The 119,783-nt window shown below is 36.9% G+C and overlaps 2 protein-coding genes across 2 annotated transcripts; both read right to left on the reverse strand.

Moving 5' to 3' along the window:
• Window positions 1-29,053: 29,053 nt before the first annotated feature.
• LOC150090198 (glycolipid transfer protein) lies at window positions 29,054-111,064 on the reverse strand. Its single transcript, XM_090369010.1, has 5 exons — window positions 110,848-111,064; window positions 105,907-105,962; window positions 59,894-60,021; window positions 42,703-42,853; window positions 29,054-29,355 (listed from the first exon to the last, which is right to left on the reverse strand). Exons 1-5 carry the CDS (start codon window positions 110,948-110,950, stop codon window positions 29,173-29,175), a joined length of 621 nt encoding a protein of 206 aa, XP_090225136.1. The 5' UTR covers window positions 110,951-111,064; the 3' UTR covers window positions 29,054-29,172.
• On the reverse strand, window positions 81,209-82,153 carry LOC150090199 (reticulophagy regulator 3-like). Its single transcript, XM_090369009.1, has one exon. It carries the CDS (start codon window positions 82,149-82,151, stop codon window positions 81,282-81,284), a length of 870 nt encoding a protein of 289 aa, XP_090225135.1. The 5' UTR covers window positions 82,152-82,153; the 3' UTR covers window positions 81,209-81,281.
• Window positions 111,065-119,783: the final 8,719 nt, after the last annotated feature.

The raw sequence follows: 119,783 nt of genomic DNA on the forward strand, positions 1-119,783 counted from the left end.
ACTAGCAAAATGTCTGTATATCAGAGGTGGCCAACTTAATTGGTGATGGATCTACTTTTTTTCTTCAAAATGTGCAGCGATCTATCATCTCAAGAATTTCATTGCACATGGTTAAAAAAGTTAATCAATACATATTGATAAATGTTCTTTATAAATTTTAAAATTTAAAATTAAATACAATTCAGAATTCTTATTTTAAATGCATACGTATTTAAATTTTTAATTTATGTGAAGTTTGTGCCTTCGTGTCATCTGCCAAGCTGTCAAAATCGGGCATATACTGTGATGAGGCCAACGACAAAATCTTCTGTATGCAAGTCCATAAGAGTAGAGCGATTCTTCGTCTTTCTTTGTTTCAAATACGAAAAAGCCGATTCACATAGATATGTGGAACCAAAACAGGAATTTAAAAGTTCACTGCATTTTTTTTTAAATTTGGATACTTTTCTCGGCAAACATATTTTTAAAAGTCTCTTTTTGATGATCTTGCTTTTAGGAAGATATCGTTTTGTAATGTAATAATTTCCTTTTAGCATTAGCATTAGTTGAGGCATATGATGCAAGAAAGCAAGCTTATACAGCATTAGCCAAAAAAAAAAAAAAACTTTCCTCCTATTTCATCCATCCGGTCACTCCAAATGTTTGTCTAGTTCAGCTTTAAATTTATTTAAGCTATCAACTTCCACAACAACAGATGGAAGTCTGTTCCAGCAATCAACTACCCGCTGGCTAAAGTATAATTTATATGCATTTTTCTTCTCTGCCACAAGCCTCAATAAATCATCTGACGTCCATTTAGGCTTGAACCTTGAACAGTATTTCTTAGTTAGTATGAAAAGCCTAGTAGCCTCCAAGATTAAGTCTTTGAAGGCTTCCCACTTAGAATTTGCTGTTGGTAACATCATCAGTTGATCCCACTGTATAGAATTTAAAAACTGTCTGAGACCACTGTAGACACCTTTACGAAAACAAAAACCCTTCCCTTTACCCCTGATGGCAGTTACCTCTTTGATAAATCCCACTTCATCACATTGTGATCACTGCCTAGTGGTTCCTTTATCTGCAAATTCTTAATGCATGAATAATCACTGCTGATAATCAGATCAAGGGTATTACTCCCTCTGGTTGCCCCTCGAACATGTTGCTGTAGAAAACAATCCTCCAATAAATCCACAAAACTCTTGCTAGCGTGCGAGTGACCAACCCACAAGTTCCAGTCAATATCTCGAAAATTGAAATCCCCCATTATAAGACATTCTGATTTACTGGCCCATCCTATTTCTCTGCACAACTCTTCATTGTATTCATCAGAGTCATTAGCCCCATAACACACTCCTACTCTCATTTTCCCTTTCCCAGTGTTTATGTCACACCAAACAGACTCAACATTGCACTGTCCACCCACGTCAACTGGATGCACTTCCTTAGATCTTATAACTAACAGCATAACCCCTCCTCCCTTCCTACCCTGTCTGTCCCTCCTGTACACATTGTACACCCCAAATTCCAATTCTGCACTGCTTATATCTATGTGACACCACGTCTCAGATATCCCAACAATATCTGCCTTTGATGTCTTGATCAGCATTTCAAATTCATCAGTTTTATTTACTATACTTCTAGCATTAGTGTAGTGCAAGTATACATGCACTTGTTCTTACTCTTAGTTACTCTAACACAGCCCATGTATATAATTGTTCTATGATAACTCTCAGCAGCTCTTGAAGTCCCCAGCAACTTGCTCTCTAGGCTGCTGCTCATTCCAATAGAAGCAGTGCAAGAATCACTTTCGCCTCTGCCTGCGGCTACCGTTAATATTTTAGTCTGTGAATCCACCCCCCCCCCAATCTAGCAGTTTTCCGACCCACCTAACACTGCCTCGATAGCATCAGCAAATATTCTTGCACCCTTTCTATTGAAGTGTTTCCCATTCCTGTAGAAGCAGTCTCTTCTGTTAGCAAGCACAGACCACGCTGAAAAAAATTCTACCCAATGAGCCTTGCACAGTCTCTCCAGGGCCGAATTGATTACCCCAGATACTGAAAGGCGGTACTCTAACCGGTGCACGCTACTCTACTGAAGTAATCCTTCCCCATGTGCGTCTGTTTTGAGGTGCCATTGTCCCGGAGTTCGTGTTTATGGATGATAACGCCACACCCCATAGCACTGCAGCTGTTGATAGGCTTTTGGAAAGTGAGGACATTGTTCGTATGGATTGGCCTGCCCATTCAGCCGACCGATCTAAATCCCATCGAACACATATGGAACGCTCTGCGGAGACGCCTAGTGGCACGTCCACACCCACCAGAAAATGTTCACCTGCTGAAGACCAGCTGACAGAGGAAATTTGCCTTTAGCCAGCGTGTAGTTGGTTGGTGGAACAGACTTCCATCCCTTGTTGTGGAAGTTGATAGCCTAAATAAATTTAAGGCTGAGCTGGTCAGGCATTTGGAACGAATGGAGGGGTGAAATCGGAGGGTTTTTTTTTTTTTTTTTTGGCTGATGCTGCATAAGCTTGCTTTCTTGCATCGTATGCTTCTACTAATTCTAATGCTAATATTCTAATGATTAAGTCTGTCACGTCCTCAGCTGTGTTAGTCTTAAACAAACCAGACAAATCCAAATGTCAGGAGAGGGTAGCATGGTTTTTTCTCCCGGAAACTCTGGTTTTCCTTCCAGCAAACAGAAAATGGGCTCAGAACACACGCAATTTACAGACATGGCCTTAGTTGCTGATGCTCTTGAAACCCTACAACAACAACAAACCCAAATTATGTATAACCACTTAATCTCTCGAGCTACAAGTATCATGATGGAAAACTCACCTTTATAAGTTTACCATTATCTGATAGAACGAAAGAGACTTATATCAGTTATGTTATCCTCTTTTACTCATTACAAGAGCAATGGAAGCTTCATGCGTTGTTTCCTTATTTATAAATTCGCAAAAAATACGGGGTTAACTGTAATCTCGTGATAACAAGCAGATGGAGAATTCTGCACATTTCAATCTACACTACACCAAAAGCAAACCATGAAAAAAATACTTGTAATTCAGAGAAGAAAAAAACTTTTCAATAAAAGTTAAATCAACTTACCTGCTATAGTAAGTGCGTCTTCAATAAAGCTTGAAGAGGGCAGAAAACTGTTCACTTTTCAGCCCCTCACACAATTGGGATGAAGGTCGTCGCTATGATATCTGATTAGGACTTATGACCTTGAAGCATCAACACCAAATAGATAAAACGAGGAGAATTTGTACTCAGATAAATTACATTTAAATACTCTTTTTTCTTTATTTTTTAATTAAACACAGAACGAATCTCAATGCAGATGCATCGCTTAATACTGTAGTCTACTTTTGCCAAGTTAAAAAGAAAACAACTTTATCAACTTGGACAATATACCAAAGTGATAAGTACGCTTCAGATCTTGTGAAGTCAAACTTTCTCTCTCGATTCTTGTTTCCTTTTTCATTTATTTTTTTTATTATATAGCTTTTAGTAACGACAAAATATCTAAACACAAATGTGCAGAAAAAAGTGAATTATAATTGTATTGTAATATTTTTGTATTATGCTTGTGATACTTTAAATCAAAGTTTAGTCTATGTATCCGTTTTCTGTAATGCAATTTATTGACCAAATTATATTTATCAAATTTTATACAACACGAATTTCCTTTAGCCACCTGCTGGCTAAAGGAAATTTTTAATAATAATTCTAAAAGTTTCTTTTCTATAGCGCATTGAAACCATTCATAATTCAATATTAGTGTTAGATTTGAGGAATTTTAAAGACCTATGGCTAATAGTAATAATAGCTTATAATTTTAATCAATTTTTGACTTACAGGTTAAGAAGTTTTCCAAGGGAATGGAGGTTCAGAACTTCTTATGCGGAAAATAATACATATAAACCCCAGGGGTTCACATCCGGTGAGTATGGGCTTGGCACACCCAGGGTCCTGAGCTAGATATCATCATTCTTCTCTTTCTTGATGATTTCTCTCTCTCTCTCTCTCTCTCTCTCTCTCTCTCTCTCTCTCTCAGGGTAATTCAGATTTTTTTTTTTTTTTTTTTTGCCTGGTGCAGCATAAGCCTCAGGCTTCCTTGCGCCGTATGGCTGATAATAATAATAATAATAATAATAATAATAATAATAATAATAATAATAATAATAACTGTAGGTGAACTACGGCGCGTGCTCGGGTCGAGACAGTATAAAAAACACCTGATACTGAGCTGCGTTAATCAGTATTACTCTTGTTCTTCACACGGAAAAGGCAGGGGACTTAAGCCAGTTTGACAAAGTCCAAATTGTAATGGCCAGATGACTGGGTCAGCGCATATCCGAAACGGCATGGCTGGTGGGATGCTTACGGTCAGCCGTGCTTAGTACCTACCGAAAAGTGGTTCAAGGAGGGTAAATCCGCGAAGTGCCGGCGAGGTGTTGGACATGTGGACATGTGTGTGTATAGGTAGGGTGGCTCCTAGAACGTCCGTTCAAATCCACCTCGTTTCTTTGTACGTTGAACAGACTCTGCAAAACAGGCCATCGTGTAATAGTGCAATGTTCGTGTAGTTTAATGTATGCTATGTTGTTGTGTTATGCTGACCTCTTGGCTACCCGGAAGCAGCTATCACCAGGAAGGCTGCTTCTAGATACTTGTCCACACCACGAGAAGGTGGGCCAGTTCCAGTAAATGGGACGCATAAGGTCTCAGGTTAAGAGACAACACCACTTAAAAAAAAAAAAAAAAAAATCCTCTGGGGGCCCAGAGGATTTTTTTTAAGCCCAATCCAGAGCTTAAAAAAAAAAGAAAAAAAAAAAAAATATATATATATATATAAATAAATAAATAAATAAAAAGAAAATAAATAAATAAAAAATAAATAAAATAAAAAAATAAAAAATAATAAATAAATAAAAAAATTAAAAAAATATATAATAATAATAAATTAAATAAATAATAATAATAATAAAAAATCCTCCTCATCATCACCATTAGTCTCTTGGGCATTCTGGACACACTTCAATAATGTTTTCAACACACTGTTTTGGTTCAACTGTTTAACAGGCGTTTCCTCAGTTCAAATCCTGGAATAATTGAAATACACTCCTATTAGATAAGAGCACCTCTTCCCGATCTAACTCATTTTCAGCAATGATTTCCCTGATTATTTCCCTGAAATTATCATAAATTGTACACACATATAATATATGGTGCCAACTTTCAACCTCACCACAAAAACAGAGATCTGTATCCAAAAGTCCCAACTGAAAAAATTTCGCTTTCATCGAGCCGTGACCTGTTACTAAAAATGATGTTTATAAACTTAGTGTAAACCAGCTTCGAACTGTTCTCTGTCACTTAAAAAGGTAACATCCGGAATAAATTTCTTTGTCACTCCACCAGAAGATACAGTGTCCCATCTTGTTTGCCACAAGTTAACAATCTCATTTAAACATCTTCTCTTCTCCCTCTTAATGTCAGAATTTATGTCAACTTCTATGCCAACAATTCTAGTAGATATTTTCTTCTTAATGCTAGCACAGCCCTCGATAAGCCACGAACAAATCCAAGGGGACTGCCCCAGCCATCACTTGAAGTGCAGTCGTAGCTACAGTTCTACATACCCTTAATATACTGAGAAGCATTGTTCTTTGTAGTGAGTTTAATTTAGCCTGAAATCTAACAAGAGCCACTCTGTGAGACCAAACCCCCGCTGCATACGTAACCATAGGCAGAAACACCACCTTATAATATAAAAATAAAGTTTTATTGGACACACCCCAATCTCCTCTTGATACTCTTATAATATAACCGGCAAATTTCCTGATCTTGCTATGTAGATGTGTTATATGCGCATAATAAGACAGCTTGTGATCAATAATGAGCCCCAAGTATTTAGTTTCAGAAACCATAGTCAACTGTAGGCATGGCTGGTGGGATACTTACGGTCAGCCGTGCTTAGTACCTACCGAAAAGTGGTTCAAGGAGGGTAAATCCCCGAACTGCGGGCGAGGTGTTGGAAGACAACAGCTTATTGATGCTCGAGGTGAGCAAAGGCTCTCCCGGATGGTACATGGCAACAGAAGGGCGGGCACTGTGGCACAACTCGCCGATAATTGGAATGCTGGTAATGGGAGTAATGTGTCACAACACACAGTACATCGAACCCTGCTGAAAATGGGGCTGCATAGCTACAGGCCACTCCAAGTGCTCATGCTAACAACAGTCCATCGGCGACAGCGCCTACAATGGGTATGCAAGCAACGAAACTGGACCTCGAGTGATTGGAAGGTCGTCTGGTCCGATGAATCACGTTTCCTGTTGCACCATGTGGACGGACAGTATGCGTACGTCGTTTACCTGGGGAAGTGATGACACCTGAAAGCACTGTGGGACGAAAACAAGCCAGTGGCGGCAGTGTCGTGCTTTGGGCGATATTCTGCTGGGATACCCTGGGTCCAGTCATCCATGTGTCGGGCACTTTGACGTGTACCACCTACCTAAACTCGCTGCCTAACTCGCCACTCACCCACCTAACAGGATATAGAAGCACTATAGAAACGCAGGCCTAGAGTCATCCAAACAATTTGGATTTCAAAAAGGATACTCCTCCACCGATGCCCTACGCAGCATCATCAACGCTGCAACAAAAACAGACCGCAAATACTTTCTTGCCGTCGCGGTTGACTTTACCGGGGCGTTTGACACCCTCTGGTGGCCAAGCGTCCTCAGCAGGCTCCGTGAGGCCAAACTCGGAAGTAATCTATACAACTGCATCAGCAGTTACCTGTGCGACAGGTCAGTAAAAGTCGCTGCTCCTTACTGTACAATAACCAGACGCATCTACAGAGGATGCCCACAAGGCTCCGTCCTGGGCCCACTGCTCTGGAACATGGTCCTGGACGGATTCCTCAACCTCAACCTCGGAAATGCAGCCTCCCAGGCGTATGTGGATGACCTTGTCCTGACACTGGCAGAAGACTCCTGGGCACAGCTGGAAAACACAGCAAACCGGGCGCTCGCCACTCTACAACAATGGGCTCACGAAAATAACCTGAAGATATCATCCACTAAGACAAGCTCCATCCTACTTCGGGGAACCATGGACACCAGGAGACCCCCCCAAATAAAAGTACAAGGAAACACCGTCAAGCTGACCACAGAAATGAAATTTCTCGGGGTTGTCCTTGATAGAAACCTATCCTTCACTACTCACCTTAACTATCTCAGAAATAAAATCAGAAATTACTCGTCACTATTTGCAAGAATCACCCGCAAGGACTGGGGCATAAAGAAGAAAACTCTTGCTCTTTTTCACGAAACTGTGTTCCTGCCAGTCATCCTCTATGCCTCGGGTGTCTGGTACAAAAAAGCAACCACTGCAACTAATAAAAGAAAACTAGAAACCATACAGAGGTACATCTTGCTGACTATCTCACGAGCTTGCAACACAGTGAGTACACACGCACTTCAGGTGCTCACGGGTGCCCTCCCCTTGGACCTGGAAGTGATACGCAGTGGACTCCTCTACAGCCTTTCCAGAGGCATACCGGATACCTGCCTAAATTTCACATTAAATGTAGCCAGCGAACCGAAAATAGAGAAAAGAAGACTAACTGTACATCTCCAGCAAACCTGGAAAACACGGTGGCAAAACTCAACAAAAGGGCAAATAACGCGAAAATTCCTCCCAACTGTCTCGGCCGAAAATTCCTCCCAACTGTCTCGACCCAAAATACCCAAGCTGGCTCTCCCCAGGATTGCTGGCCACGTACTTCCTAACTGGCCACGGTGCCATCAGATTCAAACTGTGACCTTTGGACTGAGCAACACTGTCCTCTGTCATTGTATCTTAGTGGAAACGTGGGAGCATTTAATGTACCACTGCAAGCTTTATGAAGACCTCCGATGCCGACTAATTACAGAATTATATTATGTACCAGAGAATCAAGAGGAACGCTTACTGGAGGAGGAGCACAGCTACAAAGCACTGGCAAACTTTTCACAAGATCTTTTTGACAGAACGCATACTCTTCCGCCCCCACAGCCACAATAGCGATTCTCAGGCCCACAATATATGACTTTGCAAACAACCATATAAGGTGCACGGACAGTCACTATCAAGACAATCCACAAAGGGATTGCATCCCAGGAAGAAACAGCATAAACTGAAAAATCACATACTGGACCAAACACCCGCAACCACAGACCTGAGTCTGTGGTTGCGGGTGTTTGGTCCAGTGACAACTACGGACAGGATCCTACACCCGGACTCGACAAACTCGGATCCAACAAATGGACCCAGGATCCAATAACTAATGACCATGACTCCAGACAGAGACATAAATAACCACAGACTGGACTAAATACCCACAACTACGGACCTGACTAAGGCACCTGTCCTGCTGCCAAGTGACAACCACAGACAGGAACGTACACACGAATTAGACAACTAGGACCCAACCAAGGACCTGACTCAAACAGACATGCAGCCGCCAGGCCATACGGCGACCTGTGCCGGCTCCCTTGCCGGGCACACTTTCCTCCCTCCCCTGGCAGAAGGGGAGGCGACAGCCTTCTTGTTGCCTCCCCCCTGCCATCCCACATCTTTCTCTCTGGTGGGGCATGGGCATGCCCCACTGGCACATGTTGGGGTCGTCTACTCTATTGACCCCAGTCTTTCCTAGCTGTTCCCCCCCCCCTAGCCTTCAGTCTCCTCCCCTCTCTATCTCTATGCCAGCGCAACACCCACACCAAAATTCTAGCTTCTTTAAATTATTGCGCCCTCTCCTCGGCCATTAAATTTTCAAACGCAACCCCTTCAAACCGGGAAACATGTATATGAACAACATACAACGTGCAAATTTTTTTTTTTTTTTTTTTTTAGGTCCTTGCCATTGAAATCTCAGGAAAATAGGTGGCAGGACCTGCCAGAGTAAATGCAAATTACTAGGTACCTGGTCTGCCTCCACAGGGCGGAAGAGGGGCATCGTCAGGCCTCAGCAGGGGCCTGGAGGCTAAATGGCCAGAAGAACAACGGTACATGACACCACACATTTCAAGATCCATACACTTTTAAATCTCTGGCCTTTACAGTGAACTGTATCACCACACAAAGTAAACTACGCGGAGATGGGGGAAACCCCTGGTGCCGTTCGACCCTAGATACACTTTACACTTTACCTAAATTCGCTGCCACAATAACAGATCGGAAATACTTCCTCGTCATTGCAATCGACTTCGCCGGGGCGTTTGACACCCTCTGGTGGCCAAGCGTCCTCCGCAGGCCAACCTTCCAATCAACCTATTTAAGTGCATAAGTACATATCTATCCAACAGATCTGTCAAAGTCACTGCTCCATACTGCACAGTAACAAGATCAATTTACAGAGGATGTCCATAAGGCTCCGTTCTGGGCCCACTTCTTTGGAATGTGGTCCTAGACAGATTTCTAAATCTCAATCTCGGAAATGTCACATCCCAAGCCTACGCAGAAAACTTCATTCTGAAGCTGGACGAGGACAGCAGAGCAAATCTGGAAAATACAGAAAACCGGGCGCTTGCAACCCTACAACGATGGCCGATAGAAACAACCTAGCAATATATTCAGCAAAAACAAGCTCGATCCTACTCCAGGGGACCCTGGACGTCAGGAGACCTCCCCAAATCAAAGTAAATGCGACCACTATCAAGCTCACAACAGAAATGAACCACCTCGGTGTCATTCTAAGCAGAAATTTATCCTTCATCCCCCCCCCCCCCCATATAAACTACCTCTGGAACAAAATTAGAAATCGCTACTCTCTCTTTGCAAGAATCGCCCGTAAGGACTGGGGTTTGAGAAAAGAGACCCTCGCCCTCTTCCACAAAACTGTCTTTCTACCAGTCATCCTGTATACATCGGGAGTCTGGTATAAAAAAGCGACAACCGCAACAAACAGAAGAAAGCTTGAAACTGTACAGAGATACGTCCTGCTCATGATCTCCCGAGCCTGCAACATGGTCAGCACTCATGCACTCCAGGTCCTTATGGGAACCCTTCCCCTGGACCTCTAGATAGTTCGCTGTGGCCTCCTCTACAACCTTTCCAAAGACAAACCTGCTACCTGTCAAGATTTCACACTAGACTTAACCAATAACCCCAAAATAGAGAAGAGGAGACTCACCTTACATCTTCAACAAATCTGGCAAACATGCTGAGAGACATCAAAAGGACAAATTACATGGAAATTCGTGCCAATAATACAAGCCGTTAACCCGGAATATCCGCACTGGTTCTCCCCAGGACTGCTGGTTACATACCTGCTTACTGGTCACGGCGCTATCAGACATAAACTATCAAACTCTGCACTCAGTGACACCCCCTATGCTATTGTGGAATGATAGAAATATGGGAGCATCTTATACACCACTGTCATTCATATGACGACCTGCGATGCTGTCATCACTGAAATCCAATATGTATTATAGAACCAAGAGGACCGTATACTGGAGGAGGGTAGTTACAGGGCACTAACAAAATATGCACAGGACCTCTTTGACAGAATACGAACTTTCCCTGTGCCACAACCAATGTAAACCCTAGCTAACTCCCTCAACGAAACCACCAAAGATCGCCAGAATCTACCAAACCAACCATGAATAACCTGGCCATGTAAACCACTACACAATTTCCATGGACGGACACTCAGCCAACTGAACCAAACTACTTAGGATAGGACCACATCCCATGAAATATAAACAGTGATTGGGCTGGACCAGAACCTGGATGTGACAACCACAGGCAAGATCCATGGACTCGACCCAAGGAACTGACCAAAAGCAGACATATTGCTACTACGTGACAATCACAGACTGGACCAAACACCTTGATGTGATAACCGCGGACTTGACCCACGGACTCGACCCAAAGATTTGACCAAACAACACTGATATCTGATTGGGGGCATCTTCACTATTGACCTCATCTTTCTGCCTTTCTCCTTCCCAGCCTTCAGTCTCCCTCCCCTATCTTCACGCTATCGTACGCCCCATACGTCAAAATCTTTGTCCAAATTACTCTTCGCTCATATTTTGGCCTCTCAGAGTTCAAGCGCTCTCCCTACGCAATCGATTATTAAATAATCACTATATGTATATGTAGATTTATTTATTTTTATTTATTTATTATTATTATTTTTTTTTATTTTTTTTTCAAGGTCCTAGCCACTGAAATCTCAGGAAATTAGGTGGAAGGACCTGCCAGAGTAAATACAAACTATTAGGTACCTGGTCTGCTTCCACGGGGCGAAGTGCGGTCAACGTCGGGCCTCAGTAGAGGTCTGGCAGCTAAATGGTCAGAAGAACAACAGTACATGACACTACGCATTCCAAGATCCACACACTTTTAAATCTCTGGCTTTTACAGTGAACTATATCACACCACAATGTAAACTGCGCAGAGATGAGGGGAACCCTTGGTGCCGTCTGACCCTAAATACACTTTACACTTTACTTTACCTAAACATCAACACGAAATGTGGGTATTATCATTGAAACCCAGACAAAGGTGGATGCAAACCTGATACTAAACAATCGAAGAATCCACTTGGATTAGAGGCCCTATCACCGAAAAGAAAGGGACCTAGTGTAATTATATACGACTTGGATAAGGACATAACTCCGACTGAGATCCAAAGAGAGCTGTACATAAGAAACCTACAGCAAGACCATCCAGTGAAGGAACCATCAACCATTGTTACTCCGAGATTTCAGACTAAAGCTAGAGTAGGAAACGCCACCAACTGGGTGGTAGAGCTCTCACCAGTGGTCTGGAAGACTATATGCCAGCAAAACAGTCTTTACCAACTGGGGCAGCTACCGCTTCGGGGAGTACGTGCCCATCCCAAAATGCTTCCGGTGTTCTAAATTCGGGCATACTACCCACACCTGCGCTCACACTCAGGCCACCTGCTGCCATTGTACAGAGCGCAGGCGCCATATCCCTCTACTTTAGTCCGGGACATGATATCACAACTGCCATAAATTACTTGCAACAGTTACTTGACGTCCTACCAAACCAGCGGATCGTTGTGGGGGCAGACGTGAACTGTCGGTTGCCCGCATGGCAGAGCGAAACAGAGGGCAGAAGAGCAACGCACAATCGTCAGCTAATTGAATACTTCTTAGCCACCTCGCTGTTCGTGATCCTTAACCGGCCACACCATCTGCCACCTTCTGCAACCTGCTTTGGGAAGCAGAAATAGACATTACAATAGCCACAGCCAATATGGCGACGCACATTGACTGGTGGACAGTCGAAAACTCCTGGACATCCGATCACAGGGTGATCACCTATCGAATCTCAAGAACGCTAACCAGAACCCGAATCACCAAATATCTCATCAACAGATTTGTAATCCACAAAGCGGACTGGAATCAGTTTGCAGATCACCTAGCCACAGCTATCAAAGCTAGACAACACCAAATAGAGAAGGAAACTGATCCAGACATCCTGCAAAGAACAGTGACTAACATAATCACAGAGTCCAGCAGTGCAACCATAAAGAAGAGATCCTCCCCGGGAATGGTCCCATGGTGGACCTGGGAGCTGCAGACTCTTAGGAGGAGTGAGGTCGCAAATAGAAGGAAAAAATTCCAAAGAGCCCGCAGGTCTTGACTGCAGGAGGCATTAAGACAACTCTACAGGGAGGCAAGAAATTTATACACAGACAAAATCCAAAAGAATAAAATAAAATCCTGGGAGCTGCTTGTCTCCACAGCTGGAAACGCAGATCCCTGTGGGGTTATGTACAAAGTAGCCACAAACAAACTCCCCAGGGGAGAAGTCCTCACGATGACTCGAACTCCACAAGACACTCCAACAACGTGGGAGGAATCATTCAACAACGTGGGAAGAATCATTCAACAACCTCCTAAACGCAATACTGAAGGAACCAGCACAGCCCTCCAGTGAATAACTCAAGCTGTGCAAAGAAAACGAAGAATACCCCACGGAACAACCATTTACAATGGAGGAACACCAAAAAGCGGCTGCCCGGATCGGGCCCAAAAGATGCCCCGGAAGAGATATGCTTGAACCAGAAATCATAAAGAAGCTTGCTGGCCTAGCACCCCAACTTCTCTTAAGGTTGTACAATTACTGCCTGGAGGCTGGCCACTTCCCTGCTGAGTGGAGAACAGCAAATGTCAAATTAATTCTCAGAGCCCCAAGCAAAAATCTGGCACTCCCGGAATTATATACCCATAGCGCTCCTAACAGTTTTAAGTAAGCTATATGAACAGCTCCTTCCTAGACGGATACAACACTACTACTCCACTGCCAACCTTGAGGCAAAAAACCAATTCAGATTCAAGCCGGGTCACTCGACTCTCAATGCGATGAGAAACCTACTGACATCAGTGAATAATTGCCAACAGAAGTACTTTCTCGCTACTGCAGTGGATTTTGCTGGGGCGTTCGACTCACTTTAGTGGCCGAGTGTCCTGGGCAGGCTCAGAATGGCATAGGTCCCAAGCAACCTTTATAATATCAAAAGCTACCTCTCACACCGAAAAATAGAAGTGAAAGTACCATACCAACAGATCAGCAGGAACATCCATAGGGGATGCCCCCAGGGTTCCGTGCTCAGACCACTGCTGTGGAATATATTTGATGATTTTCTGAATACCAGCCTTGGGGAGATGGCAACCCAAGCATTTGTGGATGATTTAATTCTCACCGTGATGGCAGAAAAAAGGGCACAACTTGAGACTCGAGCAAATCAAGCTCTGTATACCCTACAGCGGTGGGCTACGGAGAACTTTCTACAGATCTCGCCTGCCAAAACGACTTCGATCTGGCTTAAGGGAACATTGGACATAAGGCCACCGCAAATTAAAATAAATCGCGCTACAATCAAATTCGCCCAACAAATGAAATTCCTCAGGATCATTTTTGACAGCGAGCTCACATTCCATCCGCATCTCAGGACCAAGATTAGGAACTACTCGGGCCTGACTGCACAAGTCTCACACAGGGACTGGGGGCTGAGTAAACAAACCATGTTGCTGTACTAAGAGACCACTTTTCTCCCAGCGATCACATATGGTGTTGTTGTTATTTGGGTTTTAGGAGGATTAGCAACTAAGGCCATATTGCTCCGGGAATATGCGGTGGTCATTCCCTGATCTTTCCGCATCCTCCGTATTTGGTGGTGATGGGCTCGAACCCTGGTCTAATCAAGAAGCATGTGCTATGCACTGCTGTTCCTTCCCACCTGGCTACAGAGGCACCTCACATATGGTGCACCAATGATACCATAGAACCAGACTGACCACCAACAAAAGAATACTGGACTCGACACAACAAACAATATTGCTCAAAACCACCCGAGCCTGCAATACTGTGAGCACGGAGGCGCTCCAGGTTCTTACTGGATCCTTTTCACTAAATCCCAAAGTGGTCAGATGGATGTGGACTAGCCTACTACATGTCAAAAGGAATCTCTGTGACCTACTTGGGCTTTAGGACTGAAGCCACAAACAATATAAAAATGGAAAAAACCTTGGCTCTTGGCACACTTAAAACAGGAATGGCAAAACAGGAAGACAGACTCAACCAAAGGGGAGGTGACACGATGCTTCATACCTGATGTAGATAGGGTTTCCCAAAACTACCTGTATGGTTCCACCCAGGCCTATATGCGACCTATTTATTGATGGGTCATGGCGCCTTCAATGAGAAACTAACATCTCTGGGCCTCCTCCAAGATCCCAACTATTCATGTGGCAAGCCGGAAAGCTGGACCCACCTCATGCATGAATGTATAAACTACGAGTACCTATGTGGAAACCTAATAACAAGATTGATCTACCTGCAGCGAGCCCAAGAGCATCATCTCTTGGACACAAGCAAAGAATATAAGAACCTCACTAGATTCACACAGGAACTCTTTGCCAGAACCCGTTCTGCGATCAGGAACTAAGGGCACAGTATGCCTTGGAGCAGACACTAAACTTCGACAACCGGACTTTGAGCAAATACAGCAGCACTGAAACTCAAATTGTCTGACCCAACCAACCTACTTGAATAGGACACACACCACACAAATGATGGGCTCACTTGATGGAATGATGGAAAAGGTACTGGACTGCCCTCCCTGATGACAGAAACAGGATCAATGGACCAGACCCCTCTGGGATGCAAAAGCGACTCTACCTTGGTCAGGTATATAACCCATAAACGTGACTGACCTCAACCTACCTGGATGGACACATGGCCCACGAATATGGGGGCACTGGTTCTGACTGCTTTGTTGGACCCATATCCTTTCCCCACCTTGAATAGCAGGTTTGCTGCCAGTGTGCCAATTGGCAACCGAGCTGGGCACTCTTTCTTTGCTTTCTTTCCACCCCACTTCCCTGGCGGTGGGGAGAGGTGACTGCCCTCTTGTCTCCTCCCCACATCCCTTTTTCGCTCTGGTGGGGCATGCCCCACTGACACCTATTGGGGTTGCCTTCCCTATTGACCCCATATTTCAGTCTCTCCCTCCAGTCTTTAGTCTCCCTCCCCTACTCTGTCGGTACACAAACGATTGCCCTACACGTCCAAATTTAATCTTGTCCAAATTACTGTTTGCCAATATTTTCGGTCTTTCAAATCCTAGCGCTATTACCCCACCTCCCCCACGCAAAAGGTAAAAAAAAAAAATTTTTTTTTAGGTCCTAGCCACCGAAATCTCAGGAAATTAGGTGGCAGGACCTGCCAGAGTAAATAATTATAATGCTCGTATACCTGGCAGGCCAGGTATACGAGCCAAAACAGGTACAAGCTATTTTGGCTGCACATAGAGGACCACCATCTTATTGGGTAGGTGGTCATTCTTTGGCTCATCGGTGTAAAGATATATCAATGTTTTCCTAGGATGATAGGCACTGTCCAGTCAAAACATAATGAAAAACCCATTTTAGCAACTGGCCATTCCTCCACCACCATACGCCTGATGGCATGTGTGGCGGTGAGAGAAGGTAAATACACCGATGAGCCAAAACATTATGACCACCTACCTGATATGATGTTGGTCCTCCACATGTAGCCAAAACAGCTCATACCTGGTGAGGCATGGACACTACAAGATTTCTAAATGTGTCTTGTGGTAACTGGTACCAACACGTAACTAGATCCTTTAATTCCTGTAAAGTCCATGGTTGAGTTGCCGCAGATTGGAGTTGCTGTTCCAACACAAACCACAGATACGCAATGAGATTGACATCTGGAGGATTTGGAGGCCAGGGCAATACCTGGAAGTCTTCCTCATGTTCTGCGAAGCAGTCTCAAATAATCCAGGCAGTGTGGCATGGAGCATTATCCTGCTTAAAGATAGCACCGCCAGAGAAGACCGTTGCCATAAAAGGGTGTAACTGTTCAGCAATAACGTTTAGGTATATTTTATACATATTTTAATTAAACATAAAGGCGACACCTAGAACATTAGTTCAAATCCATCTAACTCTCAACTGAGTACCTACCTTACAATCTTCCTAAAAAAAAAATAAATAAAACAAAATATAATAAAAAATAAATAAATAAAATAAAACAAAATTTTGAACACTAACAACTACGAGCTGTTTTGGCTGCACGCGGAGGACCAACGTATTAGGTAGACGGTCATGTTTTGGCTCATTGGTGTATATGAATCGAGGGTGAAACTCCAGATCTTGAGTACTAGTCCATATTTTCGACAAATGGACAGGAACAAAGCAGTGATTGGCAGGTGCCATTCACTGCTTTCTCCCCACTGTCCTCCTAGGTTGAAGTCTAGGGTGTTTAGCCCCCCCCCCCATTTGCAACTGTTTTTAAATCGGGAACTCCTTTTCCAATTTTAAAACAGTGGGATGGGGAGGGATAAATATCCTACCTAAGTTAAGCACCCACCCTTTTGATTGCATGGAACAAGCAGAAACAAAACGCATTCACAATAATCACTGAATCACAGAATTCAATTGTACAATCACTCCGTTCTACGACCACACCCACTGCGTGGAGACAAGTGGTATCGAAATAATGGATTTTAGCCTGAATCGGGATTTTCAGCTATGTTTAAGAGCACATCTTATTTCTGCACATATATTGTTTTAACTCTTTGCTTTATACTTCATGTTGTGCATTATTTTCACGACTTTCGTATTGCTACAAAAAATGCACTTTAATAAATAAAAACTAAGATAATACGTTTGCGAGTGAAACCACAAAAATTTGCCTGAAATTTTTTAGTTGGTACATTAAAAAAGGTACAGGAATCACTTTACAATTAAAAATGAACATACTCGGTGGCAGTAGAGTGAGTGTCATCAGATGTAAGTTATGTGATAAGGAGTCCACCGAGGTTTTGAGGGAAAAAAAACGAGGCTTTATGATTGTAAGACAGGCATTACATAGTATTTGTTCAAGATATATAAAAATAAACAGTTTCTACATTTGTCCTTCCCTGTTTAATTCACATATGGAGTGATTATAGAGTCTCTGATCATTTTTTTAAAAAATTAATTAAAAAAAACTAAACACCGTAAAAAATATGATTTTTACATCATACATATGCAATTTGTAATGCAATTTTTTGAAAACGAAATTTCCATTGTCTTGATTAAAATTAAGTGTCGGCATGGGTATAAATTTAAGGACTGGTACTAATAATTCTACTGAACAATAGGCACATTGGCTGTCTTGGATGCACAGAAAGTAATGTGCAGCAGAAGAGACAATATGGCATTCACTGTGTCAATTGCACTCAAGTTAATTCAATTTCTTACAGCAGAGAATGTCTCTCCAGCAGAAATTTGGTGGCCTATGGAAAAGGTGCATGTCAACAACCGTAACGATGTGCTCATTCTTACATCTGATGATGAATGGACACAACAGAAGAAATCTCAAGAGAAAAACTCAATTATAAAACAGAATGAAAGAACACCTCCACAACTAATTAGATTATAATCCGAGTGGTTATCAAACTGTTATTTTCATTACACATGCAAGCACTTCAACCAATCAAATTTGTGATTGGCTAAAAGTGCTGTCTTGTACTTAAGTCATTAGGTGATAATTGATAAGTTAATCATCCATAAGAATCCATGATATTGTAGCTTTGTCATATTTCCTAAAAGCTTCTCAATGCCATCCATAATACAAGGGAAGTTATAGGTTTCACAGCCTTTTGATTTAAAACAACCACGAGAGAAAAAAAGTGCAGTTTGTTGTCTCCAAGCTAATAACAGTAGAAAAATGAATAATTTAAAAAATAAAATACAATAAATCAAACACTAATTACAGACAGAAAATGCTGTCATTTTATTTAAACCCTTGCTTTTACATAACAAGAAAAAAGTGCTATTGTATAAATACCACAATAAACTCATTTAAAAAAACAATTTTCCCCTATCTTTAAAAGAGCAGTGCTTAGTTCAAAAAGTCATTAACAATTCACTTCTGTATTACCTATGAACAATTAGCAAATGTTTCAAAACATTGCACAAAAAAAAAAACTTTTTTTTATTTCTTAATATTAATTGCCTTGCTTTAATGAAAGTTTTAAATCTGAAACCATTTGTTAAAATAATTTTATAAATTTTACCTTATAAAACATTATGGCAGTGAATACACTATTACTCAGTGTGATTATATGCATTATACTAAGTAAAAATAGTTAAAATATTAAAGTATCCATAAAAATGTGAAGCTGGCTAGATGTATATGCTTAGTATTGCATGTACGGGATCTCCAAAGAGTCTGGAACCAATGGTAAAAATTGTACAGGTGAAAAATGCATTAATACTGGATGAAAGGGTGGAGATGGTCCTTCTTTGGTCATCGGGGATGGACCCAGAGGGAAGTGGCGGACAAGTTTAACGCTAGACATCCTGAAAAGAATCCAATAATTCATTGTGCTGTTGGGAAACTGGTGAAGAAATTTAAAGACACTGGATCTGTCGCTAACAAGCCTCAATGTGGTCGCTGTTGTTATTTGATTTTTAAGGAGTTAGCAATTAAGGCCATATTGCTCTGGGAATTTACGGAATAATCTTTTTTTTTTTTTTTTTTTGCTCTGGGAATTTACGGTGGTCATTCCCTGACCTTCCACATCCTCTGTATTTGGTGGTCATGGGCTCGAACCACAGTCTAATCAAGAAGCGTGTGCTATGCACTGCTGCTCCTGCCCACCTGGCTATGGACGCACCCAATGTGGTCACCCTTCTGTAAATGAAGACACTCAAATTGGAATGATTGTTAAGTTACATTGGCTGAGAAAATGTGTGGAGAGCAGGGTGGACACATTGAACACATATGGTAAATGAGAGTAAGTCCAGACTTTTTGGACACCATGTACAACAGGATTCACAGTATCTCCAAATGTAACTGTTATTATTTTTAATTCCAATTTAAATCTACCACTATAAACTCTAAGAATGCAAAATAATGAATCTTTTAACTCTATACAAAAAAAAAAAAATACACCAGGTTTTAAATAACCACAATATTTGAATATTCAAATATCAATATATGTATATATCATTGAGCAAAAATTAATGGCAGCAACCTTTTATTTAGCTACAACTACCTTCATTTATTCATTGCATACTGTAACAATGCAGTACATTGTACGTTAACAAGAGAATAAAAACACATGCCACAAAACCATGTATAACTGGGGAGGGGGGAAATTTATTTGAATTAGAACTGTTGCCATAGCTTGTTACTCTATTGCTAATAAATGTCTGCTGAGAGATACAGTACCAGAATCAATGGCATTGAAAGTATAAATTTTTCATTCATTAGTCACTTTTTGTGATGGAACATTGAAGAACAAGAGGATACTGTTCTTCATTCTCCTTACTGACCACAGTAATGCAGAATGTAATATGTTTTCAGTTTCATGAGGAAGAACAGAGTGGAATTCAGGTCATCTGTGTTAAAAAAAACATTAACTCTGGTATAAATAAAACTTCAAGAACTTCCTACTTTATTCATAACAAAGTAGAAAGTCAGACCGTGTAGAGACCAATGCTACCAATATATTCCGGCATATAAGTCAATTTGGTATACAAGTCAACCTTTAGTTTTTAACTTTAGTCATATTTCATCATATTATTTGTCATTAGCATATGACATTAGTCATAAAATTTGTCTTTAGTCATACTCAATTTCTTTCTTTCTTTTGCACATGTAAATTGTGACATTTTATTACATGGCACAGTAAACTGTAAGGAAAGTAATAAGTGTAGACAGTACTCCCTTATGTAGCTGGTCATGAAACCAGACCTACGGGCATAGGTGACAATGTGACACTTCGGTGAAGTTGTGTGTAAATCGGAAGCTTTGATTATGTACTGAGCCATTGCCTGTTTGGAACGGCACTGCTAGTTGGTTTCTCTATAAACAATGCCTCAATATGGAAGCATATTTTCTATTATAAACTGAAAATCACTAAAGTTTACTTTTCAAGTACTCACCGTGAGCATTCCCATGATTTTTTTTTTTTTTTTTTTGTCTGATCAAGAACAAAAATTCTTTGGTTTTACAAGATAAGAAAATGTATATCTGTGAGAAATATATGTAACAAATTCCAAATATATTGCTATTAATTCATGTCTTTCTAACTTTAAGCAAGTACTTTTAATTCAAGATCGAGATTTTATATTTTGTGTATAAATTTACCTTAAAATTACAGGCAAATTTTAGTGCTGAATTCAAAGGCTAACTTATATGCCAGAATATACAATATCAAGAACTGGTCAAGACAGAGATAGTATGTAAGAGACAGAGTAGCTATATGATATAAAGGTTACTGCATTACTGTAATGAGGAAACAATTGAGGATGAGATAAGGTTACACTGTGAGAAAGCAAAGACAAAAGCAACATATTGGAAAGGTCAATGCAAATTGGCAAATCACTCCATCATAAAGTTATTCTATCTACTCACAAGCAGTGATATAGCAGATAGGTGTATAGGCATACATAGCAGATACGTATAGGGTATACATCCTTAGAGGAGATAGCATTTCTATAGGATTTTCCAGGAAACTAGTTTACCACAAGAATAGGCAAAGGAAAATATGACTCAGGCATAAAAACAAGCAAAATTGACCATAAATTATCCATGCACTGGCTGGATAATGCACTGAATGTAATACCTATAGATTACACACAGCAGCAGTTCCCAAATTGTATGTGAAGCTAGTGTCAGCGTTCGGCCATGAAACTTTGCAAAGTGAGACGACACCATCTGCTTCCAGATGTGTATTTATGTGGCTAGCAGTTTACGATTTATTTCAGTATACACTGAAAATGTGTTAAGTGTAAATATACTATCATGGAATGTGTGTTTTTTTTTTTTTTTTTTAATTTTTTAATAAGTTATCCATTTACAATTTATATTTAATTATATCTTTTATTTACACTTTTATGTTTAAACAAATATTAAACAAACCTCAAAAGCATTCTCAAGATGACACTACTTTACTTGGGTATTCGATAGACAAAGCTAACATAAATACTATAATGGATAAGTAGTTAGATATACCTCAAATGTTCTCAAGATGACACCACTTTACTTGGAAATTCTACAGGCGAAATTAATATGAATCCAGGTTTTTTGTCCAGCAAAACAGATGGCCCTAATATGACAGCTTCTTTAACAGTCATATCACCAGCAGCAATCTCAATAATAATATTTCCTGTATGCATGTTTATAAAGCTGATCTGCATATGTGTTAATTCGCCATTTAAATAATAAGACATGTTGTATAACTGAATGTTTGACTATATCTGCATTTCATTATATAAATGTATTATTTTTATCTCTATGTAAGTCCCTCTGACCAACATGCCATTCAGAACACGTTTTTACTTGCTCTGCTTCACGTATCTGTTTATATTTTGAGCTACTGACCAATATACTGATATTTGTTTATTAGTATTGTCAACATTATGCAAAGAAGCAAAGCTAATACAGCACCAGGCTAAAAATCACTTCCTTTCCCCATTCCTTCCAATAATTTTTCTGATTATTACAGGGATAAATGATGAGAGTTTTACCTAGAAACTCATCTACAGCATACTGAATAGTTTTACATTTTTATTTGTGTTTCGTTTAAAATGTATTAATAAACTGAGTAGCATACAAAATGTTGACACTTTTTTACCATCAATTAAAGTTTACTGTTTTAAATGACACATTAAGTCAGTGATATTGTGAACTACATTCGAGCAAATACTTAATGGCATTTCCAGTTTCAATATGCTTGAATTTGATGAGGAAACATTTAATATGGATCTTCTATATCATTCTAAAGTGCACTGGTTGTCACAAAGTCAAGTACTAAAAAAACATTTAGCATTGAAAAAACAACTCAAGCTTTTTCATAGAACAAAATAAACCTTGTGAATTTTGCAGAAATTATGCATTTTTGTACAATTTAATGTCAAAGCAAAATCATTTAAATATTTCTCTGCAAGATAAAACTAAATCTATATATGAAAGAAATGTGGCAGAAAATTTGAGCATTTCTGAAGACCTGATTTTTCTGAAAACTTGATATTGATGGTTCGACAGTTGATGATCCTGCTCAGGTAGCGGAATACTAGAGGTGTATTAAACTATGGTAGTGAATTAAATGACTTTTGAATAACTGAGAACAAAGTGGAGGAGATATTAGCATTAGCATTAGTAGAGGAACACGATGCAAGAAAGCAAGCTTATGAGCATCAGCCAAAAAAAAAAAAAAACCTCCCATTTCACCCCCTCCATTCATTCCAAATGCCTGTCCAGCTCAGCCTTAAATTTATTTAGACTATCAACTTACAAAACAAAAAATGGAAGTCTGTTGCACCAATCAACTACCTGCTGGCCAAAGGCAAATTTCAGCACATCTATTCTACAACTGTCTTTCCTCAATTCGAAACTGTGCCCCCTCAGGTTCTTAATCTGAGCAAGAGGAAGAATCCCATCAGCATTCAGTTTGCTCAACCCATTCAAGGCCTTATACATCTCAATCAGATCACCTCACAGGTACTTACTCTCCAGGCACTGCAATTTGCAGAACTTAAGCCTTTCTCGGTAAGAAGCACCCCTTTTGTTACCCTCACCAATCTTCTTGCCCTTCTTTGTAATCATTCTAGCAACTCTGCATCCTTCCTAAAATGAGGCCTCCAGACCTGTACACAGTACTCTAAGTGTGACCTGACCATTGCCTTGTATAACAGGATAATCACCTCCCTGTCCCTGCCAGCAAAATTGCTATATATCATTGATAAGACTCCATGACTTGCCCTGGCAGCCCCTCTGCACTGCTCAGCGAACTTCATATTTGACTGCACAATTACCCCCAGGTCTTTTTCACTTTCCACTTCCCTCAGTGTAGTACCACACAGTTACGTTTCTCTTCGGTTATTGCTACCCATATGCAGTACTTTGCATCTGTCAAAGTTAAACTTCAGTTGCCACTTCTCATCCCATTTGCCCAACTAATCTATATCCAGTTGGCATAGCATAGTCTTTACTGTCATTAACAACCCTGCCAACCTTTGTATCATCTGCAAACTTGGACATTAGCTCTCATATACCTTCATCAATATCATTTATAAATATAAAAAACAACAATGGGTACAGCACTGAACCCTGGGGAACTCCACTAATAACATTGTCCACGAAGAGCAGTGTCCATTCATTACCACTCTCTGCCATCTCCCACTCAACTGGACATCCCTTTATCCATAGCAGCAATTTGCCTCCATTGCCACACTGCTCTAATTTGTACAGCAGTGTTCCATGTGTAACAGTATAAAAAGCTTTCCTGAAATACAAGTATATGATATCAAAATTATTTTTGGCATTCAGTTCCTTTGTGACCATATCATAGCATACAATCAAATTAGTCAGACAAGACCTCCCTTTAACAAACCCATGCTGTGTCTTAACTATTACTGCAGTCTTGTCTAGATGATGCTGCAATGCTTCTTTAACCAGCGATTCCATTATTTTCCCCAGAACACAAATTAAACTAACAGGTCTATAGTTACTTGTGTCACCTTTTGAATCCCCTTTGTGAATTGGTGATACATTTGCACACCTCCAGTCCATGGGCCCCCGAGTCCACAGAAGCACTCATAATTATGGCTAAGGGTTTGCTTACTTCCTTTGCTGCCTCCTTTAATATAACTGGATAGATCCCACATCCACCCCAGGTGTCTTTTTTATGTTTAACTTCAACAATTTCTTCTCGACTTGACTCTCAATTATTACAAAATCACTTAGCTCCCTATTAGAGTTTGATAAACTTCTGGCACTCCCCCTCATTGAATAACTCCTCATGTGTGAATGTAAATGCAAAATACTCATTCAGTTTATCAGCTACCTGAGCATGTTCATCAATAGTCAACCCATCTATATTATGTGGTCCAATCTGATTCATCCTTTTCCTTCTAGAATTTACATAAGTAAAGAACTCTTTGCTGTTTTTCTTTGCATCCTTTGCCAAAGATTTCTTTTAATCTGCCTTTGCCTGCCTAACCTCCTTTGTGGCTTGATTACAGACTAGTTTATATCTGCCATAGGCTTCTGTGTCACCTGATACTTTATATGCATCCCATACATTTTTCTTCTCTGCCACGAGCCTCATTAATTCATCTGATATCCATTTAGGCCTAAACCTTGAACAGCATTTCTTAGTTGGAATGAAAAGCCTAGTAGCCTCCAAAATTAAGTCCCTGAAGGCTTCCCATTTAGAATTCAACATTGGTAACATCATCAGTTGATCCCACTGTACAGAATTTATAAACTGTCTGAGACACCTGCAGTCACCTTTATGAAATCAAAAGCCCTTCCCTTTAGCCTTGTGGTAGTTACATTTTTAAGTAATTCCCACATCACATCAGTACATTGTGATCACTGTCACCCAGTGGTTCCTTTATCTTGTAACTTCTGTTCCTGGGAAATTAATGGAGGCACTGGTTAAAGAAGTACTGCAGGATCATCTAGACAACACTTCGGTTATTGTTCGGACACAGAATGGATCTGTTAAGGGGAAGTCTTGTTTGACCAATTTGAATTGATACTATGATGTGGTCACAAAGGAACTGGATGCAAAAAATAATTCTGATATCATATACTTGGATCTTAGGAAAGCTTTTGATACTGTTGCACATGGAAGACTACTGTACAAATTGGAGCAGTATGGCATTATTTATCCATGGCAGCAAGATGCTGCTGTGGATAAAGGGATAGTTGAGTGGGGAAGACAGAGTGGTGTTTAATGGACACTGCCAATCATGGACTAATATTATTAGTAGAGTCCCCCAGGGTTTAGTGTTGGGTCTATTGCTGTTTTCTGTATTTATTAATGATATTGAAAAAGGTATATCAGGCTTAATGTCTAAGTTTGCAGATGGTACGAAGGTTGGCAGGGTTGTTAATAACACGAATCACAGTACGCTACTGCAAGAAGATCTAGAAACGTTGAGCAGATGAGCCGAGAGGTGGCAACTGAAGTTTAACATTGACAAATAAGAATACTGCATATGGGTAGCAGTAACCAAAGAGTAACATATCAACTGTATGGTACTACACTCAGGATGGTAGAGAATGAAAAGGACTGGTGGTAATTGTGCAGTCAGATATGAAGTTTTCTGAGCAATGCAGACAGTCTGCAAGAGCAGTTCGTGGTGTCTTGTCAATGATATACAGGAATTTTTCTAACAGAGATACGGTGATTATCCCCTTGTACAAGGTGATAATCACCTTATCGCTGATCAGTTAACGATCAGGCCATACCTTGAGTACTGTATACAAGTCTGAAGGCCTCATTTTAGGAATGATGTAGAGCTGCTGGAACGAGTACAGAGAAGGGCAACAAGGTTAGTGAATGGAACAAAGGTTTGCTCTTACGAAGAAAGGCTTAAGATTTGCAAATTACAGTGTCTGGTGACTAAGCGCCTGCGAGGTGATCTGATTGAGGTGTATAAGGCCTTGAATGGAGTGAGCAAGCTCAATGCTGATGGGATTCTTCCTCTTGCTAGATGTGCGGAAATTTTCCTTTAGCCAACATGTGGTTTAATTGCTGGAACAAACTTCCATCTGTTGTTGTGGAAGTTGAGAGCTTAAATAAATTCAAGGCAGAACTAGACAAACATTTGGAGAAAATGGGTGGGTGAAATGGGATGGGTCCCCCCCTTTTGGCTGATGCTGTATAAGCTTGCTTTCTTGCATCATATGCCTCTACTAATGCCAACTCTCCTTTCAGGACCAGTACTTTCAGCTGAATACATTCCTGAACTGGCAAAGGTAATTGATGAACAAAATATGAATAAAACCTTAAATTGCAATATTAACAAATACATAGGTGTCCTAGATGCTTTGATTGAAGAATGCAATGACAGGTTTAAAGATTTTGAGAAACTTGATCTCACACTTAAGCTAGCTTTTCAGTCACATCTTGTTGATGTCTCAAATGCACCTGATGATTTGCAGGTGAAGTTTCTGAGCTCTCAAAAGATAAAATTCTGGTCACTATTAGATACTATGAAGGATCCCATGGAAGAATGCTGCCAAATACCCACAACCTTGCCAACATGTTCATCGCATACTCTCTCGTTTTGGCACAAGTTACTGCAGTAAATCAATATTTTCAATATGGCTCACACCAAGATGTGCTTGAGATCACAGATAAAAACACTCATCCGGAGGACCAATTAAAGCTAAAGACAACAATGCTGGAACCCAACATCCAGTTCTTATCTAGCAATAAACGATCACAAAAAAGTCATTAAATTGTGTGTCATTTGATGAATGTAATTGCTCGTATTGCTATAATAAGCACAATAATTAAAAGTGTATATTTTTTTCATTAAGTTTTAAAATTCCTTATATAATGTTAAAGGTTTTTAAGTACCTATACAAAAAACTGAAATCTGTATTTTTTGAATCAAAAAAGGACATTAAATTATATTTGCCTCTTTATTATTTCAATTTTGAATAAAGTGAATGTATGCATAGTGTGCAGCCTGATGAGGTTTCTGTTAAATAACATTTGGCCAATGAAAAAAGGTGCCCCACCCCTTGTATATATCTTCAAAACTTGTTTTTAAAATTGGAAAAATGTGTTAAATGCATGGTAAAATAAGAATGTTCCAAGAATATGGGCATGAAAATTCATAACATTTATAACAATAAAATTTCTTAGAAAGAATTTAAAGGTGTCAATATTTTGTGCACCACCTTGATGAAAAAATTGTCAACTAGTATACGAAGACTACACAGTACTTGAAGTTTGGAATTTTTTTGCACAAAGATATACCTGAATGAAAGACATCCTTTAGAATAATTCTGGAATAAAAGGATAAAGCAATAATTTAAATTCAAGAAAGAATTCTGATGGCAAATAAATATTTAAACTTCCTATGTTACAGTACAAAGCCTAGTGTAAGATTAAAGTCATGTTTAAAATACAAGTGTTTAAGAAAGGCACATTCTAATATGGTCATCCTCTGTCGGCAGCACGAGGTGTAAAGGTCCCATGTTCACAAAGGATTTTATCATTGTTGCAATCTTTATTATAAAGCTTGTTTTCATATAGTATACTGCTTCATTCTGAAGACAGGATTTTATGTTTGTGGCATAAATTAAAAAATTTACAAACAAAAAATTTTTCACAGAAATGAGAATTAAATTTATTCGGTTCTTCAATAAACAAACTTGAGTGCATCATTAATCAAAGTATCTACAAAGTATCTGTAAACTACTGTTGATAAGATGATATACTTGTTAGATTCTTTTTTTTTTTTGTTTTTTTTTTTTTTTAGGAGCATTAGCAACTAAGGCCATATTGCTCCGGGGATATGCGGTGGTCATCCCTGACCTTTCTGCATCCTCCATATTTGGTGGCTCACGGGCTCGAACCCCGGTCTAACCAAGAAGCGTGTGCTACGCACTGCTGCTCCTGCCCACCTGGCTGTTAGATTCTATTATTTAGATTGTTAGTTTGTGAATCCTAGGCAGCTTTAATTAAAAACATACAAATAAAGATATGCATTCTTGTATACCTTTATTTGCATGCTTTTAATTAAAACATTTCATACTATAAAGATGGAAAGCAAGGCAAGTGAAAATCTTTTGACCTGAAAAAGGATTTAAATATTGCAGGATACATTTTTAATACTGTATGAGAAAGAACTGTAACGAAGGCTGAATAATTAAGTGGTGGTATCAGTGAACTTTAAATCTGTTAAAACAGAAATCCTTTAAAATATTAGTATTCAGAGAAATTGTGCAAGAAATCAAGCTTATATCAAGTTTACTTCCACAACACTAGGAAAATGTATTCTAACAATCAATTACTTCCTGGTTGAGGGAAATTTCCACATCAGTGAATATAACCCCCCCCATGAATATAACCCATTTAAAAACATCAAACACTTCAGTAAGTCTCCAAGGCAGCTACCTAGTTTCGAGATGCTACAATTCAAGCTACTTGGGCCTTTCTTAGTAGGAATACCTTCCCAACCAATCTCGTTGTTCATATAGACCAAATTATTCTGCATAAAGAGTGGAACAATTTTTGATTAATATGTCTAAATCAGTTTACTGATAGAGGAGAATAGGTTCAATTTAATCCTGTTCTCTAACAGGATCTGAACCCAGACCTCATCATATAAGTGACAAACCTAATATACTGTCACAGAGAACTCTATATTTAGCACAGGAAAATTTCCAAAATCTAAAACAGAAAATTTTCCTAATTTATTGTCAGAGTAATGCTGCATATTTTTATTTTTAGTACAACATTTAAACATTTTAAACCTTTCAAACTGAATTCTGTTCCATTATATTTGCCAATAAATTTAAATTTTGATACAAATCTCTCACTAAATTTAGTCTCTAAAAAACAAAGTACATCTTAGATTCAATTCAACTAAACAGTTCTTTAATTAGTACCTTCATTAGATAAAAAAAAAAAAAAGAAGGTATAAAATCATAACAGGGCAAGGAATATTCAATAAGATACATATTGCGTCACTCAGTTTTTGTTTCTTATTTGTAATACTAACAAACGTCCACTGGAAAAATTTACCACCACTTCAGTCAACATAAAAATTACCCCCTCAAAGACTGAAAAAATTATTTCTATTTCTAAACTTTAGCATCAGAGTCTAAATTATGCCTTTGATATAGATCAATGATAACTTTCAAATTTCCATCCAGTCCTTTCAGGAACTCTTCCATACTATTTATTATTGTTTCATCTTTCTCTTCTTTATTGCTAGCTAGGAGAAGCATCAAATCTTTCCGTGAAGGAGCTGCTCGTATACAAAGCTATTAACAAAAAAAAAAAATTTCAGTAACCAGATTAAAATATCACCTTGAAATCATGCAAGGTATTCAGTTTTATAAAAGAAATTTACATTTCAGAATGTAAACAGTTTTTGTTAAGAAAATATTTAAATATAAAGAATAATATTTATGATATAACAAAAACATGCTTGCAAACAACATGTTATTCCTAGGGAAGGGCAGATCATTTGCTTGTGCAGTATTTCAAAAAAAAAAACACAATATAACTCTCAGCGGTTATCAGTACTTAATCAAAAGTTTTGAGAATTTACAATTCAAAGTTTGGCAAATCAACAATAATAAGAAAAAGTGTAATGCCTTTCCTGAATAATTCCAACATAAAACATTCAAAAAACATTTTTTTAATTGCAATCCCACTGATTTGTGTGTGCATAAATCCTTGATTGTCAAGTGAGGATTTATGCACACACAAATAATTAACAGAAGCATATTTAACAAAAGGAATATGCAACAGTCCACTCTTTTTCAGTAGAAAATTAATAATTTAGACAACATCTGAGCATGTCAGAGTTCTATGTACCATGCTGTATACAAAGGCTGCAACAATTCACAATCCATTGGCATATTTCATCCAGGCAGGTGAGCTGCAGAATTGACAAACAATGAAAAAAAACTATTCTTTGCTAAGAAGATGGGCTGAAAAAGTGACCCTCTTTCCTTTAACATAACTCTCACCACCAAGCATATTACTTTCTATGGAATTGGTTGCTCGGCTGGTTTAGAGTTTTCTTGGAAAATTAACTGCACTGATCACAGTGCACCATTTTTTATGATGGTGATATTACAGAAAAGAAAATTCATTATTAACTGCCAATAGTACAAATCCTATTCTGTTAAAAAAATTTTATTAACTGGGAATAAAAATTTTTGGATGCATAGTTAATATTAGCAACAAAGCTTACTTTTTCAGCAGTTTTATATTCTTGATGGTTTGGCATTGTCATTTGTCAGATTGGTTTCATAAAAGAACTTTGATAATATTATTAGCTTATCACCCTCCCTTCAATCACTTAGATTGTTATTAATAGATTAGAAGCTGACCGGGCTAGCCAGGTGGGTAAAGATGCCTGCCTGGCAACCCAAAGATCACGGGTTCGAATCCCGCCTCGGGCTTGGATCAAAGTACTGCAAAAAACCTTGGGAGGTGCACTATGGCCACAGAAGCCGATGCGCCAACAACTACCAAAAAAAAAAAAAAAAAATAGATTAGAAAGGTTCATGGAGTAATGTATTTTCCCACTGGATTTGTATGCAGAGCTACTTGTAATGAGCAATTTTAATCTTCAGTATAAGGTGAAGCTAGAAATCCACTGTGTTATACAGGGTTCGATTTGGTTTTACAAATGAAGATAAAAGATTTAAAACCGAACTTTGTGCAACAGAGTAATATACCTAAAAGATGAAATCATTTTTTGGATTTAGCATTCTTTAATTCAGATTTCTTCATATTACAGTAAACCCCTGCTAGTCCAGTTACAGTTAATCCGGATCGAAATATGAAAAATTCTGTTCACAGTTGAGTACTTTGAAAGACAAATGGGATTTAGGAAGGCAGATAAGTCGCTCTGTGTGCAGAGAGAGAGAGAGAGAGAGAGAGATGTAACATACATTACATTGTTTTGCGTGTTGTTCAGTATCATTGTTGACTCTGAGTCGGACAGATGTTACTGCTTATATAGCTTCATTTATGTACTTCTTTATACGTATTATGTACATAAGTTAACATATTTTATATTAATTATGGGTTCTAAAGAATTGAAAAGAGGAATAAAAAGAAAACACGTCAATTTAATTATTATTAGCAAGCTCAAAGTGATAGAACAATTTGAAAATGGTGTTTCGGGAAAAAAAAAATTGCTGAAGAATTTGGTATTGGCCAACAGATTGTGTCAGATATTAAAAATTTTGCTTTAAAAATTCTAACTGGGGAGTGATAAAAGCAGTGTATCAAATAGACAGACATTAAAAAAGCCAAAAGAAGTGTTACCAGAAGAAGCTGTTTTTAAGTGGTATTCACAGCAACAACCAAGTGCCATTGGATGCGATGCCAGTGCCACCTGATAAATGTATTGTCTTTTTTATAGTTTTTAAATAAAAGCTCTACAGTGATATTTTTTTATTTATTTTCATCAGCACTACCTATATTTTATTTATTAAATTTTCCATTTATTTGTGTTCTAAGTTTTTGTTCTTTTAAGGCTATCTTTTGCTTCACTAATCCGGATTATCACATAAGCCAGATGACCTCACCCCCCAATTAATCCGGATTAGCGAGGGTTTACTGTATATGAAAATTGATATTCAAATCCAACCACTGCACTTTAAAATTTGAGCTTAATATTTCAACTGTCCCACTAATAAGTCCTTATTTCAAAGTTATAATTTTAACTATAGGGATTGAAACAGTGTAAAATTCCTTGACACAAGTTGAATGAACTTTATTAATGAAGTAATTTATGAAAATTATTAATAAGGAATTGAATTCATATATCCTATTGGTAAATCATACTGTAAATAGATGGTGTTGTTGTTGTTTGTTATTTGGTTTTTAGGAGCATTAGCAACTAAGGCCATATTGCTCCGGGATATGCGGTGGTCATTCCCTGACCTTTCCGCATCCTCCGTATTTGGTGGTGACGGGCGCGAACCCCGGTCTAATCAACAAGCGTGTGCTACGCACTGCTGCTCCTTCCCACCTGGTTACGGAGGCGCCAATAGATGGTGACCCATCGTGGTAATAACTGTTCTAAACTTTCCTATTCTTATTTTTCTGTATACTTTGGTAAAATGATTAATTGTATAAATAACAAAAATTCAAAATGCACATTCTTTTGAGAAGAATAAAAAGTAGGCCAAATAGTCATTATATTAATCATTATCAGAAAATGGTCAAAAGAAATTACACAGTACATCTGAAAAGTTGCCCATGAGGCCTTTTTTGAATCATGGGAAACTTATCAAAAAAAAGCAGGAGCTAATAAACTGGCTGTAAGTCTGTTTATTAGCTCCTCCTAATTACAAATTAATTACTACAATAATTAGATTTTAATTATTGTAGTAATTAAATAACAATATTCTTTACTAAATGGAAAAATACCACTGATCATACAAGTACTGATAACACTATTAAACAGCTTTTTTTTTTTTTCTTTTGGCAAGATAAAATATTTTTTTAATATACTTTTTTTCCCTGATTACAAAAATGTCTTCAAAATATTCCTAATGTGTCAGATTTTTAAAAAAATTTCATTATTTTTTATTAAAAGCTGTATTCAAGTAATAAATCAAGTAATAAAGCAGGAAATAAATCACAACTCCATTTTAAAATTACATTTCTTGAAGACTAGCAACACAAAAAGGTTGACACTCAATATTGTGTGCAAGGTTCTGCCATGCCACATGATCTGACCACTTTGGTTACATGAATATAAATAGAGATAAGCTGTGAAGTGGCATAGCACCACATTACACTCAAATGTGAAACTGATTATTGTATTTAATATACAATGTGAAGTCAGTTGTTTCTGTCTGTTTCTATACTATCTACAAATTAAAATATTTATTGTGTGAGAATCGATATGCTGCATTTGTGTGTGTTAATAAACCTAACAATTTCCACTGTCTGTGGAGAGTACGTAATTGAGCAATAAAACAATTCCCTCTATGATCAAGAATGCTTAAAATCTTTATTTTGCCTGCAAAATATGAGATTGATATAAACTTTGGAGCCCACATATCTTTTGTGCAGTGACACTTTGAGGATCGTTGAATGATAAACTTAAATGTAAACTTAAATGTATGCCATTTTCAATGACATGATATGGCAGGAACAAAAAGTCCATTCTGTGGACTGCTACTTGGTTTAACCAAGACAAAGTATGCAATATAAACCTTGGACATTACTTATCTGTTGTGCGCATTGTGCAAGTCATACTCTGAGAATGGGTGAATGGAAAAATTAAATGTATACCATTCCCAGTGCCAAATGGGACAAAAACACCATTTTGAGAATTGATACCTTCAACCAAACCTGTTTTTCGTTTAAAAGTAAAAAATATTCAATAAACCAATCTGCCTTCAGCAATGCAACCAGTAGATCATTCTGATGACATGCCAATTCCTAAGCCTCCTAAAACATGGACAAAGAATACACATCAACCTAAAAGAGACAACCTCACTTGATTATTCAAGTGGAACTAAATGACTTGATTTGAGACATTTTTCAGGTAAGTAGACCAGACCTGAATACAATATTCTAAATGCAGTGTCACCGTCATCTTATAAAAAAGGGGCAATAACAACCTTTTCCCTAATTGTGAAGGATTGCCATAGCCGAGCGATCATTTGCAAGGATGCATAAATGTGTGCTTTGAGTGACCATGGTTCAGGCCCATGTGTTTGCTGAATATGGTGCTGTTTCTTGTATTCTATCTTGTGAACATCTCTAACTGTGTGGTCATTCCAGAATATAAACAGAAAACTTATCTATATTATATATATTGATTGAAATGAAGCAATTCCATGACCATTATTGGCCTCGTGGTCCTCCGTCGATATGGGGCATAATGGTCAGTCTATTATTTTGTTACTTTGTTTGCTTTTAGTAGTTCGTTTTAGTCCCTTTTTGGTGATATTTCACATCTCTCGGAACTGGCACCTTACAAGGGGGGTACTGCTAAATTATTATATAATTAGATTTAATTGAACTCTAAATTATTTGGGGACTTTCCACTACAGTTTCAGCCTTGTTACCTTTACTTTCCCCCTCCCTGTTGATTCAATTTTTACGTTAACTTTCGCTCTACAGTTTTGCCATGCTACTGGCTTATGTATTATTTTTATATGAATTCTCTGTTTTATATATATATATATATATATACAGGGTGTCTCAAAAATACACTGCATAAGTTCAGGAATGAGTTCCTCACATGTAGACAATAAAAATATTTTATATCAACATAGTTCCGGAAATGCTTGGTTTCCGAGTTTTGAAGGTCTGTTTATGACACTTAACTGTTCACATCATCTTATAGTAATTGTTCAAAGTGTCCACTTTCTGCCTGAATACAGGCCTCACATCGACATCTCATGGACTCGCGAAGACAATGCCAAATTCCTGGCATGTTTCGTATTGTCTCACAACCTGCCACAATTGCAGATGAATTTTCCTCAGCCCATACATGCTGATTCTGAAAGTTTTGGATTCCATCTCGTGTGAACTGTGCTTCATCTGTGAATATCACTAAGGCAGGAAAATGAGGAGTTGTACCACACTGCTGCAAGAACCACTGGCAGTTACTTGTGCAAGGTAATCTGCTGGTGACAAGGCCTGTACCTGTTGTAGATGGTTTGGTTGTTTGGTTTTTTAAGGAGCATTAGCAACTAAGGCCATATTGCTCCGGGTCATGCGGTGGTCATTCCCTGACCTTTCCGCATCCTCCGCATTTGGTGGTGACGGGCTCGAACCCCGGTTTAATCAAGAAGCGTGTGCTACGCACTGCTGCTGCTCCTTCCCACCTGGCTACGGAGACGCCGTTGTAGATGGTAAGGATACAGTTGGTGTTCTCACAACATTCTCCAAATAGTCGAACGTTGAACAGTCATTTGCCCTGCTATTTTGCGTGTGCTGATTCCAGGAGTGGCATGCAAAACATCCAAAATCTCCTCCTCTACTTCAGGAGTCGTAGATCTTGGTCATCCTCTGTCGGCAGCACGAGGTGTAAAGGTCCCATGTTCACAAAGGCAGCGTGAATACCTTCAAACGTTTTCCTATCTGGACATCTTCGTTCTGGGAATCTTTCATGGTACAAACAACGAGCCTCAAGAGCATTGCCGTCTGCCAAACCATACATAAAGTGCATATCCGCTTGCTCCTGATTTGAGTACATGGTCGGAATGAAAAACCACCAGATGTTGGTTCTGTCAGTACCTTGTGATGAAGGAAAGCACCTACGGGAGATAAGACATTCCTGTTAATAACTTGGGAACCAAGCATCTCCGGAACAATGTTGATATAAAATATTTTTATTGTCTACATATGAGGAAGTCATTCTTGAAGTTATGCCATGTATTTTTGAGACACCCTGTACGTACGTACGTACGTACGCACAGAGAGAGAGAGATCACTGAATTATGACCACCTACCTAATATTTCGTAGGTCCTACTTTTGCCCTCAGTACAGCAGCTATCCAACATGGCATTGATTCAACAAGATGTCGGAAGCATTCGGGAGGTATGGCCAACCAAGCTATGTGTAATGTGGTCAGCAATGCAGGTATGGAGGTGACTGGTGTATACAGATGCCTGATATGCCTTTCCATGGCGTCCCACAAGTGCTCTATGGGATTGATATCAAGGGAGTTCAGAGGCCAATCAATATGCTGGAAGTCAGAACTGTGTTCCTCAAACCATTCCTGCACGAGTGCCCAATGGCTCAGTGCATTGTCATCTTGGAAGACACCATTGCCATTCAGGAAAAAGTGTAACATAGCAGGGTGAACACAGTTAGCAAGCAGTTGACAATAGCGGAGACCACTGATATGCTGTTCCACATGCACCAGGGGTACAAGTTCCTGCCAGTGAAACATGCCCCACACCGTACAACCGCATCCACCAGTCTGCACTTTTGATACCATGCATGACAGATCAAGAGCCACATGTTGACACCAAATCCGTATACGACCATCCACGGTGTGGAATAAATAACGTGACTCATCTGACCAGCACACCTTCTTCCAGTCTTCTAACGTCCAACTTGCATGCTCTTTGCACCAGGCAAGTCTTTTATGCCAATGAACTTTGGTTAGGAGAGGATGCCGTAGGGATAGTGTGCAGGTATAGCACATAAGTGCGAGCATGCGATGCATGGTCATGCCAGATATTGTTCTGGGTTGGTCCATGTTTTAATGGGTGGTCAACTCATCAAAAGTGCTGCACCTGTTCACCTCTACAAGTCGTCGGACCTGGCGCTCACTTCTAACATCAACCTTTCGCTGACTTTTGCAGTTTTGCCATCAGGTCGTTGTTTGACCATTTTGACACCAGTCCTGGTACACTTTAACTAAGGCGGCTCTCGAACACCCCACCAGTTCAGCCATTTGGGAAATCGAGGCACCAGCTCATCGAGCACCCACAATCTGTCTGATAAATCCTTATCAAAGTCCGATAAATCCTTCCTTTTACCGATCATGCTCAGAATTTTACTACCTACTTAACCACTGACACCTTATCTATGCTACTAGGTCGACTAACTGCGCACTCTCGTATCTCACGTGGTCAACAGGTCGCATTCAGTTTTCATAGGGGTGGTCATAATTCAGTGACCACTCAGTGTATATATATCATAGATATGATACCATGCACTTTTCTAGCCACTGTTTACAATGCATGATAAATTTCATACATGATTGTACCATAACCCCTAAGTTTTTGTCCTCCTCAACCACTTTTAACTCCTCGCCCCCAGCTTATAAGTAACTCGTAGATTTCTGCTCCTCAGAGGCAAAACTTTACTTTTAGAAGCATTAAATTTCAGTTGTCATTTTTCAAACCGTGTATGCAACTGATCTAAGTCATTTTGAAGGAAAATTGTCCCGTTTCTGGTCATTAACAACCTTTCCTAACTTCAAATCACCAGAGAACTTTGAAAACTTCCCCCACCACTCCTTAACATCAATGATGTTAAGGAAGATAAGAAACAGAAGTAGCCCAATGCTGATTCCTGAAGGACTCCACTTGTTACACTGATCCACCCTGAGGTATGAACATTTATGACTACTCTCAGTCTCCTATCTTTCAGCTAGCTCTTTTTCCAATGAAGGATCCTGCCATTAATCCTAATTTTCTCCAGTTTATATAATAGCCTTTCATGGGGAACCATATCAAAAGCTTTGTTGCAGTCAAAGTAAATAATGTCAAAACTGCTTCTTGCATCCACTGTTTTAACTTCTTAAAATTAACTAGATTGGTCAAGCAAGACAACCCTTCACAAATCCATGATGTAATCCATTAACAATACAATTCCTGTCAAAGTAGTCCTATATCTTAATCTTAACTATAGATTCCATGGATTTCCCACCATTGAAATTAAACAGATGAAGGTAAAGTATAAATACTAATTTACCTTGGTAATGCTAAAATTTACAATGCAATTAAAACATATGATTATACATAATTGGCACAGATGGTCAACAAGCTCCATCACTGGATGAAATTAAATGACATCTTTAAACTTAGATAAGTATGCATTTCAGGGAAAGGTATGCATACTTAGATAAGTATGCATTTCCTCATTACCTTGAGGAAATTTTCTGGCAGTGTCAACTTTAGGAAAGATGTAGAACCTCTCTCTCTCTTGCCTCATCCTAAATGAAATAAAGCATTCCCAAGGAGGACTGTGGCTCATTAAGCCAAAGGAGGATTTAAATTTATTGATTTCCTTTTTCTTGAAAAATACTAATATTCCAATATTTTTGAGAGTAAATAGATACAGTAGAACCCGGATAAGAAATTTTTCAAGGGACTGGAGGTTTAGAACTTCTTACACAGGAAAACTTCTTAGAAGGGAAAATGGCCTAAGGGCATGAAATATTAACTACACAAATAAAAATGAAATGATACACATACATAAGTTAAAGATGATTTTTAAGTACTATTTCAGAATTTATAAATATTTTACTCTACCTATGGGAAACATTTTTAAACTGAGGATTTCTAATTGCTTTACATTCTGTTCATTAAACTCATTACCAAGTTGGAAGAATGAGCTACTTTGGAGTTGCAACATACCTTAAAAGGTAACAACAATAAGACACAGCAACAATCCACTAAATAATTCAGAACTGTTCATGACCATCAGAACTATGTATATAAAGTGCTTAGCATCATAATACACAGCCATTTCTGAATAAACAGAAAATTTTTAAGGTGGCATCGTTTTAGGTTATATCTCATATTGTGAATGCCTTCACAACGAGTTGCCATGATATTGCACTACTTCGAATAAGTAACGCTTCACCTAAGGAGAAGACTAGTGTTACTTATTCTCAGATAGGTACCACCACCCAGACAGCACTGTTTCAGGGCTATTTGGCCCTTCGTCAGTGAGTGGGTAGGTACCCAAGTGATGCAATGATGGCAAAAACAGTTATGAAGTATAACTCCACAATATGAGAGATGCCTGATGGTGTATGATGTATTTAGACTAAGGCGCATTTAGGGCTAGAGCCTCAAGCTGCGAACAAATTTAGACTATGTATATAAAGTGCTTAGCATCATAATACACAGCCATTTCTGAATAAACAGAAAATTTTTAAGGTGGCATCGTTTTAGGTTATATCTCATATTGTGAATGCCTTCACAACGAGTTGCCATGATATTGCACTACTTCGAATAAGTAACGCTTCACCTAAGGAGAAGACTAGTGTTACTTATTCTAAGATAGGTACCACCACCCAGACAGCACTGTTTCAGGGCTATTTGGCCCTTCGTCAGTGAGTGGGTAGGTACCCAAGTGATGCAATGATGGCAAAAACAGTTATGAAGTATAACTCCACAATATGAGAGATGCCTGATGGTGTATGATGTATTTAGACTAAGGCGCATTTAGGGCTAGAGCCTCAAGCTGCGAACAAATTTAGACTATGTATATAAAGTGCTTAGCATCATAATACACAGCCATTTCTGAATAAACAGAAAATTTTTAAGGTGGCATCGTTTTAGGTTATATCTCATATTGTGAATGCCTTCACAACGAGTTGCCATGATATTGCACTACTTCGAATAAGTAACGCTTCACCTAAGGAGAAGACTAGTGTTACTTATTCTCAGATAGGTACCACCACCCAGACAGCACTGTTTCAGGGCTATTTGGCCCTTCGTCAGTGAGTGGGTAGGTACCCAAGTGATGCAATGATGGCAAAAACAGTTATGAAGTATAACTCCACAATATGAGAGATGTCTGATGGTGTATGATGTATTTAGACTAAGGCGCATTTAGGGCTAGAGCCTCAAGCTGCGAACAAATTTAGACTATGTATATAAAGTGCTTAGCATCATAATACACAGCCATTTCTGAATAAACAGAAAATTTTTAAGGTGGCATCGTTTTAGGTTATATCTCATATTGTGAAGTTTTTGCCATCATTGCATCACTTGGGTACCTACCCACTCACTGACGAAGGGCCAAATAGCCCTGAAACAGTGCTGTCTGGGTGGTGGTACCTATCTGAGAATAAGTAACACTAGTCTTCTCCTTAGGTGAAGCGTTACTTATTCGAAGTAGTGCAATATCATGGCAACTCGTTGTGAAGGCATTCACAATATGAGATATAACCTAAAACGATGCCACCTTAAAAATTTTCTGTTTATTCAGAAATGGCTGTGTATTATGATGCTAAGCACTTTATATACATAGTCTAAATTTGTTCGCAGCTTGAGGCTCTAGCCCTAAATGCGCCTTAGTCTAAATACATCATACACCATCAGGCATCTCTCATATTGTGGAGTTATACTTCATAACTGTTTTTGCCATCATTGCATCACTTGGGTACCTACCCACTCACTGACGAAGGGCCAAATAGCCCTGAAACAGTGCTGTCTGGGTGGTGGTACCTATCTGAGAATAAGTAACACTAGTCTTCTCCTTAGGTGAAGCGTTACTTATTCGAAGTAGTGCAATATCATGGCAACTCGTTGTGAAGGCATTCACAATATGAGATATAACCTAAAACGATGCCACCTTAAAAATTTTCTGTTTATTCAGAAATGGCTGTGTATTATGATGCTAAGCACTTTATATACATAGTCTAAATTTGTTCGCAGCTTGAGGCTCTAGCCCTAAATGCGCCTTAGTCTAAATGACCATCAGAACTTAACGCTTAACGTGGTCTACGTATCTAATTATGGATATCAATGAAGACAATTGCAATACGTCACTTCCATTATATCAAAATGTTTATAAATAAATAAATAAATTTTCTGTTTATACTCCGGGACGACCAAACGGTCAGAGGAGTTCACAAGATAGATAGAATACAAGAAACAGCACCGTATTCAGTAGTCACGGGCTTGAGCCCCGGTCACTCAAGGCACGTGTACTTACGCACCCGCGCGCCTGACCACTAGGCTACGGCAGCCTTGCTGCCGTAGCCTAGTAAAAAGGCTTTAGCGCTGAAAGTCTCAAACTATGGAAAATTCACTAATCGAACAAGTTAGTATCATTTTAGTTCATAGTAAACCACCGAAGTAGGTGAAATGGCATCGTTTTTGTTATATCTCATATTGTGAGTGCCTTCACAATGAGTTGCCCTGATATTGAACTACCGTGAATAAGCAAAACTCTGACAATGATTCTCAAATAGGCGACACTTCGCCAATGGATTCTCGGCAGATACCATCGCCCCCACAACCCCTGGGTGGTGGTATACGCCAAGAATAAGTAACATTAGTCTTCTCCATTGGTGAAACATTGCTTATTGGAGGTAGTGCAATATCAGGGCAACTCGTTGTGAAGGCATTCACAATATGAGATACATGAATATCAAAAAACAATGCCATTTCACCTACTTCAGTAGTTTACTATGACTAAAATGATGCTTGGCACTAACTTGTTCGATTACCAAATGTTTATATTGTTTAATATTAAAAATAAATAATTTCTATATTTAAAAAAGTATTAAGTGGGAAAACGTTTTACTCGGGAAAATAATACATTACAACATACAGAGTTGAAATTGGGACTTAAGAAACCAAACCTAGTACAGGGGAAACCTAGTACTTATGTGGAAATTTCTTATCCGGGTTCTACTGTATTATCAACATTTTTGAAAAATATATATTTTTTAAATACTTCAATTTTATTTATTAAATAAACACATTCATTTAAAGTTATAACAACTACAGTAAAACATTTCAAAATTATCAAAAAAAAACACCCCATAATTTCTGGTGGGGGAACACAATCTAAAAAGTACACTCTACAAATGTTATATATGAGAGTGGGAAACTGCTTTTACTCCCTGAAGAAGCATGTTTTCCATTATTTGTCAAATTCTAAGATCTCTTTATAGCTACTTTTATTTCAAACTGTACATCATATAATCTTGAATAACTGAGTTTTTTTTTGTTGAACTAAAGCTTATAACAATGTGACACTGAACTCACTTTATTAACTTCATTGTACATACAATTCTTGATTGTAAGCATCACAGCATTTTTCACACCTTGGGAAACTTCCTGTAGCTGCTGGAGCAGTGACCATGAGGGTTACCAGAGCATCACATTCTATCTTAAGTTAAATAAGAACAGACTGAATAGCAGTAACTGTCAGTTATGATTAGGTGCAACCAATTAGTTTAATTATCAATGAAACATCCAATCACAGCAAATTTTAACATGAGTTTCACTGTTACCAGGATACATTATTTTTCAAGCAATCTATGACAAAATTTCCCACTGTCATATTTAATGTACAATTATGGCTATGGCTATTAATTTGTTTTTATTTTTCTTTAAACTTAAGCCTTAGAATGTGATACTCGGGAAGTTTTATGATTTATTTATTTTTTATTATTTTTTTTTTAAGGAGCATTAGCAACTAAGGCTATATTGCTCCGGGAATATGCAGTGGTCATTCCCTGACCTTTCCGCATCCTCCGTATTTGGTGGTGACGGGCTCAAACCCCGGTCTAATCCAGAAGCGTGTGCTACGCACTGCTGCTCCTTCCCACCTGGCTACGGAGGCACCTGAAGTTTTATGAAGTGTGTGATAAGCTATAATTATAGTAGTGGTACTGGAATATTGCTTAAGCAATATTCTTTCTACAAAAGCTATAGTCTGTACTTTATCACTCACAGAGCCAGGATAAAGTGCAGACCTATAGTGATTTTTGTAAGGTATTAAGTTTTAAAAATCCAGAAATTTTTAAAATTTCAGCAAGGGCCAAGTCCCAACTTGTCCGAATTAGGTTCTACTGTACAACATAAATGATAATCACTAAACTTATTAATGCATAAGAAATAAGTTTATGCTTGAATACACAACAGGAATTAACATTCCTGTTTACATTTTCTAATGTTAAAACATTTAAATATTGTGAGTATTTATGGCATTAAAACTTTGTTTTTCGTTATTCTTCCCCAATATTTAAAAAACCTTTTGTCTATTAATTATTTAATACTTTGGACAACTTAATTTTAAAAATTAACATCTACTGAAAGGGTTCTGACTTGGAAAATTCACATCACTTAGAATTATACAACAAAATTCTGTATATAATATTTTTACATTTTGCTTGAAACCTACTTACAGAAAAAATCTTCTGAACCATCCAACCATGATAAGGTTTTAGCTTTTCTTCATATGCTTTTGTAAAGAATGGTACCAAATTTTCAGTACACATTTCCTGTTTAAAATCTTCAACTACACATATCAGGAATACATAGACATACTCCAATGCTCTATATTCCAATTATAATACAAAAAAATAAATAAATTAATTAAATTAATGGTGAAAGAACTACAAGTTTGCTATCTATTTATTTAAAGAATATCTTAAAAGTTTTACAGAAATTTTACATATAGAGTATATGAGCCTATAAATTATTCTGCAAATTGTTTATAAACATTTAAGACTAAATTTATGAAGATGATTAAACAGCACAATGTAACTATAAAGTAATGAAACTTTTTTTAACCCATGAGATATGTGAAAAGGCTAGTGAGTTTCTGATGGTGGACAGATTTATGAAGTGAGGAATTTTGAAAATTTTGTAAATATTAACACTTTGTACATAAATACTTTTAAACATTAATTTGTTCTTATTTTGACTTGCCAGTCCAACACTGGAATGAAATTATTGTTAAAAACTGTATCAGAATTTTAAAAACATCTTGAAAAATATAGTAAAAAAAATGGAAAAATATCGCAAAAAAAAAATTTTTAAAGCTCATTTACTTTGTTTTTGATGAAGCAATATTCTCAACATCTATTTATGTATTGCCTGATTAAATTTCATCAAACTGTAGATCACAAATTCAAAGCTTTTATTTGGTTTTTGATAGCCGAAATCAGACAAGTGAAGTGAAGCTAACAAGTGTTAGCTTTTGTTCCGATTTTCAAATCTATTTTGTGACCACCATCTATTACAAATTCTTTCTACAATTCCTCAGAAACTCAAGATTTGTCAACATTAACTTGAATATTTCTAGATATTCAATTTAATATCTAGTAAGCACACACACATATATGTGTGTGTGCATACCCCACAGAGTCCACTCACAATAAATGTACAGTAGACTGTCAAAATAATGGCACTTTGAGATCAGGTGTTTACATACAGCGCAGATGTCTTGCAGTGCCGAAAAAAAGAAAACGGAAAGTCATGTGATTACTTTTTTTATTTAAATTCACCATTTTGAAAGTGAACTGTGTATTGATATTACAGATTGTATACCTGATATAACTATAGTGCTGTTTTATATTTATTTTAAATTAAAAATCCCTCACTATGGCTCCTAAAGTTAATAAACAGAGAAGAAAAGAAGAATAATTAAGAACACTAAAGCTTAGTGATAAACTTGATATAATAATAGAAAATAGAACAGGCATAAGTAGAGTGTATTAATAGCAGAATATAACAATGGATCGTCAACATGTTTATGTTTTTTTATGTGCAATTAATAAAATTGCATTCTTAATCTCTCCATTTCTTATTTAGCCTCATTATTTCTGCATTAAATATATTAAAAGTAAAACTTTCTAGATAACAGAAAAATCGAAATAATGGCAACCTGAATCCCTGAAGGTGCCGTTATTCTGAAAGCCTACTGTATATATACAAGAGATATGTGAAAGGGCTAAGAAACATACCTGAACTTATAAATCCAAATGAGTGCTGCTGGCAGGATGTATAACAATCATCCAAATGAGTGTTATATATCCTATATACATCCTCAAAGTATTTTGGAACTCCTACATGAAATTTCTTTGCATATCCTCCATGGTGGCAAATATTCATCCTTTGTTGGTGGATCTGATTTATCAAAACAGCAAAAAATCACTCAGAGCCAAGTTTAAAAAATACACTGGGTGATCATGCTGAATAATACCACTTTTGATCAAAAGCTGTTTTGCAAAAAGCACAGATGTCAGCATGCTGAATGAGTCATTCACAGGGCTCCTTCGCCAGTTCACTCCTTTTACAATATATCAAATCTCTCAAATGTTTACAATCTTCAAAGTAATTGTTTAAGATAGCCAATATATCAGCACCAGTTAGCAATGAGTCATGCAATTTTTGTAGTGCTGCACAGATTTATCTCACACAAAGTAAATATCAGTGGTTACATATATTATGGACAACTCTTGAAACTTTCCTCATGTTGCAGGTTTCTTTCAGAATGAGTTAAGTGTTTCTTTATCTAAATTGAAAATATTTCAGCTATCATTTTCACAGTTAATCATCTTAGTTAATAACCTCAACACTAAGTTGATATGTTCCAACTAGGTACTCCATAAGGAGATGACAGAGAGTGGTAATCAATGGACACTGCTCTTCGTGGACGAATGTTATTAGTGGAGTTCCCCAGGGTTCGGTGCTGGGGCCATTGTTGTTTTGTGTATTCATCAATGATATTGATGAAGGTATATCAGGCTTAATGTCCAAGTTTGCAGATGATACAAAGGTTGGCAGGGGTGTTAGTGACAGTAAAGACAGTATGCTACTCCAACTAGATCTAGACAAGCTGGGCAAATGAGCTGAGAAGTGGCCACTGAAGTTTAACATTGACAAGTGCAAAGTACTGCATATGGGTAGCAATAACCCAAGAGAAACGTACCAACTGTGTGGTACTACACTCAGGGAAGATATTTACTTTGTGTGATATTTACTGATACTACTGATATTTACTTTGTGAGAGATAAATCTGTGCAGCACTACAAAAATTGCATGACTCATTGCTAACTGGTGCTGATATATTGGCTATCTTAAACAATTACTTTGAAGATTGTAAACATTTGAGTGATTTGATATTATGTAAAAGGAGTGACATAGAAAGTGAAAAAGAGCTGGGGGTAATTGTGCAGTCAGATATGAAGTTTGCAGAGCAGTGCAGACAGGCTGCCAGGGCAGGTCATGGAGTGTTTTCAATGATATATAGGAAATTTGCTAGTAAGGACAGGGAGGTGATTATCCCATTGTACAAAGCAATGGTCAGGCCTCACCTTGAGTGCTGTGTACAGGTTTGGGGGCATAATTTTAGGAAATATGTAAAGTTGCTAGAACCAGCACAAAGAAAGGCAATGAGATTGATGAGTGGAACAAAGGGGCGCTCTTACCAAGAAGGGCTTAAGTTCTGCAAATTGCAGCATCTGGAGAGTAGGCAAATGCGAGATGATGTGATTGAGGTGTATAAGGCCTTAAATGGGTTGAGCAAGCTGAATGCTGATGGGATTCTTTCTCTTGCTCAGACTAAGAAACTGAGTGGGCATAGATTCAAATTGAGGAAAGACGGTTGTAGAATAAATGTGTGGAAATTTGCCTTTAGCTAGCAGGTAGTTGATTGGTGGAACAAACGTCCATCTTATGTTGTGGAAGTTGATAGCCTAAATAAATTTAAGGCTGAGCTGGACAGGCATTTGGAATGAATGGAGGGGTGAAATGGGAGGTTTTTTTGGCTGATACTACATAAGCTTGCTTTCTTGCATTGTATGCCTCTACTAATGCTAATTTGTGTAGTTGGGTCCATTGTTGTTTTCTGTATTCATTAATGATATTGATGATGGTACAGTAAACCCCCGCTATTCACGGGGGTTACGTTCCTGAGAAATTTTGCGAATACCGAAAACGCGAATACTGAGTTATGGCTCCCATAGTAATAATGGGGTTCTGTTCCAAAGTATGAAATATATAAGAAAAACTAGTCTAAAATTTTGTCTATGTATGTATTATATGTACCTTCATAATATGACTATGTACATAGACAGTACATAGTGAAATGCAAGCATATGACATCGAAATGAAAATAAGAAACAATTTAATATTAAATGTAATATTTATTAGAAATTTCAAACCAGCGCCTTTGGTAGCAAAAAAAAAAAAAAAACTTATCCCGCCAGTGCTATCACCAGTTTCGCTAAAGTGTTGATAAAGGAGTTTTGCCTTTTCACAAATGATGAGTGAACATTTAAATGGAATTTTATTTTGAGTTCGGTCTTCTATCCACAGATTTAAAGCTTTTTCCATTTTTTTCTAATTTAACATCACCAGTTACAGAGCAATTAGCACGTTTTCACAGACACTACGGCGGATTTTTTCTTCCGATTTTTTGATTGATCGTACTGTTGACTCATTGATTTTATGTTTTGCCACTGAAGAGACACTTTCACCATTAGAAATTTTGTCTAATAACTCAATTTTATTCGCTAATGTCATCACCTTCTTTGATATTTTCACATTTCCCTTGTTATTCGTAGTCATATTTTTGTACGTGTAAAAAAGAACTTGTCCACAATAAAGGCACTTTCTTCCATTAACACACTCGAAAAAGTCTGTTTTACACTGCAAAACGGTAGATTTATCACTTTTGTAAGCATATCATTTTATAGATTGATAAATTTATTTAATTTATAAGCATATAAATTAAAAGCAAACGATCAAACTTTCCATGACAAGCGCATAACACATACTGAACAAGGATTAGCGAGAAACATCCACGCTTGCAATTTTGTCACCCTCTCCCCCACCCACTGAACGCTGTTTTGACCGGGAAAGATAATTTTAGCCAAGCCCATGTTTTTTATGGCCGAAAATATTCACGGCGCTTTAAAATTCACATTTCTTTAGGTTTCATTTTATATTAAATCAGCGATCGCGAATACACGAAACCGCGAATACAGATACCGCGAATAGGGGGGTTTACTGTATATATCAGGCTAATGTCTAAGTTTGCAGACGATATGAAGGTTGGCCGGGTTGTTAATAACACTAATGACAGTATGCTACTGCAACAGGATCTAGAAAAGTTGAGCAGATGGGCTGAGAGCTGTCAACTCAGGTTTAACATTGACAAATGTAAATTGCTACATATGGGTAGCAGTAACCCCAGAGTAACGTATCAACTGTGTGGTACTACACTGATGGTGGTAGAGACTGAAAAGGACCTGGGGGTAATTGTGCAGTCAGATATGAAGTTTTCTGAGCAGTACATACAGTTTGCAAGAATAGCCGATGGAGGAATCGAATATGGAGGAATTTTTCTAGCAGGGATATGGAGGTGATTATCCCCTTGTATAAGGCCATACCTTGGGTACTGTATACAGGGTCTGGAGGCCTCAATTTAGGAAGGATGTAGAGCTGGAACAAGTACATAGAAGGTTAACAAGATTAGTGAATCGAACAAAGGGTTGCCTTACAAAGAAAGTCTTAAGTATTTTTTACAAATTACAGTGTCTGGAGACTAGGCACCTGTGAGGTGATTTGATTGAAATGGATAAGGTCTTAAATGGGTTGAGCATGCTCAATGCTGAAGGGATTCTTCCATATATTGTGGACTAGTGTGGTTCATCCCTTTTCTTCACAGGTTAATATAAGCAAAGAATTCATTGTTACTTTGCTTTGCATTCATATAATCTGCCTTAGTTTCGGACATATTCTACTAAAGGAGTTGTTAACATATGACACTGATGATAACTTATACACTTAGTGGGGTCAAATTAAAAACAGTAGAGGGAAAAAATGGATCTGGAAGTTACAATACAGGCAGAAATTAAGTTTTCTGAGTAGTGAAAACAGGCACCTGGGAAAGCCTATGGTGTCTTATCAATGATTTTTCAAACAATATCCTGTATAGATGGAGAGGTCATAATTCCACCATACAAGGCAGTTGTAAGACTGCATTTGGAATACTATGTTCAACATCTGAAAAATGACATTTAGCTTCTTAAAAGGGTCCAATGTGACGAGATTGGCAAAAGGGCAACCGTATGAGGAAAGACTGATTATGTGTGCTACAGAACTTGTTAATCAGGCACTTTAGATTTATAAGGCTCTGAGAAAGGTTAGCAAAATGAATGAAGGCAAATTTTTCACTGTTATAAAGAATTTTAGAACTAGGCAGCCATAAATTCAAATTACAGAAGTTTAGACTAGATTGTAGAAAGTTTTGTTTTGGGCAGCGAGTTGTTGATTGCTGGAACAAGTTGCCATCGCAGGTGGCTGAGGCTGGCAGTTTAAAGGGATTCAAGGGTAAATTGGTTGGTTGCCTTTTGTGGGAAGGAAGGTGCATAATATTTATTTTCTTATCAAGTAGACAGGTACAGCCAAAAAACACAGGCTTCCTTGCACTATATGGCTAATGTTTTCCTTCTCCATGGCTCCTCTGAGCAATCTATCGTCCTCCATTCTTTTCACATGGCCAAACCACTCCAGTCTTTCTCCTCTATTTTATCAATGATGGTTTTTTGGAAGTTCATTATATTCCTTATCATATCATTACTGCCTTTTTTAGTCCTAGACTTTCTTGCCAATCTTTTACAGAAATGCATCTCAACAGCCAATAGTTTATTTTTTTGTCTTTCATTTAAGATCCAAGTCTCACATACATATAATAAAACACTTTGTAATATTGCATTATATATTTGATGTTTAGTTTTGTTAATAATATTTTTATTCCATAGTACAGAATTGAGCATTCCTATGACCTTTATACTTTCACCCAGTCTTCTCTCAATTTCCTGTGCAAATAATCCATCAGCCTGAATAATTGCACCCGAGTATTTAAATTGTTGTACAGTTTTCACCTATATTCCATCTAAATCCAGAACATCCTCACTTCGCTCACATCTGGTGAGTATGGGATTGGCATACCCAGGATCCTGAGCTGGATATCATCATTCTTCTCTTTCTTAGCGATTCCCTTCTATTTCTGACTCTTGTTCTCTCTCTCTCCCTCCCGTGTGTTTCTCTGGGTAACTCAGAAATTTTTTTTGGCTGGTGCAGCATTAACCCCAGGCTTCCTTGTACTATACAGGGTGTTTCAGTTAAACGTTTCAGAACTTCTAAGAGGGGTAGGGTACATCCTGACAACTCGAAATCATATAGCAATGTGGGGTCGGAAATGCTTTCCTGAAGCGGTGTTGTACACAGAAGCACCATAAAGAAAAGAGACCGTAAGTGAGAAATCGTTTTAATAATACATGAAAAGAAGCAAAAGGTACATGGATTAAAGTAAGTGTTCGAAGTTTCTTCCACGGGCTACAATGCACGCCTCACATCTCCGACGCATGGACATCCGAACATTCTGGAATACTCCAAGCGAATTTCGAATTTCTTCGGCAGCTACTGCGATTCTTGCAACCAGCTCCTCAGCATTGTCAACAGGGATGTCATAAACTAGCGATTTCATATGACCGTGAAAATTCCTTCACAAGGGAAGGAATTTTCAACACTCATAACGACCATATCTGGGCGATCGAGAACCCGCATGCAATACGACGTCGTGCAGCACAGATTCGATTTTCGGTCAATGTATGGGCCGGTATTATGGGAGATCACCTCATCGGACCTTACCTGTTACCGTGTCGTCTAACCGGACCTATCTACTTGATCTTTCTGCAGCAAGTATTGCCACAACTTTTGAGAGATGAACAGATTTCTGCATCGACGCAACAGACAATGTGGTTCCAACACGATGGAGCCCCTGCCCATTATAGCGGAGATGTTTGTAACTACCTGGATGTCACATTTGGTCAACAGTGGATCGGACGTGGTGGTCCCGTGCGTTGGCCTGCTCGGTCACCCGACCTATCATGTCTTGATTTTTATTTCTGGGGTCATATGAAATCGCTAGTTTATGACACCCCTGTTGACAATGCTGAGGAGCTGGTTGCAAGAATCGCAGTAGCTGCCGAAGAAATTCGCCTGGAGTATTCCAGAATGTCCGAAGAAACTTCGAACACTTACTTTAATCCATGTACCTTTTGCTTCTTTTCATGTATTATTAAAACGATTTCTCACTTACAGTCTCTTTTCTTTATGGTGCTTCTGTGTACAACACCGCTTCAGGAAAGCATTTCCGACCCCACATTGCTATATGATTTCGAGTTGTCAGGATGTACCTACCCCTCTTAGAAGTTCTGAAACGTTTAACTGAAACACCCTGTATAGCTAATAATAATAATAATAAAAATAATAATAACTAGTTTCTAGCCACTACATGTGCATCAGTATTTCTGTGCAGTTGTTCATTTACAATTTATACAGTTTTAAATAAAAGCATCTTTGAACACTCAATTTCAAACAACATGCAGTCTTTGATCACAGAAAATGTCACACTAAATTTATGGTAAAAGGAACACAATCAATTTAACCCCAGTAACCCCAGAGAAATGTACCAACTATTTCATTTGGAAAGGCTTAAGTTCTGCAAATTGCAGCTTCTGGAGACTAGGCATCTACGAGGCCATCTGATTGAAGTGTATAAGGCCATGAATGGATTGAGCAGGCTTAATGCTGAGGGGATTCTTCCTCTTGCTCAGATTACAAACCTGAGGGGGCATAGATTCAAACTGAGAAAAGACAGTTGTAGAATAGACATGCGGAAGTTTTCCATTAGCCAGCGGTAATTGATTCCATGTGTTGTTGTGGAAGTTGATAGCTTAAATAAATTCAAGACAGAACCAGACAAACATTTGGAATAAATGAATCAGTGAAATGGGAATGGGTTTTTTTTTTTTTTTTTTTTGGTTGATGCTTTATAAGCTTGCGTTCTTGCATCATGTGCCTCTACTAATGCTAAATGCTAATTTAGCAAAGTACAGTGAGACAAAGTATTTTTGTTTTTCAGGCAGTCTACAGTGTTCCCCTATATGCTGCAGTTTCATCTGTAAGGTATGTGCCAAAGCTGGTGGTATGTGAGAGTGTGGGTGTGTGTGTGTGTAGTTCTGTTGAATGTTGAGTGCTGGCACCTGGTAACTTTGTGGCCATTCTGGTGTTTATTCCCACATCTAGTCTTCTATCTTCATTAAAGACTATTCTTAGATATACAATATTACTAACTTTTTCCAATTTTCAGTTATTCATTTAAATTTTCCTTGTCTTCCCCAACTTTATTAACTTTTGTTTTTGTGCAACAATTTTCATGCAGGGCCACTTAATTTACCTTAATTTTAATTTCAATGTAGGCCTTCTTAATTTATTCTAATTTGTAAATTCTAGTTAGGTAAATTCTGAATGTATTTCTTTATACATAAATACAGAAAAATATTAAATTTTCTGCAACTGAATTACCTGTGTGAGAGAAATCCCTTCAATACACACATCAGAAGAAAGAAAAACAACTGAAAAGTGATGGATGTGATTTTCTTCTTCTGTAATGATCTCATAATAAAAACTATGATCACTAATTTGGAAAAGCAATTAACTGGCATCTAATGATAGAAGAATGGACATCATAGCTATGGTTTTAATCCAGTTAGTTATCTAGATAGATGGTTCTGATGTCTCTAATACTCAGATATAGCAAGTTTATTTTAAAAGAACACCAACCAGCTCCTTTCTTACAGACTTAAACCAGTTTACCATTCACATTTTCTTGTGCCTTTACAATACATCCCTGTGGCTGTTTTGTTTTAAGATGGTTTTTCACTTTGAAACTCAAACCAAAACAGCAGTTTTGTTCCAACAATGAGAATTACTAATACAGCAATGTGGCACTGCTCTTCACAACCACCCAAATGTTATTCAACTCGTTTACTATGATATCATCCAAATGAACTACTTCCTATAATCTGCACTCCTTCTGTGAAAATATAAGTAAAATATAATATATACACAAGAAAGGAATACTGTTGCAAAGTTCTATGATATTATAGTATAAACAAATATATCATGATATACATTCATGAAATTCCTTTCTTCTAGGGGGGGAAAAAACAGAACTGCTTACCTGTTTATATTTTTCCTGTTCAATAATATTGTAAGCACTATAAAAATAAAGTGTTCACAATAGACAGTTATTTATTATTTTTTTAAATTCTTATATACACCTGTGAACAGATATTTCAAATACAATAAACCCTTGATATAACGGATTTCGGATTTAACGGACCGAACAAATAATAATAATAGAGTAATGTACATATTAATCTCGACCATATTATTTTTTTTTTAGGTTATACAAAACTTCAGCGTTATTAAAAATTAATAATAATTACCTATTTCCATTATTGTTTTGATAATTACCTACTTTTATTTTTATAATCAAATTCAGGAAATTGTAGTCAGGAAATTGTTTTTTATTCTTTCTGAAAACGTGTTCAAATAGTGTTTTCCCAGATTACAGATAAGAGCAGGCAGTGACTTGTGAGCTGAACATGATTTGGGACATTAAACTGCAGGTCTACAGACTCGCTTTGTTTCAGTCTCAGTCTGTCTCAAGCTATCGTGCGGTCAGGTTGTATACAGAGTGTTTCTGTGATTTCTGAATTGCGACTTTATTTATTAAATAATTTTGCAATCCTTACAATTTAAAATGGCATCAAGTGATAGAGGAGTTAAAAGAAAGTGTGTGAACTTAAATGTGGCTCAGAAATTAGAACAAGGCGTCTCAGTAGCATGTTTGTGAAATTTACGGTGTAAAAAAAACAAACTTTTTGATATCCGTAAATCAAAGGCCAAATTGCAACATTTTATATTTACAACAGAATATTACATATTCTTTATTATAATTTAATAATTATATTGTACAATACTGTATATTGTATTAAAGCTTTTTTTTACATTAAGAACAATAAAAAATGCCCCCCCCCCAGGTTACATTCAATTTAACAGACTTTCGGCATTAACGGACACCCCCCTTCTCCCCTATTAGTCCATTAAATCGAGGGTTTACTGTAATGATTTCCTCCCTACAACCAAAGGTCAGATATACAAGGATTTAGTAAATGTTAATTTAATTACATTTTGTTACCCATCTATGGACAAATTCAATGGAAAAGTTTGGTGAAACTCAAGCAGTTTCTCTTGACATTTCAAAGGCTTTTGATTGTGTTTGGCATAAAGGTCTTCTAAATAAGCTTCCATCTTATGGTTTTCCAATCGGTTTTTGTAATTGGGTATCCCGTTTTCTCTCTGACCACTGACTTTGGGTGATGGCAGATGACTGTCTTCTAACTTCCCCAAGGTTTAGTTCTTTCTCCCACTTTTTCCTCTTCTATATTAATGGCCTTCCATTGCCCAGAAATCCTATCCATAGTTTTACTGATAACACATTGCATTTCACCTTCCAGTTTAAGAAACCTTGCCCTGCACAAACAGCTTAAACTTCTCAAATATCCACTATCAATTCCTTAAAAGCTGATCTCCAGGTAATTCTCCAGTGGAGCAAAGATAACAGTTGATTTCAATCCTTCTAAAACTCAGTCCTCTCTTATATCTCATAAAAAGGATTCTTTTGCTCCTATGGTTATCTTCGATGACACTCAGATTTCTAGACAAGATCACATATCTCTATTAGGGATTACTCCAACTTCTAATCTCTCTCGGCATAAACACATCACAAATATTGCTTCCTCTGCATCTCAAAAACTGGGTTTTCTCTTTTACTCTTTATGTTACTTTTTTAACAAGCAATTGTTCAACTCTGTACAAGTTGCAAATCTGCCCTATCATGGAATATTGTTCCCACATCTGGGGCAGTGCCCCCAACACCTTTCTCAAGCTTCTGGATTCCATTCAAAAGAGGGCAATTAGGTTAATTAATGACCCATCTCTAAAAAAAGTCTCTGTCTCATAGACATTTTTTTTTTCTTTTTTAAGCGTAAAGTGTGTTAGTTGTCTGATGGCACCAGGGGTTCCCCCCATCTCCGCATTGTATTCTTTGTACGTATGACACAGAACACTGTGGAGGCCAGAGATTTAAAAAGTGTGGGGAGTAGTTTGTTGTGTAGTATTATGTTCTGTTGTTTCTCTGACTATTTAGCTGTTGGGCCCCACCATTGCCCACACTCTGACACAAGGAGATAGGTCAGGCACCCAGTAGATGATTTAAGTAACTCTGACAGGCCCCGCCACCTATTTTTCAGAGGCCTATATATATAAAAAGAAAGGGGGGGGGTGAACACTAGAATTTGGAAAGGCCGAAAGAGATTTATGAGAAAGCGGTACAATTTAGACGTTGATTAGAATTTGGCAGCATTGTTAGGGACGTACTCGGTCGGTTTAGTTAGAGTGGTGGGAGAGGAGTCTGAAGACTGGGGGGAAAAGGGTAGAAGGATGAGGACGATAGAATAGGCATCCCCAAAGAGGTCAGTGAGGATGAGCCCCACCAGGCGAAGTATGGGGGAGGCAGGGAGGGGAGGAGATAGAGACCTGTCTCCACCCCCTCTGCCTCTGCCTGGAGATGGGGTTTTAAAGGGAACCAGGTCTGAGTACCCAGTTCAGATCGCCAAATGGCGTGCTTGTGTCGATTCCAGTAGGATGGTCAAACTGCCCATCCTGCTCCGGGTGTTGGATATGTTAGCTGGCAGTGGGGGGTGGGAGAGACATATTTACTTCATTCATAATATGCATTCTCAATACTTGCAATCTATTTTTATACTTTTTTCTTATATTTTATAATATTTTATTTATTTATTTTTTTTTTTTTTCTGTTAGGCTACATATATATATATTTTATTTTTTTTTTTCTGTTAGGCTACATATATATATATATATATTTTTTTTTTTCACTCACTCATTCATCTTTTTCTCACACACCAAGGGGAATGGTGTATAATGTAAATTTAAATACTAATACATAATAGTTAGCTAAATAAGCAAAAATAAAAAAAGATTAAAATTAGGATTAGCGTGCACTTAACTAACATTTATGGTTTGTGTTCGTTTTCTCTTATTATATGAGAAATACAGGCTTTCATTTATTATTATTAAAAACAATGTCTGATAGACATTCTCTTTCTGATTCTTTTTTTCTATGGATATTTCCATGGGCACTGTTCTGAATTAGCTTCTATAATTCCTCCTCTCCATTCCAAATATGTTCCACAATGAGTCAGAATCCTTTTACTGTCCAACTTCAAACATACAAAACCAGCTTTTCTTCTTCCTCATTTATTCGTTCAACTTCTGTTTTCTGAAAAAACTCCCTTATACATATTTCCTGAAAATTATAATCTACAGAAATTCAAGTCTAATGTCAACAAGTACAGTATCTTCTTGCATCTTCTCAACTTTCAACCCAAGTGCAGTACTAAGTATTACAGGTTATAATAACTCTGTTGTTGGGGGTTTCATGAGAGAGAGAGAGAGAGAGAGAGAGAGAGAGAGAGAGAGAGGGAGGGAGGGAGGGAGGGAGGGAGGGAGGGAACGTTTTAACTAAATAATTACAGTCAAGAAATAATTTATAATGTACGGTATCCACAAAAATTTCCTTTCCAGAATAAGTGTTTGCTCATGAACTTACTTGCCTGCTGAACTGAATGCTAGCTTATATGATTTTGTAATCAGTGTATTGTAATGAATTTTATACATGTGCTTCATGTGCAGTGTTTCCAATGTGATGAAGTCTATTATGACCCACTTCCTATTTGGATAATATTAACAAATTCAATGCTAATAACAATCATTATACAGGGTGTTCGGAAAGTCACTATACACCTATTTCAAAGGAATGCAAATTTTTAATGTTATTATTACAAATCTTTTGTTACTGCCCAGTTTTACTTACATAAGTAGTCCATTACAATAGACTTTGAAATTGATCTCCACAGTCATCCAAACAGGTCTGAACACATTTAATTTTATTTTCAAAAACCTTCTTCAGTTCTTCTTGAGCGATGCCTCTGATATAAGCAGTTACAGTAGTTTTGAGTTCCTGAAGTGATCATGGTTTTTTTCCATAAACTTTATTTTTTGCTGCTCCCCACAGATAAAAATCAGGTGGATTTAAATCTGGTGAATGAGGGGACACAGATTTTTTTGAGATTATTCAATTAGCAAAAATTTCACATAGGAGTGTCATTAATTGTGTAGCAATATGGACAGTGGTGAAATCTTGCTGAAACCACCCATTCTTGATTTCATTCTCATTCAGTTCATTGATGAAGTGGTAGAGAATATTGGAACAGTAACATTCTGAGGTTACTGTTTCATTAAAGAAGATAGGCCCAATGATTCTTCTTCTGGAGATAGCAACCCAAATACCAACCTAAGGGAGAGGTGTTTGATGTAGACTGTGTGGATTTTCGGATGTCCATAAGCAGGTATTTTAAGCATTCACATTAACCTTTGATATTATATATTTGGATCTTAGAAAGGCTTTTGATACTGTTGCACATGGAAGACTGCTGCACAAATTGGAGCAGTGTGGCATTGGAGGCAAATTGCTGCTATGGATAAGGGGATGGTTGAGTGGCAGAAGACAGAGAGTGGTAATCAATGGACACTGCTCAACGTGGACTAATGTTATTAGTGGAGTTCCTCAAGGTTCAGTGTTGGGTCCGTTGTTGTTTTCGGTGTTTATGAATGATATTGATGATGGGATATCAAGTTTAATGTCCAAGTTTGCAGATGATACAAAGGTTGGCAGGGTCGTTAAGGACAATACTGACGCTATGCTGCTGCAACAGGATCTGGAAAGGTTGAACAGATGGGCTGAGAGGTGGCAAATGAGGTTTAACATCGACAAATGTAAAGTGCTGCATATGGGAAACAGTAACCCCAGAGCAATGTATCAACTCTGCGGTACTACACTGACAGTGGTGGAGAATGAAAAGGACCTGGGGGTAATTGTGCAGGCAGATATGAAGTTCTCTGAGCAGTGCAGACGAGCTGCAAGAGTAGCTCATGGTGTCTTGTCAATGATATACAGGAATTTTTCTAGCAGGGATAAGGAGGTGATTATTCCCTTGTATAAGGCAATGGTAAGGCCACATCTTGAGTACTGTATACAGGTCTGGAGGCCTCATTTCAAGAAGGATGTAGAGCTGCTGGAACGGGTACAGAGAAGGGCAACAAGATTAGTAAATGGAACAAAGGGTTGCTCTTACGAAGAAAGGCTTAAGTGTTGCAAATTACAGAGTTTGGAGACTAGGCACCGGCGAGGTGATCTGATAGAGGTGTATAAGGCTTTGAATGGTTTGAGCATGCTCAATGCCAATGGGATTCTTCATCTTTCTCAGAATAATCACCTCAGAGGGCATAAATTCAAATTGAGGAAGGACGGATGTCGGATAGATGTGCGGAAATTTGCCTTTGGCCAGCGGGTGGTTGGTTGGTGGAACCGACTTCCATCACTTGTTGTTGAAGTTGATAGCCTAAACAAATTTAAAGCTCAACTGGACAGGTATTTCGAACGAACGGAGGGGTGAAATGGGAGTGGGTTTTTTTTTTTTTTTTTTGGCTGATGCTGAATAAGCTTGCTTTCTTGCATCATATGCCTCTGCTAATGCTAATGCTAACCTGACAAATGGAATCATGCCTCATCAGTGAAGGATGTAAGATCTAGAATACCATTGGTATTTTTAGTAATGAAAACTGTTGAAACTAGTGGAGTAATGTATTCGTTTGTTATCTGCTGCTTTTAATACTTGAGCAACTGTATTTTGTATGAGAAAAGGCACAGCTTCTTCCTTAGCATTAAATGTGCAGTTGCAAGACAAATGTTCTTCTGTCATGACAACTTCTGCATTAATTTTTGAAGGACTTTACAGCACTGAATCTGAAATATCTAGAAGTTTCTCTTCTGCCAGTTTCGGTGGCCTTCCTATGCTCCTCATCATGTACAGCACCTGTTTCATGAAATTTGTCTATAATGCCCATACAGCATGCCAATGTGGTACTGACATATTTGGAAATTTCTTAGTTTTCTCAGACGCTTTGCATATACGTGCCATGCTTGTTAAAAACACTCAACCAAAAAAAAAAAAAAAAAAAAATGTTCCTCCAATGACAAAACCATCGTTAAAGCACTCCACAACAGACTGCCACAATAGCTATCTCACAGCCAACTGACCTTGACACACACACACCACATGATGGTGCACGGTGACTCATATTATTTTACAAGTTTCTGTCATATAGGTGTGTAGTGACTTTCCAAAACATCCTGTATAAATAGAATAAAATATATGTTTTATCAAAACTTTATCCAACACATTCAAATACAGTGGTACCTTGGATTACGAGTAACTTGGTATGCGAGTGTTTTGCAAGACGAGCAAAAATTTTTAATAAATTTTAACTTGATAAACGAGCGAGGTCTTGCAATACGAGTACACAGTCAGTCCTCGTATAACACGTGTTTACACTACACGAATTCGATCATACACGATTTATAAATAGGGGAACGATATCTTATATAACACGAACCGAATTCGCTTATGCACAATTAGCCTTTGTGTTTACAAGAAAGGGCAGTCGAACGCAGAATCACCCCAACCGAACGCAACTCAATAGGAATGAAGAGAAGATTTTGAAAATGTATTTATGGTTTTTTATATCAGTGAAGGGGAAACACATTTCACCATAATAACGTAAAAACCAACAATTCCGGCTAGTATAATCGCAAATGCAATTAGATAGAGTTTACTACCAGTTTATAACAGATTCCACTAGCAGGAACGCAACTGGAAATTGTTTTTATTGTTTTATGGTAGTAACCCCCAGAAATGTGCTTTAGTAAAATGTGAGGTGTTAATAGTGTATCTCTGCCTTTATGGTGTTGTTTATTCAGTTGCTACACGCGCGCAGCTTTGTTTATGTGTATCAAGCGTGCCTCCTCGTTTTGTAATAGTGCGAGCGATGAATCTGATTTCCGTGAAATCCTCAAAAGGAGGCAAAAGCAAGTGTCATTGGAAAGATTCCTTGTTAAAGTCGCACAAAAAGAAAAAATCAACAGATAGCAGTGATTCCGTTAGAGACAGTGAAAGTCGTCCTACCCAATAATTAATAAATTCGATTGCTTTATGTATATTAAATTTAAATATTAAAAATATAAAAAGGTATGTATTTTGTATTAATCATTTTTACAGTATATGAATATTTTTGAGTTTTGGGACAAATCATCTGGGTTTCCATTATTTCTTATGGGGAAATTCGCTTTGATATACGAGTGCTTTGGATTACGAGCACGTTTCCGGAACGAATTATGCTCGCGAACCAAGGTACCACTGTATACACCAATTCACGCTTTCTCTGACACTGACACCATGATTCATTACTAATGTGCTCGAATTTATAATCAGCAATAACCATCTTAACATTTTTAAAAATACTTTTTCAAAATTCAATGGTCAGAAGACTTTGAGCTTAATTGATAATAGTAAATTTAATCAACCAGAATGGTGCGCTAACCCAATTTAACACATCCCCTCTGGCCCAATATCGAGTCTCTAATTAGATGTGAAGTATATTAAAACATTATTATTATTATTATTATTAAACAGTAAAGAAGTGCCCATAAAATACATGGCAACATATATATAAATTTCAATCACCTACCTCTTTAACCACAAAAGAGCATCAATACCAACACGATTTACAGGATCTGGTATATTCAGTTCACACTCCACTATGTTATTCAAATACTTGAATTTTTCTTTATCTGTGTCATATATCCTCTCTAGTTTCTAAAACCAAATACATATACATGATTTCATAGTGTTACTTTTCTTTTACATTTTTTGAGAATTCTTTACTCAGTTGTGTGAATATAAACACAAATAAACATGCACAAATAATCTGTCTATTATAATAACACCACTATTACTTACAAAATCCAGTGGTTGCTTGCTTGCCTGCTGAACTGAATGCTAGCTTATATGATTTTGTAATCAGTGTATTGTAATGAGTTTTATACATGTGCTTCAGGTGCAGTGTTTCCAATATGATGAAATCTATTATGACCCACTTCCTAAGGATAATCTAAATACAACTAGCCCAAATGTACCTAGAAAAACAAGGACAAAACATTTTCTAATGCTATTTTCATGCCATTAATCACTTTCTCAGAATCAATATGTTCAACTGGTTGAATTCTGCTTAGTAATGTTTATGTGGTGACTCGATTACTATGTACATAATCTCTAACTCATCTTGCTCAAGTTATCAAGACAGCATACCAAATATGTTTTTTCTGGACAGGAATTTATTATAACAGACTAAAGATTCATGTCTTTAGATATCCAACAAATGAAGGGTAAAAACAAAAATGGATTAATGCAATTCTGAAGAAGTATTTCACTTGGTCATATATACCTAGGTAAGGAGATAATAAACTGTATCTCACAAATGAAATCAAAAGTATACCAGAATAAACAGTTTTTAATGTACAGCCACTCCCCAATTTACGTAAGGGATGCGTTCCGCGGAACTCTAGATAAGTCGGAATTCCCCTAAATACTTATGCAGCACTTGCAAATTTGATTGAAGCAAAAAAGAAACGTTCGATGAACATGTAAATAGAATTATTTATTCAATTTTTTTTATCTCATGCACAGGAAAAATTACAAAAGTGTACAAAATTACAAAAACTTCAAAATTATAAAATTACAAAAAGAGAGAGGAGACAGCATAACGTCGGCAAGTTTTACCTTTCAAGCATCGTTGCCAGAATTAACTCTCCAGCTGATAAGCATGCCGTTGCAGAAGTTGAGGGCTATGGAGATTTAGAAGAAGTTTTTTTCCAACATATCACAAAATTTCTCTGCAGCTGCAGACTCGGCACTGGCGACTTCACCGCATACTTTGTTTTGGAAACCAGTGCGATGCTGGAACCTATTAAACCACCCATTGCTTGCCACAAACTTGGCTTGGGGTTCACTGTACTTATATCTTCATAAATACTGCTTGCTTTTGCTTGACTGGCCATTGGACTCAGGGGCATCATCATCATCATCAGCCATTTTCAATCCACTGCAGGATGAAGGCCTCTCCAGCAACTTTCCAGTTCCTTCTGTTTTGAGCACTGGCCATCCATTTACTACTCAAAAACTCATGAATTTCATCTATCCATCTCCGCCTTTGTCTTCCAGGTTTTCTTCTAGCTCCTCTTGGGTACCATTCTGTTATTTTCTTACTCCATCTGTCATCATGTCTTCGAGCTATGTGTCCTGCCCAAGACCATTTTAGTTCTTTAGTTTTGATAAGAATGTCCTTTACTTGAGTTTGCTGCCTAATCCATGTGTTTCTCTTCTTATCTAACAGTCTGATTCCCAATATAATTTGTTATATTCTTCGCTGTGTAGTTCTTAGCTTCTCTTCCATTCTTTTGGTGAGTGCCCAAGTTTCACTTCCATAAGTCATGGTGGGGAGTACACATTGATTCATTATTTTACGTTTCAGACAAACTGGGATATTGCTTTTCAGTATGTGACTATATTTCCTGAATGCTATCCATCCAAAATTTATTCTTCTCTTGACTTCCAGCCATTTATCATTATTACAGCTAATAACTTGTCCCAGATAAGTATATGACTCCACCTTTACAATTACTGCTCCTTCAATCATTATTTCCCTTTCCGTGGCATACTTGTTCATCATTACTTTTGTTTTAGCCATATTCATCTTTAGTCCAAAATCCTTACTAACTGTGCATAACTGATTAAGATTTTCCTCTAATTCTTTGGGATTGTGGCTTATGACCGTAAATGGTTTAGGTACTCTCCGTTCACATTGACTCCTTTCTGCGACCAGTCTAATCTTCTGAAAGCTTCCTCAAGGGCAGCAGTAAACAGCTTCGGAGATATTGTCTCCTTGTCGAACTCCTTTCTTGATTTTAAATTTGCTACTGTCTTTGTCTAGTCTAATAAAGGATGTAGCACTCACATATATTTTCTTCAAAATCATAATATATGGAGTATCTATGCCTTGTCTTTCCAGTGCCCGAAACATTGCCTTTTCATAATCCACAAATGCCAGGCATAATGGTGTTTTATATTCATTTGCTTTCTCCATTAGCTGTGATATTACGTGAAGGTGATCCATAGTTGAGAATCCTGTCCTAAAGCCAGCTTGCTCTTTCGGTTGATTCTCATCAAGTATTCTTTCTAATCTGTTAGTAATGACCCTTGTGAACAACTTGTAGATATGGGATAACAAGCTAATTGGTCTATAATTTCCAATTTCTGATTTATCTCCTTTCTTATGCAGCAAAACTATGATTGCATTATTCCACTGCTTAGGCATCACACCTTTTCTAATGCACTTTGTGAAGAGCCTTGCCAGTTTTTGTGTTATGTCTCTTCCTCCCAATTTTAACAACTCTACAGTAACTTCATCTTCCCCCGGGGCTTTCCGATTCTTCATTTTCTTCAATGTATGTACTACCTCATCAGGAAGAATATCGGGTATGTCATATGTGTTGCTACTTTGCAATCCATCTTCCCCACTGCTGGTATCATTCCCTCGCTCCTTGTATAATTCTCTATAGTAGTCTTCTGCTATTTGAATTATGCCTTCTCTGCTGTTTATAAGTACACCATCGCTATTCTTCAGTTTCAGTATCATTTGTCTTTCTGTATTACTGCTCATGGCTGCTGATTTAAATCCTTTGTTTTCCCTTAATGCTTGTTCTACTTTTCTTGTGTTAAATCTTCTTATGTCCTCTCTGAGTCTCTTTCTAATGGCTTTGGATAACTCAGTATACTCAATTTTCTCCCTGTCAGTGTTTTTCTTGCTCTTCATTTGTCGTCTTTGGTTCATCATGACAAGTGTTTCTTGACTAATTTTTTCTTCTTTGGATTTCTGTTTCCCTATAGGTTTCTTGGGCTTTATCACTTTCAGAAAGTTGTAATATTCCTCGTCGATATCTTGGTCCTGAGCAGTCTGCAGAAGCTCAAACTTGTTCTTAAGTTCCAGTACATACTGCTTTTTCTCCTCCTCTGCTATTTCAAAGACCTTTGTATTATTTACTTGAGTCAGTTTTTTCCTTTCCTTTCCTACATCTATATCAAGTGTACATCTTACCATTCTGTGATCACTTCCAACATTTACCTTATTCAGGACTGTAACATCATTCACAATATATCTTCTGTTAGTGAGGATGAAGTCGATTTCATTAGTTGTTAATCCATTTGGACTCTTCCATGTCCACTTTCTGTTCACCCTTTTCTTGAAAAAAGTGTTCATTACCGACATTCCTTGAGATTCTGCAAATTCCACAAGTCTTTCACCACTTTTATTTCTTTCACCAATTCCAAAATTTCCTATAGTTCCTCTTTCTGCACTGTTTTGCCTTTTTCCAACCTTAGCATTGAAGTCCCCCATAATAATAGTGTAGTGGGTTTTCTGCTCATCTAGAAGACTCTCAATTTCAGTGTACATTTCTTCAACCTCTTCATCATCATGGCTCGATGTTAGTGCATAAATCATTATAATCTTTAGCTTGTATCTCTTAGAAATGTTGAGTATTAGTCTTGACACCCTTGGTGATGTACTTTTGAATTCCAAAATGTTGTTTTTAAAATCTTTATGGACCAGAAACCCAACTCCACCTTCACTCCTTTCACTGTTTCCATTGGTGTACAACAGATTTCCACTTGATAAACTTATAAGTGATTCATTTCTTCTTCTTGTTTCAGCCAAACCGGGGCACTTGCTTCTGAATCTGATTTTCCATCCATATTATTAATAGCTTTTCCATCTTCGATATAGTATTGACTTTAACATGTTCTTTTATACATGCACTGTCCCTTAAAATAGTATTCACTTTTGAAGCAGCGATACCTAATTCCGTGCAATAAATGACAAACTTTGTCCTGCTTCATACTTCTTAATCATCTTCATTTCTAAATCAATTTTATTTCGTTTCCTAGCACTGCCACTTTCCATTGGTCCCTTTCCCTTCACCATTGTAATAAGTAAATAGGAATGAAGAGAAGATTCTGAAAATTTATTTATGTTTTTATATGATTGAATATTTCCGTGAAGGAGAACTCATTTCACCATAATACCGTAACGTAAAAACCTACAGAATTTCAGTAGGTTTTTCTGCAATAAGATCGAGTTTACTACCCATTTATAATATATTGCGCTAACTGAAAAGCCCAATAAACCAGAAAGTGCAATTCTTTTTATTGTTTTATGGTAATGACCTCCAGAAATGTGTTTTAGAAAAATATCACAAACACATTCAAAATTGATTCTTATAACAGAACATATGATAACAATGAAAGTGTAGTGCAATGACCTTTTAGAGAGGTAAACAGCTTAGTTACATAGCGAAAATTTCAACTTCCAAGGTCTTGGAATGAATTACCAAAAAAAAAAAAAAAAAGTGTTATTGGGTTCATATTACGATATTTTCAGGATGCCTCCATTTATTTCTACAGGAGACAAAATAAGTTTCCACGATTTTTTTAAGTTTGCACCAGCCGGCAAAAACTTATGTAAAGTCAAATTTCCGTAGTATTACGTTAGCCGGGGAGCGGCTGTACTTTTTTAAACACTATATCCTTGTAAATCAGAACTTACAGCAATGTTCTATTACTTTTATTTGTCTCATCTGCTTTAAGTAACGTTTTGAGTTGAAAATTTAACATGTTTCTTGACAGTAAAACATTTTATATACTATAAAACGATACAGGGTAGTTATAATAATAATATTCTTAAATAAAAGAATGATTTTTGTTTTTTTATTTTGCAGATGAAGAAAAGGTTTCCTTCATTGATAATTCGGCCATTTTGATACTAAAAACTTGAGCAGTTGCTAATTTCCTGTAACTTGAATCACTTACAAGCAGATTCAAGTTGCAGTAAGGAAGCAACCCTTCATAACAGTTGATTTCTGCATTTATATACAAATACTATTTGCTAGTATTGCTATCTTATTTGTTATGTTTAGAAAATAAAATATATTTTAAAATTTTATGCACAATCAATATATATAATATATGATCATGCATATATATAAATATAACCATATATATGTGGAGTATGCATATATCATATGTACATACTGCACAATCAAATCTAATATCAAGAAAGTCCCCCTTTAGTCCTCAAAATAGCCTGGATTATTACTGCATGGACTCAAAGAGGTATCAACAATGTATACCACACGGATGCACATCATTAAATTTTTTTTTTTTTTTTATGAAAACCCCAAACACGAAAGGTATCAAAACCTATAGTACTTAGTACTGTGCATGGGTTGAAGGAGAAGTGCGGTGGGGGGGGGGGGGGGGGGGGTAAAGCGAGGCAGAAACTTTGCTCCAGAGACTAAACATGGGTTTCACCACTTCAAGCCTCCAATAAGCAAAGAGGTGATATTTCACCGGTTAATGAAAGTCATCTACCACTTACATTTGATTCCCTGTTCATGCAAACTGGATGGCTGTGGATCTCTACTACAAAGAGCTCAATTCCACTTCATCCTATAGATACTTACCGTATTTCCCCATGTATAAGACGCACCTTTTTTCAAAAATTTTGGGGTTTAAAAACTGGGTGCATCTTATACAGTGGTTGTAGATTTTTTTTACTTGCATTTCTCGCTTTTTCGCACTTGTCTTTGCACTCATTGCTTCGCACTTGTTACCGGTATATTAGGTTACGTTTTGCCGCGTTCTGCCCAGAAATGGCTCAGAAAAGATTTTCATACAGTGCTGAATTCAAGTTAAAAGTGATCCAGTTTGCAAAAGTGAATGGAAATCGTGCTACTGAACGTAAGTTTGGTCCTCCTCCAACTGAGAAAACAATCCGAGACTGGCTATGGGAAGAAGAAACCCTACTGAAAACGCCACACAGCAGAAGAAGGCCATGAGAGGCAAGTCAGCAAAATGGCCTGATTTAGAGAGGGAATTGAAGATATGGTTGTTGTTGTTGTTGTTTTGGTTTTTAGGAGCATTAGCAACTAAGGCCATATTGCTCCGGGATATGTGGTGGTCATTCCCTGACCTTTCCGCATCTTCCGTATTTGGTGGTGACGGGCTCGAACCCCGGTCTAATCAAGAAGCATGTGATACACACTACTGCTCCTTTGAAGATATGGATTGAAGAGCTAAGGGCAATTGGAATTCCTGTGTCCACAAAGATGGTTCAACATGAGGCAAGGATTGCTGATGAAAAAGAAGTTACTGATTTCAAAGGACACAATTGGTGCTTCAGGTTCATGAAACGGAATGGACTAAGCATGCGTACACGCACCAGACTTGCTCAAGAGATGCCTGAAAGCTATGAGCAGAAGGTCCTTGAATTTCATCATTTTGTCATTCAATGTCGGAAGACACATCAGTCTGAGTTGGGACAAATTGCAAATATGGATGAAGTCCCCCTTCAATTTGATGTCCCAAGTAACAGAACTGTTGATAAGAAGGGGGTGAAAACTGTAACTGTGAAGACAAGTGGACATGAAAAGAGCCATTATACAGTTGTTCTAGCTTGTGCCGACAGAACCAAGCTGCCTCCTATTGTGATTTTCAAATGCAAAAGTATGCCAAAAGAAGACATTCCTCGAGGAGTGATTGTCCACGTTCATGACAAGGGTTGGATGGATCAGGATGGGATGAAGATCTGGTTTGAGAAAGTTTGGAGCAGGAGACCAGGTGGGCTCTTACGCAAATTTGGCCTATTGGTGCTCGATCAGTTCAGGGCACACATAACAAAAACACAAAGAAGATTGCTGCAGAGCAAAAAACAAAACTTGCCATCATACCTGGAGGCTTGACATCCCAGCTCCAACCACTTAATGTCAGCATTAACAAACCCTTCAAAGCTGCCATGAGAGACAAATGGAATCAATAGATGAAGTCTTCTGGGGACAATTTGACACCAGCAGGAAGAGTGAAGAAACCAACTATAGGAGAAGTTTGTACCTGGGTGAAAAGATCCTGGGATAATATTAAGATTGAGATCGTTGTCAAGTCATTTAAGAAGTGTGTCATTTCAAACATAGATGGAACTGAAGACGAGGCAATATATGAAGACAGTGATTCGTCATCAGACACAGATGAGGACAAGCTAATGGATGGGAGTTTTGACAGTGATGAAGAGTTGTATGAATTTTATGATGAATAAAATTCGAGTTCAATAACTTTATGTAATACGTTTTTTTTTTCAAATTTCGGGCCCCAAAATTAAGGTGTGTCTTATACATGGGAGCATCTTATACATGGGGAAATACAGTAACTGAATTAGTATCTGCTGGGGAGGCCACCACTGCAGGATGAATTTACTCTGTGTTCCTAGAACCCATTCTTCCTTTATGACATGGCACATTCTCCTGTTTGAAGAACCCATTCACAGACTGATACACTGCAGGCGTGATAGGATGTATGGCTGCAGTGTATCCATCATTGTACTGGTTGCAAACAATTTGCAGATAACCTGTGGAATAGAAATGTTGCTCCACTGGTATTAAGGGGTCCAATGTGCACCATAAAAACACTCCTCTACACCATCATCATCATCAGCTTGCATTGTTGACTTATGGCAATATGGATCCATGGACTAGAGCTTTCTTTTTGCCATATTCTGATCCTCTCAGCATGAAACAGCAGGAACCAGGTAACTAGGTTTCAACAGACCAGGCAACATTTTTCCAATTCCCTAATGTTCACTGTCAGTGTTCCTGAGCTCAGCCTAACTCTACCTTCTTGATGTTTGCTGACAGGAGTGGCACCTGGTTCAGTCATCAGGTGCAATATCCCATCCATGCCATGAAACAGTAATGAAACAGTATAACAAACTATGTTCTGAAATGCTTCTTTGGTTACCACTTTTGTATTAGGATTGTTATAAGTAACTTTACTTCTGACTAGCTTTCTGTTACCCTGCACAATCTTATTGACTTCTCACATCTGATTCCAATAACAGGACTACCATTGGTTGGACAATATTTGGTTACTGAACTAATCTTGATACAACTGAGGAGATACTGTCATATATAAAAACCCAGCAGGGTTGCAATTTCTGAGATACTCATTCTGACACATCTGGCACAGATTACCATGCCATGTTCAAAGCCAATTAAATCTTTCATCTTGTCCATCCTTGTATCCCTACCGTCTCCCCACCTGCTTTATATCACATGACGTGAACATTACTTTGATAAAGTGGCCACTCAATGAACATGTGGCACTTGTAAACAGAAACATAGGGAGTAAGATGCTTTTCAGTGTCTACTTAATTATTTCTATACTCAAATATTTCTGTATATCATTGTTTGTTGCTTTTAGAAGTTTTCTACAATGGGAACTTGGCCTATTGTATTGTAAACATGTCATGGTATGCAACATTCAGAGAATGTCTGTGGGCACCTTGAAGTACTTGCTTATGATATGCAAATTAGCCGATACAATGGGTCCAATATATATATTTTATTGTAAGTATAATGCATATGACACTTATTATTTCAAAACATTAGTAACTCTAAACTATGAGGGGTGATCATTTAATTCGCAGACTGGTACAAGATTTTATGTTTACAATGCAAACTTTCCATAACTGCCACTTGAGGCACTCTCCCTGATCGCTACTGAGCACTGTGTGCATATGCCAGTACTTGTCAAGCTAGTGTTGTGTGAAGAGAGTATTTTCAGCCACAAGTCACTGATGGTCGTTTTGAAGCATTTATCAGGCATACAGATTGAACAGCATATGTGATTCGTTATTGTGTCAGACGGGGCTTAAATGCATTGGAAACAGTTAAAAGAGATGAACAAAGAGTACAGCAATGAGCATCTTGGTAGGATGGCCATATTCCGGTGAAGTGGTTTCTTCATCAAGACAAGGCCAGATCCCACACGGCTAATATTGTGCAGGCAGTGATCACTGCCATAGGTGCCGAGGCTGTCACATGTCCCTTATTCAATGGAACTTAGCCCCATGTGATTTCTCCATTTCAAGAAGCAAGCATCCGACACAACGATGCTCGCAGAGCCACAATGGAAGCACTTTGCAGTCTTTCAAAAAATGGCATGCAAGAAGCATTTAATGTGTGGATACAAAGGTGGCAAAAGTGTGTAAAGTTCAAGGGAGAGTATTTCAAGGAGAAATCTACAGAAGATTCAAATGATGACAATTAAGATAAGACCTTGCACCAGTCCACAAATTAAATGATCCCCTTGTATAAGCAAGTATATTAATGTTTACCTTTCTAATTCAGGTGTTGTATCTGTGGGTAGCATATTTCTAGTTTTATTCTCCCCTACCCACCTCCCCTGTATGGTGCAGAGATGTGGGCATTGGCTGCACTAAAAAGTCAAGAGTTTTCACCAGGAGTACTGGCCTCCTGGAAACTTCCCTGACATGTCAAAGCCACCTAAATGAGAGGAGAAATAGGCATTATTCATCTTCCACAAATTATAATGTGGAAAGAATATGCTTTTTTTGAGATGTGTGCTTCTGGAGGCTTTCTTTAATTGCAGCATGATATATGTACAATTAGTCCCGTCACGGCATGGTGGTGCCAGAGGTTATTTTTTAAAACACTCCATGAAAATCCTATCTTACTATCATGTTTCAATAGGCTCAGGCAAATTTCAAGCTGCCATTTATCTAGTCTCTCAACTGCTATTTGCATACCATGGTGCAAGCCTCCCATTATGAAGGAGGGCCCTTTATAAGCTGCCCACTATCCACAATGGTTGACCAATCTAAGAGTTTCTGATTCAAAACTGTCTAACGACAGGTTTGGATGCCAATGTTGAAAGCTTCCTGGCTGTGATTTTATAATTTTTTGTATAAAATACTTATTAGTACATTCAACTAAAATGTGTTGAACATTGTAGATACAATCACGTTTTCAGAACACTGAAAAAGTCTATATGTATTATAATTTATCTGTTAATTATGTCAATTTTTTTTGAATGCTACATTATATTTAAGATATCTGTATGCTATTTTTATATACCTCCTATCACTATCATAACCAGGTACCGTAAGGGGGGGGGCATGATGACCAGGTTTTTGAGTGTTTTTTAGATAGACTTAGGAACACTTATACGCATACACTTATACTCATAGTTGGGGCATATTCCCCTCTGCCTCCCCCTGAATATACCTCTGCCTCCTATTATAATCTCCTGGCACCTCACCATTATTATGTACTAAATTCTATACTTCCCTTTTGTGCATAATAAAGATCATTCATTCATAAAATTACTAAGAGTGTTAGGCAAGATAAAATAGATTACAAGTAGTTCTTTGCTAAGGACAATTGGTAGCTTAAGTTTAGCTAGGAGTGAAAATAACAGTAAGGATTTCTTCCCTTGTGTTAGCAGTAAAATTAAAGGAATCAGCTTATATTGGTCCATCTGGTATCTGTGATAACAGTATCAATGTCAGTTTTATGGACATTCCTTCTACAAAAGTAAATAACCTTGAAATTATTTACTAAAATTTCAATAAAGCCTTTAATGCAGTCCCACACAAACAACTGTTATATAAATTGGAGCAAAGTGGCAATACTAAGGATCAAGGGATAGTTAAGTGGTAGGACACAGAAATTAGTTATATATAAACAGTCACTGCTCTTCATGAACTGTTATGAGCAGGATCCCATGTGGTTCAGTTCTTGGCCCCTTACTGTTTCTAATATTCATTAATAATATTCATGTAGGTATGTCAAGTTTAATGATTTGCTGATAATACAAAGGTAGGTAGGATTAATCAGTGTAAGTTACTTCAGCAAGACAAATTATTTGAAATACAAAAAATGCAAGGTTCTGCATATGGGTAGCAGTAATCCTTTTAAAATTGTTATACCTGTCAGCCACTTTTGCTGACTCTGGTTTAAAAATGCCAAAGTTCTCTAATATTCAGATCCAACAGTTGATAAAACTGAATCAACTGATATATAAATTGATGTAGAAGATAATATTACATCAAAGAAGTAATAAGTTTTTTTTTTACAAATTTTTCCATATAAAAATATAAAATATTTTTTATTTTAAATATAAAAAGAGATTAATATTTAAAAGCATTTATATACAAAGTTTTCATCTTTATAAAATTTTGAAATTTTATAAAGATGAAAAACCTCACTCCATGGAGCTGGAGCAGCAGAAAACTCATTACTCAGGGCCAATACACTTTCAGGGAAATCACTGCTGAAAGGGGTAAGTGCAATGTGTGGCAATAAATTTTGCCATCTCTAAGAGAAAATTATGAAAAATGAGAAACAAATAAGAAATTTTCAATAAAAAATGCAGCCCACTAAGTAAGTAAGCAAGCAGTTATTCTGCTTACTTACTTATGTACTAAGTAAGCAGTTATTCTGTTCAGTGGATGTTTCTATAAACAGAGAGAACAAAAATAAAAATTTAACTCAATTTATTATCAACAAAAGTGTTAAAAAGAGAATTTGGTGGCAAATACAATAAAGAATTTGCAATATTCACTAAAAAGAATGGCAAACTATTTTTTGTTTTTATTATTCATTTAATATTATGAGATATATGGCAAAACAATCACACTTAGTGATCACCGGAAAAAAACCTTTAATCATTACAGTGCTTAGTCAAGGTACACAATTTTACTAAATTAGACTAGCTACTTTTAAAGGTTTCAACATTTTATATTCATATTCACGTATGCTGATCAAAACAATAGTAGAATAATCATATAATAAATCTTCTCAAAAAACAGAAGTTGACAATATTTACTTTAGTAAATGTGAATAAGAAAATCAGAATGTATACTTCATCCACACCACTAAGTTTAATTTTCTGTTACATGCTAGTTTAATTTAGTTTCTAACAGATCAGTTATGATTAAATAATATAATATCATTAAGAGTATAACATATGAACATACCTATAAAAGATATTATCAACAAAAAAAAAAAAAAGTTAAATTAGAGAATAAAGACTACTAAAAATAGCACTTTTACTATATCACAGAACTCGTTAAGAATTCAATCACAGATTTCATTTAGATCCAGATAATCAGTACTATTAAATTTCATGATAAACCATAATTTTAACCATCAATGAAAGTAAGAATGTTATAAGTGCACAGGCCAGAAAAGAATAACTTTTAAAACTATAAAAAAATTCTTAGTTATCAAAAACCATCACACCCACACACACAAAAAAAAAAAAAAAAAAAAAACAATGCTCAGCATATCTCTGTAATGCAGATGTGTCGCTAAGATCTCTGTAATGCATGTGTGTCGCTAAGACTGTGGGGGAGCAAACTAATTATCCCACAATACTAACACAGCAAGTTAATGCAACGATTATGGCTAAACTTGGTAAGATGCAATTCTGATAACATAATATCAAAAAATCATAACCCTAATTGTTGCATTAACATGACACATTAATTTTGTGTGTAATTAGTGCTGCATTTTTCCATGTCTTTGACGTAAAGTATATGTGTCAGTCAAAATTATGCTTAATCTAGACAACTTAGTAGTAGCATAACACCTGAAACAAAACATTTCTTACAAAATTTTACTTAAATGTAAACTGGATACTTCTTTTTACTGCATTATGTATGCTTCACACTTATACCACACTGAATGCTGAAGGTGCATTCCTGGAGAAGAGAACTTGTTCTTCAGCATAATCTGAATAAATTAAGCACAAATGTGTTTCAGAGTCAGCTGATTTGTAATGCTGCACATCTCATCAGAGCACTCCGAGTAGAACATATGATTTGAATTTTCTTCAGTTAAAAGCTGATTTACTTTCAATGAAGTATTAGCATATTCTTTTAAAAGTGCTAACTGGAACTAAGATTCATTAGCTAATCAAAAGCAGCCACACAAACTAATTTCTTATCTTATATGCAAACAAAACTTCAATGTGTGACAGCATGTTGCATAGGTATCTATCAAAAACACTTGAAAGCACCTCAGCTGTTAAAGTTTAGATTTATTATTAACAGCCTATTTTAATAGGCTATTATTATTAATAACAATATAATATATTAATAATAATAAATATTAATATATGTATTAATATTTATTATTATTATATATTAAAAATAGAATCTATTTTTAATAGCCTAAAAGTTGCACATTTTGTGGATGTTTCCCCTCTGCTTCTTTTACTGAACTGACACTCTGATTAGATCTTTTGGTGTTTTTTGATGGTACAAGCTTTGTTTAAAACTTGCCAAACTTCATTTGTAGTCATTTTGTCATGTGATGGCATACAGCAAATTTACAAGCAATAAGGCAGGAAAAACATTCACAAAACATGACTTTTAGACTTATCAATAATAAACAGATTCTAAATTTTAAACAGGTAAAGTGCTTTCATTTAATATTTTAATATTTGAGATCTGTGATTTGCAAAGCTCATTATTTATATTGATACCGCTGATATATAAAATAAAAGTAGGAATAAAAGGCAAACTTAAGGACAGAGAATTATGGTTGTCTTCCAGACCATTGCATATAAGTGAACACTGTTATACCACATGTCAATAGAGTAATTAAGGTCCTACTTAGCAGGGTGCAAATATTACTGCCAGTGTAACAAATTAAAATCAAAATAAATCAAAATTGTGAATATTGACACCCTCCTGTAGCAGTGCAGATACATCAAACAGATGCATCATGCTCATCAAACAGGAATACCAGTTCAATTTGCACCCAAGTTATTTAGACTACTAACCAACAGTTAATTTCAAATCACACTGAAACTATGAATTAGAGTTAAACAGGAAGTTTCTGAACTTCCTTCCTACAGATGTTGTTATTTGGTTCTAAGGAGCATTAGCAACTAAGGCCATATTGCTCCGCAGATATGCGGTGGTCATTCCCTGACCTTTCCACATCCTCCATACTTGGTGGTCACAGGCTCGAACCCCAGTCTAATCAAGAAGCGTGTGCTACGCACTGCTGCTCCTGCCCACCTAGCTACAGAGGCGCCCCTACAGATGCAACGACCAGTCACTGACAACAGTTTTAAATATGATGGATGACCATTATCATCTGTACAACAAATTAAGGGTTAGAGTAAAGAGATTATATTTAAAGACTATCTTAACTTGACTATCTTAATATACAAGTAAGCTGCATTAGAAGTTAGGAGAGGGCAAGAATATCACTAAGTTCAGCCATGGAAAATAAAGCATTAAACACAAGATAAGAATATAGAAGTCAAACAAACTATTTATTAATACTCCGCAAAAAAATAACACATTTTATCCAAACAAGTACAACAGAGAGAGCGGGGAGACAGATTATTCAAAAAATTAGTGTTTCTTCAAATAATCATGTTGAATGTTTAGTTTTAATGCATAATTAGCTAAAGTTTTATTGAAAAAATGTTTGTGTGTGTGTGTGTCATAATATAATGATTAATTTACTGCCTTACACTGTATAGCTTGTACATGTCCTTGATCCCTTCATGCATGATCACATCATGCCAGTCCCATTATATGAAACAGGGAAGTTGGTTTACCATTGCATATTCAACTACATGTGTGTGTGTGTGTGTGTGTGTGTGTGTGTGTGTGTGTATATATAACAGAACTGCATAAAACAAGTGTAACTAACAAGTCATAATATGACCCTTCTTACTAGACAAATAGAAAATTGTTCACAACACTACCAGCATGCAGGACTGTAATATGCAGGCAGACTACAAAATAAAGTAATCTCATGATTGACAAAGTTTCAGTCTTACTGAACAAGAATTTTTGACACCTGAAATCAATTTACAAACTCAAGGCATGATCTTATGAACCTTTTCTCAACTTCAGCAACTTCACAAGTCAGATCACATCAAATACATACATATATATTAGTATGAGTACAATAATACAGTACTTTTGTCATTTTTTCTATAAAAATGGAATGCCGTTATAGGATAACAGTTCCATTGTTATTATTGTTAATCCTTTATTGAACTTTTCTTTTCCTGATATTTTTCAAAAAAAAGTAAAACATATATTGTTATTATAATCAGGAAATAAATGACAAAGAATCGATCAACAATACTATAAAAAGATACAAAATACTAACTAAAAAACTAATATATTTAACTATGTTTTCTGGCCACTGCTAGTCTTACCCATGTGTGAGTATGACTAGTAGCAACAAACAAATATTTTAGTCTGTTGCTACTATTTAGTCTTTAATCACTGCATGATAACGCAGTCACACTGATGTTATTATTCCAAATTAATGTAAATGTTCAATTAAATCTAAAATAAACCAAGTTAGTTAACACAGAAGCATCCTTTTACCATTAATTGATTATTTACATTTTTGCACCTGAAGGCTAAGCACCTGCAAAGTGATCTGATTGAGGTGTTTAAGGTTTTGAATGGATTGAGCAAGCAAAATGCTGATGCGGGAAGTGGTTTTTTTTTTTGGCTGGTGCTTAAAAGTTTGCTTTGTTGCATAATATGCCATTACTAATACTTGCCTGAGAGGGCATAAATTTAAATTGAGGAAAGACAGTTGTAGGATAGATGTGTGGAAGTTTGCCTTTAGCCAGTGGGTGGTTGATTGCTGGAACAAACTTCCATCTGTCGTAGAAGTTGATAGCTTAAATAGATTCAAGGAAGAACTAGACAAACATCTGGTGGATGTGTGAAATGAGGAGTGTTTTTTTTTCGGTTGATGCTGTATAAGCTTGCTTTCTTGCATTTAGTGTTTAGCCTTTACTAATACTAAAATATGCCCTTCTATGACTAAACAGATTTGGGTTTTATATTATGCTGTGTTTGATGCTTTTGTTTCTTCTTTTCCATGGCTTCATTACTATTTTACTACAGTTCACTTATATATTACAATCGGGTAATGGTATACTAAATACGCTTTACATACAGCAGATCTCAAATATTGCAACTTTGCCCAGTTCTAAATTATTCTAAGCTTACAAGATACCTTCCTTATTTAATCATTTCTTGAAACATTGGCTGCTGATAAAAGTAGTAAAATATTACATACTTACAATACAATACAAAATTATTATGTGTATATACACAAATATAGCTTACAGAACTCAAAATAAAAGATAGGTTATGACTGAAATCCTCATAAGGCCTATATAATAATGCATTTACCATACAAACTTACAGTGAAACAAATGTAAAGAAACAGAACTTTTATTAGTCATGATATGATATGCGGTCAGCCATTCAGAATATAGAAGGTATAGCAGAGCATCAATAATAAAAGAAATCAAACATCAAATATTTAAAAAAAAAAAATTTTCATAGTACTCCAGTGTACATTTTACAGATAATTTTAGTGCAACTTTTTTTTAAAATAATTTTAGCTACCTAAATACTGCATAAAACATCTTTTAAAACACATAATAGCATATTTTACTCCTTCATTTGTAATCTATGACCAGCTATATCTGTTTATCCAAAAAGTCCAATATGCAAAGTTGGATTATCACTAATCACTTCAGGTCACTGACACTAGGATATACATATAGATAAATTTACTCTAGTACATATACTAGCAAAATATCAGTTTCTTGCAAAACTACTAATAAAAAAGCATCCTTATCTAATCATATTGAACTTTAAAGTATGCCATATTAAGATGTACACAAACATGTAGACAAGTCCACAAACATGTCAAAAGTATCTAATTACAAAAAAAAAAAAAAAAAAAAAGACTCTTATTAGCAATTTACAAAAAATATTTCCAGCACAAAAACTTCTACATTATTGGTCTAAGATTTTGAGATGCCCATGTCTAAAGAACTAATTCTGTATTGGGAGACAGAATAAATTCTTCATAATTAGATGAGCTAAAAGAGTAATTCTTTGTGTAAAACTAAGTTAATTTTTCCAAATTTATCACTGTTCTTTTTTTTTAAATAACTGTTCTCTATTATAGGCTTATTTCCATTAATAACACAAAACTTTGCATAATGTCATTATGCCCACAACTGACTTCCATATGCTTCATCTAATCTGTACCCAACATGTTTTTTTTTTTTTTTTTGTTATTAAAATCACACAAATTTCACACAAATTATCATATTTATATTCTAGGCAAGTTCATAACCATGGTTGGGATTAAACAAGATAGAACCACACAAATATCAAAAACATCTGCAACTCTCATATACCTATTAAGGAAAACCATTTCATCAAATCAGGTGGGTTTGCTAACTATAATACTTTTATAATTAAAAAGTATGCAATATCACTAAATAATGAAAATGTCTGCATATAGAAAATCTCCTGAAAGATATATACATCATAGGTGTAGCAACTATATAGTTATTGCATAAGATCATTTAAACAACCAAAACAAAATCCACAAAGTAAAAAACTCAATGTCAATTCACTCTAGAAAAAGTTATGCATTCACCAGAACAATACAATCAAGATCTACAATTTAATGTACAAAATAGCTTACAATAAAAATGTCTTTGACATATTGATAAAACACTTCCTCACATGATAAAATTAAATTAGTTTATATTGATCAATCACTTTTTTTCTTTTTTTTTTTCTGAGTGGAGGGGCAAAGATGTGTAATATTAAAATACCAAAAATCCCTGTTAATCATACAGAAAAGTAAAATTTTTCAGGATTTCAACCTGAAAAATATCATCTGGGCAGCATGTTATCTTTCTGTATGACTTAACAATTTTTAGCATTTGATGTGACAGGCTCATGCATGCTCTCTCTCTCTCTCTCTCTCTCTCTCTCTCTCTCTCTCTCTCTCTCTCTCTCTCTCTCTCTCTCACACACACACACACACACACACACACACACAGAAAGAAAACTTCAAGATCCCCTCCCTTCACCTGAGAATTCTGTAAGAGAATTTGGAAACTTCATACATGGACCACTGGTTTTTTTTTTGTTTTTTTTTTTAGTTAGTTGTTGGCGCATCGGCTTCTGTGGCCATAATGCACCTCCCAAAGTTTTTGCAGTACTGTGATCCAAGCCCGAGGCGGGATTCGAACCCGCAACCTTTGGGTTGCCAGGCAGGCACTTTACCCACCCGGCTAGCCTGGTCGGCTGGACCACTGGTAGTCTATGATAGTAGTTCTAGTGGTCTACAGGCTGATCTAAAATGCAAGTTACTCATATGCAATAATACAACCAGGTGATAAGTGGGAGTGGATTGGTGGGGGTTTATCTGTGGGTCTTTTGCCTACAAAAGTGATCTGTAGCATGAAAAGGTGTGAAACACTGTTCCAGGCATGTCTTTATCTGAATAAAGAATGCTTCATTCTTCCGCATGTACAAAATAAAATTCATATCACCTGCCTATTTTAATCAAATAGTTTGATTTTGAACTATCAAAATTCTATGGAAAACGTATACAGTATATACTGTGTCATATTGAATGATATAATTTTTGATTTTATACAATTTGACTAATACACCATATGGTACTTTATTTAAAAATCTACCACTAGATGCACTGACCTGGAAAAGTCAGTATTCTGAAATGTAGCATTTGGAAAGCCATATTCAAAGGAAAACTTTTATTCTTTTACTGTTTTTCTTTCTTATCCCAGTTTTTTTCCCTTTAATTTACACTATGACCACTCAAAAAGTGGGTATTTAAAATTAGCATTTGTAACTGACCACACACTGACAAATCTAATTTAACTACAATATCCCTTAAAATTACTTTAGTGCTATCATGGAAAACAGAACTGTGTATGAATAAATCAATATTTAGTAAATAAAATTTAATGCATCTTTGCGTTTCACACTTTGCTAACTTTTAAAAATTTTAGGAATCAAAAATCATTAGCCTGCAAAAGCTGCATCAACATTCAGAGGCATAACTAGGATATGGGAAGTGTCCCAGCTACAAATGCCAATTCATTTTAAGTGCTAAATGGAGTTAAAGATCTAGAATAACTGAATTTATAATTTAAAAATATGACAACTGTTAATTACTTAAATCAATTATTACAGTAGTCTCTTTTTTTTATAGAAGTAACATCTTGTGGATAACATAATAATTATTTTTATAAGGCAAAAAAATTATGTGATGAATAAGATGATGAATAAGAGCTTATAAAGCAAAAACATTTAGTATAACTATAAACTGTGTCCCCATTATGTTTATCTATTTAAGCATTTATCCAATATATAAAAAAAACATCAACAAATAAACTAGAAATATTTCAAATTTTACAAAAATAGACATCATGGGTAATTTTCCAGAAAGTTTTTACAAAAAACGGCAAATATACAGTAAACAACAAAGGAAGCATTGTAAAATGGTTTAAGATTAAAGCTGGAGTGAGGGCTGCAACTTAATACTTCTTTTTATAATTTTCACGGATCGAGATTACTGACAAAGTAGACACAAAAATTGATTCATTATTATATGATGGTGCTCAAATTCTTCAATAATCTCTGTATAAATGAGATTAAAGTTTTAAACAATTAAGAACACAGAACCAATATGATATTTAATGCAGTATAACAAAAGCTGGGCAAGAAATAATGGGACTGAACAAAATCAGAATATTCAGAAATAAGAAGTTTAAAAAAAAATAAGTGGAACAAAAAAGAAATGAAAAGAACATATAAATTAGGAAATAAAAACATTTTTGGTAAATATGTTCTTTATTTGCCATCCATGTAAAGCAAAGCAAACTTAAAATGGTATGGGCATACAGAAAAGATAAACAGATATTCATGGCAAAAAATTTAACAGCATAGATACAAAGAGGGAGATGGGTCCAAGTATTAGAGGAAAGAGGGCTTACTCTAGTCAGGGCTAAACATTTAATAAAAAATGGGATTATAGCAGGGAAGAAAAACAGTAAAGGAGAGTTCTGACAGTCCAGGACTTATTTGTACTATCATAGTGACTGTGCTACACCCATCCGCTGGGTATTAACAGATTTGGGTGATTATAAAAAGTATTTATTTCATCCTCTAAAAATTACATAATCTTTCTAGTTCCAACAAAATGGCAGAACTAGAAGTTTTAGATTATTTCTTTGGTTAAAGCCAAATTTTATTATATCTCATCTGCAATTATCCTTCCATGGCTTAAATCTCATTAATATATCAAATTCCCCAAACTATAACTTACAGATTTGGAGTCTTTCTCTGAGAATAACCCTTTTGCATCCAAAACTAAATCTTATTAGCCTTCTTAGCAGGTCTATATCCAATTGTGACAGTACTCCACAAAATGGCTAATCACCATGGTCAAGTTCCCTTATTACTTTGCACTGTGCATGCAAAGTGATTTCTTATGAAATTAGAATGAATTCATTGCATTGTAATGTATTAAATACGGAATTTTATCAAAAATTTGTTGTAATCATATTCAAATCCGCATGTTTGAGGAATTCCTTTAATATGATAATTTCGACTATTCGAAGTACTGACATAAGACTCTTCACAAAAATTCAAATTTTACAAGCCTTTATAAATATTTTTAAAAAATACTGAACAACCAACTTTAGTTTGAGCAATGTAAGAATAAATGGTTTTTTTCTTTTTTTTTTTTTTTCTTTTAAGTAATATAACTATGATACTATCTTTTTAAGGGTACTAAGCCTCTGCTACTGCTTTAGTTCCTTACAATGTACCTTGCTCCAACAAATATGTATTGAGGAAGACTTCCAGAAAACAAGAGTTAGATTAAAAATAAGGAGGATGGAAACAGCCGTAAAATTCAGCAATTTATTATTTCACCACTTTGGTAATGAAAGAAACACTCATAAGTCTCAAGTTTCTTAAATTTTAAATTCTTAAAAAGTTTAAAAATTAAAAATGAAATAACTAAGACAATTCATTTTAAAAATTAAGGCATCTTGAGGTAACATAAGTTATCACTAAATAAAAGTTGCCATAAAAAAAAAAAAAAAAACAATCCTTCACAAATATACTGACAATTTTCCTCAATAAATCTAATTAAGTACGCATATACATATACAGACTATAATACAAGACATGGAAAAAAAAAAATGTATGTTTATTTTTGTAAAGTTCTACTACGTCACCACAGATCACTACTGAGATGCTATGTGGACTGTTCGCATTCGGTTTCGGCAATGTCTGCCTCCATCAGCATGTCAAAGGTATCCCTTTCACTGTCCTTTTCTTCAGAGAGAGAGAACTGTCTCATTACCTCCGACACAGTTCCCGCCGGAATAAATTCTTCCAATTCACTGTCAGTATCAGCACGCACAATACCCACCTCACGCTGCTTGAAACTATGGGATTCTTCATTAATAAAGAAACCTTCGATATGCGCATAAAACGATGGTGGTATGACATATAACACAATGCCCGGTCCTAGGAAAATCGTCATTACGAACGTGTAAACAATCAAAATACCTGGAATCAGTTGTCCTGTTATAGCAAATACACTCAAAACTGAACATACCACTACAGTAAATGTGCTATGATGGGTCTGTCGCAATTTCCACAATCTTCTCCACAAAAGCTGAATCTTTTCCCAAAAATGATTTATATGGCGACAAAGCTCTGGTACACTCATGATCTGTGGATGGACTGGAACCCAATCTTCAGTAACTTCTTTTTCTGGAACTGGCACTTTGATTTCTGGCCAAATATCTTTTATCCATGACTTACATAAAAATGCAATAATACAAACGACGCAGAGAAATGAATAAAAGCGTCTACTACAACTTGCAATCAGCCAAAAAAGACAATTCAAGGCGACCAGAGCAACGGCGCTGAGATATGGCTGATCCCATATCAGGATACTCTGAACTGATGCAATATATGTTTCTAAAGGACTTAAAATGGAAATCAAAGTTTTGCTACCAACACGTAGTGCCTTATCTTCATCCTTTCTCTCCGATTCTTTAACCTTACCAGACGCAAAACCGAAAACACCGTCGAAGAAACTCCATAGTGCCGCCATTATTGGATTTAGATTAATGCGAAATGAAGTAACAGCGCCACCACAAACCAAACTAGATATTATTGATAAATATTTCACTCTGTCAAATGCACCCTGATATTTTCTCAAATCGAAAGCTTTACTATTATTTTCAGTTTTATAGAAATGGAAAACTTTACTATTCTTTTCAGACTTTGCAGTAGCGCTTTAATTCTGGTGGCAGCAATACGACCAACCATCACTAATGAGAAAGAGAAGGCTAAAAACGACAGTCTGTCAGTGGATGCACGTACAAGGTCACAAAAAGTATCAGAAATTCAGTAGGACGAAACAATCACAACTTTCCATTTAATTATACATAACTCCGCCAGTCACAACCTGTTACCGTATTGCTGAAGTATCTATTCGTCTCTCTTATTTAGAGGTCAGATAACAAACGTGGGTACAGCGGTAACAAATCAATGAATAACGTCAAAGATAACGTCAAATTACGGTGCGCTGCTTCAAAACTCGCTTTATCCATTAAATTAAACAATTAAATTAAAACTGCTACAGTATTTTACTTGTTCTTTTATGTCAACTTATAAAAGTATTTCTCTAAACTATAGTGGAGGACAGGGCCGGATTAAGGATGAAAGAGGGACCGGCCATATTTAAATTTATTATTATTAGCCATATGGTGCAAGGAAGCCTGGGGCTAATGCTACACCAGCCAAAAAAAAATTCTGAATTACCCTGTGTGAGAGAGGGAGAGAGAACAAGAGTCAGAAGTAGAAAGGAATCACCAAGAAAGAGAAGAATGATGATATCCTGCTCAGGACCCTGGGTGTGTAAAGCCCATACTCACCAGATGTGAGCCCCTGGGGTTTGAAGCCCCTTCCTCAGCCATATTGAAATTTGAGGCCCCTTTAATATATATATATTACACACATACATATAAATACAAATACTACATAGTTTTTTATATTTATATAGTGAATAATAATTCCTTGATAAAAATGTAAACTAAGAGATCAAACTTGTTTTATATTTTTTGACTTAGCAGAATATTTACGATAAATTTCACTGCATTTGCACAATAAAACTTAGTACCTGTCAGGCTATATTAGACAAATTATGAAACAACTGAAATCATTAAAAATTGCATGTAATGCAATTTTTAAAGATTGAACTAATAAAAATAAAAAAAAAGAATTAAGCAGGTAATACAAAAATAAGTTTATCCTTCTGTCACCTGCACCCTCAATTTTAACAAAGATGCTTGCATAGTATCCATGATCCCCTTTTTTAGTTTAACTATAAAAGAAAATGATTTCTAGCTTTTTTTAATGAATTGAAACAGTGATTTATTAATAACTGTTTGTCAAATCCAATTTAAAAATATAGAACGAAAATAAAGGAGAGACACCAATAATAATAATAATAAAGTTCTTATTGTATTTTTTTTTTTTTCAAGATCACTAACCCCTCCCCCTCAATAAAAACCCAGATGCAACATGAACATCTTTTTTTGTTCTACAACAACGTCTATTTTTGTCAGCTGTTCGCATTAGCAAGTGAAGTGAAAGCTCTAAGCAGGGGCAGGCCATCCCAAGGGTGCAGGGGTGCACTACACCTGGGCACCAACATTCAAGGGGCACCTGAAAACCTGAAACTTACATACACATTTGTGGGAAATTTTAAAGGGGGCTCCAAATTTCAATTGGTACCTGGGTGCCACACACCCTAGAAACACCTCTGGCTCTAAGGCAGTGGTGTCTGACTTGCAACACAATGTGAAGGAATAGTTCCTTCATAACAGCCTTCAAGCATTATGCATCCACTTCAGTTTTAATCTGGTCAGTTACAAAATATAGTTTAACAGTGACTTTTCAAAACATCCATTATTTAATAATATTCAATTTTTCTATATTGCTTTTTCATGCTTTATGTATCTTCCTCAGATATAATAATATCTGAGGAAGATACATAACAAAAATCAAATGCTATTTCGAAAAATATATAATTAGTGAAAAGGAATTGGTCATGCAACCTGCTTCCTGTGACAGGGGGCATAAATTCAAATTGAGGAAAGACAGTTGTAGAATAGATGTGCGGAAATTTGCCATTAGCCAGCAGGTGGTTGATTGCAGGAACAAACTTCCATCTGTCATTGTGGAAGTTGATAGCTTAAATAAATTCAAGGAAGAACTGGACAAACTTTTGGAGAGAATGGATGAGTGAAATTGGGCTGATGCTGTATTTTTTTTTGGGGGGGGGAGGGGCTGATGCTGTATTAAACTTGCTCTCTTGCATCATATGCCTCTACTAATACTAATGATAACCCATGTGGCCTTCGATATTTTGATCATGGAGCCAGAAATACTAATGAAAGATCATGCATCTATTATAGCTACACACTATTCAGAGCATCATCTTCAACATCATCCTTCTTTAAGGAGGAACTGGACAAAATTTTAGAGGGAATGGATGTATGAAATTGTGGTTTTTTTTTTTTTTTTTTTTTTTGGCTGATACTTGCTTTCTTGCATCTCATGCCTTTATTACTACTACTAACGGCTACACACTATTCAGAGATTCATCTATTTAATGACTACATGCTATTGAAACATTTCCACACTATTCAGGATAATTATTTTCACAAAAGAGAATAAACCCTTTCACACACACATACACAACTGTCAAAAAATTATTATATTTTCCAGACCATAAAACATACTTATTTCCATGCGTCTTATGTGCACTAATGTGAGGGATTATGCATGCATTACTTGAACCCTTCATTTATTCTCAAAATATTAATAAAATCCTAGTTTCTTCTAGAACCCAAAGTCCTTCAATAAATGTGGACTCAATAATGCCTTTGACAGCAGTGAAGATATAGTGAATTGTGCATATTCACCACAGCCCAGTAGTCGAATGCAAGGGTATAGATGTAGTACATACACACTTCAATTGACCATGGTTCTAGTACTTGACTACTAAATAGGATGTTCTTGTATTCTCTTTAACTTGTAAACTCCTCTAACCCCATGCAGCTATCCTAGAGTATAAACAGAAAATTTCCTTTACTTATTTAATGATGAGTGTGACAGTAGTGAGTTTTTGGGATTCCATGAAGAATACATTTGTTCTATACCGACATTATTTAGTAAGAAACTGAGGATTTGTATTTCAGATATTTGTAATGAAATATTTTCAAAATTCACTTTCTAAAACATAGGTGCATCTTACAATTGGGAAAATACAGTAATTCTTAACACCATTGTTAAGGAAGGACACAGATATCACAGGAACATCAGAGAAAAGTGAGAATACCATTAGCCAGATGGACATAGTAAGTTTTTAAATGGAAGCATTAACTGGATAAGGCAAGTTTCAGAATTGAATCTATATTTTAAATGTAGTTTATGAGTAGGCAAATTGTTACAATTCCAAATTCAGACAGAGCTCACAAAATTGAATGAAACCATCATAACAAAATTTTCATCTGGGGATGGATAAGGTAAGTTTTGGAATGGGAAGCCTCAATTAATGGGCTGTTTTAAAGCCTGTTATTTAACAAGAAGTTGCAGCAGGACTCTGAAATCTTGAGGGTGCCAGGAAAAAAAAAATATGGCAACACTTTTTCTATTTTTTTCTGTTATTCCCAGAGACCTTGGCACATGTTTTTGATAAGGGTTCTGGGACCCTAAATCCAACACTGGACTTGCTGTATACAGGGTGCAGTTAAACATATGGGCACATTTATATTTTAATATTTGTATACTATATTAATAAAAAATATCACATCCTTTAAACATAATACAGTATACTATAAAAATACTGTATACTGAATTACCCTGTGTGAATTACCTGTGTGATATTATAAGCTAGCCTAATATTATAAGCTAGCCTAATCGTATGTCTTTCAAATAATATCATTAGGCTAGTAACCTACTTGAGCTGCATTATGCAACACGTGACGTACACCAGACATTACCTTCTGCAGCATCTGTTGGAGCAGTTTCTCAAAGTGGGGTCCATAGACCAGTTTCGGGGGGGGGGGGGGGGGCCTAAAAAATGGACCCTCTGGAACTGGTCAAATTATTCATTCAATGTATAATAAATTGCTGATAAACAAAGTTATTATCGTATATTTATGTAAAAATAAGAATAAAGTTGAATTTTTAAACATGAAACCTTTAATTTTCTTTTCAGAAAATCCAGTGTTCATACATATACAGTCGAATTTGGTTATAACGAGCATCAAGGGACTGAAAAAATTTCCTCGTTATAACCATTACTCGCTATAGTTAAATCTACCCCCTATTTTTTTTTAATTCTCAATAACTTGATAAAAAGATAGATTCAAAAAAACAAAAGAAATATTAAAGAGAAAACAAATAATATAAGTATATACCTACATATTTGTATTAATATGCTTGTATAAACTACAATACACTTAATACTAAACACAATTTCTCTTTAATTAAAAACAATACTATTTAATAATAAACATGATTTCAATTAGTCTTTATTTATGAATCTTAAAATTGATTTGTTTTAAAGATTTCACTTTAATATTTCTTGTTTCCCCTTAAAACACTCAACACATTAAAAGTCTCATTATTTGTCTCAGTTCCTTCCAAAAAATTGACTAATGTGGCCACTGCACCTTGAGCTTGTGAGATTGTCGGCACTGATTTTGATAAACTTTCAATTGTCATCATATCATCATCACGGTCATTGTCTTTGTTGAGCACAGCACCTACAATTTCATTCTCTGTAGGAAGACCACTACTTAAGTTATCACCGACTCATACAAATTCATTGATGTTACCTGTATTAAAACCTACAACATTGTTACGCAGCAACCATTCAGATAACGGTAAGTCGTTTTCTTCATTTCCATCTTCTTCATCTACAATTGAAATTTCATTTGAATTTAATTTTGATTTCTTGAAGGAATTCGATATAGTTGTCAAAGTAACATTGTCCCGCGCTGCATTCAATAAATTTATAGCATCCAATATCAATATAGATTCGGTAAGTTTCTGTTCTCTTTGACTGATCAGATGTAGAACTAGAAATCTTTTATAAAATCCTTTCAAACCCTTGATTACACCGATGTCCATTGGTTGTAAAATTGATGTCGCTATGGAAGGCAGAAACACTAGCTTAATGTTTTAATGTTGGACAAATTTTGAATCCGGGGATGTGCAGGACAGTTATCAACTAACAATAAAATATTTTTCTTCTTTTTGAATAGGTTAATGTTGGACAAATTTTGAATCCAGGGATGTGCAGGACAGTTATCAACTAACAATAAAATATTTTTCTTCTTTTTGAATGGGTTCCTTATTCCAATCATTTACATATTGCAGAAAAATATCCGAAGTCATCCAAGTTTTCTTGTTTACAGTGTAATCCACAGGAAGTTTCCTTACATTTTTTAGCATAAGGAAACTTCCTATTAATGAAATGTTAATGATTTTCCGATAACAAACAGATTTTTTTTTATCAGTTCCTGTCACATTTGCACATATGAGCACTGTCAAGCGAGCCTCTGCTTTTTTTCCACCAACTCATTTTTCACCTTTGAATTTAAATGTATTGTCAGGTGTCAAATTATAAAAAAGTCCTGTTTCGTCAGCATTGTAGTAATAGTAGTAGTAGTAGAGGCATGTGATTCAAGAAAGCAAGCAAAGTCTGTCCATTTCTTCCTTGAATTTATTTAAGCTATCAACTTCCACAATGACAGATGGAAGTTTGTTCCAGCAATTAACTGCCTACTGGCTAAAGGCAAATTTCCACACATCTATTCTACAAATGCCTTTCCTCAATTTGAATTTATGCCTCCTCAGGTTCGTAATCTGAGCCACTACAATTTTCAGAACTTAAGCCTTTCTTAGTAAGAGGACCCCTTCATTGCCCTTCTCTGTACATGCTCAAGCAACTCTACATCCTTCCTAAAATTAGGCCTCCAGACCTGTATGCAGTACTCAAGGCGTGGCCTGACCATTGCCTTATACAAAGGGATAATCGCCTCCTTTTCCCTGCTAGAAAAATTCCTGTATATCATTGACACGATATGCTCAGGCATTGACATGATATGCCCACGACCTTCTCAGGCAGCCTGTCTGCATTGCTCAGAAAACTTCATATCTGACTGCACAATTACTCCCAGGTCTTTTTCATTCCCCACCTACCTGAGTGTAGTACCACACAGTTGGTACATTCCTCTGGGGTTACTTCTACCCATATGCAGTACTTTGCATTTGTCAATGTTAAACTTCAGATGCCACTTCTCAGCAAATCTGCCCAAATTTTCTAGATCCTGTTGCAGTAGCACAACTGTTGTAGATGTCTTTGTCATTGAAATCTTTCAAGATTTCTGCCCAGACACGGTCAATCCATTCACTTGCCATTAATAGATCTGCAGATCGAGATTCTCCACTAATTTTTGCATAAACAATTTTATGTCAGTTTTTAAATCGATCCAGCCAACCGTTGTTACACATAAAATCATTCCATCCAAATTGTTCAAAAAACGTTTCGGCTTGAGCTTTCAAGATCGAACCATCTACTGAAAATCCAGCGCTTCTTTGTGTGGTGAACCATCAAAGCAGTGCTTCCTCAACGTTTGTAACCTCGCACTTTCTAAATTTTTTATTTATTTTTTCGGTTATGTTCTTTTCTAGTGCCGATATGTAAACATCTTTATTCTTCTACAATGTAGATACACTTGAAGAGGACAAAGAAAACGTTTTACACACTTCAACATTTTTTGCACCACATTCTAACTCACGAATAATTTTGACTTTTTCATGAATCGAGAGACACTTTCTTTTGTTAGTAGACATGTTTCCGAAGGAAAGGTTCATTTCTAACTGATTTTACTTTAAAATGATAAAGTGATCTGCATACAATACATTGTTCCTGGAAGTCTTGAAATGCATACAACGTTCCTAGAAGTCCCAAAATGCATACAACGTTCTTAGATGTCCTGTTTCCAAAATTCTTAGAAGTCCCGAAATAAATCTATGGTTCAGTGAATACAAGACAATCTGTAAACAGGGTAATGCGACAAGCAGAACACCAATGCATTATTGTATAGCCCCCGTCCTCGGAAGGACAAGGTCATTAACCGGTCACTAATCTGATGCAGGTGGTCATAAAGCTAAGAAGCCCTTTTCATTTTCTTCTATTCCAAGAATTGGGATTTTTCGAATGTTTGCATAGTTACCAAAATTTATTCGGTATATCCATGTAGTACGCTCGTTATAACGGTGAGTGATTGTATGGGAATACACGTAAATTAAAATCATTATGGCTTTTTGCTCGTTACAGCCGTGATCTTGTTATAACCAAGTGAGACTAGATAGTATGAATCAGAGCTGTAATACTCAATATGTTCTACGCTGATAATAATATTAGTAAATTAATAAGAGGAGTTTACCTCAATATAGTACGTGGAACACTTCCGTATGATACCCTCCAGAAATTAAAACGGAAAAAATATATACAATCGATACACACAATTATGGGAGACTTTTTGAATGGCTAGGTACAAAATTACATTAAATCTACACTAAGGTACTCGGCCCAAAGTTACCATATTTCTTTCCTAAAATATTGCCTTCAAAACAACATCGTTCCGAAGTTTGCCAGGGTGAATTTAAATCAAAAAATTTCAGGCATAAAACAACTATCACTGGCGACATCACGTAATATTGTTAAGCTTGCCTTAAAATCTCGATATTCGGATAAACAAAAATACCTTTCCCAGGTTAGGAAGCTTCGCGATAAATTAAAAAATTATCTACATCCGAACGATTGGTCTGTATTGAAGACCTCCATAGATTTGCGACGGGAAGCACAAGACTCAGAAATAAAAAACAGACACGTTAATAAGTTGCAAACATTATCGAATAGTTCAAGACACGTTCATGCGAATTCTAACACATTGTCGCGAGCTTGCGACCAAGTTCACACGAGTTGGGTGACATCCCCCCCACAGACACATAACGCACTACCACAGAATATGTCGGCTAGTTCACGAACATCCCCTCACCCAGTATCCAACGAACCGACATATCAACAGGTTACAAATCTTTCCTCGTGTACACTATCGCAGGACCAGATTTCACTTTTATCCAAAGGATTAAATTATAATTTACCACCTCGAAAGCTGCCAAAAAAGCAATGAGTAATTGATATTGAATTTGGACTTCGTAGTGTTCCACAAAAAGATGTATTTATTCAGCAAGTTAACCAAGTAGTGAATAACATAAAAGAAACGCGACTTCCTAAATTGAATACACATGACAGTTCAGCTTTACGAGAACTTCGAGAAAATAAGGACATTATTATACAGAGGGCAGATAAAGGAGATACAGTGGTAATACTAGATAAACATGATTATATTAATAAGTTAGATTCAGTTGTATCTGATTGCTCCACTTATTGTGAAGTGGACCCGACACTGTTTACCAATTTGGTAAATCAATACAATAAAACGTTAACCACATATCGAAAAAACGACTACATTACTATGGTTCAGTTGAAGGAATTGAAGTCCAGAACATACAATATTCCTGCACTTTTTGGTCAGGTAAAATTACACAAGCCTGGATTTCCGATTCGACCTATTGTTTCCTACAGGAACTCGGCATTTTCAGCCTTAGCCACACATGTATATAACATTATAAAACCTTTTAGACAGGTTATACAATTTGGGATTAAGAATTACGATACATTATTTAATAATCTTAAAGACTGTAGACTCGGCGACAATGACAATTTATTCTCATTAGATGTTACATCATTATATACGAATGTAAACGTTGAATACACATTAGATATTATTTGGGATATGTTAAATAAAAACTCGACACCGATTAATTATACGAAGCTGCCTATAAAGGAGATTTTTCACTTAATTAAACTATTAGTTGAGGCTAACTACATCACCTTTCGAGACAAGGTGTACAAACAAATTTTTGGATTACCAATGGGTTTGAGCCTGAGTGGCTTAATGTCAGAGATCTATCTCTCAACGATTGAGCAGATACATTTGACACCTTTTCGTCCCCGTATCACATACTATGGGAGGTATTTAGACGATGTTCTAGTTATTACCGATAGTAGTACTATCCAAGATATTTTACATTCGTTTAATAATATTCATTCTAGACTCAAATTTACATTGGAAAGGGAAGATACGGATACTAAGTCATTAAACTTTCTAAATTTCACGCTTACCCGGGACTCGAACAAAATACAATTTAGCATCTATCGAAAACCCACAAACACCGGTATGCTTCTACATTATAATAGCTACCACCCGTTCACCTACAAAAGATCGATTATCTTTAATCAATTTCTAAATGCCTATAAATATTCAACGACGGATTCTGCTTTAGACTCAGAAATACAAATATTAACTAGCAGATTCTTGAACAGGAGTTATCCCATTAACACAATAAATCGAATTAGGGTACAAGCTAAGGATAGGATACAAAATACTGCACCAATCAACAATAGTAATATCAAAAAATACTTTATTTCTGTCCCATATGTTGAACAGTGGCACAAACAGCTTAACAGATTCTTTAAAGATACCGAATTTAAAATTATAGCTAGGCCTATACGGAAGTTACACACTATACTGAACAATCGCTCGGTTCTTTCGGCGTTCGCAACACAAATTAATGATCTAGTATACAACATTTCTTGCGGTGATTGCGACTCGTCTTATCAGGGTTCGACGCGGTTTTCTCTTAATATCCGTGTAAATCAACACGAAGCCTCAGTTCGTGCTTCTCGTTCAGCAGCGTCAGAATTAGCCTTTCATGCCATTAACGAAAAACATACTTTTTTATTTAACGAGGCCAAAATACTTAACGTTCAACGTAATTATACGCGACTATTAATTGCAGAAACCGTTGAAATTAAATTACACGAGAATTCTGTTAATGTTCGGCGGCCATATTTGATCTCCGATGCGTGGACCTTTACGCGCATGCGCGAAGACACATAATCACTATTTAAGTTGCAGGTTTAGCCTGATTCGGTAATTTTCATTCCTGTGATCACGACAGTCGGTCGAAAAGCATTGTCAGCTTCAGGAAGGAAAATCGTTTTGAATATTTTCGTTAGATTCTTTTAATTGCGTTAATTTGAATTTTAATTGTTTTGAATTGATTTTGAATTGTGTTAAATTGATTATTTAATTATTTATATTTTACTTTAATTATTTATATTTTACTTTAATGTACCGGTAAGTTGTCGATTTTTTCGTTTTTTCCGTTTTAATTTCTGGAGGGTATCATACGGAAGTGTTCCACATACTATATTGAGGTAAACTCCTCTTATTAATTTACTAACCAAGTGAGACTGTATACACACACACACACACACACACACACACACACACACACACACACACACACACACACAGAAATATATGCATATATATATATATAGGGGTCTGCAAACTTTTTTTGATTTCTGAAGGGGTCTGTAAATCTCAGTAGTTTGGGAACCAGTGTTGGAAAATAGCAACTATCCCTTCCCAGATTTTAGTTTTCAAATACAGAATTGTGGTTGTATATGACTGACAAACTTTGTTTCAATGTTCCAACAAAAAAGAATTCATGTGCTGTCAAATCCAGATGAGCCTCATTGACCATTGTCATTTTGGATGTATGAGTAATGGTTTTTTAACTCTGAAAATTGTCTACAGAACTATATGTAATTTCATTTGTCACATTCTGACAATTCCTAGACAGTACAAATGCGTATGGATGGATCTTACTCTGGTGTAATATTCTTCTAATGCTTCTGTACAAAATGTGCTGCTGCATGCTATCTAACTGGATTTGCATGGACTACAAATTATTGCATCAATAATCTGCCTTACATCTTCTGCAGATGCAACAGGAAACTTGTGTAGAACACAATATGTGGCTCACAATAAGCCCATCATTCACCATTTAGTAATCCAAGTTAATATGGAATACACCAAGGATTACTGAAGGTTTAAACTATTATCAAAATCTCTGTTATAGTAAGTCCACAGTGTGGACTAGTACAAAATGGCAGGAAACAAAACTGCAAGATCCTGCCTTGCAATATCTGACCTTTACATGCAACTATATTATGCCTGGCATGCACAATTTAAACTTCCGTCACTTGGACCCACAATTTATAAGGACACTCACATGGCATCTGTGACCCCTTTTGTTTTAATTATAAAAAACTAATTTTTAGTTTTTTTACTGAATTGAAAATGGTAATCTGTTAATTATGATCTGCTAAACTCAATTAAAAAAATATCAAACAAAAATAAATGAGAAAAAACAGTAATAATAGTTTTTATCATATTTTTTAGAATTTTTCAAGGTCACTGATCACCAGATTGAAACCCAGACACCCATATATAGCATCTGGCAGACACAATGTGAACGTTGGTATTTTTATCAGCTGTTCACATGTAGCTAGTGAAATCAGAGTTCTACAACAAGATTAGACACTTGTCGCTATTGTCTCAGACACCACATGGGAATGGGCATTGCCTAGAAGAAAGGTAGATTCTTTTACTCACCTGACATCTGTTAAATACCAAATAAAAATTTAATTTTGTAATTCTTAGTATATCAAAATGAAAGCAGAAAATACTGAATAACTGGTGAGCAAAGGCACATGGAAGAATTTGATTTCATTTACAATTTTTTTTTAAAAAAATTAGAAAAATTTTAAAAGGTTGCAGCTGTCAGACACCATGTTAGCAATAGAAGGTTAAAAGCCAAATATGATATTAATAAATAAATAAAAAACACCCTATATGATATTAATAAATAAATTTTCTTTTAATTGGCAAAGAATGCATTATAACATGAACTCCATCTTGCTATTACTAGTTTCCAGTAATAGATTATTGCATCACTAGCTTAAAGAACCAGTTAAGCAATATGTATTCTATTCATTCAAGCCAAACTAGGCATCACAGGGCAAATAATATCTAGGGGATTCTATAGCTCTCTCATCACGTTGAAAGAATGCTATAACCAACCAAACCAATCGAACTCGATTGAAGATCAGGAAAGCTGTATATGATCCAAAATACCTAAAAATTGAAACAGCAATGGACCTCTTTAGGCTCTACCCCTGGCAAACTCCCAGTGATATGAATATAGAGGAAGCTAGGTTTTGGCTTCAGAAATGGTTGTCTTTCATTGCTAGAGTGTCCAAGTCTTTAGATTTTGGCCGGCATCCTTATGCACCAGTTTAAAGAAAAACAACGGCTACATGCCCAATTCAAGAGATCACCCACAGAAAGATAATACTCAACGTACTCAATAGCCAGATACAGTTTCCAGAAATCCAAGAAGCAGGCTATCAACTCGTTCATGGAGAAGAGGATAGCGTGTGGCCAGCGATCTTGATCGGCCAATCACATCCGGTCAGCAGAATCGTTAGACCTGGCCGAATAGTGCGATCATGTAACCCAGTTCGTCAAAACAGACAGTGCAGCTGCGGACTCCCCCTGGAACAGTCTCACTAACGTGACAATTGACGAAGAGGAGCTAATCAAGGCCATCAATTGTTGTTGTTGTTATTTGGTTTTTTAGGAGCATTAGCAACTAAGGCCATATTGCTCCGGGGATATGCGATGGTCATTCCCTGACCTTACCGCATCCTCCGTATTTGGTCTAATCAAGAAGCGTGTGCTACGAACTGCCGCTCCTGCCCAGGCCATCAATGCCCTGTCCAATAAGAAATCAATGGGAAGTGACCATTTCCGCCTTTTGCCTTAAAGTTGCCTCCTACTTCATCAGCAATGAGCTGACAAAGTTGTTTAACAGAATTTTACAACAGGGAGTCATCCCAAATGCTTGGCTAAATTATAGAGTCATCCCAATTCCAAAGGTGCAGAATCCAACCACTACTGCTGACTATAGGCCTATTTCAATCTCCTCCCCTTTTCTCAAATGCCTGGAGAAGTGCTTGTTTAAAGTGGTTGCCAATCAGATTCTTTCCCAGAGACCTCAGCATACACATTACATGCTCTCACAAAGATCATCGATAATGTGTATACAGGCTCTGAATTTGAAACTCTTCAAGCCTGGAAGCAAGGCTATGTTATGCACGCTGTTTTTCTGGATTTGAAAGCGGCCTTTGACTCAGTGCAAGTCAAGCCACTTATGTGCCTCCTGGAGAACTACTACGGTTTCACGGGTAATGTCTCAAAGCTCCTCAGAAATTTGCTGACAAAGAGGCGCCTCACCTTCCAGGAAGGGAATAACTGCATCACAAAACAGTTGGAAGTCGGTATACCACAAGGTAGATCGTTGTCGGCACTGCTTTTTTCAGCGATATTTATTCCACTAATGAATGAAATATCTGTGTTTATGGTCTATGCTGACGATATTTATGTTACCTCTCAAGCTCGGCTAACACCTGACCTGACCAGGCAGAGGAATTATTGAATTCTGTCATCCTGAACAAATATCTCTACTCTTTCTGTGAGTACGCTACTTATTTTGGGTAGCATACTCAAAACAAACCCTGAAAAATCCAAATATATCATCTTCTCACCTAGAGCACAAGCAGACCTCTCTGCAGCCCTCCATTGCAGGGCACGTTCTCGTCCCCACTCATTCAGTAAAATTCCTAGGAGTGGTAATGGACGAAAACCTAACGTACAAGGAACAAATTCAGCAACTGCATTCAAGAGCATTACGGGCTTTCTGGTGTATGTAGGTGTATGTAATATTCCCAGATTCTTGGCACATTCTTGTTGTGACTATATCCAAAAATGTCATTAATTTATATGTTTTCCCTTCTGCGTTATCTACTGAATGCATAATTAATAATCAAAAATACAACAAATTTATCTCTGAAAAGACCAAAAACTTCCTCATTCATTTCACAAATATACATGGTCTAAATTCCAGTCTCGATGATATTCATTAGTAGAGTTCGGAACTTTGACTTCCTGTTCAGTTCTAAGGATTAGTAGAGCTGATTTTCTAACTTCTTTTCTTTGAAACTCAACTTTCTACAGTGTAACTTTCCTTAAAGTGAGGTATTTTCCTTAGTAATTTTATTGTTCACAACTACAATTAGCTTCAGTTTTCTACTATGAACCTACCTAGTCAAAATGCTGAGGCTTTTGTAATTACTAATGACCTTACATGGCTCATTTGTTTACCTACCAGGATACCAGACAATCCTAACCACACAAGCAGCACTCTTGAACTTTTCCTCAACAACACTTAAAAGTACATTGAGAGCACTAGTGATTGTTTAAGCACTTCAGATCACACTTGGTGATGGTCTCTTCTCCAAAGGAGCCTCTCACTCATGGCCATTCTCAGCATCATGTCATTTCACATTCATCATCATCAGCCATTTTCAAACCACTGCAGGATGAAGGCCTCTCCAGCAACTTTCCAGTTCCTTCTGTTTTGAGCACTGGCCATCCATTTACTACCCACAAACTCGTGAATTTCATCTATCCATCTCCGCCTTTGTCTTCCAGGTTTTCTTCTAGCTCCTCTTGGATACCATTCTGTTATTTTCTTAGTCCATTTGTCATCATGTCTTCGAGCTATGTGTCCTGCCCAAGACCATTTTAGTTCTTTAGTTTTGATATGAATGTCCTTTACTTGAGTTTGCTGCCTAATCCATGTGTTTCTCTTCTTATCTAACAGTCTGATTCCCAATTCGTTCCATTCTTTGCTGTGTAGATCTCAGCTTCTCTTCCATTCTTTTGGTGAGTGCCCAAGTTTCACTTCCATAAGTCATGGTGGGGAGTATACATGGTTGGGAAGATAGCATATTTCCTGAATGCTATCCATCCAAAATTTATTCTTCTCTTGACTTCCAGCCATTTATCATTATTACAGCTAATAACTTGTCCCAAATAAGTATACGACTCCACCTTTTCAATTACTGCTCCTTCAATCATTATTTCCCTTTCTGTGGCATACTTGTTCATCATTACTTTGTTTTAGCCATATTCATCTTTAGTCCAAAATCCTTACTAGCTGTGCATAACTGATTAAGATTTTCCTCTAATTCTTTGGGATCGTCGCTTATGACCACAATGTCATCTGCAAATCGTAAATGGTTTAGGTACTCTCCGTTCACATTGACTCCTTTCTGCGACCAGTCTAATCTTCTGAAAGCTTCCTCAAGGGCAGCAGTAAACAGCTTCAGAGATAGTGTCTCCTTGTCGAACTCCTTTCTCAATTTTAAATTTCCTACTGTCTTTGTCTAGTCTAATAAAGGAGGTAGCACACTCATATATTTTCTTCAAAATCATAATATATGGGGATCAATGCCTTGTCTTTCCAGTGCCCGAAACATTGCCTTATGCTGTATGGAGTCAAATGCCTTTTCATAATCCACAAATGCCAGGCATAATGGTGTTTTATATTCATTTGCTTTCTCCATTAGCTGTGATATTACATGAAGGTGATCCATAGTTGAGAATCCTGTCCTAAAGCCAGCTTGCTCTTTCGGTTGATTCTCATCAAGTATTCTTTCTAATCTGTTAGTAATGACCCTTGTGAACAACTTGTAGATGTGGGATAACAAGCTAATTGGTCTATAATTTCCAATTTCTGATTTATCTCCTTTCTTATGCAGCGAAACTATGATTGCATTATTCCACTGCTTAGGCTTCACACCAATGCACTTTGTGAAGAGCCTTGCCAGTTTTTGTGTTATGTCTCTTCTTCCCAATTTTAACAACTCTACAGTAACTTCATCTTCCCCCGGGGCTTTCTGATTCTTCATTTTCTTCAATGCATGTTCTACCTCATCAGGAAGAATATCGGGTATGTCATATGTGTTGCTACTTCGCAATCCATCTTCCCCACTGCTGGTATCATTCCCTCGCTCCTTGTATAATTCTCTATAGTAGTCTTCTGCTATTTGAATTATGCCTTCTCTGCTGTTTATAAGTACACCATCGCTATTCTTCAGTTTCAGTATCATTTGTCTTTCTGTATTACTGCTCATGGCTGCTGATTTAAATCCTTTGTTTTCCCTTAATGCTTGTTCTACTTTTCTTGTGTTAAATCTTCTTATGTCCTCTCTGAGTCTCTTTCTAATGGCTTTGGATAACTCAGTATACTCAATTTTCTCCCTGTCAGTGTTTTTCTTGCTCTTCATTTGTCGTCTTTGGTTCATCATGACAAGTGTTTCTTGACTAATTTTTTTCTTCTTTGGATTTCTGTTTCCCTATAGGTTTCTTGGGCTTTATCACTTTCAGAAAGTTGTAATATTCCTCGTCGATATCTTGGTCCTGAGCAGTCTGCAGAAGCTCAAACTTGTTCTTAAGTTCCAGTACATACTGCTTTTTCTCCTCTTCTGTTATCTCAAAGACCTTTGTATTATTTACTCGAGTCAGTTTTTTCCTTTCCTTTCCTACATCTATATCAAGTGTACATCTTACCATTCTGTGATCACTTCCAACATTTACCTTATTCAGGACGGTAACATCATTCACAATATATCTTCTGTTAGTGAGGATGAAGTCGATTTCATTAGTAGTTAATCCATTCGGACTTTTCCATGTCCACTTTCTGTTCACCCTTTTCTTGAAAAAAAAGTGTTCATTACTGACAGTCCTTGAGATTCTGCAAATTCCACAAGTCTTTCACCTCTTTCATTTCTTTCACCAATTCCAAAATTTCCTATAGTTCCCCTTTCTGCGCTGTTTTGTCTTTTTCCAACCTTAGCATTGAGTAGTGGGTTTTCTGCTCATCTAGAAGACTCTCAATTTCGGTGTACATTTCTTCAACCTCTTCATCATCATGGCTCGATGTTGGTGCATAAATCATTATAATCTTTAGCTTGTACCTCTTAGAAATCTTGAGTATTAGTCTTGACACCCTTGGTGATGTACTTTTGAATTCCAAAATGTTGTTTTTAAAATCTTTATGGACCAGAAACCCAACTCCACCTTCACTCCTTTCACTGTTTCCATTGGTGTACAGCAGATTTCCACTTGATAAACTTATAAGTGATTCATTTCTTCTTCTTGTTTCAGCCAAACCAATGATATTCCAATTAACATTTTCTAATTACTTTTCCAGCTCTAATATCCTGTCTTCACCGATGAGTGATTTTACGTTATAACAGGCCAGGTTCAGTTTCCGTGCATGGCAGCCTGGTCGTACCCAGAGATTCTTAGCACCCTCTGCTTCCACTCTGATCCTCTCGCTGCCATAAGAGGGAGAGTGAAAGCTGCTGGGGACTAAGGGCCATTTGTTTCGTCATGCTGTCATATGTTGGAGGGTTTGGTCTTTTCCTCTTCACGCTGACCAAGCGTCTTGAAGAGAACCACTGTACACGTTCGTTGCCACCTAAGTGACGTATCAGAGCTTACCATCGAGAAGGTGTGCATGAGTGGATTTTAGGGAGGCAGGCCAGCCGGACTTCTCCTAAATCTTCTGTAATAGAGAGATATTGGATCCATCAGTGTTTTTACTGTTTTAATTCTTCCAATCCCACTGTTTGCTCATTTTGTGTAGTGAAATTATTATTGAGAGATCAAGTCAAGCATTCTAGTCTCCTGTCAAAGCTATCAGCTGCAACTTCTGATCATCCAAACTCCCACCTCTGTTACAACCTGATGGTTCTATTACATCCTCAACTAAATATAAAACCTGTTACTAGCATCCTAGATTTTTTCTAACTCTTGCATTGATGATCTTGACAAATGTCTCCTGCCATATCAAAACAAATTGAACTCAATATCACCCATGGTCTTTCAAAAGAAGGATATTAGAAAAATCCTGAGCAATCTTGATGCAAGAAAACTCCAGGTTCTGATGACAGTTATTCATTTGTTCTCAAAACCTGTGCAATTGAACCTGCACCTGTTCTTTGCCACATTTTTCCCCTTAGACTTTCTCATTCCAATGGTGTTCTTCCTTCTACATGGAAATTTGTTCACAACCAGCCACTTCTTAAAAATGGTGATAAAACCCCTCCCTCCCTCCTGATTATAAATTCACTGCACTACTTACCTCTCTTTCCAAAGTAATGGAGAAATTCATCAACTGCTAAGACTTGCATTACCTCAAAACCTTCCATCAGATCAATAATTATCAATACAGACTCTGCTAATGTCACTCTACTAATGAAATTAGCATTAGTAAAGGCATATGATGCAAGAAAGCAAGCTTATATAGCATCAGCTAAAAAAAAAAAAAAAAAAAAAAAAAAACCTTTAATTTCACCCATCCACTTGCTCCAAATGTTTGTCTAGTTCTACCTTGAATCTATTTAAGCTATCAACTTCTACAGCGGCAGATGGAAGTTTGTTCCAGCAATCAACCACACGCTGACTAAAGGCAAACTTCCGCACTTCTATCCTAAAACTGTCTTTCCTCAATTTGAATTTATGCCCTCTCAGGCGATTATTCTGAGCAAGAGGAAGAATTCCATCAGCATTGATGCATGCTCAAACCATTCAAGGATTTTTACATCTCAATCAGATCGCCTCTCCAGACACTGTAATTTGCAAACTTAAGCCTTTCTTCGTAAGAGCAACCCATTGTTTCGTTACTAATCTCATTGCCCTTCTCTGCACTCACTCCAGCAGCTCTACATCCTTCCTAAAATGAGGCCTCCAGACCTGTATACAGTACTCAAGGTGTGGCTTGACCATTTCCTTATACAAGGAGATAATCACCTTCCTATCCCTGCTATAAAAATTCCTGTATATCATTGACAAGACACCATGAGTTACTCTTGCAGACCATCTGCACTGCTCAGAAAACTTCATATCTACCTGCACAATTACCCCCAGGTCCTTTTCATTCTCTACCACCCTGAGTGTAGTACCACACAGTTGATATGTTACTCTGTGTTTACTGCTACCCATTTGCAGTACAGTCAGTTCTCGGGTAACATATGTTTACACTACACGAATTCGCTCATACACAATTTATAAATAGGGGAACGATATCGTGTATAACACAAACTGAATTCGCTTATGCACGATTTGCTTTTGTGTTTACAAGAAATGGCAGTCGAACGTGGAATCACCCCAACTGAATGCAACATGATAGGAATGAAGAGAAGATTCTGAAAATGTATTTATGTTTTTTTTATATCTGTGAAAGGGAAACACAATAATGTAAAAACCCACACAATTCCAACTATCAGTATTATCGCAAATGCAATTAGATCGAGTTTACTACCCGTTTATAACAGATTCCACTAGCAGGAACGCAACTGGAAATCGTTTTTATTGTTTTATGGTAGTAACCCCCAGAATTGTGCTTTAGTAAAATGTGAGCTTTAAGGTGATGTTTATTCAGTTGCTACACGTGCATAGCTTTGTTTATATGTATCAAGCGTGCCTCCACATATTGTAATTGTGCTTTATTCCCTAAAAATGAGTAAATACTTAAAAGGTGTGAAAAGGAAGCGTCCTAGTGAAGACACTACAGATTCAGAGAGAAAAAGAAAAGCAATATCGATAGACAGGCGGACAGACTGGGTCAAAAATTCTTGTCCGGGAAAATTTGTAGCAGCTTCATACTAGCGTTTATGGCCAAAATCACACCAGCCTCCATCGTCTTCATGCCTCTGGCCCACCGGGGTTTCCCAGTAAGGCTAATGGCCAGCTAGCCTCTGTTATAGAGAAAAATATGAAATTGTGAAACGCTTTGAGCGAAATGAAAGACCATGTGATATTGCTCGTGCTACAGGCCTAAACGAGGCAACGCCGAGAATTAGAAAGAATGCAGAAAAAATAAAAACTTTCATAGAACAACTCAAAGTGTAACAAAATCCATTAGATCAAGACACAAAGAATTGGAAGAGATGGAACGTCTGTTTGGATAGAAGATCAAACAAAGAACAGTTTGCTTACGATAGAAGCGAAAGCATTAGCAATATTTTATTACGTAATAGTCGAAATAAAATATGTAAGTATTTTATTACGATTATTTATTGTTTGGTAATGTTTTGGTTTCAAATGTGTGTTCAATCTTGGGTGATCGGCACTTAACTCCATTTTTCCCATAGGGCCTGTTGTTTATATTGCACAATTTTGCATTGCACGAGGGGTTCTAGAAACACAACTATCATGCTATACGAGGACTAACTGTACTTTCATTTGTCAATGTTAAACTTCAGATGCTACCTCTCAGCCCATCTGCTCAAATTTTCTAGATCCTGTTGCAGCAGCATACTGTCATCAACAACCCTGCCAACCTTTATATCATGTGCAAACTTGGATATTAAGCCTGATATACCATCATCAATATCATTAATAAATACAGAAATCAAAACAATGGACCCAACACTGAACCCTGAGGGACTCCACTAATAACAAAGAACAGTGTCCATTAAATACCACTATGTCTTCCCCACTCAACCATCCCTTTATCCATAGCAGAACTTTGCCTCCAATGCCACACTGCTCCAATTTGTGCAGCAGTCTTCCATGTGCAACAGTATCAAAAGCCTTTCTATGATCGAAATATAAGATATCAAAGTTATTCCCTGCATTCATTCCAGCAGATCTATATCCTTCCTAAAACAAGGCCTCCAACCTGTATGCAATGCAGTACTTAAGATGGGGCCTAACCATTGTCTTATACAATGAGTATTCCTCCTCCTTATCCCTACTGGCAAAATTCTTGTATATCATTGACTAAACCCTGTCACAGCAACCTGTTTGCACAGCTCAGAAAACTTCACATCTGACCCTCATATCTAAAATGAAGGTCTTTTTCATTTTCTACTACCCAGAACATAATACCACACAAATGGTACATTAAAATAGGATTACTAGTACCCATATCCTGTATCTTGCATTTGTCAATGTTAAACTTCAACTGCCATTCTCAGACCATCTGCCTAATTTTTCTAAATCTTATTGCAGTAGCTTAACCTGATAATGTCATTAACCACCTTGTCAACTTTTGTTTCATCTGCAAACTTAGACATTAAGCCTGATATACCTTCATCAGCATCATTAATAAATATAGAATTGTTGTTGGGTTTTTAGGAGCATTAGCAACTAAGGTCATATTGCTCCGAGGATATGCGGTGGTCATTCCCTGACCTTTGCACATCCTCCGTATTTGGTGGTCACGGGCTTGAACCCCGGTCTAATCAAGAAGCGTGTACTACCACTGCCGCTCCTGCCCACCTGGCTACGGAGGCGCCAGTAAATATAGAAAACAACAATAGGCCCAGCACGACCCTGAGGGACTCCACTAATATCATTAGTTCATGAAGAGCATTATTCATTAATAACCACTCTGTCTTGTCCCACTCAACTATCCCTTTATCCATAACAGTAACTTGCCATTAATGCCACACTGCTCCAATTTGTACAGCAGTCTATTATATATAACGGTATCAAAAGCTTTCCTAAAATCCAAGTATATGATATCAAAATTATGTTTTGCATCAAGTTCCTTTGTTGCTGCATCATAATATCCAACCTAATTGGTCAGACAAGATTGCCCCTTAAAAAATCCATGCTATGACTGCAGTATAGCTGGATATCATCATTCTTCTCTCTCTTGGTGATTCCTTTTACTCTCTCTCTCTCTGGGTAACTCGGGAATTTTTTTATGGCTGGTACAGCATAAGCCTCAGGCTTCCTTGCCATATAGTTAATAATAATAATAATAACTGCATTCCAGTCTAGATGGTTCAGCATTACTTCCTTAACCATGACCACATTGTTTTCCACGTAACAGAAGTTAAGTTAACAGGTCTGCAATTACTCATGTCACCTTTTGATTCCAAATTGTGAAGCGGATATCCATTTGCACATCTCCAGTCAATTGGGACCTCCCTGGAATCCAAAAATGCTCTCATAATTATGGCAAAGGGTTTGGTTACCTCCTTTTCTGCCTCCCTTAATTTAACTGGATAGATCACATCCACCCCAGGTGCCTTTTTAATGTTTAGCTTTCAACAATTTCTCTTCTACTTTCCTCTCAATTATTACAAAATCATTTAGCCCCTCATTAGAGTTTGATTAACTCCTGGCATTCCTTTCCCTAAAAAAAGAGGTAAGAGTACATATTCATATGCCCAAACAATGCTATTAATACCAAAATGTAATTAACATAATGGCACAGGCAGCCTACAATGACCACCTACTAAGAAAAACTAAATACGCTGTGATTTTTTTTGTAATTGACAGTAGATGGCTCTCTGTCCTCTAACTTTTTGACTAATGCTGGTTTTCCCCTAAGGCTCAGTTCTTTCTCCCACTCTTTACCGCTTGTATATTAATTGCCTTCCATTTACTGGAAATCTTAGTGTTAGTTTTTCCGACAATAGCACACTAAAATTTCACGTCTCAGTTTGGGAAACCTAACTTGCACAAACAGCTTCAACTTCTCAAATATCCACCACCAATTCGTTAAATGGGAATCTCCATGTAATTTTTCAATAGGGCAAAGAAACTAAACTTCAATCCATCTAAAACTCAGTCATTTCTGTCATATTTCTTACAAAAAAAGTCTACTGCTCCTATACTCATTTTCAATGACTTCTCTCTTGAAAAAAAACAAACAAAAAAACTGGGTTTTATTTTTCACTTTTGACATAACTTTTCTTCTAAACAAGTACTCAATCTATAGAAATTTCAAACTTGCCCTACCACTGTAGAATATTGTTCCCAAATCTAGAATTGTGCCTCTGAAATCTCTCTCAAGCTTCTAGACTATTCAAAAGAGGGTAGTTGGGCTAATTAATGACTCATCTGTAATTAATGAACCAGCTTTCCACGTTCTATCTCTGTCTCTGCTACATGCCTTTTCTATAGATATTTCGTTTGACACTGTTCTGAATTGAATCTGTTACTGGTCAAAACTAGAATGTTTTGACTGAACCGACCAATTCCAAACTCACAGAACCAACTTTTCCCCTTCCTCATTTATCCCTTCTACTTCCTGTAACAACTTTCCTTCACATCTGTTTCCTGAAATTACAATCTGGAAATTCAAGTCTAATTTCAAAAGTATCTTGTCTTCTCAACCTTCAACCTACACTGTACTAAGTGTAGTACATGGCTTGAAGGTTCTAATACCTTTCATGTTTGGAGTTTTCATAAAAAGAAAAAAAAAAAAAAAAAAAAAATATATATATATATATTATTTTATCACATATGCATAATGCACTACAAAAAAGGAAAAATACAATTAACACAATCACCACGTGCTTATGTGTAATACTAAAACACCATGTCCGCTACAGCAAGGAGAAAAAAAAAAAAAAAAGTTTAAGAACATTAACAAAACCCTTATTTTATTTTATTTTTTTTTTTTACAATCTAGAAGTGTTATCAGCCACTAGCAATATAAAGTATTAGTAATTATAAAGAAAATGTATATTTATTTGAGAAATAATGTTTAATGGCACACTGTTACACAAACACTCAGTGGAGGACTGTTTTCATTTTTGGCTGAGTTGTTCCAATGCATAGAAAATTTGCAGTTTCAGCCAAGTTCCTGTTGTTTTCTTTTTTTTTTGGCAGGTGCTGGTTTATGAAAAGTTTCAATATAAAATTTCTCAGTTGTAAAAAAAATTATTATGATTATTATATTTTGTTTTTACTAAATTGCACCCCAACATAACACTACCAACTAATCAGTAAGATATTATACTTTTAAAGTAACTTTTTCAATCCAGAAAGTAATTTCATCTATTGTATTCATAACTAAAAGGAAGTCATGACCTAATTTAGAAGAACTTTTGCATAATTTTAAGATAAATCAAGACAACTTACTTGTATATTTCCATTTATGTCATATTTAATCGGTGTAAACAATGTTCCCAGGAGCTCTAGAAATTAAATTAAAATAAGTTGATTATAATAAAAACAAAACTAATGTGTTTAAATATATATTCCAATTATTAGCAAATAATACAGGGTGAAAAATTATTTGTATAACTTACACCTTGAAGTCAATTTCATGCCAGTATTACCTTAATAATGTCATTTACATGTTATTTATGACATTTAAATTAAGTGTTCAAATGTTTTTGTTAATTTACTCCTTGGTAAATTGTGCCACTACTCAGTAAACTTATATGTTATTGACCCTGTATATATATATATATATTAACATATTATTCATTTATGGTCACAAATAAATATATAAATAAATGAACAACAGAATATATGATAATAAAATAATAATAGAATAAATAAATGTATAAATAAATAAATGGCATATGCACTTATTACAATAAAAAATTTGCACACAATCATTACCCAACATTCAGGCCAGTTCTTATCCTAATGACAATCACATGAATACTCCTCAGTGAATAGAGAACTATTTTGACCTTATTCAATTAAAATTTCTCAATTTTAATACAGATATACTGGGTATCATAGCCAAATAAACAGAGTAGTTTGATTAACCAATAGGTTAATCAAACATTCCTTTCAGGGCAACTTCAAAGGAAAAATCTGAATCCAAAATGCCTAGTCAATAAGAGATCAAATGTGCTCTTTTTTTTTTTTTTTTTTTTTTTTTTACTGCAGCAATTCTATAGGGTATTACCCCTCAAATTGGGAAAATCATACGTGTGGATACCATGCATGTCTATTCTTAGCCTCATTTCTTTCAAAAAATACAGGCCCACAACAAATGAACTTGCGATGTTACACAAGATTATCACCTCTGGGCAATGTAACAGAACCAGAACATAGGCATAGGGAACGTTTTTTGAAATCCCAGATGCAGCTGTTTGTTTGTTTGTTTGTTATTTGGTTTTTAGGAGCATTAGCAACTAAGGCCATATTGCTCCGGGGATATGCGGTGGTCATTCCCTGACCTTTCCGTATCCTCCGTATTTGGTGGTCACAGGCTCGAACCCTGGTCTAATCAAGAAGCTCCTGCCCACCTGGCTACGAAGGTGCCTCCCAGATGCAGCAGCCTGTGTTGATGCTACTGTCAAATGCCTCTTCTAACCAGAACACACAAAGCCATACTGTTTTGGGAAATCCAACAAATATAAAACTTGCAGTCATTATATCTTGTACTGATGCTGATCAAGAATAATACTGCAAGTGATCCCGATGCAGTGGGACACCTGTGCACTTAGAACTTAAAGTCAATATCCCATGTTTACTATTTGCTGATTAGTCATTTTCTGTGCCCATTTGACACAATGCTAGAGTCAAATGGTTTCCACTTCTAGGGCTCTATCTAGACTGACATTTGTACTCATGAGTCACTTTAGCTACAGCCTCATATAGAATTCATAATCAAACTGAAAATAACCACTTCACTAGCAATTAAGAAATTGTTCTGTTATTTCATATTATAATAGACACAAAACCGCCATAGCAATTACGATTGGTCTCGCCTTCCACATTATGTAGATCATAAAAGAGGCTTATGATCACATCCTGATGCAGTGGAACAAGTCATGCACTCGTAATTTGAAGTCACCATCCCATTCCATATTTACTACTTTTTGATCAGCCAGTTTCTGTACCCATTTAACACTCAGTGCTGGAATCAAGGGCCTTCCACTTCTTGAACCATATCTAGGGTGGCTTACAGCTACATCCTCAAATCACCAAGAAACAGAAGAATGATGAGCTGGATATCATAATTCTTTTGTTTCTTGGTGATCTCTCTCTCTCTCTCTCTCTCTCTCTCTCTCTCAGGGTAATTCTGAATTTTTTTTTTTTTTTTTTTTTGCCTGGTGCAGCATAAGCCTCAGGCTTCCTTGTGCCATATGGCTGATGATAATAATATATAATTTATAATTACATTGAAAATAATCATTTCACCAGCAATTATTACTGCTCTCTGCTTCCACAGTATGTAAAAAGAGCCTAGGCTCTTTTTACAAAAAAATTTACAAAGAAATTTTTACTGAAATTCTGTCATGGTAGGAGAAACTTTTATGAGCTAGTTTTTTACATCATGGATTCACAGTGAAGTTTTATTCATGATTAATGACTTGTATTGTGAATAAATATTTTAATTATCCAATAATGATTACTTGGATAGTTTTAGTTGTTCAATTTGAAGGATTTTTAAAATAAACTGATTTATATACACCTTTCTTGGCTGTAACAAATTAAACGGTGTCTAGATTAGTATTAGTAGTGGCAAATTACACAAGAACACAAGCTTATAAAGAATCAGCCAAAAAAAAAAAAAAACTCCCACATCACCTGTCTATCCCCTCCAATAATTTGGAGTTCTTCTTTGAACTTATTCAAACTATCCACCTGCTCGACTAATTTATGCCCCCTCATGTGTGTAGTCTGAGCAAGACGAAGAATACCATCAGCACTGAAGTTGCTGGATCCATTCAAGGCCTTAAACACAACAATGAGATCACCTCGCAGGTGCCTTAGTCTCCAGACACTGTAATTTTTGTTCCCTTCACTAACCTCGTTGCCCTTCTCTGCACCATTCCCAGTGGATAAAATCTACCACCACCCAATGTGGAGCTTGAATGAACAATCCCAAGATTTAAGTCTTGTGCTGTACTGACTGAGCTAGTCAGGCCTTTAAAAATTCCTTGCTTCATTGACAGGATGCAAACTCATGTCAGTCATGTCATGCATTTTTAGAATTATGGATTACACGCAGATGTACTAAAAATTTATATATTCTCTATTCCATGATTTAATATTGTTTCATTATAAATTGTTTTATATTTGTAGAAGAATAAGAGAAATTTATCTCAACACGATACACAGAACACTTCCGTATGACACTCGCCAGAAATGAGAATTCTCTTAACGTTCATTGTACGTTATTATTTTTTTTATTATTATTAGCCATATGGTGGTGCAAGGAAGCCTGAGGCTCATGCTGCACCAGCCAAAAAAAAATTCTGAGTTAGAGAGAGAGAGAGAGAGAGAGAGAGAGAGAGAGAGAGAGAGAGAGAGAGAGAGAGAGAGAGAGAAGTAGGAGGGAATCACCAAGAAAGAGAAAAATGATGATATCCGGCTCAGGATCCTGGGTGTGCCAAGCCCATACTCACCAGATGTGTCCCCTAGGATATATCTAATCTCTGATTCGTGGTCTTTTACATGCATGCACAAAATCTCTCCATTTAAGATTCTGACTCACATACTCCGCATTATTTCTATTCCTGTGATCAAGACATATGGTTGAAAAGCCTCGAAGGAAAGACATTTTTCAAAATTTACATTAAAATTTTTTTAATTGATTTTATTACTGTAATCATTTTGTGGTAATTTTATATTTTAATTTCTGGAGAGTGTCATACGGAAATGTTCTACATATATTGAGGTAAATTTCTCTTATTCTTCTGCAAATATTGAAATATTGTACAATGTAGAAGGTATTGAGCATCATAGCTGTGTTTTATACTGATTATTCAATTTTTGCATGTATTACAGCCACTGACTTTTGTCTTTAAAAAGCTGGATGTTATTTTGTTATTTGATTTTTAGGAGCATTAGCAACTAAGGCCATATTGCTCCGGGGATATACGGTGGTCATTCCCTGACCTTTATGCATCCTCCGTATTTGGTGGCTCATGGGCTCAAATCCCGGTCTAATCAAGAAGCGTGTGCTATGCACCTGGCTACGGAGGCACCATTTAAAAAGCTGGAAACTGAGTAAGTAACTGGAAGCAGGAGGAAAACAGTCCTGCTCCAATTTCAAAATTTGCTACAAATGTAAATTTGATATTCCCCCTTATTTTAGTCCAGTATGGTCTGATGATGGGATCTGGCAAGGATTCTGAAATGTCACCTTTGTAATAAGTTCAGGAATTAGGTCAAAGCACTTGATAAACTAATTTTGCATTATCCATGTGATATAAGAGCAGTTCTTTTTAAAAATTAATCTATAGTTTGTCTAGCCTTTATGTATGAGTGTTAACTTTTGATAATATATTTTTATGTTACTGATGTTTCAGGCCCCTATGACACTTTTGCCAGAGGGGGTCCAAAATATCAGTAAGAGGGGGGGGGGGGTGTTATGACTGTATCCAGTTAATAGGACCCAGTTTTTTAAAACCTGGTTCCTGTCAATTATTCTTTTAGAGAAAGTAAAGGACAGCAGCAATAAATATAAAAGAAATAGCATTTTTTTTTCTAAAATTTTAACAACTGGTAATGTAAGACAAGAATACAGGTAGTACAACTGCATTTGATGCAGTTGTTCTACCTGTATAATCTAATTTCGAAAGTTCTAAATGCTCTAGAAACTTCCCCAGAAGTGCTCAAAAAAAAAAAAAAAAAAAAAAAAAAAAGCTCTTTATATTTTTAAGATTTCTGTAACCGGCACACTTTCATGAGACTTCTGCATTCATTTACCCGAACGCGTGTTCATACATTATCTCGTAATATGATTTTATCTTGTAATAGCTTTTTTTGAACACACGTTCTAAAAAGTTCTCAGCTTTTTGAGTTACAATAAAGCTGTCGACTTCTCTTGGCCAACTTTGGGTCGTATAGGAGTCAAAAAAGATTTTATTATTATTGTGTCATTACCTCCCTCCTCCGACTGGAAAGTTAGACCCAGTTTTTAAGTTCTTCACCCTCCCCTCCACCTCCGCAGGGGAGAGTGCAGAAAACTCATCCCACTGTCACGCCCGCTATTAAAGATCGATAAAATTATGAAACAAAGTATCGCTATCTTGTTAAGAGCAAGCAATAACAAACTAATACTGAAACTTATAATTTAAAAAAATAAAAATATTGAAAATAACATACCTACAAATTTCACTATACCTCGTGATGCCTCCAGAAATAAAAATGTTTCAATTTCTCCATTGGTTGATAGTTCCGGATACTTGCTAACCTCAGCGAAAAACATCGCTCCTTCACAGAATCAACCAGCTGAATACCTCACTCATACTTCCCCGCTCTATGCTACCAAAGCTGCCACACATCACACTAACACACGAGCACTCGTTACTAAAAGGGCGCAGCCATGTTGGATCATGATTAATGTGTAATTTGTATTCGGAAAAGGAAAAAGAACAAAATCGCTAATATTCCAAATTCTGTATTTTCAGAATTTATTTTAAATTTCGAAAAGATAATGTCACTTAAAAAAATGTAATATTACTTAAAGATTTAGGAATTTTATCATCATTAAAGTAATACTCAGGTGCGCTCACGGTTATTATTATTATTAGTATTAGCTAAATGGTGCAAGGAAGCCTGAGGCTTTTGCTGCACCAGCCAAAAAAAAAAATTTTTTTTCTGAATTACCTTGAGAGAGAGAACAACAGTCAGAAGTAGAAGGGGAATCACCAAGAAAGAGAAGAATTATGATATCCAGCTCAGGACCCTGGGTGTGGAAAGCCCATACTCACCAGATATGAGCCCCTGGGTTATACGGGATTCAAACTGTGACTTTTCACACCGGGTGAGAAAGGTTACAGTCTGAATCCCATCAATGACGCAAGGAACTTTTATAGACCTCTTTCACAATGTGGCTGAGTTAGTCAGTCTCAGGCGAGAATGGTGTTTTCTCCAGAAACTCGAATTTTTACTCCAGCAAACTTTCCTATGACAGACACAATATATTGATATTGTTATATTGATATATTGATAAGCTTAGTTAGTTTGACACATTTGTATTCGGGAAGGGAAAAAGAACAAAATCGCTAATATTCCAAATTCTGTATTTTCTGAATTTCATTTTAAATTTCGAAAAGATAATGTCACTTAAAAAATGTAATATTACTTAAAGATTTAGGAATTTTATCATCATTAAAGTAATACTCAGGTATGCTCACGGTTATCACAGCAATTATTATTATTATTATTATTATTAGCTATATGGTGCAAGGAAGCCTGAGGCTTATGCTGCACCAGCCAAAAAAAAAAAAAATTTCTGAATTACCCTGAGAGAGAGAGAGAGAGAGTCAGAAGTAAAAGGGGAATCACCAAGAAAGAGAACCATAATCACAAATGCCCAGATACCATATGGAATTCTTGATACGGTTTCAGTCACCTAAGTTAACAATATAACTCATGTTATAACCTGAGCTGAGTTAGGTATAACATATAACAGATATTATTATTATATTTAGACATATGGTGCAAGGAAGCCTGAGGCTGTGTGTGTGTGTGTGTGTGTGTGTGTGTGTGTGTGTGTGTGTGTGTGTGTGTGTGTGTGTGTGTGTGTGTGTGTGTGTGTGTGTGTGTGTGTGTGTGTGTGTGTGTGTGTGTGTGAGACAGAGAGAATCACCAAGAAAGAGAAGAATAATGATATCCAGCTCAGGACCCTGCGTGTGCCAAGCCCATACTCACCAGATGTGAGCCCCTGGGGTAATATGTACGTTATATAACATATTTGTAAATTGCTCGTTTTCTATGGTCAATTTAGCATTAGCATTAGCATTAGTTGAGGCATATGACTCAAGAAAGCAAGCTTATACAGCATCAACCAAAAAAAAAAAAACCTTCCCATTTCGCCCATCTGGTCACTCCAAATGTTTGTTTAGTTCAGCCTTAATTTTATTTAAGCTATCAACTTCCATAACAACAGATGGAAGTCCGTTCCAGCAATCAACTACCAGCTGGCTAAAGGGAAACTTCCGCACATCTATAATTTGCTGATTGCTGGACGAAAAACCCGAGTTTCCTGGTGAAAAAAACTATGCTACCATTACCTAAGACCAATTAACTCAGTCACGTTGCCAAAAAACCCCTATAAGTTGACGGGTTTCCAATTCAGTCCGTTTTCACGTGAGTTGGAACTGAAATCCAAGTACCGGGTGGTCATAAAATAAGTTTTCCTGTTCAGGAGACCCTAGTGTCAAAACGGTTAGAGATAGCACTGTGAAAATCGGTGGGTATGTCATTTAGGGTAGGGGAAACGATTTGTAGAAGAAAAAAAATTTAATTCGAATTTCCACCACCAGGGGAGAAATTGGCACTGTAAACATGAGTTCTTTACAGTGCCAAAGTGCAGGAAAGCACATAGGATTAGATTTTAATATTAGAATTTGAAATTTACAGATATTGTTCTATGTGCTTTCCTTCACTTGAGATGACATTCTAAAAACGGAGGAAGCAAAGTGTAAAGTATTCGATGTCTAACGGCCCCATGGGTTCCCCCCATCTCCGCATTGTGTACTCTATGTATCACAGAACTATGTGAAGGCTAGAGGTTTAAAAAGTGTAATGTGTGTGTGTCAGCATTGTGTAGTGTCGTGTTATGTGGTTCTTCTGACCATTTAGCCGTTGGGTCCCTAGTGGGACCCCTCGTTGCCCACGCTTAGCCCCGAGGAGGCAGGTTAGGCAGTAGAGGGATCGCTTAAGTACTCTGGCAGGCCCTGCAACCTAATTTCCGAGGATTTCAGAGGCAAGGGCCTAAAAAAAACAAAAATAATGAATAATAATAATAATAAATATATATAATAAAAAATTAAAAATAAATAAATAAAGTAAAAAATGTGAGACAAGTTAGAGTAGGGGTAGAGTCTGAAGGATGGGGGGACAGGTAGAAACAAGGAGATGATAGGGAAGACAACCTCAACCTGGTCAGTGGGAACAAGCCCCACCAGGAGAAAAGAGGGGAACAGTGAGGGAAGGGGACGGAAAACCGTCCTCTCCCCCATGCCCAAGGGATGGGGATTAAAAGTGAACTGGGCTAGAGTGCCCCGTTCAGGTCGCCAATGTCAACAGTCACTGTCAGGTAATGGATTCATTAACCCATACTTTGTACAAGAAGTACATTCAGGAGGCTGGAATTTAGTGTTATTTTGAAGACCTTAGAAACACTCCTCCGGGTGTTTCCAAGGTCTTCTTTGCCTTATTAATGGCCATTGTCTGGAGAGGTCAGATCCAGGCTGCGTGCGACACAGTTTCGCTAGCATCTCATTGGGGATGTTGGCTACATGCTGTATAATGCTTGCTTTCAAATTTGCCGCCACGGTAAACTCTGTCTTTCAGGTATCCCCATTGCCAGAAATCACAGGGATTGAGATCTACTGATCGGGCTGGCCAGAACTGTGGAAATTCTCTAGAAATGATTTCCGAATGTTGAACGGAGCAGTTCCTTCACTTGTGGACCAACGTGGGGAAGGGCACCACCTTGCCTGAACACTACGGTCTCCAAGCATTGCCTTTCTTGCAGAGCGGGAATAATGTGATCTCTTAGAAGAGCGCAGTACCGTGCACTAGTTACCGTACACCTTACGGGGCCATCAGGTCTAGACTCTTCAAAGAAAAATTGTCCGATTATAAACTCTGATGTGAATCCACACCATACTGTAATGTATGGACTTTGTAGTGGTCTTTCGTGCACAGCAGGTGGATGAGAATATTCTGCAGTTTTGTGCATTTACAGCCCCCATGAAGACTGAAATGTGCCTCATCAGACCACAAGATCATTCAAGCCCGTGTATCATCAAGTTCCATACGAGTCGGAAATCGTAGAGCATAGTCTATTCGTTGTTGCTGATCACAAAACTTTAGTTCTTGCACTACGTTAATCTTGTACGGGAGCCAGAGTAAAATTATTCATAGCACTTTACGTATAGTAGACCAAGGAAGGTTCAAGTCTCTTGACACACCTCTGGCACTACTGACTGGTAGTGTTTCGCATTCTGACCATTGCAACGGCCACTTCATCCACTACCTCTGTTCCGATACGTGGTCAACCCCTGCCTGCAACTACACCTAACTGCCCGGTCGGTTGCTTCAAATTTCTTTATTAGTTTTCGAGCCCCACTAACAATGTCAAAGGTTCTTTACGCAAATCTTTAAGTTTCCGATATTGACGTAGTGCTGCATTAGCGTTACTATTATTCTGGTAGAACAGTTTTATTAAAAGAGCATGTTCCTTTTTTGTAAGAGCTATAATGGTTATTGACTGTGTCGTTGGCCTTTCTGCTTTTATCTAACAGGATGTCATTTTCGTAGGCAGCGTGTCTTGAAGTAATGACAACTTTTACATATGTGCAGCGCCATTTTCCCTAGTGGCTGAAATTTTAACTAGTTTTTTTTCTTCTACAAATCACTTCCCCATAGCCTAAATGACATACCCGCCGATTTTCACAGCGCTAACTCTAACCGTTTTGACACTAGGATCTCCTGAATGACCACTCGGTATATGATATCAAAATTATTTTTTGATCCGGTTCCATTGTGACTATCCCATCAAATTGGTCAAACAAGGTACCCCTTTAATAAACCCATATTATGACTGAAGTATAACTGCATTCCTGCCTAGATGATCTGCATTACTTCTTTGACCAGTGATTTCATTGTTTCCCTGAATAGAAGTTAAGCTAACAAAACAAACCAAACTATTATATTAAGGTAACTTACCGGGTGATCCTAATATAATAGTTTGGTTACACATGGATATATGTAATAATTAATTACGCGTGGGTATTACAGTATATAATAATTAATTACACATGGGTATAACAGTATGTAATAAGTAATTACACATAGGTATATGTAATAACTTACATATACCCATGTGTTGTCTGTAAATTGCGTGTTTTCTGGTTTTGCTTGTTTTGCTGGACGAAAAACCACAGTTTCTGTGAGAAAACCTTGCTATCTACCAGGGCCGTGCTGACCCATTTTAGTACCTGAGGCAAGAATGAAAAATTTACGCCCTACTTTAATATATGGCAACGTTGGAAATTATATGGATATGGATATTTTAATATCCATATCCATATAATATATGAATACTTTAATCATGGCAACGTTGGCAATTATTTAATCTTTCTTTTGGCGCCCCTTTCAACTTTTAATCTGCGGCAAGAGCCTCGTTCGCCTCACCCTCGACATAGCTCTGCTATCTATGCCTGAGACCGACTAACTCAGCCACGGAGTGAAACTAACCCATAAAAGTTCCTCGCGTCATCGATGGGATTCGAATACGAGCTTTTTCCACCCGGTGTTGGGAGCACAATAATGATACCACTGTGCTACCGCGCAGACACTGTTAAGCTAACAGGCACAGAGTAGTAATTCTCTGTGCTAACAGGTCCGTAATTACCCCTGTCACCCTTTGATCCTCCTTTGTGAATTGGGGATACATTAGAACATCTCTGGTTTACGGGGACTTCCGTTGATTCCGAGGATGCTCTCATAATAATGGCTAAGGGTTTGCTTTCCTCCTTTGCTACCTCTTTTAATATAGTTGGATAGATACCATTCATCCACCACAGGTGCCTTTCTTATATTTATTTCAACAATTTTTCTTCCACTTCCTCAGTTATTACAGATTCATTTAGAACCTTGTAAGGTTTGATATACTTCTGGCATCCACTTACCTAAAGAATTCCTCATGTGTTAATGCAGCTGCAAAATGCTTATTAAGTTCGTCAGAAACCACAGCAGGATCAACAACAATTGAAATCTCGATATCAAGTGGACCAATGTTATTTATCCCCCTTCTTTCTAGTGTTTTATATGTAAAGAAGTCTCTTTGCTGTTTTTCTTTGCATCCTTTGCAAAATATTTCTCATAATCTTCCTTAGATTGCCTAACCTCATTTTCCCTCGTGGGTAGCACAGTTGGTAGAATCGCCGTCTTTCCCACATCGGGCTGATAAGACCTGAGTTTGAATCCCGTCGATAACGAGAGGAATTTTTATGGGCCTTTTTCACAGCGTAGCCGAGTTAGCCGGTCTCGGACGATGGCAGCATGGTTTTTTTTTTTTTTTTTTTTCCCGGAAACTCGGGTTTTTCGTTCCAGCAAGCAGAAAATTAACCACAAAGCACACAAGCAATTCACAGACAGTATATACGAAGCAACATGACTTTAGTTGCTAATGCTTCTAAAACCCAATAACAACGACAACAACTAACCTCCTTTTTGACTTGATTATAGACTAGTTTATGCCTATCATACGCTTCTGTATCACCTGATAATTTATATGCATCCGATGCTTTTGTCTCTGCTACAGGTCTCAATAATTCATCTGACATCTATTTAGGTCTAAGCCTTCAACTATATTTCTTATTTGGTATGAAAAGCCAAGTAGCATCTACGATTATTTCCCTGAATGCATCCCATTTAGAACTGTTATTGGTAACAACATTAGTTGATCCCACTGCATAGAATTTTAAAAAATGTCTCAGACCACTGTAGTCCCCTCTAAACCCTCCTCCTTACCCTTCAGGGTAGTATATAGGCCTGACGTAGCCGAGTGGTCAGGAGCGAGAGTGCATAGCATGCGTTCCTTGAGTGGACCGGGGTTCAAACCCGTGACTACTAAATACGATAAATATTTGTATTGACGATTTATTGTAAACTCTACTGACTTGGTTGTCGTGCCGGAGTATAAACAGAAAATTTACTTTTATATATTTAAGTGAATCCTAGATCAATGTGTACATTTTGATCACTGTCACCTATTGGTTCTTTCATCTGCAGATTCTTAATGCATGAATAATCACTGCTGATAATCAGATCAAGAGTATTACTTCCTTTCCTCTTGTTGCCTCTCTAACATGCTTCTGTAGAAAACAGTCGTTCAATAAATCCACAAAATCCTTCATTATAAGACATTCTGGTTTACTAACCCATTCTATTTCTCTATACAGTTGTTCGTTGTACTCCTGGAGTCATTAGGCCTATAACACACTCCTACTCTCTCTCTCTCTCTCTCTCTCTCTCTCTCTCTCTCTCTCCTATCCTGCTTTTTGTGAGCACAATTTTCTCCCCAAAATTCAAATTATGCATCCCTTATATCTGATTTACACCATGTCTCTGACATCCTCACAATGTCCACATTTGATGATATTATATTAGGGTAACTTACCCTAATATAATACCCTAATTTAAATTTCAGTTCCTCTTTATAATTCATCAGATTTATTTATTGTGCTCCTAGCATTGGTATACATGCAAGTAGGCATGCACCCATTCTTACTCTTAGTTACTCTAACACAGCCCATGTATTTACTTGTTCCATGACTCACAGCAGGCCTTGAAACTCCGATACCTTACTTTCCAGGCTACTGCACTTTCCAATAGAAACAGTGCAGGTATTACTTTCACCTTTACCTGTGGCTATTGTTAATCTGTTAACATGTGTATCCCTCCCCAAGCTAGCAGTTTTCCAAACTACTTAACAGTGCCTCGACAGCATCCCCAAATATTCTTAAATATCCTTGCACCCTTTCTATTTAAGTGTGTCCCATCCCTCTATAAGCCATCTTTCCTGTTATCAAGCACAGATCATGCTGAAAAAAATTCGGTCCCACGAGTCTTGTACAATCTCTGAAGAGCGGAATTGATTGTAAAGACTCTCATCATATATTCCCTCCCATTGTGGGTAGAACTAGACACTTTCAAATTTAACCCTAACTCGCAAATTTTTCTCAACATTGTACTTGTTAAGTATGTCCACAGATCTCTTACTCTTAATGTTATTAGTGCCAAGGTGTACGACAAAAGTTAAACATGATTAAACATTATTTTAAAAAAGCATGATTAAACAATTGTGGTGAAACAAAAGTTGAACAACAAAGTTAAATGTGGACGATGTAATTCAAGGCATGATACCACCAGTAAGCCCATATTACTACATCATTAAATATGCTGCATCACATTTGATATTTCTAGATACTAATACATTTCAATTTTGATTTGGAACAGTAGTATAAAGAGGCATGTGACGCTAGAAAGCAAGCTTATGTAGCATTAGCCCCCCCCCCCCCAAAAAAAACATGTCATACATTCACTCCCTCTAAAAGTTTGTCCAGTTCCTCTTTAAATTTATTTAAGCTATCAACTTCCAGAACGACAGATGGAAGTTTGTTCCAGCAATCAACTACCCGCTGGCTAAAGGCAAATTTCCGCACATCTATTCTACAACTGTCTTTCCTCAATTTTAATCTATGTCCCCTCAGGTTCGTAATCTGAGCAAGAGGAAGAATCCCATCAGCATTGAGCCTGCTCAACCCATTCAAGGCCTTATACACCCAATCGGATCACCTTGCAGGTGCCTAGTCTCCAGTCGCTGCAATTTGCAGAACTTAAGCCTTTCTTGGTAAAAGGACCCCCTTCGTTCCCCTCACCAATCTTGTTTCCCCTTCTCTGTACTCGCTCAAGAAACTCTAGATCCTTCATAAAATTTGGCCTCCAGACCTATACACAGTACTCAAGGTGTGGCCTGGCCATTGCCTTATACAAAGAGATTATCACCTCCTTTTCCCTACTACTAAAATTCCTGTATATCATTGACAATACGTGACGTGCTCTGGCAGCCTGTCTGCACTGTTCAGAAAACTTCATAACTGACTGCGCAATTACTCCTAGGTATTTTTCATTTTCTACCACCCTAATTGTAGTACCACACATTTGATACATTTCTCTGGGGTTTCTTCTACTTATACATAAAAATTCTATCAATTTTAAAAATAAATATCCTTCGTTCGTGTAACCAATTTATCAAAGAATCCAGCTATGTACTCAGCTCTTATTATATTACTCTGGTATTAATTTTTGTATTTTTCTGGCTATTTTCTATATGCTGGCAGTGATATTGATAAAAAGAAACAGGCAGTATTCGCTCTCTCTCTCTCTCTCTCTCTCTCTCTTTCTCTCTCTCTCTTAACCCCGGAGGCTCACATCTCGTGAGTATGGGCTTGGCACACCCAGGGTCCTGAGCTGGATATCATCATTCTTCTCTTTCTTGGTGATTCCCTTCTACTTCT

The sequence above is a fragment of the Mastigoproctus giganteus genome, chromosome 2 (genome assembly GCF_048544385.1).
Source record: "Mastigoproctus giganteus isolate SK-2022 chromosome 2, ASM4854438v1, whole genome shotgun sequence".
Classification (NCBI taxonomy): Eukaryota; Metazoa; Arthropoda; class Arachnida; order Uropygi; family Thelyphonidae; genus Mastigoproctus; species Mastigoproctus giganteus.

Bases quoted from the DNA above. Each gene is read 5' to 3' on its own strand.
- LOC150090198 (XM_090369010.1), bottom strand. From the start codon at position 110,950: ATGTTTTTCGCTGAGGTTAGCAAGTATCCGGAACTATCAACCAATGGA. The intron at 60,022-105,906 runs GTAAGTTGTCTT...ATTTGGTTTTAG, and splicing joins ACATAAATGGAAATATACAA to AAACTAGAGAGGATATATGA. The intron at 29,356-42,702 runs GTAAGTAGGTTT...TTTTGTTAATAG, and splicing joins TGGTTCAGAAGATTTTTTCT to CTTTGTATACGAGCAGCTCC.
- LOC150090199 (XM_090369009.1), bottom strand. From the start codon at position 82,151: ATGGCGGCACTATGGAGTTTCTTCGACGGTGTTTTCGGTTTTGCGTCT.